The 142885-nt window shown below is 45.5% G+C and overlaps 3 protein-coding genes and 1 long non-coding RNA gene across 11 annotated transcripts; 2 read left to right on the top strand and 2 right to left on the bottom strand.

The window, feature by feature from the left end:
* The first annotated feature begins 43399 nt into the window (after positions 1-43399).
* On the top strand, positions 43400-71400 carry LOC121027040 (uncharacterized). Its single transcript, XR_005788534.1, has 3 exons — positions 43400-43411; positions 59843-59845; positions 71265-71400. It is a non-coding gene; the product is annotated as an uncharacterized LOC121027040 (long non-coding RNA).
* CTSB (cathepsin B) lies at positions 48165-68912 on the top strand. 4 transcript variants are annotated; one of them, XM_040469990.1, is made up of 10 exons: positions 48165-48292; positions 60460-60610; positions 61606-61691; positions 62700-62814; positions 64026-64144; positions 65178-65263; positions 65521-65664; positions 66190-66306; positions 67298-67426; positions 67927-68912. In XM_040469990.1, the coding sequence occupies exons 2-10, from the start codon at positions 60485-60487 to the stop codon at positions 68022-68024; spliced, it is 1020 nt and encodes a 339-aa protein (XP_040325924.1). In that variant the 5' UTR covers positions 48165-48292; positions 60460-60484; the 3' UTR covers positions 68025-68912. The 4 variants fall into 4 exon arrangements, with proteins under 4 accessions (XP_040325924.1, XP_040325938.1, XP_040325929.1 ...); XM_040469995.1 differs by lacking the exon at positions 48165-48292 and adding an exon at positions 52668-52805; XM_040470004.1 differs by lacking the exon at positions 67298-67426.
* An 880-nt stretch (positions 71401-72280) lies between the features above and the next one.
* Positions 72281-112217, bottom strand: FDFT1 (farnesyl-diphosphate farnesyltransferase 1). 2 transcript variants are annotated; one of them, XM_040469945.1, is made up of 8 exons: positions 112023-112217; positions 102397-102494; positions 101379-101562; positions 94550-94678; positions 90985-91176; positions 82794-82970; positions 81567-81719; positions 72281-73656 (listed from the first exon to the last, which is right to left on the bottom strand). In XM_040469945.1, the coding sequence occupies exons 1-8, from the start codon at positions 112119-112121 to the stop codon at positions 73435-73437; spliced, it is 1254 nt and encodes a 417-aa protein (XP_040325879.1). In that variant the 5' UTR covers positions 112122-112217; the 3' UTR covers positions 72281-73434. The 2 variants fall into 2 exon arrangements, with proteins under 2 accessions (XP_040325879.1, XP_040325870.1); XM_040469936.1 differs by lacking the exon at positions 112023-112217 and having other exon boundaries at positions 102397-102828.
* Positions 112218-113810: 1593 nt separating this feature from the next.
* On the bottom strand, positions 113811-136691 carry NEIL2 (nei like DNA glycosylase 2). 4 transcript variants are annotated; one of them, XR_005788533.1, is made up of 6 exons: positions 136535-136691; positions 134560-134699; positions 129189-129544; positions 124206-124402; positions 121853-122282; positions 113811-113821 (listed from the first exon to the last, which is right to left on the bottom strand). XR_005788533.1 is itself a non-coding variant. In XM_040470029.1 (5 exons), the coding sequence occupies exons 2-5, from the start codon at positions 134695-134697 to the stop codon at positions 121969-121971; spliced, it is 1005 nt and encodes a 334-aa protein (XP_040325963.1). In that variant the 5' UTR covers positions 134698-134699; positions 136535-136691; the 3' UTR covers positions 121240-121968. The 4 variants fall into 4 exon arrangements, 3 of the variants coding, with proteins under 3 accessions (XP_040325963.1, XP_040325976.1, XP_040325985.1); XM_040470029.1 differs by lacking the exon at positions 113811-113821 and having other exon boundaries at positions 121240-122282; XM_040470042.1 differs by lacking the exons at positions 113811-113821; positions 136535-136691 and adding an exon at positions 136331-136517 and having other exon boundaries at positions 121240-122282.
* Between the last annotated feature and the right edge of the window lie 6194 nt (positions 136692-142885).

Genomic DNA, 142885 nt, shown 5'->3' with positions numbered 1-142885 from the left:
TCTGTGATTTCAGAACTGGTAAACGTGTGGGAGGTCACCACCAGGTGATGCCAGACACTGGCCTGGGGAAAGACTCCACCCAGGTCTCTGGACTGGAGAAGGAGTCCTGGCTCCACTACTCCCAACTTGGCAAAAACCTCAGTTAGTTTCACTGTAAAATGGGCGCACTGACCGATGCTCTGCCCATCACAAAAGGAAGAAGTATGCTAGGCAAGGGCACACTTTGTAAAATTGTTACATGCACAGTCAGGGTAGAAAAGGGTAGAGCTGCCATCCTACGAAACCCCTCAGAGGCCGCAAAGACGGCCAAACCTGCACTCCCGGCCGCTTCTACTTCACAGAAACACCAGTTTGGAAATGGGATTAATCTACAGTGTTTATACTTTGCAGCCAAATTCCCTGGCAATTTGTGGTATGAAGGATTTTTGACCTGGAGCCATATGGGGGCTGAGACCAAAAAGTAGAAAGAGATGCCCGGACCCAATGAACCTCCCAGTCACACGGGCCCCATCTCAAAGGTTACAGGGCCACAGGATGCCTGCCAACTTCACCTTTCCCCCTCTTCCACCTGCCCTCCTCCTCTGCTATGTGACCCTCTTTGCTGCATTTGCCCAGGACCTTACAATTCCCTTCCAGCTTCCTGGTCAGAGCAGGAGCGCAAGCTATAGGCAGAACTCACTGTCCCTGCGCAAATACCTTATGTGTTTATAACTCTATATACTTTGTGTTTTATACACTCAGAAGATGAACAGCCCAATTTCAAAAGTGGGCAAAAGGCCTATATAAACACTTCAGAAAAGAAGATAAATGAATGGCCAATAAGCACGTGAAAAGATGCCCCGCATCATTAGTCATCAAGGAAATGCAAATTAAAACCACAATGAGATACCACTGCACGCCCACTGGAATAATTACACAAAAAGGCTGACCACACCAAGTGTTTGTGAGAATGGGGGACAGCTGGAACTCTTGTACACTGCTGGGGGCGGTGGGGGGGGGAGGGGAGTAAAATGGTGTGACCACTTTAAAACCAATTTTGACAGTTTTCTTTAAAAGTCACCTACAGATGATCTGGCCATTCCCCTTTAAGGTATTTACCCAAGAGAAATGAAAATATACAGGGGCGCCTGGGTGACTCAGTCTGTCGATTGTCCAACTTCAGCTCAGGTCATGATCTCGCGGTTTGTGAGTTTGAGCCCTGCATTGGGCTCTGTGCTGACAATGCAGAGCCTGGACCCTGTTTCAGATTCTGTGTCTCCCTCTCTCCCTGCTCCTCCCCCGCTTGTGCTCACACTCTCTCTCTCAAAAATAAATAAACATTAAAAACAAAATAAAAAAAAAAAGAAATGAAAATATACATTCACACAAGGACTGTACTCAAATTCATGGCACCCTTCTTTATAATAGCCCCCAAAATGGAAACAACCCAAATTTTCACTGATAGATGAATGAATGAACAAATTGTGGTCTATTTATTTAACGAAATACTACTCCACAATTTAAAAAAAAAGTGAAATATTGACACATGCACCTACATGGATGCAGCTCCAAAAAAAAGAGCTCATACTCTATGATTCCATTTATACACAATTCTAGAAAATATAGTCAAATCTGTAGAGAAAGCAAGATCCATGGTTGTTTGGGGATGGAGACAGAGAGAAAAGCAGAAGGGAGGGATGACTAAGGGGCACAAGAAGACTTTAGGGAGTGATGTATGCTTTCATTATCTTGATTCCAGTGAGGGTTTTATGGTGTATATTCATGGTTCAAATTTTATCAAAGTGTACATGTTGAATACATGCAGTTTACTGTATGTCAATTATACCTCAGTAAAGCTGCTACATTTTTTTTAGTTTATTTATCTATTTTGAGAGAGAGAGAGAGAGAGAGAGCATGAGCAGGGAAGGGGCAGAGAGAGGGGGAGAGAAAGAATCCCAAACAGGCTCCACACTGTCTGTGTGGAGCCCAATGCAGGGCTCGAACCCACAAACTGTGAGACCATGACCTGAGCTGAAATCAAGAGTCGAACACTCAACTCCCTGACCCATCCAGGTGCCCCGCTGTTTAAAATTTTTTAATTTTCAAAAAGAAACAAACTGGCATGCCTGGATGGCTCAGTTGGTTAAGCATCCAACTCTTGGTTTTGGCCTAGGTCATGATCTCACAGTTCATGAGTTCAAGCCCTGCCATTAGGCTCTGTGCTGACAGTGTGGAGGCTGCTTGGGATTCTCTCTCTCTCTCTCTCTCTCTCTCCCCCTGTCCCTCTGCCCCTCCCCTACACTCTCTCTCTCTCTCTCTCTCTCTCTCTCTCTCTCTCAAAATAAATAAATAAAACATTAAAAAGGAACAAATTATTGATACACATAACAATATGGATGATTGTCAAAATCCTTACATTGAATGCAAGAAGCCAGACATAAACTAGAAGGCACTGTGTGTTTCCAATTATTTACAATTCTTCGAAATGAAAGGTGCCTGGTGGCTCAGTCAGTTAAGCATTGAACTCTTAATTTCAGCTCAGGTCATGATCTCACAGTTCATGAGTTCTAGCCTTGCGGTCAGGCTCTATGCTGACAGTGAGGAACCTGCTTGAGATTCTCTCCCTCTCTCTCTGCCCCTCCCCCACTCGTGCCCACACTTACTCTCTCTCAAAATAAATAAATCAACTTCAAAAATAAAATAAAAATAAAATTCTTAGAAATGAAAACAAATAGTAACAGACAGTATATCCGTGGATCACAAAGGGCGTAGTGAAACTTTTGGGGGTGTTGGAAGTATTCATTATCTTCATTTGGTGATGGTTTCATTTATTGATAAGGGCATATGACAAAATTCATCAAATTTTACGCTATATATATATGTATGTGTAGTTTACCATCACACAGTTATACTTCAAAATAATTGTTTAAAAATGCATTAGAGCATCAAAAAATTATGAATACAGTTGCTTGAAGCACATGAATTAATAAAAATCCACAAATCCATGATGATGATCCAAGAAGAGTAATCCAAGGCAATAAAAGAAAATTCATTTGTTATGATTTGAGAGGACTATAAAACCAACCCCTTACTTTGAAAATGAGTCATTTAAAAGGAAGGAATTAGCCTTGGTTCTACTTTTCCAGTAAGAACTGTATTTCAGTTGATGAGAGAAAGTTCTACCCTCCAGAAAAATGCTGGCTTATAAACATAAGAGGATTAATTGATTTGGGAAAATCATTATTTTCCAATTTTAATAAAACTCCTGATTCCACTGAGGTTTATTCCTTAATGTTGAAACTGTTGAGTGAGTTCTAAGCGGGGAACTGGACTTTGTGTGACAAAGTAACACCCAGTCATTACTGCCAAGCCACAAGAGGAATAGCACGGCTGCCCAGCAGAGTGACCAGGCTATCAACCCCTAACCCTGCAGTTTATTATGTGTGCATACGGGACAAGTGGGAAGAGAGAGGATTCTTCACACCAACAAATTCTCCAATTCTCTGCAAATACCAACCAGGTGTCCTATGATTTAATTCGATGCTGACCTAACTCCCCAGAGTTAGCCCAGACCCCACAAGTCATACTGTCCCCATGTAAAAACACCAGTCGTACGTCCAAGTCTCCCATACTTCTAACCAACCAGCTATACGTCAGGGGTTCCCACAAAACTCCTTCTCAGGTTCAGTAGTTTTCTGGAATGATTCACAAAACTCAGGAAAAGATGGACTTACATTTACTGGTTTAGTGTAAAGGATATTACAAAGAATACAGATGAAAAGCCAAGTGAAGAGGTGCATAGGGTGAGGACCAGAAGGCTCACTAGTACAGGAGCCTCTGTCCCAGTAGAGTTGGGGTGCATCACCCTCCCAGCACCTGGATGTCTTTATCAACCAGGAAGCTCTTCATACCCCTGGAGGCCAGGGAATGGGGCAGAAAGTTCCAACTCTCTGATCGCATGGTTGATCACTGGCAACCAGTCCCTATGCTGAAGCTATCTAAGGGTCCACCAAGAGTCACCTCATTCGTATAAACCCAGGGAAGGTTGAAAGGGGCTTTTTTATTAATAACAAAAGACAATCCTTTTACCTACACCACTCAGGAAATTCCAAGGGTTTAAGAAGCCCTTGTGCCAGGAGCCAGGGAGAAGGCCAAAGATATATTTCTTATTTTATCACAGACCAAATATATATTTCTTATTATATTACAATATCACATACACCAATGGAGGAGCAGACAGATTTAATGTGTCTCTTGAAATGCAGAAACACCAAATCTGTCTCCTATGATGTATTCTAGTTAAGAAAGTTAACTTAAACCTATCAAACCTTTAGACCTAACTTTCAATTATGGGAAATTTAGAAGATAGAGAAACAGGCTAACCTTCACAGCAGCGAAGCAATTAGACAAGCCCGGAAAATGGGACTTTCTGCAGAACTATTGGCTTGGGAACTTCCCAAGTCAGGGTCATGATAAAAGGGCCTATGACATTTGGGGGACTACTTGGATTGGAGATTAGGCAATATTAAGAAATTATTGTTTTTTTTAAGTGTGATCATGTTAACTTGAGTCTATTGGGAAACGTTCTTTTTTAAAAAACATATATTGAATGTTTAAAATTTTTAGGGGCACCCAGGTAGCTCAGTCAGTTAAGCGTCTGACTGCAGCTCAGGTCATGATCTCACGGTCGCGAGTTCAAGCCCTGCATCAGGCTCTGTGCTGACAGCCCAGAGCCTGCTCTGTGTCTCCCTCTCTCTCTGCCCCTCCCCTGCTCACGCTCTGTCTCTCTGTAAAAAAAAAAAAAATAAACATTAAAAAAAAATTCTTTAATTTGTTTTAATTCATCAAATACCCCCTCCCCCCCCAAATACTATCTATGTTTACATTAATCCTTTCCCATGTTTACATTATCGGTGAGCAAAAGCCCTCGAGTCCAATTTTTGTCATAAAATCATGGAAACCTAAAAGTTTCATACTGTCAGATTCTGGAACTCAATTAACATTATGAAAATGCTATCTCCATATTGGGTTCTAACCAACACCAACATTCCATGTTTCTGGGCAATGTCATAGCATTGTACCCAGACTCCAAGATGACTCCCAATCATTCCTACCTCCCAGTATTCTCACCCTTGTGTAGTCCCCTCCCACACTGAATATGGCTGGGCTTTGCAACCAATAGTATATTACAGATATGACAGTTGTGGTTTCTGAGGCAAAGTCATAAAAGACATGGAGGCTCTGTCTTGACTCTTTCATGGGTGTCTCACTTGGGGAGGTGGGCCTCTATGTTGTGGGGACACTCCAGCAGCACAGAGGCAGAGAAAACAGGCCATCTGCCAATTGCTAGCACCAACTTGCCAGCCATGTGAGTTAGCCAGGAAGGCTGGAGATCCTCCAGGAGGGAGATCCTCCAGATCTTGTCAAGTCTTCAAGTGACCCCTCAGGGGACATCCTAACTGGGATTCCACGAGAGCCCCTAAGCCAGAGCAGCCCAGCTACAACAGCTCCCAAATTCCTAAACCATAGAAACTGTGAGATCATAAGTGATTGCTGTTGTTTTAAACTACTAAGTTTTGGGTTAATCAGTTGCTCAGCAAAGAATAACATGAGCAGTGATGGGCAAAAGCACTGAACAGGAAACAGGGCTGAGTTTCAGTTCGTGCTTTCCCATTATTGCTGTGTCACTTTATTCTTTGAGCCCGGTGATTGTCCTAGTCCATTCGGGCTATTATAACAAGAAGACCATGGACTAGGTGGCCTAAGCAACAAACATTAATTTCTCATAGTTCTAGAGGCTGGAAGCCCAAGACCTAGGTGCCAGCAGATCCAGTGTCTGGTGGGAGCCTGCTTCCTGACTTGGAGAGAGCTGCCTTCTTGCTATATGCTCACGTGGTGGAGAAACTAATCCCATCCTGGGGGCCCCATTCTCATAACCTCCTATAAAACTAGTTACCTCCCAAAGGTTCTACCTCCTAATAGCATCCTCCTTGGGGGTTAGGGCTTCAACATATGAATGGGGGGCGGGGAGCAAACATGCAATTCCTACCAGTTATCTTAAAAAAAAAATAGCATGAAAATACTACTTGCCTCCCAAGTTTGTTCAAAGGATCAAATGTGCATAAAGCACCTAGTACAGCAGGAGGGGTGGGCAAGAAACGTAGTACGTGCCCATTGCTTCTTTAACCACACTATTCCTCATTCTCTCCCTTAACATCGGATCTTCTCTGTCCAATGGACCTGAACTGCCCGCCTCTGGGGAATGTGTATTTGAAGAGGCTTTATAAACTGTCAAGTATTTCACGTATGCTATTATTAGCATTTAAGAGCCTATCTCAGGAGAATCTGCTTAGTGGGGCTTCCTCTATCAGAGGGTCAGATCAGGGGTCCACCAGGAGTCATTGGTGTCATGTGGATGTGGATGGAAAGTCACAGAAAGACTTTTGCCGGCTGCTGACATCAGGCCCACAAGCTATCTATTGCCAAAGAGTTGAGGCTTTATAAGGCTCAAACTCCAAAGTAGAGAAAGGCATGTGACTCCACAGTCAGGAGACACTGAGGTCACTGCATGGACCGAAGACCCAGGGAGGAAGCCAAAATGCCAAAAATGAAAGATTCTTCGTAAGGACTTCCAAGAAACCAGCAGAATTTTGCTGCGTTGGGAAGTCTGTGCCCTGTGTTGAGCTGTCAGGTGTCCCTCAAGCAAGGACTGCGCCCTTCCCCACCCTCCTGCCCTCACCACCTCCCGGAATAGGAACTGGGCTGGGGGTGCCTGACATAAATCACGCCTGACAGCAGGCGAGGAAATACGTACAGTGGTGAAGAGAAAGAGAGAAAAAAGAAAACCACCATGACTTGCTCAAATCGTGCTGACAAATTCCTATTTGTGAAAGTTTCACTGTCTGAAAACTTTGCCTCACAATGGATTTTCCCCCCTCCTCCTTTATCTAGACAAAGCTATGAATGAATACATATTAAGACCAGGCTATATACATCAGGGAAACTGAACGAGGTATAACTCTATAGATCAATATGTATAGATGTTATGTATTTAACACTGGATCAAAAAAGCATGTCACAGAACAAGAACATACAACCATTTTAATAAACCTCAAAATAAGGAGAACCCAATAGTGATTATTTACAGGTGCATAACCCACAATAATACTACCTTTTTTCAAGGTAAACTAGGTGCACCTGGCTGACTCAGTTGATGAAGCATGTGACTCTTGACCTCAAGGTGGTAAGTTCCAGCCCCACCTTGGGTGTAGATGATATAGAGAACAAAGGCAAAAGAAATGTAGATAAAATGAAATGTCCTTATAACCTGCAGCCCATTGACAGATTCTTGAGGCAGGCAGAGAAGGACATTTCTCCAGGAACTCCCAACGGTCTTAATGTGAATGCTCTGCTAGAGGGAAAAATAACCTTACCATGACAATAGCTAGGCCTCCAGGATCCTGTGGGTCTTTTTTAACATGTGAAAAACCAAAGGTGCCTGGGTGGCTCAGTCGGCTAGGTGTCTGACTTCCACTCGGTCATGATCTCATGGTTCGTGGGTTTGAGTCCTGTGTTAGGCTCGGAGCCTGCTTCAGATTCTGTGTTTCCCTCTCTCTCTCTGCCTCTCCTCCATTCATGCTCTGTCTACCCTTTCTCTCAAAAATAAATAAACATTTAAAAAAATATATGGAACGACTTTTGGAAATTTCTCCTGGGCCTTATCTCCCCCAACTCCCAAGTATAAAATCAGTCACCCCTCACAACCCCAGTGCAGCTCTTTCTGCCCAGGGGTCCTGTCCCTGTGCTAGAATAAAAACACCTTTTTGCACCAAAACTGTCTCAAGAATTCTTTCTGGCCGATTGCTCTAAACCCAGCACTTCAAACCACATCATTTTGGCACCCAAATGTGTAGCCTGAGTCTTCTTATCTGAACTCTGAGCTTTGGTACAAACTTGGTGAGTAGTTTGTCTCCTCCCCATTTACTTTCATTTCAGGGGCTTTTCAAGGAGTATGGTCTTGGGACACCTGGGTGGCTCAGTCGGTTAAGTCAGTCCGACTTTGGCTCAGGTCATGATCTTGTGGTCCGTGGGTTCGAGCCCCGCGCCAGGCTCTGTGCTGACAGCTCAGAGCCTGGAGCCTACTTCTGATGCTGTGTCTCCCTCTCTCTCTGCCCCTTCCCTGCTCATGCTCTGACTCTCTCTCTCTCAAAAATAAACATTAAAAAAAATTTTTTAAGGAGTATGATCTTCTTGGAACACTTTCATGTTGATTGTTCAGCCTCCAATCCTCGGTCCTGTGTTCACTCTATAAGGAGGAGAAAGCATGCCTTTTAGCTGGAAGTCAGTACCTTGGCTAGAATGGTAATAGACCCAGAAACTTGATGTCCTCTCTTCATTTCTGTCCTTATACAAAGTTGCGTGCCTTGGGCATGGGACAGCCACCTAAGTCACCAAGAGGGCTGCTGATCTTAAGACTCCCATCTGAGGTTTCCTCCTCATTGATCTAACATGATCCCCTCCACATCTCTGGTCTAGCTGCCTCTGGTCATGAACCCTCCATTGGGAGCCAGCAGAAACCAGTACCCGAGTGAATTAAAACCCAACCAGGGAAGTTGGCTATAAAGACTACAGGTGTTGGAATGTCACTTAAATCATGATGGATTTCTATCTTTACTGTTTTCCATCAGTGTCCCCTACTGACCAGTTAAGTTACAAAATTGGGTAATTTCCCCTTGTAAAACTCTTCTATTGTTTTCCATGGATTTAAAATAGTGGGTTCTTACCACCTCTACGCCTCGACGGCAGAGCAAGGCAAGGCAAGGCAAGGCACAGTGTCTCCATCCAAACACAGGCATCCTTTTGTAGTCTAGAATACAATGGAGAAGCAGGAAGGGGGGCGTTGCCAGCAATCCCACCTACAAGGATTTTACAGCAGGACGGTGATTAAGGGCAATTTTTTCAAGGGAAGCCTCTGGTTATTTAACAAAAAATTTTTTTTAACATTTATTCATTTTTGGTAGGGAGAGACAGAGTGTGAGAGGGGGAGGGGCAGAGAGACAGGGAGTCACAGAATCAGAAGCAGGCTCCGGGCCCTGAGCTGTCAGCACAGAGCCTGATGTGGGGCTTAAACCCACAAGCTGTGAGATCATGACCTGAGCCAAAGTTGGACACTCAACCAACTGGTGCCCCAGGTCATTTTTGACATCCGGAACCTCTGTGTGGGAGGCCAGTCGGGAGTCAAGGGAGATTTTTGGTAATGGACCTTCTCTAGGCTTCTTTAGTTCCCAAGGACTGTCTTTTGGGATGCCTTTTAACCCACCTGAAACAATTCAGATTGCAAAATTTAAGAAAGGACTGATCTCCTGTAGCACTGCTTGGCCTTAGTAGGATCTATCAGTTAGATCTCTTCTGCAGGAAACGGCAAATGGACAGAGATACTCTAGGTCCAGGCCTTCTCTAAATCAGAACCCAGATCTAGGGGCTTCTAGACAGAATGTGTTTGGCCATTTAACAAGGCCAGTAAACTCCCTCCTGATATGTCGGATGATAATGGTCTAAACAGGCCTCCGAATAAACCCAGGTTGCTGAAGGAAACACAGGCTGTCCCTGACAAAGGGGACACTGACTCTCTCTGTCACAGTTCCTCCTCTGAATAGATGCGGGGGTTTCTCCCTCATTCATTTCTCAAGCTAATGGGTATAGTTGGAGTCAACTGTCTTTGGTAAATCTACCTTGGGATGGGGACTTTAAGAAATATTCCCAAGCAGGTGACGAAACTCATTTTGTTTCAGAAAAGTTCTCGGTCTTCTCCAGCCTGACGTGGACTGCATATTTCCACTTCGATGGAAAAAACATGGCGTCTGTTCATCTGTCCGAGCTATTGAGGTTTATTTTTTTAAGTTTTTTTCTATATATTTATTTTTGAGAGAAAGAGTGTGAGCAGGGGAGGGGCAGAGACAGAGGGAGAGAGAGCCTCCTAAGCAGGCTCCACACTGTCGGCGCGGAGCCCAATGAGGGGCTTGAACTCAGAAACCGTGAGATCATGACCTGAGCTGAAATGAAGAGTCAGACACTTTACCAACTGAGCCACCCAGGTGCCCCCAAGCTGATGAGGTTTAGAACCAGGAACCCTCTTTCCCTTTCTTCTGGTGGCACCTCATTATTTCTGCCTTCCCTTCCCCCTCTTCCTGTTTCTGCATCACCTTGGGTGAGGCCTGAACAATTGGAGCCCCACTGGCTCCTCCTCCAATCTTCACTGTCAAGGGCAAAGAGTACCCCCTCAGACTTAACACCACCCACTTCAGATTTTCCCACCAGTGTCCTGGGTAAAATGGACAATAGGGAACAAATTGATTGACTTTTAAGTGGGTTCAGGTGAAATATAGTCCATATTTAAACTAACTTAAGCTTTTTAGTTTAATTAAGATAGACGTGTCTTTAGAATTATAAGCATTAAATATGAAACTTTTATTCTACCAAGGTTTGCTGAAGGTCAAACAAGCTCGTGTTATCTCTGTTGCAATTTGTTAACAAAAGGATGACTTAAAATGACTGTTAATTTTGTCTGTCTCTAAGTTTTCATAGGTAATTGTTAAGACGGTCTTTGGTAACCTAAAACTGTAAAATTTTTTTAATGTTTTTATTTATTTTTGAGAGAGAGAGAGAGAGGCAGAGAGAGAGAAGAGACAGAGCATCAGCTTGGGAGGGGCAGAGAGAGGGAGACACAGGATCCTAAGCAGGCTCCATGCTGTGAACTGAACTGTCAGCACAGAGCCCAATGCAGGGCTTGAACTCACAAACCATGAGACCATGATCTGAGCAGAAGTCTGACACCCAACCAACTGAGCCACCCAGGCACCCCTAAGACCTTAACATTTTGCTTGGATGATAAATTGGGATCGAATTTGTCAGACATCTAGTACTTTTCCAAATATAATGGAGTGCTAAAGCATGGATTACTAAGTACAAGGTTTATCTGCTTTTGACTTTTTTTTTTTTTTTTAAGTAGGCTTCAATGCTCAGCACAGAGTCCAAGATGGGGCTTGAACTCATAACCCTGAGATCAAGACCTGAGCTGAGATCAAGTGTCACACACTTAACCGACGGAGCCACCGAAATGCCCCTGCTTTTGACTTCTTACTGCAGAGAACCTGAGGATGTTTGAGTCTGTTGGTGAACATGCTTTGTGCTTTATTGAAAGATGACACAATAGAGAAACATGTTTTTAAAATTATGGAATGTATTTATAAATTTCAGATCTAAAGAATTCTGGTATAACAGTTCACAATTGATTGTTACTTAGTTTTCACTGGAGGTGCAGCTAGGGTTTCTAAGAGTTAAAATTCTGCTAAATGTAACCAAGACTGGTAGAAATAAGGGACGCAATTCAACATGTAGAAAGGTAGGAGATGTGCAAGAAAGATCTAAGGCATAAGAATACATTTTTGTTGAAGGTAAAAGAAAGTAATTTTGTCCCAAAAGGAAACTGGTTGTTTGGAAAGAAATGGCTTGGGACAAAATCTGAATGCAAAGGAAAGTTATGGAGGGCTTATGAAGGAAATCTTTGGAAAGGAACTTTATGTGTGGTCAGGATGGACTAAAGTCGAAATGCATGGATTTTAATTTTTGTTTAATGTTTATTTATTTTTGAGAGAGAAAGAGACGGAGCACAAACAGGGAAGGGGCAGAAAGGGAGACAGAATTCGAAGCGGGGTCCAGGCTCTAAGTCAGCACACAGCCGACCCAGGGCTCAAACTCTCGAGCCATGAGATCATGACCTGAGCCGAAGTCGGTCGCTTAACTGACTGAGCCCCCCAGGCATCCCGAAATAATGGATTTTATTTTTTAAAAAATTTTTTTAACATTTTATTTTTTTTTTATTTATTTTTGAGACAGAGAGAGACAGAGCATGAACGGGGGAGGGGCAGAGAGAGAGGGAGACACAGAATCGGAAACAGGCTCCAGGCTCTGAGCCATCAGCCCAGAGCCCCACGCGGGGCTCGAACTCCCAGACCGCGAGATCGTGACCTGGCTGAAGTCGGACGCTCAACCGACTGAGCCACCCAGGCACCCCCCGAAATAATGGATTTTAAAAGTACACTGGTATAAGATTGAAAGTCTGCTTTCTCTCTGTTAAAAAGACAAAGTTTTCTTGGATTGTTGGTGTGCTCTTGATAAGAAAATATAAACAACATTTTTATTTTCTTTATCTGCCCAGGAGACCAGTTTCTATGTTTTGTCTTTATCAGGTCCTTGACTACTTCTCAATGTTGAAGGAGCTAAGTTTTGCTAACTATATAACCCTGCATATTTGCCTTTGGAATCTCTTATTGTTACCTTGGTTAAATAAATAATTGAGTTTTTTTTTTAATGTTTATTTATTTATTTGGGAAGACAGACAGAAAGACACAGTGGGAAGAGGGGCAGAGAGAGAATCCCAAGCAAGCCCCACACCGTCAGCGCTGACCCTGATTCTGGCCTCCGAACCCACGAACCGTGAGATCATGACCTGAGCTGAAATCAAGAGTCGGATGCTTAACTGACTGAGCCACCCAGGAGCCTCTGAATAATTACGTTTTAACTTTTGTAACAGTCTGTAATCCTATTTAGGCATGTGTTTTATAACTTTCCGAAGTTTTTTTAACCAACTTTCTGGAGATTCAAATTGCAAAGGAAGTCTTTTTGACCAATTAGGCTTGTTTATTTGGTATGTTAAGTTACTTGTTTAACTTACAGTTAAACAAATAATAAGCCTTAGGTCATGTCTGAGTAAATGCTGTTAACTATTCTAAAGATTATATGCAATTCCTAAAGTTTAAATGTATTTTGGTATGAGGTCTTCGCTCAATATTCTGATTACTGGAGTGTGTCACAAGTAACTGGATTTCCTTGTCAGCTATATTATTCTGACCTCTCATCAGATCCTTAACCATGTCCATTTTTGAGTCTTCTATCGTTTCTATTTATTGTCCTTATTCTCTTGTGAAACGTGTGTCATCTTCAAGGAGATTCATAAATAGGGCTTTGGACAAATACAGGCTTTTTGATCTCTTTAAAATTGGTAAAAAATTTCCAGAACTAACTAAAAAGTTGCATCCAAACTGAGTAAGAATTAGTAATGTGGGATTAAATAAAGTAAGGAAGATGATTATAGATTTGAGATTCTTGTTTGATATATTGCTGGTTCTCTAATGTTTGCCCTTCCAGATTAAGGAAACTTTCTCTTAAGATATCTATGACTTACAGAAATATTCATTAGTAAACAAACTGAAGCCTTTGACTTTTCTCTCTACCTGAACCCTCTGAAATTCACAAACCCTCAGTGAATATTCCTTCTTTCATGGCAATCATAGTTATATGCGTAGGTTCAATATGAATCTGCTCTCCTTATAACAGGAAACCATTGGAAATATTTTACCAAGACGTTGATTGGAATGTCCTATTTGAGAGACGTGCATACATAGACTCAGATATGACCACACAGCTTTAAGGAACTAAAGTTGACTTAATGAAGCATGAAGCCAAGAGAGACCCTTGGAAATGTTGGCCTAATACCTTGCAGAGTTCCCAGCAGCCTTACCAGGTGAGTAAAGAATGTCAGTTCCTGGCAGGTGAGGAACCTCAGGACATTTGGGGACCTCAAGAAGAGGAATTTGCCCAAATCTACAGGTATTGCAGGCATATCTGATGGAAGAATTTGGCTGGCTTCTGGTCTAGAGAGGCTACTAAAAGTTCAATTGAAATTCCTTATACAAAATTCCAGCAAAGCAGATTTTAAAGGATCCATATGATCAATCACCATTCTTTTTCTTTTTTTTTTTTTTAAGTGGTTTATTTCTTTTTGAGAGAGAGAGATAGACAGGGTGTGAGTGGGGGAGGAGCAGAGAGAGAGGGAGACATAGAATCCAAAGCAGGCTCCAGGCTCTGAGCTGTCAGCACAGAGCCTGTGCTCCAACCCATGAATTTGGAGATCATGACCAGAGCTAAAGTCTGACGCTCAACTGACTGAGGCACCCAGGTGCCGCTGATCAGCTACTATTCTTGCTGTGTCTATGTAAATAATTAGGCCAAATTTGTTAAAACTGGGCTTGTTTTACAAACAAATTAGCCTTGATTTGGCTAACTCTGGAATGAGGGTAATCATAGAGAAAAATTATGTTTCAATAACACATCTTTGTACTTATTACAGTTGAATACTATTTATTATAAACTAGGCTAGATCCTAAATTCTTCTGGTTTCCTCAAATATTTGACCATGGCTTTCCAACTAAGGTTTCCAATCTTCTTCCATTCACTTGACTTAAAGTCATTAAAGTGACTTAAAAGTCACTTGACTTGACCAAAACTGCCTTTTTCCTAAAAGCCCTATAAAAATTGACACTGACAACTTCAGGTAAACGTCAGAGAAATAGATTGTGTATAGATAATCTTGTTGCTTGTTATTCCGTGGGGATACTAACAAAGACTCCATGGGCATGTGATTATTTGAGCAACTGGAAAATGGGACGTATTCCCCTAACAATTGTATATGAAAAGGCTTTTCTCACTGTAGACCTATCAATAGATGAAGACTATAGTGCTTTATTAAATTATTCACTTGAGGCCCGGTTAATTCATCAATCTCTAAATGAATACGCAGGGGCGCCTGGGTGGTGCAGTCGGTTAAGCGTCCGACTTCAGCCAGGTCACGATCTCGAGGTCCGTGAGTTCGAGCCCCGCATCAGGCTCTGGGCTGATGGCTCAGAGCCTGGAGCCTGTTTCCGATTCTGTGTCTCCCTCTCTCTCTGCCCCTCCCCCGTTCATGCTCTGTCTCTCTCTGTCCCAAAAATAAATAAACGTTGAAAAAAAAAATTTTTTAATGAATACGCAAACCATATCCTCCCTAAACCTGACCTAACATCACTAGCAACCCACCCCGTATAAACCCAGTTGACATGGTTTATTTAAAGGATTGGAACTCTAGTACAGCAGGGGATTTAACTCCAAAATGGAAAGGCCCCTACCAGATCATATTATATACACCCACAGCCATAAAATTAGGACATTCCTCATGGACTCATATATCAAGAATTAAACCTGTACCTTCTGGTGTGAAAATGTTGGGGTTTGGAGCAAATGGTCAAGAAGGAATTCTTGAAATGTCTTTGGTGCAAAAAGGTGATTTTATTAAAGCACAGGGATAGGACCCATGGGCAGAAAGAGCTGCACTGGGGTTGTGACAGGAGACTGATTATACACTTTCAAGTTAGGAAGGGGTTAGGGATAGCATAAATCTCCAAGGTATTTTAGAAACCCTGAGGAGGCTAGCTATTGTTAGAAACAGGTGATTTATCACTATTTAGTAATAACTTAGTCATGAGACTCTTCCTATGTATATCAGTGGGCCATATACTTGGAGGACGATTGCTAGCATATATCTTGGGGGGAGATAAAGGAGGTTTCCAAAAAAATATCTACATGTTCAAGTAGACTTACAGGATTTTGGACCTCGGGATATTGTTAAGCTAAGATTGCCTTTTGCCCTTAGCAAAAGTGTTAATTAACATCAAGGCGGCTGAGTTCCTAGGGCAAGGTCACTGCCTATCTCAAGGACTTGTCAATGGGCTGGAAGTACAAGAAAATTTCATTTCTTCTTTTGCCTTTGTTTCCCACATCACCTTCCTCACAGGAATCCAGCGTGCCAGCTAACATGCCTTCTTATTCCTGTGAACCTGAGGAAGACCTCAAACTTCTCTTCGAACGAACATGATGGTTGTACCTCTCTTTTTCATTCTCCTTTCCCCAACTTATACTGGCAATTCCTTCTTACAATGGGCCATTCAGAAAGTTCACCAGAGATACTTGAATTACAAACTGGAAAAACCCATCGTATTCCCGAGGCATGATGGATTCTCACTCCACCTGAGCCTGGCATCTAAAACTCTTCTCACTGGCAGCCCTGGAGACTCAGACACAGGGTTTGTGATTTGTTCTAACCATTAACCTATATTTTTTCTTTTGCTTCTATAGAAGTGCCATTTATTAATTACCTGGTTGCTTGCTAACTAAAACAGTACATGACGGCTAACACCACTTGCTACACAAGTAAGGCCTTTAAATGACTCTCAAAACGGCATTAGATATTTTAACTGCTGCGCAAGGTGGAACATGGGCTATCATAAAAACAGAATGTTGTGTATATATTCCAGATATCACAAAAATGTAACAGGATTGCTAAAAGATATAAACACCCAAATCAGTACTTTAAACGATCTCTCGCTTTCCTTTAGTGATTTAAGGAACTAAAGTTGGACTGGAGGAAATTTTTGGTCAACCCTCAGAAGTCTTTTTTTCAGGGTGCACCTGGGTGGCTCAGTCAATTAGGCATCCGACTCGATTTCAGCTCAGGTCATGATCTCACGGTCATGAGATCAAAGCCTGGTGCCAGGCTCTGTGCTAAGCATGCAGCCTGCTTAAGATTCTCTCTCCCTCTGCTCCTCTCCCATACTCTCATTCTCTCTCTCGTTCGTTTTCTCTCTCTCTCTCTCTCTCTCTCTCTCTCTCTCTGTCAAAAAAAAAAAAAGTCTTTTAATCAGACTTCTCTTTCTCATAATAATATTAACCTTGTCTTTTCTGGTGTCTCCCTGCCTGGTGCTAAGACGCCTTTACTGCCATAACCTCCAGCTGACAGATGATCCTTTCTCCTCACGGAGGTTCATATGTGTTGTCTACCTTGGATTGGCTCCCTCTGCCTTTGGTAATTCCTAAATATAAATTCCTCAACTGACCAATGTTGACGCATAGGTAGGGACATCTCTACAACTTTATTCAGCCAACGAAGTTACAGAAGATAAGACCTATCTACCCTCAACAACCTTAAAGACTGGGTCAAAATTGTTTAAGGGGGAATGATGTGGAGGACAAAGGCAAAAGAAACATAGATAAAATTAAGTTTCCTTATAACCTGCAGCCCATTGACAAATACTTGAGATAGGCAGAGAAGGACATTTCTCCAGGAACTCCCAACTGTCTTAATGCTTTGCTAGAGGGAAAAACAACCCCAGCTTGATAATATCTAGTCCTCCAGGATCCTGTAGGTCGTCTTTAACATATGAAAAACCTTTTGGAAATTCCCTTTGTCTTTACCACCCCCAACTCCCAAGTATGCAATCAGTCACTCCTCACAGCCCTTTTTGCCCGTGGGTCCTTTCCCTGTGCTATAACAAAAACACCTTTTTGCACCAAATTCTTTCTTGGCCTTTGGCTCCAAACCCCAACACTTCAAACCACGTCATAAAGATGACTTAAAAATAATTTTTAAAGTATTTACAATAAAGGGGCGCCTGGGTGGCTCAGTCTGTTGAATGTACGACTCTTGATTCTGGCTCAAGTCATGGTCTCACTGATTTTGGCTCATGTCATGATCTCATGGTCATGGGATCCAGCCCTGTGATGGACTCCGTGCTGAGCGTGGAGCCTGCTTGGGATTCTCTCTCTGTCTTCCTCTGCCCCTCTCCCCTGCTTGAGCTCTCTCCCTGTCTCTCAAAATAAACAAGCAAATAAATAAATGTTTGTTTGTTTGTTTGTTTGTTTCAAAAGCCAAAACAGTGATACATAGTCAATTTTGAATAGGTGTCACCTCTGGAAGTGGGGGAATAGATAGGAAAGGACACAGGTGATACACTTTGGTGACTAGTGTTGTTATTCTTACATTGGATAGCAGTGTTACTTCATTTCATTATCATGGTCCATAACCTGCATATTTTGCAGATTCTCTCAAAATCTATGTTTCCTTTATTCACTTTTCCTGTAATCTTAGCTGCAAAAGTGAATACAAACACATTAAAGAATTTTGAGGGGCGCCTGGGTGGTTCAGTCAGTCAAGCTTCTGACTTTGGCTCAGGTCATGATCTCAGGGTACGTGGGTTCGAGCCCTGTGTCAGGCTCTGTGCTGACAGTGCAGAGACGGCTTGGCTCTCTGTCCCTCTCTCCCTGCCCCTCTGCTCATGCTGTCTCTGTCTCTTTCAAAATAAATAAATAAATTTAAAAAAAAAGTTTAAGAATTTTGAAAAATTAAAAGGGAAAAATTCCTCCATAGTCCTACCCCTTTATTTGTATTTCAGCTCACAGCCTCCTCTCTTTCCCTATGTACATGGCTTCTTTTTTTAACTAGTTGTAATCATACTGTATATACCTCTGCTTCTGCTCTTAACATTGAATTATAAGCAGTTTTCCAAATTTTCTAAAATCTTCAAAATCGTCCTTTTTCATGGCCACATAATGGGATCTCTATAATTCTTCGTGAAAATTCTAAGAATCCTAGTGATTCTGTATGGTATATGTGAGTTTAAAAGAAAATGAGTAATGATGTTTTATTAGTCTCCCAATGTTGGCATAACAAATTACCACAAACCAGGTACCTTACAACAATAGAAATTTATTCTCTCACAGTCTGAAGGTCAGAAGTCTGAATCAAGGTGTTGGCAGGACCACTCTCCTTTCCAAGTTTATCTAGGAAAACTTCCTTCACTGTCTCTCTCCTTGCCTCTGCCGACTCTGGCAATCCTGGGATTCACTGGCCTGTAGCTGGTCACTCTACTCTCACCTCTGTCTTCATATGTCCTTCTTCTCTGTCTCTGTGTGTCCTCTCCTCTTCTTGTGAGGACATCACTTATTGGGTTTAAGGTCCATCCTAGTCCGTGGGGCGCCTGGGTGGCTCAGTCGGTTAAGCGCCAACTTCGGCTCAGGTCATGATCTCAGGGTTCGTGGGTTCGAGCCCCACATCGGGCTCTGTGCTGACAGCTCAGAGCTTGCAGCCTGCTTCCTGTCCTGTGTCTCTGATCTCTGCCCCTCCCCCACTCATGCTCTGCCTCTCTCTCTCAAAAATAAAATAAACATTAAAATAAAAAAAAAAGGTCCATCCTAGTCCAGTATGATCTCAACTTAATTATATCTGCAAAGATCCTACTTCCCAATTAGGTCACCCTCTGAGGTTCTAGATGGACATGAATTTTGGGAGACACTATTTGACCCGCTCCAGCTGCCTTTTGCAAAAATCTGAAAACAAAAATCTGGCTTTTAAATAAGGTGAAAGGGGAAGGGAGCCTGGGTGGCTCAGCTGGTCAAGCATCTGTCTCTTGATTTCTGCTCAGGTCATGATCTCACAGTCTGTGAGTTCGAGCCCCGTGTGGAATGCTGTGCCGGCAGCATGGAGCCTGCCTAATTGGGATTCTCTCTTTCTGTCCCTCCTCTGTACTCTCTCCCTCTCTGTGTCTTAAAATAAATAAATAAACTTTATAAATAAATAATTAAGGCAAAAGGGGCCACAAGCCAACCAATCCAGGTATACTGGCTGTGGGCTCTTAATCCAAGTTGTAGAGAGTTTGCACTCAAAGAGATCTTGGAGATCTGTGCAAACTTCTCATTTCACCATAAGGAATTTGAGGGGGTTAGTGGTAAGGTGATCTATCCTAGGAGACTCAAATTTCTGGTTACATTCAAGGAGGCCACCTCAGGCCAATGCTACTTGAGCCCAAGAGTATATCTTGGGCCCAGTCTATATCTCAAGGACCTTCCCAAGATTATGTTATTTCTCTACCACTGAGGAACAAATTAGCACACATTTAACACTTCAAACAGCATACATCTATTATCACACAGCTTCTATGGGCTGAATCTGGACTCAGCTTTGCTGTCTTCTGCTTCAACCTCTTTCGAAAAGCTGAACTCAAGGTGTTGGCCAAGACTGTGTTCTTGTCTGAAGGCTCAGCTGGGGAAGAATCCACTTCTAAGCTCACTGATGTGGTTGTCAGCAGGATTCAATTCCTTTTGGGCTGTTGGGCTGGGGGCCTCTGTTCCTAGCTGGATTGTGGCTGGAGGGGACCCTCAGTTTCTTGCCTTATGGGCCCCTCTACAGATTGGGTGACTTGAAACGAGGAAATGTATTTTCTTATGGTTTTGGAGGCTGGAACTCCAAGATCAAGGTATTAGAAATGTTGGTTTCTTCTGAGACTTCTCTTTGGTCTGCAGACTGTCACCTTCTCACTGTGTCCTCATATGGTCACCTCTTTGTGTGCTTGTCTGGTATCACATTTCCTCTTATAAAGACAACAGTCTGACTGGATTAGGGCCCACCCTAATGGCTTTAATTAATTAATTAATTAATTCATTCATTCATTCATTCATTTATTTTGAGAGAGAGAGAGAACACATGAGCAGTGGAGGGGCCAAGGGAGAGGGAGAGAGAGAATCTTAAGCAGGCTCCATGCCCAGTGCAGAGCCTGACACAGGGCTCCATCTCATGATCATGAGATCATGACCTGAACTGAAATCAAGAGTCAGATGCTTAACCAACTGAGCCACCCGGATGTCCCGAGGCTTCATTTTAACTCAATCACCTCTTCAAAGAACTTATCTCCAAATACAGTCATACTCTGAGATACTGGGGGTTAGGGAAACTGGGGTTGGGGAGGGACATAATTAAGCCCATAACATAGACCTGACCTTATTTTAGCAGCTCTTACTCTCCTTGGCTCTCACCATCACACTGGTAGCCTCTGAGTGCATCTGAGGATAGTTCCACCAGCAGCCTCAGAGTTCATTGGGGACCCTTCTTACAGGGAGAAGGTCCAGGGCCCTCAGGGATTGCTGTGTTCCCATGTCTTGCCACCGACCCAGTCTCCTTACTCTGGGGCTCAACCTCAGCATCTAGAGCCCACAATGGATGTTTCTGGACAGCTGTTTTTCCCTAATCCATTCTCACTCCTCAAAGCCCTCTAACCCCACACCCTGGCCCTCCCTGAAATGTGCCTCAATCCCCTTTCCTAAATGCTGAGTCATAAACTCCACTCCTTGACCTACCAGTGGCCCTCACACTCAACAGGTTTGTGGACGTATCTCATCAAGAACAAACCACCACTGATTCTGCTCCTTGGAGCAGATTCTTCACTAGAATTCCACAAAGATACACTATCCTGGTTGTCCTTCTCTAGCTGCTTCTCTTCATTTTTCCTCTTGATTCCTCCTTGTATCCCTGACCTCCTAACCTTGGAGACTCTTCAAGTTCACTCCCAGGACTTGTTTTCTGGGGCTATTCTTTCCACTTTGGTAAATTCAATCAGTCTATGGCATTAGACACCATCTATACACTGCTCACTTGCAAATCTTGACCCTCAGTTTGGTGGCTGTGAACTCCAGACTCAGCTCTCTATACAACATCTCAGCTTGAACATTTAATAAGGTATCTCATTCCGGACATGTCCGAAAGTGAGCTCCTGATCTCCACCTTCCCCCTCAAACTTCCTCCTCTGAAGTCTTCCCCACCTAACTTTATAGCATCTTCCAGCTTTTTTAAAAATTTTTTTTGAATGTTTATTTATTTTTGAGAGAGAGAGAGAGACAGACAGAGCATGAGCGGGAGAAGGGCAGAGAGAAAGGGAGACACAGAATCTGAAGCAGGCTCCAGGCTCCGAGCTGTCAGCACAGAGCCCAACCTGTCAGCACAGAGCCCGACGTGGGGCTTGAACTCACAAGCCCTGAGATCATGACCTGAGCCGAAGTCAGACGCCCAACCGACTGAGCCACCCAGGAACCCCAACATCTTCCAGCTTTTTAAGCCAAAAAATCTTGCAGTCATCCGTGACTTCTCTTTTTCTCTCATAGCCCGTATAAAATCCATCCAAAGTCTTGGGGGCTCTGCCTTGAGAATATTTCCACTTCTTACCACCTCCCCCACAACCACCCTGATTCAAGGCACTGTCTCTCCCACTTAACTGGCCTCCCTGCTTCTGTCCCTCCTCCCCTTCAATCACTCTCAACACAGCGGCCAGATATGCCTGTTGAAACCTAAGTCAAATCACAGCACTTCTGTGTTCAAAGTAGTTTGCATAACACTCAGTAGTTTGCATAACACTCAAAGTAAAACACCAGTAGTTTGCATAACACTCAAAGTAAAAGCCAAGGTGCAGGAAGTAGAACGGGAGCTGCTAGGAACTGGGTGAAGGGGGAGGGGGACGTAGTGTTTCATGAGTACGGAGTTTCAGTTTGGGATGATTGAAAGTTCTGGAGGTGGATGGTGGTGCTGGTTGCCCAGCGATCTAACAAAAGATAGATAGCCTAAAAAGAAAAAAAGGCAAGGCCCTACACATTCTGACTCCCTTTTATTTTCCTGACTTTATCTCCTACCATTTCCCATCTCATACATTCCACTTGGCTCACATAGACCTCCTGACTGTTCTCCAAACACACAGGGCATTCACCACATTTTGCCCTCATTAATCTCTCTGTCAAAAATGCTCTTCCCTGGGGCGCTTGGCTGGCTCAGTCAGCAGAGCATGAGACTCTTGATCTCGGGGTTGTAAGTTGGAGCCCCACATTGGGCATAGAGATTACTTAAAAATAAAATCTTAAGGAAAATGCTTTTCCCCAAATATGTGGATGGCTCAACTTCCCACCTCCTCATCCTCTCGTGGGGAGACAACATTTCCACTCCATCCTATCTAAAATTGCAAACCACACCCTGCACTCCATTGGTACTTACCATCCACCTTCTCTGTTTTATTTTTCTCCATCGCTTATCATCAGGTGACACAATATATCATTATTTATTTGTATTTTTTAGTTTCTGTCTTCTACCGCTGCAGTGTGAGTTTTGCGGGCTTGAGATTTTGGTCTGCTTTCACTTCCTCCTGCACCCCCAGCTCCTAGAACAGTGCCTGGCACATAGTAGGTGCCCAATAAAATGTTTGATTTCATATTTATGGTGGCCTTGGCAATATTTTTTAAACCAGAAATATTATAAATTCATGAAAAACTTACAGTCTTTCTCCGCAAATCTTCCGTAAACAGTAAAAAAGTGAGATCATGAAAGCTATATAGAAACAAAAGGAAATGTTTATGATCAAAACGGTGGCTATGCACATTACGACTGCAAGGATCTAGAACATGTATTCATGTGGGCAAGAGTGGAAAGAAAGGTGTAAAATGAGAATTGTTGTTAGACTAATGGGAGTACGTTTTTCCTCAAAAAAACCAAATGGCATTATTATTAATGAGGATATTCAGAACCTATCATGTGCCAGATCATATTCGAAGCAAATGACACATGTTGCCTCATTCAATCTTTGCAAAAATAAGCTCTAGGCTATGGTCGTGAGAAGTTAAGTAACTTGGTCAGGATTGCACATGTGGAGGCAGAAGCCAAGCCAAACTCCTGTCTGACTCATGTCAAAATATTAACCAACTCCTGTGTGAGTCACATTTTCTGTATGTCAATACAGCCACAATGATGCCGCATAACAAACCACCCCAAACCTGGGTGACTTGTCACGACTATTTGGTCTCCAGCTTACTGGTTTTCAGGTTGACTACTTTGGCAGGTCTAGACCTGGCAATCCAGAAGTTTCCGCTGGGCAACTTGCTTCAAGGAGCAGGCTGCACGTGTTGTTCAGGTAACCTCCATGTTCATTCGGAGGCCCCTGTGGAAGAGGCAGAGACTCCCAGGGGCATGTTCTTTATCAGGGTCTTACTCTCCTGGAGGCCCTTCTTGTGTGCACACCATGCCCTTTCCGACCTGTGTCCTTTCACTCAGAGCAGCGCTCCTTTGCCTTTTGTGAGGACCTAAGTACTACACTGGTCTTCGAAATTTCAAACGCAAAGCTGTTAAATATCTGAAAGTCATGTGGTCTCTTGAAGAGAGAGCCAAAGTAAGACCCGAACTGATGATCTAGTCCTACCATTCACCAGGCAGGAGGTTATGGGCCACACTGAGAAAACCTCTAGATTTTCCTTCTCAGTCTAAAAATAGAAACCATGTGGATAATATTCAAAGTATTTAGTGACCAACATGGCGCCTGGAGGTTTCCTGCTGTGCTAGTTGTTAAGTCTTTAGTACTCGTTAGTTTAAAGCATTCCAAACAGGCCTTGAAACCTGGGGGGGCACTGGGGGACCCTTCACCACTACAATTTATGTCACTGTTTTATGACCAGTAAGGGCACACCACTCTATCCAAACTGACTGTCATCCCTGGAGATCAAATGTCTCCGCCTTGCCATAATGACAAAGAAGTGTTCATCAGGAAATTATGGAACCAAGGTGAGCGAGGTGCCATCATAAGAGGAAAATCCTGCAGATCCCCAAGGCACTACCCGGTCAGATAGCCTTCAAGACTGCAAAATGCTGCCCAAAAGAAAGTCTCTAGCACTTGAGTCAGAACCTCTGATAACAGTTTTCCTTCTCTGCCATAATTTTGCCTTTTGGGATGCAAAGCAGAAATTACTACTATCTGCAGCCTGTAGGACAAACACAGTTCACAATCGTTTTTGTTTGGTCCCATCTGGTATTGGTTCCTCATTTGAGCCAGCGTTTAAAGCTGGAGGATTCCTCTAAAAATTCAGATTTCTCTCACTCTCATGGGCAAAGCAGTTAGCCACACAGCCCAAAGCAGTCAGCACCATATTCTGGGTAAACTGTGCCTCTCCCCCCAACCTCCCCAACTAAAATTTGGGAGCTCTTCCGTTTTTGCCTGCTTGCATCCAAGAAGGGGGGTGGGGTCACCAGCAGCTCTGCTGTAGCCGCATGAGAAAAGTCAGCTAGGGTTGTCGTTCTTGCCTGTCTGCTCATACCAGCACGGTCGGATCCAGAAATACAGCCTCCACATATGCCTCTGGTGTTTCTGTCAGTACGCAAAGGATAGAGGCTCCCTTAAGTTGGGTTAAGTGAACTGCCTTCAGTGGGTCATCCAAGATTTCTACCTTAATGCTGATACCTCTTTGTACATAAAATAAAAATCTTCAATTTAAAAAAAAAAATAAATAAAATAGTAGAAATATAAAAATCCAGATTTCTTCTTTTTTTTAATTCTGTTTATTTATTTTACATAATGTCTACACCCAATGTGGGGCTTGAATGCATGACCCAGAGATCAAGGGTCCCAGGCTCTGCCCACGGAGCCAGCCAGGCACCCCTAAAACTCCAGATTTCTACTTGTATCAAATAAACCAGAAGATACAGCAACATTCTGTTGGCATCCCCTGCATGGCAAGAATCTGCTAGAACTGAGTAGAAGTTATCCCTTTATGTAAGACCTATGTGCTCCATGGTTCTCCTCTCTTCACCATTCCCCAAGCTTCTCCCTAATACTAAGACACACAAAAATTACCATTCATCATAATGAACTTTTTTCCCTGATAATAGAGAAATATTTCTCTGGGCAAGACTCTCAAAAATGGGGAAAGGAACTCAGAGCTGCCGACTCCAGGAAGGCTCTGATGGACTCTGACATGACAAAAGCAGTGTGTGAAGGATGGAGGGGGCCCACGGAGCCATTTTGTACCATTGTGCAATTCGTCTCATTGCCTCTGTGAATGGTGCCCCCTAAGGTTGTGCAGTGAGCGATCTGCACAGCTGTTCAGTACATTCCGGAGGCATGAGAAAGGTACAGATATGGCACAGACTGGTGAGAATAGGGCAGGCAGGGTATGGCCCCAAATGGGGTGGGAGAGCACACTAAGTCCACAGAAGGAGCCCTTTCAGCTTTACTAAAAGAGAGAAGAGAAATGACAAAGGCTTGGGACTGATTATGATGGCAGACCTCAGAAGAACATGGACACACTTAACTCTTCCTGCTTTCATCTTCAGGAAAGTACATGATCCCCAAAGGCGAGAACACAAAGCAAACATGAGGAGGCCTCTGAAGTCCAAGGTTAGCAATATGCACCTTGCCCTTGTCAGATGGGCCGGAAGCTGGGACTTACAGAGGACTCCCATCTCAGGGGCAAACAAGGCATAACTGACCTCTCTAGATTAGGTCTCAACTTGATATTTTTTATTGTAGTAAACAAGAAGTTTCTAGACACTAAGAGACAGAGACTAGACAAAATATTTTGTGTTCCCTTTATTTCCTCACCACGGGGCGGCCCTCCCTTAGCCACAGGACCTTTGATGGGTCCTGCAGCCAAGTCTGGGAAAGCCACCAGGTAGTGGCTTTAAGCCTCCTTTTCCCTTCCCCTAGGGATGAATGCGGGCTCACAAGACCTGCTATCACAAGTCACTTACTTCATTTATAATAATGAGGGGCAAGTGCTTTGATTTTTTCTAAACGCAAACTGCAGCATTAAAAAGCAAGCCTACTTTATAGCCTCAAAATGTTCTGCAGGTTCAAGACTTTCTCCTTTCTCTACCTGGCATATTTTCTGAGAGAAGGGCATATAAACCTTCGTGAGTGGTCAAGACCAGACTATGGCCCCAGCTTAGTTCCACCTGCTCCCCAGAGTATAATGAATTTATTGCCCAGTGAGCGCCAAGGCCTCTTGAGACTGGCTGAGGGGCTGAGAGGGCAAGACTAGGTATGAATTTAGCAGGAGGGGTCTGGGAAGAAGGACTGAAGCTGGAGGCTGCCATGAGCTGCACTGAGATGCCCATGTGCAAGGTCAGAAACAGGGTCCAGAAAAGGGGCAGAGATGAGCCTCTCCCTCCTGGGGCTCCCCAGGGTGTTTACCACCAAATAACCACAAAGCTGCCAGCAAGGTGACTACAGAGAACTGAGAACTGACTCCAGCAGCTGCAGGAGAGGGAGAGTGCACTTCCCGCCATGGTGATCAATAAACACTTCAGGGGAAAGATGCATTTATTCTTAGCCTGGAACTCCAAGGTGGAAGAGGAGAGAGGGAGAGCATATAAAGCACAGGGCACCGCAAAAACAAACTTCACAAGGCTGCAGAGTCTATTATTACCTCTTCCGGGTGCTTAACCTCCTCCCACAGGTCCAACATTCTGGCCACATCCAGCCGTCTTCAGGGATGTGCCTGCCATGTCCTTCCTCCCCAAGTGTTCATGCTGATTCCTGGCTTAGAAGGATCTGAGGCATTTGCTCCTCACTCTTCCTCCTGTTGAAATTCTACTGTCTTTAGAGGTCCGAATTCAGAGGTCTTTGGTGAAGCCTTCCCTGATTCTCAAAGTCACAATTCCAATTATGCCTTCTTTCTCCCCATCCTTTGTCTGACGGTGTGTGTGTGTATTTGTGTGTGTGTGTGTGTGTGTGTGTGTGTGTGTGTGCACGTGCATGTGTGGAGTGTGTGTGTCTGTATGTGTGCTGAAGTGTGACTCATGTGGTTCCCCAGGTAGAATACCCCCCTGGGCTGGGCACTGGGGGTCCCTCTGCTTTCTGCACCCCCCCCCACAACCCCACTCAGTTGGTCTTGATTACCGCTCCTGACTGATTTGCTGAATCCTGGCCAGATGAACACCGTCTGTATCCTGGTTTTACTGCTGACTGACTATGGGTGCTTGAACAGATTACCTCAATCCCTGTGCCTCAGTTTCCTCATCCATTAAGAGGTCTTATAAGGTTGATGTAAAGAATGAATGACATTGTACACTGAAAGTAGCATAATGACTATTACTACCATTTATACTTATTTGTTATGTATATATCACATATATTTTTAAATCTCTCTTTGAGAATTCCAAGGTCCTTTTCACCTTGAGTCCAGAGATAAGAATTTCCTTCAATGACTGAAAATGAGCAAAAGAGACTGACTTGTCCTTGAGCTCACAGCGACCTGGGACTATTCTGGAAAGACAAAGGAATTCCTGTCATCCTCTTTGCAGCTCAAACCACGGGTCAGGCTTCTAGAAATCCATCAATATTTAGGACGGGGCTTTTGTGACACCCAACTTTCCCTAGCTGGTCAACATTTTTATAAATAAATGAACACTATTGTTCACAATAATAACGAAGGTGAGAGACAGTGGCTTCGTTATGTTACCCTAATGTGGGGAAGAGAGAAGTCAGGTGACTTAATGAAGAGTCTGAACATTAGAAAACTGAGAAAAAAGACTCTTGCCCTTAGAAAAACTATCTGTGGGGCGCCTGGGTGGCGCAGCCGGTTAAGCGTCCGACTTCAGCCAGGTCACGATCTCGCGGTCCGTGAGTTCGAGCCCCGCGTCAGGCTCTGGGCTGATGGCTCGGAGCCTGGAGCCTGTTTCCGATTCTGTGTCTCCCTCTCTCTCTGCCCCTCCCCTGTTCATGCTCTGTCTCTCTCTGTCCCAAAAATAAATAAACGTTGAAAAAAAAATTTTTTTTTAAAAAAGAAAAACTATCTGTAACTTCACTGCTCCCAGAGGAAGTAGCACTTCGGTCCTAGTGGGGAGTGCTATCCTCATTCCACCCCCCAGCTGCTGTACTCTTCCAAGGTTGGGTCCATTCTAGAGGCTCTGCTTTTAGGAAGATAGGGGCAAATGGTAAGAGGCCCAGCCAGAATGATATCAGGTCTGGGAACTGTATCCCAGGAACATGAGCTAATGGAACTAAAGCCATTTGGCTCTACACCAAAGGATATGGCAGCCTTGCCTGAGCAGAAAGTGATATTTGAAGCTGAGGAGTAGGGAAGGTAGGGCGGAGATCCAACTTCATGTCAGGAAATTGCACAATCAGAGAGGATTTGTGAGGTTGCAAGGATTCCAGCATCCCATATGTGCAAGCACTGGGCCAGGGATCACTGGCTTGGGTTCACCTTATGTATGGAAAGTGCTACGTAAACTTTTGACAAGCTGTGTGGGATATTGTTGATCTCTTTGGGGCACATAGATGGCTCAGCTGGTTAAGTGACTGACTCTTGGTTTCAGTTCAGGTCATGATCTCAGGGTTCATGAGTTCGAGTCCTGCATCGGGCTCTATGCTGACATTGGGCTCTATGCCTGCTTGGGATTGCCCCCCCACCCCCTCTGCTCCTCCTGTATGCTCTCTCTCAAAAACAAATAAATAAATGAAAGAAAGAAAGAAAGAAAGAAAGGAAGAAAGAAAGAAAGAAAGAAAAGTTGATCTCTTTGAGAGCAGAGAGCCTGTCAAGACACAATCTTATCCCCAATATCCAGTACGGTACCTGGCACATACAATCATGTTTGAAGTATCTTTCAATTTTAAGATTATTTAGATTCTTTCAAGGACTATAACAAAACAATAATGCTACTGAGAGAGACCTTCTCACCAAAGAGGGTCCACTTATGTGGGTATATAAATATCCACTAAACACCCTTTCTTCACTCATGCAGGGAACAAGAGGTGGGCGGTGACCGCAATCATGTTTTTGAGCTGGTCGCCACACTTCTGAATATTCCAGAACTAGCCAATGATTTCTCAGTAATACATCCCAAGAAAAGTACCTGAGGGTAGACTCTTTGCTTAAAGAGCAATGCTGAGGAGGTTTTTTGTGATTCTCTTCCTGCCACTAATTAGCTTTTACTATTGAACTCTGTGCAAAATATTACTATCACCCCCTGCATAATTACCAACTCCCAAACCACAGAAACATTCCAGAACGGGAGCCAGGAGAAAGAGACTGGGAACGAGATGTCGAGTCTCATCACAGTGAGCATCTATGGGAGCCGGTACTTAGCTAGAAGCTTCACCTGGTGTTATGGGCTAAATGTGTCCCCACAAAATTCATATGTGGAATGAATGAATGAAAATACATTACCTCAGAATGTGATTGTATTTGGGAGATAGGGTCTTGAAGGAGGTGATCTAGTTAAAATGAGGTCATTAGGGTGAGCCCTGATCCAAGATGGCCAGTGTCCTTACAATCCCAGGAAATTGGAAACTGAGAAAACTCAGTGGTGCTCAAGACCACAAGAGGACAGAGAGAGAACATGGCCATCACAAGCCAAGGAGGGGGATCTCAGGGCAAACCAAACCTGCTGACATCTTGACCTCAGACTTCTAGCTTCCAGAACTGTGAGAAAAGTAAGTTCTGCTCTTTAAGCTCCCCAATCTGCAGTATACTGCTATGGTAGCCCTAGCAAACCATTTGTACCTGGGATATTTCGTTTCACCCTTAGAACTACTCAACTTATTTTCTTTATTTTGCAGAAGAAATCAAGGCTCAGAGAAGTCACTTAATTTTCCCCAATTCTTACAGTGGGTGAGCGGCAGAGCCAGGATTTTGTATCAGGTTTGTGGGTTGCAAAATCCACGTTGTCTCTATCGCATCAAGTTGTCTAGTAAAATTAATGTTTTACTGAAAACACTCTGCAACCAGTCCTGTAACCAGACCAATCAAAGCAAGATGCTCCGGTGGAAGGGATTTCTTGCCAGTACCATAGGGACATTGGGCTCTCCTCAACTTGACCTCCTGGACGCGCTCTGCCACCACCCATGGCAAAGGTCACGTGCACCCGCAGAGCTGAGGACAACCTGGCAGGAGAAGCTCTGTGGGCTCCTCTCATGGTATTAGAGCCACGTGGTGTCCAACAGGACCTGATGGGAAGCAAGTTGGGAGAGGGGAAGGCTCCTTTGTACTCTCTCAAAGAGACATTATTCTACAAACCCTGACCTCAGCCCCCTTCTCTGATGGATAGCAGAGTCAGGCCCCTTCCCTACCAATTAGGATGATGACCACCACCTACAACTTCCGTCTCCCAAGCACTATGCTAGGCACTTGGCGTCCGTATCATGAGGTGAATACTATCCCCTATTATAGAGCGCACAGAGGATGTAACTGAGGCTTAGAAAGCTGAGTAGCTTGCCCAAAGAGGCACCGACTAGAAAGGCACGGAGCCCACATCACAGTTTCCAAAAACTTGTCCTTCCTCTCCACCACCCTGCCTCATGCTGACAGAAGCCAAAGGACATGTGGAGACACACTTATGCTCCCATGAGTGCTGGTCCCAAGACCCCTAAGAAGACACACTCAGAATCCCACAGAAGCCTCTTCTTGTAGCCTCACCACAAGAGACAGGAGACCTCCACAGATGGCAACCTCATCATCCACCTAATAAAGTGGGAATTCATCCAGGAGGAGACCAAAGATGGTTTCTAGACAGCACGTTCCCACCAAGCCATATCCCTAGCTTCTAGCACTCTGTATCTCTCTGCCCCATGCCCTTGACCCACACTGCAAGAGACAGCCATGAGGGCGGGGAAGCAGCCAGCATCCACACTATAATCTTTGTGTTTGTTAACTCTGGCTCTGGAAACACCAGCACAATGATGATCCCTATCAGGTGAATGCCTACGTCCTGTTTGTTGACATCTGGGTCAAGTGGTGCCATCATCTGTGCGTGTCCGGAAGAATGGACAGTGGGTTCACATTCACAGCGCCGCCCGGGAACTCAGGTTCTTATCTGCTCTACCTCGGATAGTTTCATGTCTGTTATTTCTCTACATCTTATCCTCCTCAAGCCCCAGTTAAGGAGTTAAGCTAAATCATCTCAGAAGATAAATACATATACATATACATATACATATACATATACATATACATATACATGTACATATATCTCAGTAGATCATCAAAGCACCAGAGTTTTGGGATTTCATTCCCTGGATTTCATCTCTATCCCAGTCTGGCTGTACCAAGCTCTTTATTATTAGTCAGGACTCTCTAGAGAAACACACCAATAGGATATGTATATATAGAGAGAGAGAGAGAGAGAGGTAAAAAGGAGATTTATCCTAGGAGTTGGTTCATGCATTTATGAAGGCCAAAAAGTCTCACAATCTGCTATAAGCTGGATACCCAACAAATCCTGTGGTATAATTCAGTCCATGTGCAAAAGCCCGAGAACCAGGCAAGCGAGCCTGCAGTATAATTCCTAGTCTGTGGTCAAAGGCCCAAGAATCAAGGAGCTACTGGTATAAGTCCGGGAGTCCAAAGAGTAAGAACCAGTAGCTCCGATGTCTGAGGGCAGGGGATGGTCATCCTGGCTCAACAAGAAAGAAAATATTTACCCTTCCTTTGCCTTTTTCTATTTGGGCCCCCAGTGGATTAGATGATACCCACTTGCATTGATGAGGGCTGATCTCCACTCAGTCAACTGAATCAAATGCTCACTGTCTCCAGAAACACCCTCACAGACACACCCAGAAATAATGTTTTGCCAGTTACCTGGACATCCCTCAGGACAGTCCAATTAACACATAAAATTAGCCATCACACTCCTAGATAAGAATCAGAGTCAAACTTTATAATCCATACATTTATCCCTTTACTCAATCATTCAACCAACATCTACTAAGTGCTTTCTGTGAGCCACCCGTTGGAATAGCTACAGAAAATCATTGGAAAAGAGTAAAATAGCACTTGGTAACCTGGCTTACCAGACCCCCCAAAATATGCAGCCTCTAGATAAAAACCACAGCCATGGTGTTTTTTGTTGGGGGGCTGACTGATTAACATCTGTTTCTCCACTTAGGTCCTAAGTTATGCACAAGTCATGCTTGCCACTCAATGTCCAATGCCCAGTACAGTGCCTGGCTCATGGTAGGCACAATAAATACATAATAAACAGTGCAAGCCTGAAGAATACATTATTTTTATACTAATACAAACATGAATATGAAATTACAGATGCAAGTCAAATTTTACATGCATTTTTTAAAATATTTTTAAAAAATTTTTTTTTTAACATTTATTTATTTTTGAGACAGAGAGAGACAAAGCATGAACGGGGGAGGGTCAGGGAGAGGGAGACACAGAATCTGAAACAGGCTTCAGGCTCTGAGCTGTCAGCACAGACACACGGGGCTCGAACTCACGGACCGCGAGATCACGACCTGAGCCGAAGTCGGCTGCTTAACCAACTGAGCCATCCAGGTGCCCCTACATGCATTTTTAAGATGAAAATTTGGGGGCAAAAGTGATGGAGGCACGGACAGGTGGAGCATAGAGTTTTTTTAGGGCAGCGAAACTCCTCTGTGTAATGGTGGATACATGTCATTGTAAATTTGCCCAAAACCATAAAATGTACAAAGTCAAAAGTAAACCCTAATGTAAATCCTAGAATCTGGGTGATAATGATGTGTCAATGTAGATTCATCAATTGTAACAAATGTACCACTCCGTGGGAGGTGTTGATAGCAGGGGAGGCTGTGCATGTGTGGGAGCAGGGGGTATATGGGAAATGTGTCTATCCTCCTCTCAATTCAGCTGTGAACCCAAAATGGCTCTAAAACACAAACACAAAAAAACTTCCGGGCAAGTTTGTGGTCTGGGTAGGTGTGTCTAGAACATGTTCCCTCTCCCAGGAGAGTTTCTGGAGCACCAGCAAAGCCATTATACCAACTGGGAAGGACTTGCACCCCTACCCCCACCCCCAGACCAGTGGCTGGGCCCCCTGCTAGCCATCTTGTCCTCTCCGTCCTCTCCACAGCCAGACCCCAGAACTGGGAGATCAGCACAACACTGGGTTTCCAGGCACATACAATCCCACCAGCAATCCTGCCCGGACGCAGTTAGTTCAACTGAGCAAGTTTGGAGTTTCCTAAAGGAACTTTTGCAGAGAAGTGAAATTGAAAAGACAGCGTGAGACTGGTCCCAGAGCTCTAACTGGTACAGGGCCTCCTGAAGCCAGGTTGGGGTAGATAAGCCTTGAGGCACTTCAGAGAATGGGGAGGCTGCTGTGCATGAGGAGAGAGGGAAGAAATGAGTTGTCTGGCCACTGAAAGAAAAGGGGAAAGATACGTAAAGGAGCAAGAGAGCCCAAAAGATGGAGAGGTGGGGACTAAATGGAACCCAGCACAGGTGGGGTCACTAAAGAACATTATCTGAAAGGAGATGCCTCATGTTCTGGACGCCCTTCTGCAAAGTAATGTTTACTTATTTTTGACAGAGAGAGAGACAGAACATGAGCAGAGGTGGGGCAGAGAGAGAGGAAGACACAGAATCTGAAGCAGGCTCCAGGCTCTGAGATGTCAGCACAGAGCCCGACATGGGGCTCGGGCCCACGAACCGTGAGATCATGACCTGAGCTGCAGTCGGGCGCTTAACCGACTGAGCCACCCAGGAGCCGCTCTTCGGCCAAGTAAAACCCTCCTCCACCTCTTGGCCGCCTCCGGCCCACCTCACTGCGCACTCCCAAATCTCCAGGAGGGTCTACGAGACTCCCCAGGATTTGGGCAGATGTGTACGAAAATCAAGCATGGCGTGGAGTTCTATGTCCTCAGAAAGCAAGCCCACCCCTCCCCCAGTGTGCTTCCTCCACCCACAGATAGGCAAACATGAAAGGGACAGCTTTAAACATCCAAAGGGCCATGAAAATGGAAGGTTTCCATCCATATTACCTGGCTCTAAAGAAAGGGGAAGCCCCCAGTTGAAAACCTAAAGCAAAAGCACCAAAATAGAAAAGCATAAAAGGAACAAGTTGACAGAACACAGATGTTTTTGCTTTGACTGACTCAGGTTAATCTTAGATACACAGACCATGCTTCCCCTCCTGTCCCATGGTCTTGAGCTGATGTGCTGGTTCACCGTGAAGGCTGGCTTCAGGCTTGAGCAAAGACTGTCCTCCTGCCCTAGGCTACCTGACCCACGTCTGGCTCAGTGCTACAAGCACCCTCTGATGACGGGTCTGGTCACGTTACAACCCTGCCTCCTACATGTCAACTCCACTCTGTTGGCGGGAGGCTCCATTCTTTTACAGATTCACAGCCCATAAGTCCAGATGACCTTCCAGGAAGCTCCTTTCCAGGACCGAAGGCCACGTCTGGCTGAGTGAAAGGCAGCAAACAGAGTTTGGAGTAAGCTGTACCCTGCCTCCATTGAATGTCCAACCCCTTCTCAGCCCTTGGTACAAAATTCACCAACTTCCCCCACCTGATCCATGACTGATCTACCACTTCCCTTCACACACACAAATGAGATGATTAACAATTAAAAAATGCTTTCTACGTTTAGTCACAAACACACACATCAATTAGAGGAGGTCTTCTCATCCACACATAACTCTAGATAAACAAACAAGGATGAAAAGCGCACACGCATAAACATCTGGAGGAAACAAAGGATTTCATGCCTTACCATGGATCTCTAAAATCTGAAGGCCTTCTCAAGCAAATGCAGAATTTATGAAAAATAAAAACACTTCTTTAAAGGTTAATTTTTGAAAATTGCTCACCGGCTATCGATAGCAAATGAGCCAATGTTTCTAAATTGATAGAGAAATTAGACCATTCTCCATGGCCCATCTCAGTGATATTAAAATGAGCCCGAGCAACGAGTATGCATTTAAATGGGAACAGTTTACTCTTCTCCTTCCCTTCATTTGGATTATGGCCGATGATTGAGAAACCCTAAATTGGGGTACGTCCCTATTGTCACTCTTCCTATTGGACAGTGAGTATTCACTGCTGGTGGCATAGGGCTGCCTTTTCACAGAGACCTAAGTCAGTAAGTCTGCCCCGAGGGGATATTTAGCACCTAAGACAAAAATGCCCTGAAACATTCCATGAGAGCCCAAAGTCTGAGACCCGAAGTAGACTCATCAATTCTCCTACCTCAGACCCTCTTTGCGAACTTCTCAGCAGCCTTGGAGTAGGTCCAGGGGACCATGTGGCGCCGAAGGTGATGACTATAATCTCAGAAAACGAGACAGGAAGAACACTGGACTGAGTCAGGAGGCTTAGCTGCTTACGTGCATGTGACTTTGGAAAATCGCCCAGCCTTTCCTTGGTTTTGTCATCCGGAAAAAGCCTACCTCACAGGGCTGCTAAGAGGCTCCAAGTAGAAAACGTTGAGGGTGAGAATATGTTGTAAACTGTAAGAAGCCATATGAGTGCAAACATGCTTACGTGTATTGCCAGTGCTTTGATTTGGAGCAGGCTGTTTACTGAGCTTGCTCTGTGCTGGGCACTCAATGCTGTACAGGTACTAACTCCCTGCCATGGATGGAATTGTGTCCCCCCAAATTTCATACGTTGAAGCCCTAATCCCCAATGGCACAGTATTTGCAGATGGAGCCTTTGGGAAGTAATTAGCTTTAGATGAGGTCACTCATGAAATAAGAAGAGACACTAGTGAGGTTGCCTCCTGTCTCTCTCCACCTGTCCTCACGGAGGAAAGGCCATGTGAGGACACAGCAAGAAGGCAAAAGCATTTGCAACGCACTGAGAAAGCCCTCACCAGACGCCAACCCTGCAGGCACCTTGAGCTTGGACTTTCAGCCTCCAGAACCGTGAGAAGCAAAGTCCTGTTCTTTAAGCCACCCTGTCTATCGTGTTTTGTTACGGCAGCTCAAGCTGACTAAGACATTCCCTTGGTCTCCTAACAACCCTGAGATCACCTCTATCATCACTGCCATTCTACAGATGAGGGAAAAGGAACCTAGAGAATTGAATAAACTTGTCCAAGGCCAAGGCCACCAACTGGGAAGTGGTGGGACCAGGATTATGAATTCATGGCAGAGACTACCCGGAGCTCACCGAAACCATTTCTTCTTCCTGGGCACACAGCTAAACCATGTTTCCCAGCCCTGGTACCGGGAGAGTTCTCCTCAGTGGAATGTATGTGAAAGCACTGTATACTGCTCATAAGCCAGGGTGGTGTAGAGGACATGGACATTTCCACCGTTTTCTCCCTTTCCTTTGGCAGGGAATTCAGAGTCCATGTGTAGGAGATGGCCCTGTGACAAGAAGGGAGCAGCCTGGGTCCCTCAGTGACATCATGAAGGAGAGCACCTTCCCCCAACCAACCCTCACTGGTCTCCAACTGTAATAGGAGATGAACTAATGTTAGAAGAAGAAGAAGAAGAAGAAGAAGAAGAAGAAGAAGGGGAAGAAGGGGAAGAAAGAGAAAGAGAGAAAGAGAAAGAAAGAAAGAAAAGAATGAAAGAAGGAAGAAAGAAAAAGAAAAAGAAAGAAAGAAAAAGAAAGAAAGGAGGGAAGGAAGGAAGGAAGGAAAGAAAGAAAGAAAGAAAGAAAGAAAGAAAGAAAGAAAGAAAGAAAAAGAAACTGCTGTTGGGATAGGTCTATTTGTTATAGAAGCTCATATTACCTCATGTGAATTCTAATTATATAAGGTGAATTCTAAACACCAAGGTAACTAAACCAGTATTTTATATAAAAATGATGAAGATACTTGTTTGTAATGTAAAAACCTGAATACCACCTCTGATTGTAAACCAGGAAACAACACAAAGATACTTTTTTTTTTAATATTTAAATTTTATTTAAATCCAAGTTAATTAACACATAGTGTAATAATGATTTCAGGAGGAGAATTTAGTGATTCATCACTTACAACGTTTATTTATTTTTTGGGACAGAGAGAGACAGAGCATGAACGGGGGAGGGGCAGAGAGAGAGGGAGACACAGAATCGGAAACAGGCTCCAGGCTCTGAGCCATCAGCCCAGAGCCCGACGCGGGGCTCGAACTCACGGACCGCGAGATCGTGACCTGGTTGAAGTCGGACGCCCAACCGACTGCGCCACCCAGGCGCCCCCATTTATTTATTTTCAAGACACAGAGAGACAGAGTGTGAGTGGGGAAGGGGCAGAGAGAGAAGGAGATACAGAACCGGAAGCAGGCTCCAGGCTCTGAGCCATCAGCCCAGAGCCTGACACGAGGCTCGAACTCACGGACCGCGAGATCGTGACCTGGCTGAAGTCGGACGCTTAACCGACTGCGCCACCCAGGCGCCCCAGTGATTCATCACTTACATATAACACCCAGTGCTCATCCCAGCAAGTGCCCTCCTTAATATCCCTTGCCCATTTAGCCCATCCCCCAGCCAACACCCCCTCCAGCAACCTTCTGTTTCTTCTCTGGGTTTAAAAGCCTCTCATGGTTTGCTCCCTTTCTTTTTACCTTATTTTTCCTTCCCTTCCCCTACGTTCCCATGTTTTGTTTCTCAAATTCTACATCTGAGTGAAATCATATGATACTTTTAAAAGGAATATAGGAAAGCTCATTCACTGTGGCATTTGTCTTCAAGGAAATTTATTCTGATTACCAACACTCATGCAACCTAATCCACTACACTCTACAGCAAAGTTTCCTTTTAACTTTCAGGAGCCAGCGTAGCCCCTGTCCCTGAAGAGACTGTCAATTAACATTTGTTGAGAATGACTGGCCTTTGCTCCCTCATTGCTTTCTGCTCACTACACATACAGTCCAGAATGTCCCCAGGTTTTGCTCTGGGGACTCTTCTGGAAAAGTCCAAAGCAGCCCTGTACACTACGACAGCGTTACAGGCTGGCCTGTATCCCTCCAAAATTCCTATGTTGAAGTCCTAACGCCCAGGACCTCAGAATGTGACTGTGTTTGGAGATAGGGCCTTTAAAGAGGTGATTATGTTAAATGATTCTATTAGGGGCGGGCCTAATCCAACGTGACTGTTGTCCTTGTAAGGAAAGGAGATTAGGACACAAAAAGAAACACCAGGGATTGTGTGTGCAAAGAAAAAAAAAAAAAAAAAGATGTATTTGAACCCATCGTTTAATTTTTGTGGAGTTGTTTTCAACTTAGATTATGTTTTGGTTCATATAGTTCTAAGACCAGAACTTTATTCCAATGTGATATTAAGAAAAATTTCAAAAACAACAAAACTGGAAGAATTTTACAGTGAATTTTATGATGAACACTGATATGTATACCCAGTATACTACCATTAATATTTTACTGCATTCATGCACATTTATCCATTTTTGCTCCCCTCCTTCAATTTCTCCATCCTTCCATCATCCTAATGCATTTCAAAGTAAGTTGCAGGTATCTGTAACTTCCCTTTCAGCATCTACATCACTAACCAGAATCCAGTATTTGTTTTCAGTGGTTTCTTTTCATGTAAAATGTATCAACAATGAGGAAACTCACAAAGTTGAAGTGTACATTCCCCCAGTGTTGACAAGGATATACATCTGCTGTTCTGTGAAAAGGAAGTATATTCAAAAAAGACTTCCAAAGGCCAAAGGATCCCCGTGACCAAAGAAAAAGGCTGACAAGTTTATTGAGGCAAGAAATGATCTGTTTAGGGAACTTAGGAAAGACACATGTCTTGCGTGGATGCAAGACTAGTAGACTTCCGCAATCCCACCTCCCTGAAAATCTACTTTTTATAGCCCTTAGAAGCTGGGAGCCCTTCCTGGGGGACCACTCAAAAAGAGAATGTTTAGGAATAGGTGTGCGTTACAGTCTTCTCTCCAGGGAAGAACATGGATATTATGCCCTGACGGTGTGCTTGAGGGTGTGCTTAAGGGTGTGGTTAAACAAAAAGAAAAAATGGGGGGAGGGCAGGTTGAACTCGAGAAAGTTTCAAGGTCAAGAAGGTGGTAGATTTGTCCAAGATGGCATCAGTCTTGCTCACACACCTGTGTGACCCAAACCCCTCTCAAGCTGTAGAACATAACCATCACTCCAGAAAGTGGTCAAGCCTCTTCTCAGTCAATTCCACTCTCACTATCCCCAGAGGCAACTACTGTAACTTTCATTCCACTATAGATTAGTTTTGCTTGCCTTAGAACTTCATTTGAAAGGAATCATACAGTATGCATTCTTTTGCTTACAGGTTCTTTCAGTCAGCATAATGCTTTCAAGACTGATCCTGTGGTTGGTTGAGTGTAACAATAAGTTGACCTCTTTTTCTGCTTGGGAAGTATGGTTAAATATACTGGGGCTTGTTGATTCATTCTCCTACAGATGCACACTTGGTCTGGTTCCAGTTTGGGGCTATTATGAATAAAACCACTATAAACACTCTTGTATGAGCATTTTTGTGGCCACGTATCTTCATTTCTCGTGAGTAAATACATAAAAATGGAATCATCGGGTCATAGGGTTAGGGAGTGTTTAGTTTTGTTTAAAAAAAAAAAAAGTGTCAGAGTGTTTCTTAAACCAAGGTGCCTGCACCCTTTTACTTTCCCACTAACGATGTCCAATTACCCCATTGCTCCGCGTCCTTGCCAACATTTGGTGTTGTCAGTGTTTTTAGGAAAACTAGACCTTCCTATATATCTGGCTCTGGACATTAGGAAATGGGAGGGGCTTGCCATCCCTAAGCATGTGTCAGTGGGCGCTGGGGTGGGTGGACTGTACAGGATCTAATTTAAATTTACTCCTCATAGCAACTTATTCAGAGGCTGAGAGAAGTGGAATAATTGCAGAACTGGGCTTCAAACCCAGGGTTTTCTGGCCCCCTTTTATTTTTTTTTTTCCCAGCTTCGTTAGAAACAAGAAGGTGTTGAAAAGGGAGACTCCTGTGCAAAGGAGTGTTTGTCAACCTTTTCCCATTAGTCAGAGCCCATCAGGAAGCTCAGAAGATTCCGGTTCACGTTGGAAGCTGATGCTTCTGGCCCTGTAGGTTTGGATGACTTGGGGACAGAGAATAAGGAGGGAGAGAAATCCTTCTCCACTCACTCACTTCCTTCCACCTGCTAGAGGTCTTAGGAAATAAAGCTCTCAGGCTCATAAAAGGCCTGAAGGAAGAATAAGGGGCCTAGAGAGACCTTCCGAAGGTCTTTTCTACATCCCTAAGCCTCTGGCAGAAGGAACCTCTGGGGCTACAGGGTTCTGGTTGCAGCTCTAATCCCAGTTAAAGTTCTGCCTTGCTTATATAATATCCTCCAAAATGGACTGGTTGACCCAGTGGGAGCCAATTATGTCCCTGGGGAGCTTCCAGTTTTGAGGAAATATGTCATTGCTTGGATTTGGGATACAAATGGAGAGGAAATGGAATGCATGGAGCCCTGTCCATCCAGTCCCCACAATGGTATGAGGTAAATATAAATATCTTCATTAGCCAGATGAAGAATCTGAGGGTCAGAGGCTCTGAGTCACTTACCTAAAGTCATACCTGGCAGATTCCAAACGTCTTCCACCTCCCAGAGGAAAGGACTGACGCAGGGGCTGTAGAATCACAGACCTGGAGCTGAAGGACTGACAGAACCCTCTCCATAACCCGCCAGACTGCCCGTGAGAATCCACACTATGGTGAAATTCTCAACAAGACGGCCTCCGCTTCTGCTGCACCTGCTCTGTGTTGAGACCCCCACCTCTGAGACAGAATGCTGAAGCGTGGGGATCTTGAGGGAAGGCAGTGCCTTCCAAGTGGTCTTAGTAGGGACTAGAGCCCGAAGCTGGCTGGGGAAGGAAGTTCCCCAGCAGACCCAGTAAAGGGAGAGTAATTCTTAGCAGAAAGTGTGCCATGGGATCCTGGGCACTTATTTCTACAGGTTACCTATTTGCATTGTAGCAGCAATCTCCTAAGGACACAGTACCTTGGCCAGTAAAAAAGCCACTCTTTGTCCCTTCCTAAACTCCCCTCACAGACTCTGTGGCTCACAGGTGTGTGAGTTGTGGCCTCTCTTATTGCCTGTTGAAGCAGGAGAAAGGCTGAGTCTGCGGGTTCACAAAGTGCTGTTATAAACGCTGCTCTGCTCCCAATAAATTGTCTCAAGTTGTCTTTGAGTCCCTTTTTCTTCATCTGTAAAAACTGTTCCTTTCATCACGCGGTGGTTGAGAATATGCTTTAAAAGGCATGTATTATATAATAGAGTGTACTACAGAATAGACAATTAACTGTTTTCTATTCTCCTTTCCTCTGGTCTTTGGCCAAATAGATGGTTAAAAAGAAAGTTAACTTGTTCTATTGTGTTAAATATGATCCTATTCCTTTGGGGATTGTGAAAAGACTTCCATGCTGTCACACTTTTGCCTTGGGCCTATGACCTTCTTGTCCAGCTGCTCTCCTTTTAAGTCCATTTGGGCAGGAAGGTTGGTCTGATCTTGGAAGACCCTTGCAACTCTAAGCCTGCAGGCGAATTTGAACTAACAGGTTTGAGCACTAACTGGGAGGAAAAGAAAGATAGGGAGGGGATTCACTCATCACTGTTGAGCCAACACCTGGGAGAAGGAACTGAGACCATGACCGCTGCTAAAATTGTTACCCGAACCTGGTTTCTCCCCTTGGTGGATTTTGGGCCTCAAGTCACAACCAAGCCAAAGAATAGGAAAAGGAAGGGTCTTGCTTGCAACAAATACAGACGAACACCTAGTCTGTATTTCCCAAATCAGTGTCTGCTCGAACAACAGTTCTGGGGAAGTGGTTTTTTTTTTTTAATTTTTTTAATGTTTATTTCTTTCTGAGAGAGAGAGTGAGAGACAGAGCATGAGCGGGGGAGGGCAGAGAGAGAGAGGGAGACACAGAATCTGAAGCAGCCTCCAGGCTCCGAGCTGTCAGCACAGAGTCCGATGCAGGGCTTGAACTCACAAACCTCAAGATCATGACTTGAGCCGAAGTCAGAGGCTTGACCGACTGAAACACCCAGACACCCCCAGACCTGGGGAAGTTTTAAGCTAAGGGTGCATACATATTCACAAACGGGTTTGTGTAATGGGAATACAGCATGAGGCTGGGCCAAAGGTCATCTTAAAGCGAAGGAGTCCATGTCAAAATCACTAGGGCCAGCAAGGGTCAGCATTATCAGTTCTCTGACTCCAGCTGGTCTGGTATTTGAGTGCTCATAGGGGTTTAGATCCTGTGAAGATAACTCACCAGTGCTCAGTGTGTGTCAGGTCAATTTTCACTTCTGAATATGATTAGGCTACCTGCTGACCTGCCAGTGGCTGTTTGTTCTTACATTCTTTCACAAGACAGCTGGAGGCCTAAAATGATTTTTCTTATGTCAAGAGAGCTATGTCTGTCCTTCTTCTTCTGGGGAACCCTAACTCTTTCTGCTTGAAATACCACCGGAAACCATTGCCAACTACTAAGGCACCCACTGAATAGCAACAGACCATTGGTGAAAAATCTTTCCACTACAGAGTCTAACTCCCCGGGGATTTAGAAGCCGGCAGAGAGAAGCCAGAGGAAAACAAATTTACAAGCACTTACAAATAAAATGAAAATAAATCAGGCATTTCTTCAGAAAAAGGACTTCTTAAAAGACAGCCCAAAGGGGGCACCTTCGTCGCTCAGTTAAGCATCCAACTCTTTTTTTTTTTTTATGAATATAATTTATCATTAAATTGGCTTACATACAACACTCAGTGCTCATCCCAAGTGCCCTCCTCTGTGCCCATCACTCATTTTCCCCTCTCTCCCCATCCCCCTCCTATCAGGTTGTTCTCTGTATTTAAGTCTCTTGTGGTTTGCCTCCCTCCCTCTCTGTTTGTAACTATTTGTTTCCCCTTTCCCTCCCCCATGGTCTTCTGTTAAATTTCTCAAGATGAACACATGAGTGAAAACATATGCTATCTGTCCTCTGACTGACTTATTTCACTCAGCATAATACCCTCCAGTTCCATCCACGTTGCTGCAAATGGCCAGAGTTCATTCTTTCTCGTTGCTAAGTAGTATTCCATTGTACATATAAACCACATCTTCTTCATCCATTCGTCAGTTGATGGACATTTAGGTTCTTTCCATAATTTGGCTATTGTTGAAAGTGCCGCTATAAACACTGGGGTACATGTGCCCTTAAAGCATCTAACTCTTGGGGCGCCTGGGTGGCGCAGTCGGTTAAGCGTCTGACTTCAGCCAGGTCACGATCTTGCGGTCCGGGTTCGAGCCCCGCGTCGGGCTCTGGGCTGATGGCTCAGAGCCTGGAGCCTGTTTCCGATTCTGTGTCTCCCTCTCTCTCTGCCCCTCCCCCGTTCATGCCGTGTCTCTCTCTGTCCCAAAAATAAATAAATGTTGAAAAAAAAATTAAAAAAAAATAAAAAATAAAAAGCATCTAACTCTTTGTTTTTTTAATTTTTTTTTTTAACGTTTATTTATTTTTGAGACAGAGAGAGACAGAGCATGAAAGGGGGAGGGTCGGAGAGAGGGAGACACAGAATCTGAAACAGGCTCCAGGCTCTGAGCTGTCAGCACAGAGCCCCACGCGGGGCTCGAACTCACGGACCTCGAGATCGTGACCTGAGCTGAAGTCGGACGCTTAACCGACTGAGCCACCCAGGTGCCCCTAAAGCATCTAACTCTTGATCTCAGATCTGGTCATGATGTCACAGTTTGTGAGATAGATCCCCATGTCAGCACAGGGCTTGTTTGGGAGTCTCTCTCCTTCTCTCTCTGCCCCTTTCCACCCTCAAAATAAAGAAATAAATAAAAACATTTTTTAAAAGGGGGTGGCACCTGGATGGCTCAGTTGATTAAGCTTCTAACTTTAGCTCAGGGATGATCTCACGCATGGTGAGTTCGAGCCCCACATTGGGCTCTGCACTGGCAGCGCAGATCCCGCTTTGGATCCTCTGTACCCCTCTCTCTGCCCCTCCCCTGCTCACTCTCAAAAATAAACAACATTAAAAAAAAGAATAGGGGCGCCTGGGTGGCTCAGTCGGTTAAGCGTCCAACTTCAGCTCAGGTCACGATCTCACAGTCTGTGAGTTCGAGCCCCGCGTCGGGCTCTGTGCTGACAGCTCAGAGCCTGGAGCCTGTTTCAGATTCTGTGTCTCCCTCTCTCTCTCTGCCCCTTCCCCACTCATGCTCTGTCTCTCTCTGTCTCAAAAATAAATTAAAAAAACATTAAAAAAAAAGAAATTATTAAAAAAAAGAATAGTTTAAAAAAAAAAAAGGACAGCCCCAAAAAGAAAAAATAAATGATTGCTACCTTAGTTAGCCTTTTCCTGTACTTCTCTCCTCAATTTTCTTTTATTTGGTAATAGGTGTATTGAGATATAAGTGACATACTATAATATTTATCCATTTGAAGGGTACAATTCAATAGCTTATATATAATTTTATAAGATATTATAAATATAAATGTAAATTTGTATTTATATATAACATAATTTATATAACATATTTATAAATAACATATATTTATAAATATATTATTTACTATAATAATATAATAATATAAATAGGGGCACCTGGGTGGCTCAGTCGGTTAAACGTCCAACTCTTGATTTCATCTCAGGTCATGATTTCACGGTTCATGAGCTTGAACCCCATATTGGGCTCCACACTGACAGTGTAGAGCCTGCTTCAGATTCTTTCTCTCTCTGTCTCTTTCTCTCTCTCTCTCTGTCTCTTTCTCTCTCTCTCCCTCTGCCCTTCCTCCACTCTCTCTCTTTCTCAAAATAAATAAACTTAAAAATGTATAAATACTATCTATAAATAGATAAACATAATAAATAAAAGTATAAAACCATCATCACAGTCAATTTTAGAACACTTTTATCGCTCTGAAAAGAAATCCTGTATCTTTTATCTTTCACCCCCAAATCTCCTATTTCAGCCTCAATCACGAATCTGTCTACTCTATATATAGAGTGGCCTATTCTGGACATTTCATATAAATAGAATTAATAACTATGTGGCCTTTGTGACTGGTTTCTTTCACTTAGCATAAATGTTTTGAAAGTTTATTCATGTTGTAGCATACACAAGTGTTTCATTCCTTTTTGTGAATGAAAAATGTTCCATTGTATGTGTGTATGACATTTTGCTCATCAGTGGATGGACACTGGATTTTTCCATCTTTTGACTACTGTATATAATGCTGCAATCAACACGGAGCACAAATTTTTGTGAAGACATATGTTTTCATGTCTTTTGAGTATATACCTAGGCCTCTTTTCCAGAGGTTCAGCAGGCGAATGGCTTCTGCCTATACAGGCCCAGGCCCTTATAAGCTCTGAGGGGTATTCCCTGAGCCTCTGACCTCAAACCTGGCAGATTAAGATTCAAGGCCCACTTCATTCACTGATACAGTCACTCAGTAAATATTTATTGATTCTGTACCAGGTGCCAGGCACTCTGTGACATGCTGGGGATGCAGAAAGAACAACATAGCATTAAACAGCAAAATTCAACCACGTTAATGTAAAGATCTAATTGGCTTTATTAAGCAATTTGTGAATTGACCAGCACCCCCCATGTAGCAAGTAAGGAGGGCTCCAAGGAGCTGTACAAAATGGAAAGTTTTTGTGGGAAAGAGGTTGGGGCAAAAGGTTATAGCAAAAGAAGACCGTTCCAGGCACCGCTGCCTTCCCTCAGACAGCGGGCAGGGGGTCTTATTAGGTGGGTAATGTCATCTTCCCAGGGGAGGGGAGGGGGCATGGAAAGGGCCCATGGGACAGATGACCTCATTGATGCTGACCAGAAATTCCAGATAGATTAGTTTAAAATTCCACTCTTGGGTAGGTGGAACCTGCAGTTAAGTCTTGGTTTGCTGTCCTTGGGGCAAATGACTCCACTGTGGCCCTGTGGCTTTCTTTTTAACTATAGGCAAAAATGCTTGTCCTCACGGAGTTAAGATCCAGTGAGGGCGGCGGCGGGGAGAATAAACAAGTAAGTTATGTGCTGTGTTCCTTTCCCCGTGAAGCATTCCCAGATGTGGTAGGAAGGGTCAAATTCTACTCTGGTAGTACTTGTTTATCTCTTTTTTATTTCAAAAGTGATTTCTAGCTCTATAATGGCACCCATTGAAAACATCATACAAATGAGACAGTGCAAAGTACTGAGCACTCCTGTTACGATGAGAGATTTATCATATTTATCTGCGTGTCACCCCCATGTGGGCTTCCTTTTATGAGCTCCATTATGGGGTTTGAAAATGACTGACACCATGTGGAAAGTGACATGTCAAAATGATGAGGGAGCATAAGGCAGGCTGAGAGCAAAGCACAAGCCAGCACACCTGCCGCCCCCAGGTGGGATATGTATGATATTCCCTGGACACTCCCAGCTACCCAAAAAGGACAAAAAACAAAAAAAACGACAGCAACAAAAAAACCCTACAAATTGTTAAACTGAAAAAAATCTCCACTAGTTTACCAGAAAAAGGCAATCTCATCGATAGCCTACTGTCCGGGGCGCCTGGGTGGCTCAGTCGGTTGGGCATCCGACTTCGGCTCAGGTCATGATCTCACGGTTTGTGAGTTCGAGTCCTGCGTCGGGCTCTGTGCTGACAGCTCGGAGCCTGGAGGCTGCTTCGGATTCTGTGTCTCCCTCTCCCCCTGCCCCTCCCCTGCTCATGCTCTGTCTCTGTCTCAAAACAAAACAAAACAAAACAAAACAAAAACATTAAAAAAACAAAATAAAAAAAAATTAATAGCCTACTGTCCAGGAACTCCATACTGTCTTGATGTTAATGCTTTGCTAGAGGGAAAAACAACCTTAGCTGGACAATAGCTAGGCCTCCAGTAATCTGTGAGTCTTTAGCATAAGAAAATCTCTTCGGAAACTTCCGTTTTGACTTTGCCCCACCTCCATAGTATGTAACCAGCCACTCTTCACAACCCCGGTGCAACTCTCTGCCCACAGTTCCTGTCCCTGTGCTTTAATAAAATCACCTTTCTGCACCAAATATGTCTTCAAGAATTCTTTCTTGACCATCAGCTCCAAACCGCACCATCACCCCCAAACCCCATCAAAAACACTCATTTGCAGTCTAGAGTCCCTGGTTCTCAAGATATGACTGGGGAAGCTTGCAGTGGGACCACCTTGGTGGCCAGTCTTCTTCCCCACTATTGTTTGAGTTCCTCAGCTATCCCACTCAATTGAAGGTTTAGTAACCGTGGGTGGACCCTGAGACTTCCTTCCTTCCACTCCGATCTTTAATGGGGACCAAACAGGTAGAAGTATATGTGTCCAGATGGTTCTCTCTGATGGGCCCTGGCAGGCACAGGGACTGACAGCTGGAGGCCAGGCATCCCCAAGATGCGGCAGCTATCAGCTAGGACCTCTTGGGGACAAGATCTACAGACCTAGAGTTTTCTAATTATCAGAAGCACCTAGATAATACTGGACTTTCCTGAGCCTCTCGAATAAAATCGAGACAATACCCACCTAGCAAAATCATCAAAAGGATGAGAAGCACTGGGATTCATGGAGGGGGGGGGGGTCTTGAGTCACCCCACCTTCTACATCAGCCTCCCTAGGCACTCTCCAAATAAATTCCAAATAAAATAGCGTACTTGCTGTGCGTGTCCCCTTTAGGACAGGTCTCCTGGCACCCCTCTTTCAAACATTTCTGCCCCTTCTCTTCCATGGACATCCTGACGCAGGTCCTGAAATTCATACCCATTTATTATTACACAGCCGGAGTATTTTACAGGCACGTTCTCAGAACAGCAACGCCAAAAGAGCCTTTTAAGGCTCTTCTGGGAGGCCTACTATCATGATAACCCCCACTCAGTCAGTGGTTTCTGAATGAATGAAATGAAGGACAGTTACCCCTCCCCCCCAGCAGGGATCCAACAGGCTTTGAATGGCTGCTTTCAGGCTCCGGCTGCCCCTGGGGAATTTCTCCCGGCTGGATGGAGGCCCTTAGGGCCACCTGCATCTCCCCTCGGCTCCCCACCGGCCCCCATCCGTAAGCTCCCCTTACCCACCAGCCGCGGGATCTCCCGGAGCCGTGTCGGGTGCAGGGTCCGCTGGGGGGGGGGGGGGGGGGGGGGGGGCGGTGGGGGGGGGGGCCGGGGTGGGGGTGGGGGTGGAGAGGCGGGCCCGGGGCTCGCAGCGGTCACGTGGCGAGTCAGCTGGGCGCGCAGGGCGTGGCGAGTCAGCCGGGCGCTGTAAATAGGCGCTGGGGCCGGCTCGGGGAAGCTCCGGCGGCGGCTTGGGCATCGGCACCCCAGCTCGCAGGCTGCAGGCCCAGGCTTTCGGCTGCGGAGTCGGTGAGTGCGGGCGGGCGGTGGAGACGCGGCGCCGCCGCGATGGAAGTGACCTTGGCGATGGGACGGGGACACCGGGTCCCTCTGCACCCCCGCCAGGCCCAGGCCGGGTCCCGAGATATCCCGGGGCGGGCGGGAAGTGGGGGGGGGGGGGAGGACCCTCGGGCTGTCACAGCTGGGCGGGCAGGGATGGCAGCCCGCACACTTCTCAAAGTCCGTGCGGGGAGAGAAGCAAAAAAACAATCCCACGAGGGCAGCCTGGCACCCGCCCCAACTCCGGCCAGAAAGCAGGCACCCGCCGGCCCGTCCCCTAGGGCTGTGCTCGCGGCCCCGGGTCGGCTCAGTCAGACCCCACGATCCGCCCGGCTCCAGAGTCGAGCCTGGGGAGCAGCCCGGGCGGAGCTGGGGAGTTTGCGGGGGAGATCCGGGGGAGGAGCTTGCGGGGAAGCGCTTGGCCTGGGTTCTGGTGACTTTCCGGGTAGGATCTACCTCCCCAACCCCTTGTGAGCTTCTGGGCCTCAGTTTCCTCAGGAAATTGCTGATAAAATAGTGTCTCCCTGCAGGCGTTTTCTTGTTCCAAAGGGTTTGCTTGGGCAACTTTTCTGCACACGACCACACACGATTCCAGGGACCCCAGAAGATAGAAACCAGAACACGAGCCTGGAACTGGGTGGAGTCGGTGGAGGCCACATGTTGAGCTAATTCCACCATGGACGGGGAAATTAAGCTGAGAGAAGGTTGGGAGACTGGGTGAAGGGCATGGAGCTCCAGTCCACCTCTCCCTGGGAGGCTGGGGGTGGAGGGGAAGATGCCACTCCCTACTGCAGTGGAGGGAAGGCGGCGCCTTCCACAGGCCAGGGTTGTGTGCGAGAGGAGAAAGCAGGCCAGAGTCTCTGGGGCATCACCTCTTCCCTCAGCTAGTGACCCTGGAGGCCTGGACGAGGGAGTCGGAGGGTAGCAGCAGGCCGTCCTGGTAGATGTAAATTGGATTTGCCGCCTTAGTGGGCCTAGAGCATTCTCTTCCACAGGCTGGAGGAGGCCAACAGGCTGGGGGGGGGGGGGGGGGGGGGGGGGGGGGGGGGGAGAGTTACTTAGGCCCACCCCCCCAGCGGGCGGGGAGGAGGTGGGGTTCAAATGGAGACCTAGCTCCTTTTGTTACCTTGGGAAACAAATCCTCAAGTGCCTCTGCCAGAGGCAAACACAGCTGAGATACATGCGTTCAGTTGACTTTATAATAGATTCAGAACGATAAGAATGTGACAGGTGACGAGGCTTAGAAGGGTGTCTGTTTTAGTAAGGGCTGCTTTTCTGCCCTAACATCCTTAATTTAATGGAGAATTGTTTCCTGTTGGCACAGGTGATGGTGACCCAGAGCCCTTGAACTTATGGGAAAAGCCGCACCCTGCCCCCACCCCCCAGGCAGTGGCTTTCCCAAAGAACAACCCTGAAGGTGCCCTGGAGAAAGGTTCTACTCAGATCTTTCTGGGCATCTGTCCCACAGCTGGGATACTGCCGCTCAGCAGTGGAAAGCTGCAGATCCCTTATTTGGGGGCTTCAAAGGCCAGTCCAGCCCTGGCTCTAGTAACTGCCTTGCTGTTGGGTCAGGACAACCTGTTTCTGAACTGGTCAAGCGGTGAGGCCTTTTGGCTCCAGGATGAACCCGCCGGTGTGCTGCTGATTCCGCAGCTTGAGCTGAGGACTTTTCTTCTAGACTGGCTCTTTCTTTTCCCAGTGACGGGACCTGGGAATTGGAGTAGGAAGCTGCACACATTTTAGGGATAAGAGATTTTGTGTTGCTATTGGCTGTTGGATTGAGAGGCAATGGAGAGCATATCCAGAGGAGCTGTCGAGCATCTGATGGGTCATTTTCTTAAATGTGGTCATGACTTGTGGTTGTGTAGACTTTCCCTGTCATAGGGAGAGAAAAACTGAAGTATTTCAGAGGGAGGGCTCATGACATGACGTCTGCCGCCTATTTTAGATAGTTTCACATAAGGAAGGTGTTAAAGAAATGGGAATTTTCTGGATCAAGAAGGATTGAAATTGGGCACTTTCGTACGGTTCAGACTCACCTGCAGAGAGATGGTGGGGGTTGACCTGGGGATGAATCTAGGTGAGGCACATGCAGGTATGTATTGTATCTACGGGATAGACAGCAGTGTCTGCATCTGGTCCCATATATAGCGTCACCTCTTGGTTTAAGCTCAGCACACACTCCCGAGGCTGCCTAAGAAAGGGTGTGTGGGCGATAAAGCCTCCTTCCGTGGCTGTTAATTAATGTTCCTATTCCACCCTCGTTTGGATAGGGAAGGGGACCTAGGAACCAAACGCCATTATATATTTAGACTTCAGCCAGTCTCATTTTTAACCTCAAGCCTCATGCCCACACCCTTCCCACAGCCCCTGCGGCCTCCAAGTCTCAGGCTTGTGTGGGGTTCCTAGGGTGAGTGCACTTCTTGGTTACAGCTCCCCTTTGAAGGAGGCAGGTTGCAGCTTGTTGGCTCTGCAAATCCATTACCCACCGGGGCCTGCCTCTGATCTTCCTGGGACACATCCTGGCTCCTGTCTGTTCTGTTCTTTAGAATTCTCCTGCACGTGTTTTTTTTTTGTTTTTTTTTTGGTAATTTTAATACTTTATATCAATCTGAACAATGTTATTAAAATTGATATTACTGTAGTTGTGCTGCGGTGTATCCCTTCCCCCTAGTGTTTGTGCGATTTATTTATGTTGATACATGAAGATCTAGTTCCTCTCCAACGCCCAGAGTATTTACCAAGGTTACAGTTAGTTTTTACTTTTGCATTATTCACCATTGCACTACAGTAAACCCTCGGCGTCTCAGGCACTTGCAAGAGTTTCTCGAGGGCAAGAGCAGGAGAAGTCGCATTAATTGCTGGGTCATAAGGTGTGTGTGCACTTCCGTTGTGCTAGATGCTGATAGAGAGCGCTGTCCAGTGGATGTTATCAGTATGTGTTGCTAGCGGGGTTGAGAGTTCCTGTTCCTCATTTACCACCACTAGCTATCACCAGACTTTAATTTTTACCAAACTGATGGGCTCGAAATGGCGTCGCTGATTTAATTTTTATTTCCAGGAATTCATATTAATTCCTTGCCCAAGAAACCACTGATCTAGTGAGGTTTTCTATTTTTGTTGTTGATCCCTGACAGTGTTTGTAGTTTTAATGTGTCTGTTAAGAGTGAGAGCGTACTAAGGTTTCTCTACATCCTAACAGGTATCTGGACTTCTCTGTAATTAGGTGGCATTTTCTAATTTTTTTTTTTTTTTTAACTTTCAGAATGCATGTGTGTTTTGGGTACTGTAGTTTGACGCTTCCCCTTTACAGATGAGAAAACTGAGGCTCCTGCAAGTTGGTGACATGACAGGGGTCACTAAAATAACTGAGGTGGAATTTCTCCTAGAGTTTGATCTCTTGCCAGTTGTCTGTCCCTACTCAGATATACTCCTCAGGGCTTGCTTGTTTTCTCAAGCACCAGTTTCCCTCACATGTGATAAAACAAAGGCTTCAGGGGCGCCTGGGTGGCGTAGTCGGTTAAGCGTCCGACTTCAGCCAGGTCACGATCTCGCGGTCCTTGAGTTCGAGCCCCGCGTCAGGCTCTGGGCTGATGGCTCGGAGCCTGGAGCCTGTTTCCGATTCTGTGTCTCCCTCTCTCTCTGCCCCTCCCCCGTTCATGCTCTGTCTCTCTCTGTCCCAAAAATAAATAAACGTTGGAAAAAAAAAAAAAAAAAAACAAAGGCTTCATACAAGACCAAAGGTCCCTTTCCAGCGTTACTGTCTTATGAATGCTGGACGCCGAGAAAGATGCATGCCTACAGTCTTGACTGTTGTAATCTGTCTCCACCAGGCCAGTAACTCACTTTGGTCTGGTCATCAAGATAACCTAGTTACCAGGAAGGATGAGGGGAGGAGGGTGGGATAGATCCCACCGAAATAGGAAACCGATCCAGTGTAAGGCACCTAGATACTCTGCCAAAAGACCCAGCAGGGGCCGGGCTTCCCCATGACCCTCTGACCTGCTGACCTGGACTTGGGCAGGATGTGCTCACACATGTGTAAGTCACGCGGCTTCCAGGCTTGTGCAAGACCTGGGAAGGCCGTGCCAGCCAAGGCCTCCGCCACTCCAGAGTGGAGGCCTTGTCAGACATCAGCCGGGAGCCACCTTCTCAGTCACTTAACCTCGTTGGTGTTTGGGAGTGCTTTGTTCTGGTGGTCAAGAGAGCAGAATGAACCAGTGTTTGGGGACCCGTTGCTGCAAGTAGGGCGATCATAATTTTTCATCCGTTTTTTCATTTACTTCTGAGAGTAAAAAGAATGAGCCTGGGACATCAAGAGTTAACTGGCCTGTGACTAGAGAGATGTGTACTCCCCTCACTAGTGAGCCCACAGCCGTTTCCTGGTGGCAGTTCGTTATAAGGGCTGCCCACTCCGAGCCAGGCTGCATGGAAGGCGCTTTCAAAAAGACCATCTCCTTACATCCCCCAACAGCCTTGTGAGGTGAGTATGTTTTCCTGGAGCTTTGAGAGGAACCCGGATCAAGCAGAGAGGCAAGGCCTTTCTGTCGCTTGTGTTTGGCACTGCCGAAGTCTTAGCCACCTCCGTACCCAGCCGGCAGAGAGATGTGATCTAGCCTGCGATCGAATTACGGAGCTGCTGTGCCCCTGCAGGCTGGGGAGGCACAGAACCCTAATCTCATTTAAATCTCCAAGGATTTCTGAAAGCTTTTGCAAAGCGGTCCTGAGGTCCTTCAGAATCCAGGCAGTATGTCCATGGGAGAAACAGAGACATGAGAATGCAGTGCCCCTTTAGCATCTCAGCAAGTCAGTATCAGGGCTGTAGAGCAAAGCTGGTGAGCAAAAGCTTCCAGAACTTTCTAGGACTTTGCCCAAACTCTCTTGGTTCTCAGTGATACAAGTTTTTTCAGCTGCTGAGGGCCTTCCTGGGGTCCATTGTTTTAAGCCTAAGGTAGTAATTCTCTTCTTCTGTTTGCAGGATGTGGGCTGCCGTGGCCGATCTTAAGCGATGTTCCATTGTGGGCCGTGTAGCTAGATGGTTTCCAGGCCCTGTGGGAGACTAGCGTTGAGCAGGCCCGCCCTGCTCAACCTGGTGGGAATTAATTAGTCACTGATTTTGGACAGATGGTTGGCAGGTGGGCTGCAAGGGAAGTACCTGTGAGTGGCCTAAGCTATTTAGGTGGGTGAGGCAGCTGGGGCCTTCTCGCTGCTTCCCCTCGACCCTGCAGGGCTGTTAGCTGCACAGCTGGTGGCTGACTGCAGTGGACCCCCTTTCTGGGTCACCCAGGAGTTGCTTTGGGGCATTCAGCTGCAGAGCCTGGCTCTAGAGGACAGATCGCCAACTGCTGCCTGCTCACCCGCACAGCTTTAAGGAGACGGATGGCGACTAGGAGCCCTTTTTGTTGTGTTATTTTTAATTTAAAGATCGTAAGCCATGAAGTAGTTGAACGTGTTTCCATCAGGAGCAAAGACATGAAACGCGAAAGACACATCAAGGCTGTGATTCAGACTCAAAGGCAAGGTCCGAGCGTATCTGAGATGAAGGCACGTTGTGTCAGCATCACAGCCGCTCCAACGCTGAGGTGTGACTGGGCAAGTTGAAGTCAGAGGAAATGAAGAGCTGCCTGGTTTCGATGTGTAGGTGTACCAAAGTGGTCGAAACTTCAGGAACAACCGTCAGTGGTGATGGCAGGAGGCAAGATAAGTCTTTGTGGGGGAGAAAGAAGCTTGACGAAGTTCTCTAGCAAGGTCCCACTCAGTCTTCATATCCCTCCTGCCTGTCCACCTTCCCCCTAATCTGTAGCCAAGATACAACTTTAGTTTGTGGCTGTTGGTAAAATCTAGGCGCACTCAGTTTTTGATTCTTTAGAGCCCACTGTGCAAGACGTTGGCAGTATACGAACAGCAGCAGTGGACAGGCATGAGCCACATATGGGAAGGAAGACGTGCTAGGCAGGCGTTCCTCCTCTGTGTGGGCCACAAGATTGCCGCTGGCTTATGTGGAAATTGCAGAGCTGTCTCCTTAGATTCAGTACAGATTTCGAATCCAATCTACCTGAGGGGCTCTACAGTCACACGAGAAAGCTTTTTTAAAAATCAAGCTTGGTGACGGTCCAAACTGATTGCATGTCCTTAGGGATATCAGGACTCTCAGCCTTCTGTGACTTGGCATCAGCTCCTCTCTTGTGTTTATTCCAGCACCTTCCAGAGTCCCAAGGTCTGCATTAGTCCCAGGAATGGCTTCAAAGGAGTCTGGGGAATGGTTCTGCTATAAGGGGGTGGGGGGGGGTGGCTAACGGGATCAGCTGGCCCCAGGCCCCTCTGTGCCCATGTCGACATTCTATAGACCCTCAGTGGGATGTGCTTTCATGTAAACCGTTAAGTGCCGCAGGGTTTGGAGAGGAAAGAGATGCGAGAGTCTGCCCTTTTTTAGCCGGAGGTTGTCTTGGCAAAATGGCAGACGGGTGTAGTGGAACCCCAGGTCTACCCAGGAGGACCAGCTGACCCAGGGCTAGAAGCACCATCTGCCCGCAGCTGTTCCCTCCACCAGCCCACGCCCTGAGAGGGAGTCTGGTGACTTGGAAGTGCTTATCCACTTCGGGCCCCTCTTTTCTCACAGAATAAGGACTTGCTGTTCGTTCTCTGCTGTAATTAAAAAAAAAAAACAACAAAAAACCCCAGAACTGAGAAATTAAAAGGGAAGTATTTGCCCAAAAGAGGGGAAGTGAGAGCTGGCTCTGTTTCATGCAAAGGCCAGGGAACCCATGACCAACATGTTAACAAGCTTATTTTATTTTATTTATTTATGTTTTAATTTTGTTTTAATGTTTATTTTTGAGAGAGAGAGAGAGAGAGAGAGAGAATGAGTGGCGGAGGGGCAGAGAGAGGGGGAGACACAGAATCCGAAGCAGGCTCCAGGCTCCCAGCTGTCAGCACAGAGCCCGACGTTAACAAGCTTATTTTAACCATTTGCACATAGGTTGTCCAGTGTGCATGATTTGTGTGGATGCAGAGAGAGATGCCTGGCACTCACTGAAGTCAAATCGCCACTGCTCTCAGGACATCTGTGTCCCCTTCAAGGAGGAGAAAGTTGACTTAATGTTCTTTGGGCTCAACAGTCTCCAGACTCTCAAAATGGAAACTCACTTGGAGGTTCTTTGAGATTAAAACCTCATTTTAATTCAGACTCTCTGTGATAGAGGGGTATTGTGGACAGGTTTGGAGTGAACCAGAATTCTCTGGCACAGGCTAGAAGTAGGGGGAAGAAGGGAAGACGGAGGAGGGAAGGAAGCAGGGCAGTGAGTTGGACCTGGGCATTAAACGTGCCCACGTGAGCAGCCCTTTATTGCTTTCTTACTGTAGAGCAGGCGCTGTACCAGGGGCTTCTGCCCACCCTCATGACACTCTTGATTTCCACCTGGAGCAATGAATGGTCATTAGCCCCATCTTACAGGTGGTGAAACTGAGGCTCAGTACAGGTTGGTACTCAAGGGTGCACAGTTAGTAAGTGGAAGATCTGAATCCAGGTCTCCTGACTCCCAAGCCCAGTGCTCCTCCGCCCCACAGGCTACCGCAGCTATTAACCACTTCAACCCCGACTTTCCACCAAATGCCACAGCCCTGTGCCTGGAGGGCTGGGCTGAAAAGAGGAGTTTCCCAAGTGCTCAGTCCTAGTGGGGCTGGGAATCTGGTTCAAGATGAGCTCCCGCCCTCCAGGCTCACATCTCTGAAGTTCACTGGGGCCCCTGGTTCTTCCTGACACAGAGTTGTGAGTAGGGAGAATGAAGTTAATAGGAAATTTAGAGGAGGGCCTGTGGAACCGAAAGAAAGGGGCAAGTGCACCAAAGCGTCACATCTGGGGGGCCTGGCAGACCTCAGGAATTAGGCCCGGGTATGGCCATGGCAGCCGTCAGTGCAGGAACTGAGAACCGTGCGATAAATGGGTCGTGGCTGTGGTCTCTGCCACCAGAAAAACCAGAGGAATCTTGTGTAAAGTCCAAGCTACCATGGAATTGCTCCCATTCTCCACTTGCCTATGATGTAATATCTCAGCAGATGGCTAAGCCCCGGGGGCCACCTGGAGACATATAGGGAGCATTCACCTGGGCCTGGCTCAGGACCCAGCCACATTCCTGTCACCCCTGCCTGACAGGTCACAGTGAAAGCCGAGGATAGGGTGTGATTCTGATGGGCTCTTCAGGTCTCAACCTGCTGGCATGGGTCTCAATGCCCACGTGCCCAGAGTGTATACTCCAGTGTTTGTGCGCCAGGTTCTTACATCTGGGGAAAATGTGAAGGTACCGGCTGTAATTCAGAGGGTGCCGTGAAAAAGGAAGGAATCTGACTGCTTTGCTTCTTTGCCCAGAAGTTCTAAAAGAGACCTCAGGGGTGCCTGGGTGGCTCAGTCGGTTAAGCATCCATCTCTTGATTTTGGCTCAGGTCGTGATCTTGAGGTTGGTGAGTCTGAGCCTCGCATCAGGCTCTGAACTGATGGCATGGAGCCTGCTTGCGATTCTCTCTCTCCCTCTCTCTCTTTTTCAAATTAAACTTAAAAAAATTTTTTAAAAAAGACCTCAGCTCCCTTGCCCCTTCTGCCATGTGAGGACATAGACATTCACCTAACAGTTGGAGGTCACGTGGGTCCCTGATGTGGTCTGGTGAACACCAGCCTCCCTGTGAGTCACTGGAAAGAAGGTGTTCTGTGTTTTGAGCAGAAAGTCACTAGGGAGAAGGCCTCACTGTTGACTGGAAATCAACTGGAAGTGCCTTTGGGCTCAGGGGTTTTGGTAGCTCCGGCTACTCTTCCTAAAAGACCAAAACTTTGAATATAATATGTTAATTTAATTTAAAAAAAAGGGGGGGGGGTTAGTGGAAAATAAATCTCCCCGTCACAGATATTGCTTTCATATGTTTTTCCATATGTTTTACATGTGGTAACGGTAATGTGAATGTATATTGCTTCATGGTCTCACACGCTTACCATGACTCACCGGCTGCTTGCTTTTTTCCACTTACGGGTATCTTGGGCTTATTTGCTTATCAGTACAATGTGATTCTCGCTTCAGCTAGTTCCTATCTTAATGGTTACTTTGTATTCTATTAATCATTTACTGTAACTTCACAGTTGCGGTTAGTAGACACTTGCTTTGTTTCTGGTCTTCTGTGATACAAAGAATATTCAGTAAACATCTGTATACCTATATCTGTGAATTTGAAGCTCGTAGGATACATTTCTGAATGTCAAATTGTTGAGTCAAAGTGTGTGCAGATGGCCAAATTAATAGAAATGGTGGGGGTGGGGGGCGGCACCTGGGTGGTGTCGCTTAAGCATCCGACTTGGGCTCAGGTCATGATCTCACCGCTCATGAGTTCGAGGCCTGCTTCGGGCTCTGTGCTGACAGCTTAGAGCCTGGAGTCTGCCTTGGATTCTCTGTCTCCCCCTCTCTGTGTCCCTCTCCTGCTCATGCTCTCTCTCTCAAAAATAAATAAACATTTAAAAAAAAAAACAAAAAGCCAGGCCAGTCGTCTCCATGGGGTTCATAAGCACAGCACCTCTGCCTCCCCACGCCTAATCCACCCCCCAGGAGCTGTCCAGCTGTCTGCCTTTGCCAGTCCTTAATTTTATCTGTACCTCCCTGTGGTGGAGCATCTTTTAATATCTGCTGGCCATTTGTAGTTCTTTTTCCTCTACTTCATTGTGTGTGTCCATTTGCCACTTTTTTATTCTGCTTTTTCAGGTTTCTTTTTCAAGTTTATTAAGTTTTTTATTTTGTGGGAGACAGAAGCAGAGAAGGAGGGGGAGAGAGGAAGCATGAGCAGGATAGGGGCAGAGAGAGGGAGAGATAGAATCCCCACGTGGAGCCCATCATGGGGCTCGAACCCACGAACCATGAGATCATGACTTGAGCTGACGTCAGAGTCAGATGCTCAACCGACTGAGCCACCCCTGTTTTTATTCAGATTTTTAGGCGCCTTTTGCATATTAAGGAAATGAAGCTTTGCGTATATGTAAGTACTGTTTTGTAGCTGGTCACTTTTTATTTTGTTTTCTAGAAGAGTGGCTTTATCTTTACGTAAGCAAGCCTTGTCCCTTGGTTTTACGTCAGTCTTAAGTATCTTACTCCGATAATAGGTTGTTTAAACTGCGTTTATTTTCTTCATACGGTTTCTGTTTTAATTCAAGAATTTTGTTCCGTGTAGCGCTTCTCGTGTGTGAGAAACTAAGTGTAAACGTTCAGCCTTACTATTTTTTTCCAAGATGCAGATGTGCAAGCACCATTTATGACACGTGCTGTTTCCTCACCCACCTATACCACATACGCTGAGCACCCACACATAGGAGATGCTTCTGAATGGTCTGTTTTGTTGACCAGACTGTTCTCAGGCAGGAGTCACCCAGGGTTTTATAATGTACCGACTATCTCAGAAAGCAAGCCTCCATCAGTGCTCTTTTCTAGAATCGTTTGCTGCCATCATAGTTATTCGTTGGGAGGAATTGTTGCTGAGGCAGCCGTCAAGTTTAAATCTTCCCTCTGACGTACTTCACTGTGGGAGGCGGCATGTTCAGTGCATCTTCCTGTAACCCAATGACCCCGGAGGAGGTGGGTCACTCTGGAAGCCCCAGAGGTCAGGGACAGGAAATCCTCCCCCTCTCCCCACCGCCGCCACTCCCCACTGTGTGGGCATCTCACAAGGCCCCATGGTGCTGTGACACCCAGAAGAGCATTTCTTGCTTTCATTAGAGCTGCTTGCCTAAGAGCGTGATTCAGAGGCCGAGCGGGAAACTGCCCGTCTCCTGACTTGCAAGCCAGTCCAAGATCTAAGGACTGTGGTTGTAATGGGATGACTTCCCTTCTCGGGAGCTCCCACTTTGAACCAGGAAACAGAGCCCTTGGCTGACTGGAAAAACCAGAGAAAAATCTCAGACTTGTGCCACTGGCCAAACCAGCCCTGCTTCCCTGGTTCTGCTGAGTTTGGCACACGCTGGGCTTGGCTCACTTGTGTTTTGCTTGTTCTATATCCAGAATGTGGCTCATGAAATGTATTTTCTTTTGTATTTTTCTTTTCTCATTGGGCCTCTACTTGGGACCTAATCTCAGAGGCTGTTGACTCTTTCAGAGCACTGACTTGGAAAAAAGTCTCCAAGACTTGGTTCTACAGACCCATGGAGAGGCAGTTTGGCAATAGTAGGGAGGGCACTGAACTCAATTTAGCCTTAGTATCTGCGTTCATTGATTTGTTTCGTGGAGTCACCGATCCTGCTTTGTGGCCTGGGCCCTGGGGTTATGACAGGCAGCGGGTCAGTGCGCGCCCCATCCTCTCAGCTCCCAAGATAGCCACAGACCATCCAGGGAACAGCAGTGACTCAGACACAGCTTGAGGACAGCCCCCGAGACCCAGGCCACATGCATCACCAGGATGCAGCTGCAAAAGGGCCTCGCCGCTTGCAATGCAGCCATGTGGTTTTCTCTGTCCTGTCTCCCAGGCATCTGGAGGAGAAGCAAATACAGTCCGTCTTAGCCCGTTGGCTGCTACAACACATACTACACGTTGGGTGGCTTCTGAACGGAAATTTGTTTCTTGGTTCTGGATGATGGGGGGATGTCTGAGGTCAGGGTGCCGGGATGGTCAGATGAGGGCCCTCTTCCAGGTCACCAAACTTCTTGTGGAGTCCTCACATGGCCGAAGGGAAAGGGAGCTCTCTGGGGTGTCTTATAAGAAACTAGTTCCATCACAAGGGTTCCATCCTCCTGACTGATCACCCCCTACAGGCTCCACCTCGTAATCCCACCACATTGGGGTTAGGATTTCACCATGAATTTGGGGGGCTGGGGGGCACGGACGTTCAGTCCATGGCACGGCCCTGTGATGTGGGCACAGGTTGGGATTTTGATGATACGAGGCCTGGGAGCCCATGGTCCTTGAGGGCTGTCTGCCACCACACCCAAGCTTTCCAGGAGAGGACACTGAGGAACAGAAGGGGGCAGAGATGGCAGAGCCGGGAAGGGGACGTGGGTGTTTTGACTACTGGGTTGTTTCTGGCCCTGGAACCATGCCATCAGAGATGGCACCCTTGTGTATGTTAAGCACTTGAACTGAAAGAAGTGTCCTGATGTCTTGTGTGTTTTCTTTTCTAGGTGACTCTAAGATCCAGCATCCAAAATGTGGCAGCTCTTGGCCACTCTTAGCTGCCTGGTGGTGCTGACCAATGCCCAGAGCAGACCACCTCTCCAGCTCCTGTCGGATGAGCTGGTCGACTATGTTAACAAGCGTAACACTACATGGAAGGTGGGCTGTGGGGACTTCTGTGCGTGTCCCTTTTGGGGATCGGTCTGTGCATTCTGACTCCCAAGGGAGGTGGCTGCAGCTGTGGCCCACAGGACACTCTGTCCTGGACAGTTGGTCTGATTGAGAGTCCTGGCCACTCAGGCCCATGCCTACCTGCTCCCTTCCCTGTGTGTGTGTGTGTGTGTGTGTGTGTGTGTGTGTGTGTATCCACAGAAGTGCACTGGGTGATAAACGAGCTTTGGAAGGGTTCACAATCAGGAAGACCCTGAACCCCACCATGGTAGGTGCTAGTGCTCATCAGTAGTGGCAGCACCTCGCTTCTGGCTGGCCCACAGCTCTGGGGCTTCAGGAATTAAGAAATGAGGAATAAGCCACGTTCAGGGCTGCAGAGCGTCTCTCTTGACATCAGTAAACATAGCAGATCAGAGGAGACACCCACTGGCCTGGGAGCTGTGCACTGCCCATGTGGCTCGCTCTGGGCTGATAGTGGCCTGCTTGCAGGGTGCCTGTCTTGTCCTTTCAGGCTGCTGTAACAAAATACCACAGACTGGGTGGCTTATAAATAGAAAAGTATTGCTTGTGGTTCTGGAGGCTGGAAGTACAATTTCAGGGCGCCAGCATGGTTGGGCTCTAGGGAGGGCACTCTTATGTTGCAGATGGGTGACTGCTCATTGTGTCCTCGCTTAGTGGGAGGGGCAGGCCAGCTCTCTGAGGTATCCTTTGTAAGGAGACTAATCTCATTCATGAAGTCTCCACCCTCATGACCTAATCATCTCCCGAAGGCCTCACTTCCAGGTGCCATCAAGGGTTAGGTTTCACCACGAATTTGGGGACACGTGTGTTCTCTAAGAGGGCCCCAACCCCCCTCGCTCTGCTGAGCTGGATGGGAGCCCTGGCCTTGTCAGGCGTTGCATGTGGGCGGTGTGCATACTTCCATCCACCCGCATCCCTAGACACCCCTTCTGTTAACTGCTGTGGGCGGGGCTCTCTTCCAGGCTGGACACAATTTCTACCATGTGGAGCCGAGCTACCTGAGGAGGCTGTGCGGCACCATCCTGGGTGGGCCCAAGTTGCCCCAGAGGTGAGTGCCTGCTCCCTGGGGGATAGATACTCTGTTGCACCTGCCCCGCTGCCCTGGGAACCGCAGGTGTGTGTTTGGCACAGGGGGAAGGAGGGAAGAAAGGAGGCCTTGGCACCCACAGGTCTCCCCCTCCCAGAGCCGCAAGGATGCCACCTGACAGGCTCAGCCCCCGGTGCCCGTGTTTTGTGCTGCTGCAGGTGTCTCAGAGCCCCAGTGGAAAAGGCCCCAGGTCTGGTTCTGCATGACCGGGATAGACCCAGTCTTAAATGGTTTAAGGAGAATTTAAGAAAAGTCATATGATCTCCATTAATGTTCCATTTTTTTCTAGAGAACTCTGCAGTGGGCATTTTCATGTAGACATTACTCTTTTTTTTTTTTTTCAACGTTTATTTATTTTTGGGACAGAGAGAGACAGAGCATGAACGGGAGAGGGTCAGAGAGAGAGGGAGACTCAGAATCGGAAACAGGCTCCAGGCTCTGAGCCATCAGCCCAGAGCCTGACGCGGGGCTCGAACTCACGGACCGCGAGATCGTGACCTGGCTGAAGTCGGACGCTTAACCGACTGCGCCACCCAGGCGCCCCCATGTAGACATTACTCTTGTGAGAAGCATTAGAAATCTCTGACAACACAGATGGAAAGGCTATGAGACTTAACACGGTGGTGAAGATACTAAAATTGATGCAAGGACCCTGGGCAGACCCTGTGTGGGGCGGGTTAGGGGAGGACGAAACACAGTTTTGTGGACTTTGTGGCCAAAACTCTTGAAAGATACCCCAGAAAATAAGACTGGAAAACAGCATAGGGAATGAGAAGCTGTGTTGAGCAGTAGAATTCCTGGTTTGGTTCTACAGAATTCCCAGGGGACAGCCCTGCAGCCATCATCTTGGGCTTGTCTCCCTTGTGTCTCCCTTGCCAGGCGGTGGCCTGGCCCGAAGTCACTGGCCTCTTTAGGGGTGGGGGTGGTTTGTGACATGCAAGCTTGTCACGAAGGCCTTCCTTTATCTAGAGTTTCGTTTGCCGAGGACATGGTTCTGCCTGAAAACTTCGATGCCCGGGAACACTGGCCTAACTGCCCGACCATCAAAGAGATCCGAGACCAGGGTTCCTGTGGTTCCTGCTGGGTGAGAGGGGCTGGAGTGAGGCGGGGGGACAGCTGTCAGATCAGCCGTGACTAGCCAAGTTATGGGAACTTGCTGAGCCTTCGTTTCTGTCAACATAAAAATTATGAAGATCTGTGGTGGAAGAATAGATAGATACGCAAAGTGCTCTGGGTGGCCCGTGTGTGTGCTGTGAGGCTGTCTATTTTTCTGTTTGATGCGCTGTCCCAGGCCATCAGCAAGCACCATTAGACTCCTACTCTGCTTCGTGGAGAAACATCCATCTCTGTCAATGAGCTGTCTTAATTTTGTTTAACTGTGGTAAAGTGCACGTGGTATATTAACCATCTTAGCCATTTTTGGTCGGCAATTTTTTTTAACGCTTATTCATTTTTGAGAGACAGAGACAGAGCACAAGCAAGCAAGGGGCAGAGAGACGCAGAGTCCAAAGCAGGTTCCAGGCACTGAGCTGTCAGCACAGAGCCTGAGCTGGGGCTCAAAACCATGAACTGTGAGATCATGACCTGAGCTACCTTAGCCATTTTTTTAATTAAAAGTTTTTCTTTTAATCATTTATTTTTTAGAGAGAGAGTGTGTGAGCAGGGGAGGGGCAGAGAGAGAGAGGGAGACATAGAATCTGAAGCAGGCTCCAGGCTCTGAGCTGTCAGCACAGAGCCCGATGTGGGGCTTGAACTCACGGACCGCGAGATCATGACCTGAGCTGAAGCAGATGCTTAACTGAGCCACCCAGGCGCCCCTGTCCTAGCCATTTTTAAGTGTACTGTTCAGTGGCGTTAAGTACATTCACGTTATTGTGAACGCATCACCATCGTCCATCCATAGAACTCTTGTCATCTGTAAGTGTGGAAATTAAACACTGCCCCTCCGTTCCCTACCCCCCAACAACCACCCCTCTCCTTTCTGTCTCTTACTGACCAGCCTAGATACCTTGTATTAGTGAAATCATACAGTATTTGTCCTTTGTGTGAGCTGTTTTTTCTGTTAACAGAAACCACATTTTAGAAATGAGCTGAGTGACCAGATAGAGATGTGGGGTGGATGGGTCTCCTAACTTTAAAGACCAGCTTGAGCACCAAGACCTTCACTGACCTTGGGAGAGACTAGTCAGCAAGGTCTGAGCCGCCTGCTGTGGTCCTCTGACGCTGTGGCCGGTGGCCGGTGGGGCCCACAGTCCAGGAGTGGGGCTCACCTGCGTGGGGCTTGTTTTCCTGCAGGCATTTGGGGCTGTGGAAGCCATTTCTGACCGGATCTGCATCCTCACCAATGGCCACGTCAATGTGGAGGTGTCCGCCGAGGACATGCTCACCTGCTGTGGTGACCAGTGTGGGGATGGGTGAGTCTGAAGCAGCATCCTCCACTGTGGGAGCCGGGCCCCCGGGAATGGCACTGGGAGCCCCCAGGCCGAGGCCTCCTGGACAGCGGCTGAGGGCTCCCTGAGGACAGGAGTGGTACTTGCAGGTCAGATAACGGTCCTTTGCTGGGACATCTTGGGGACCTGGGGAGTCCAGAAGCAGGCCTGGCGTGACTGCTCTTTTCTGGGAGCCGCCTAAAACCGGGCTGACCCCACGGTGCTGGGTGTGGGTGGTGGGGTCCAGGCACAACACAGATGGTCTTGGAATATGTGATTAAGTTTCAGATCTCAGGCCTGGTTTTTGTCGTCTTTGTTCCCTCTTCTTGCTGAAGGAAATGTAATAGCCTTGGGGTCTGTTTTCTGTAATTAAGAATGATGGGTGCCTGCCTTTTTGCCAGCTCTGGCCTTGGTTTTTTTTTTTCAACGTTTATTTATTTTTGGGACAGAGAGAGACAGAGCATGAACGGGGGAGGGGCAGAGAGAGAGGGAGACACAGAATCGGAAACAGGCTCCAGGCTCTGAGCCATCAGCCCAGAGCCTGACGCGGGGCTCGAACTCGCGGAGCGCGAGATTGTGACCTGGCTGAAGTCGGACGCTTAACCGACTGCGCCACCCAGGCGCCCCTGGCCTTGGTTTTATAACGTGGTTCTCTGATGTGGCTGCAGATTAGAAATACCTGGGAGTTTAAAAAACCGTGCCAAGGCCTCACCTCACACCAGTCCTTGGCCTTCGCATTTTCTGTATTAAAACACCAGGGAATTGCAATGTGCATTCCGTGTTCCAGGAAGGACACAGCCTAGTTAGGGGTAGACAGGAAGAAGAGAGTCGTTCCGACTTGTTGAGGATGGTGGTGGTGATTCCCTGGAAGAAGTGACTAGCCAAGGAGGGGATGAGTGGGGTTGGCTGAGACCCAGGAGAGCTGCTGGGCCGGTTGCAACCCTGGGGCCTCAGGCAGTGGTCTGGGAGCAGCTACAACTTCTCTCACAGTGAATTTAATGGATGGCTCTTTTCTCAGCTGTAATGGGGGCTTTCCTGCCGAAGCTTGGAACTTCTGGACAAAACAAGGCCTGGTTTCTGGTGGCCTCTATGATTCCCATGTAGGTGAGTGTCTGCCATCAGCGCGTATCTGGCTAGATGGATTTTATATCGAAGAACAGGAACAGGCTCATAGTGCATTACAAAGTGACGGTTGAGGGTGGAGGGCAGGAGGCTGGAGAAGAAGGCAGAGTTAGCACAGTGTGGGGAGTGCTGTGTATTTGACCTACTGCCCCTGTCGCCCCAGCTCTGCCCTCTGCTTCAAGGGGCTTCTGAAGAAGCTGTCGGCTGACACCCTCCTTTCCACTTGGTCCCCCCCCCAGGCTGCAGACCCTACTCCATCCCTCCCTGTGAGCACCACGTGAATGGCTCCCGGCCCCCATGCACAGGAGAGGGGGACACCCCCAAGTGCAGCAAGATCTGTGAGCCCGGCTACACCCCATCCTACAAAGAAGACAAGCACTACGGTAAGGTGGGGCCTGGGCTACTACCCAGCACCCCGGGGCCCGGGGACCTGCCGACACCCTTCCCAGGCCGGAGAAAGGGAGAGGCCAGGGCAAGTGAGTCTGAGTCAGGAACGCAGGATGGAGAAAGGAAAGTTATGAAGGACTCTCCTGTCAGAGGGAGCAGCACGCTGCATTTCTGCATGTCTCCACCCTGAATTTGGCCTCAGGATTCCTGTTGTTTGAGAGTCACAGACCCTCTGAGTGGGGAGGGACCAGACCCCTCGCTTTACAGAGGAGTAATCTGGCCGAGAATCTTTCTGGGTGCCACTCTACCCTTCTTCCAGGGTCTCCTGCTCACTGCCCCTCCCGATACAGAGCTCTAGCTCTCCCACTTCTTGGCTTCCGGGTCCAATTCCATCATTCTCCCCTGCAGAAGCCTTCCCTGACCCCCCAGGCTGGGCGAATCCCCCTTTAAGTCAGTGCATAGTTGACTGAGGGAACCGTGGGAAGCACGCCTCACCCCCACTCGGCTGATTCATTTGCCAGGATGCAATTCCTACAGCGTGTCCAACAGTGAGAAAGAGATCATGGCGGAGATCTACAAAAATGGCCCTGTAGAGGCGGCCTTCTCTGTGTTTTCGGACTTCTTGCTATACAAGTCTGGTATGTATTGGCCCCTCTGATGGCAGTGGGAGCAGAGGAGGTCTGGGTTCCGGGGGACCACCAGGACTCTATCAAGGAAGAAGACCTCATTTTGTCCTGGCCACGTCCCAGATCATGCCTCACATTCAGTGGATGAGAAGACAGGAAGCACCTGGCCATGTGGGAGGCTGTGGGGATTCACCCGGGGAATGAGGACAGCCCCTGGCCCAAGAGCCCTCTCAGAAACCCCCCATTCTAGATGAACGGTCTATAGCTGACCACTTTGGTCTCATTTACATTGTGCCAGATGGAAAACTTCAAACCTCTCAACTTTTATGAAACCTCATTGGATAAAGATGATTCTGGCAAGGAAAAAGTTATAAAGCTGGCAGTTTTTAACAGTCCCCACCCATATTACAAAAGGATGCATTTTCATTTGACAAAGTGATTCACCAATGAGGGGATGGCCTGCTTGACAGGCCCATGGGCAACTCCGCCTGTATCTTTCTTCATCCATCAGTGCTTGCCGCCACCGATCCGGCCTGTCTCCTACTTCTCCTCTGCGTGTATCCCAGGGCAGCAGTTAAAACTCTTTTAAGTTTTATAGAACCCTTTTGACAAATAAATCCTTACGTGGAGTCCCAGTATGTAGAACAGATAACTGGTTTGTTAACATTCCATTTTTTCCTTAAATTAGAATTTGTAACTTTAGTTTTAAAGGTGACCAAGAAGCGTATTTTGTTGGGACCCCCATTTTAATATTTTTTCAACATATTTGAGTGTTGGGCTTTCAAAAACCTATTTAAGTACTTTCCGAACATTGTGGGAGCCCCTGGAGCCTTCTGGGAGAACACCAGGCCTCTTATACTACCCTGTTTGCAAGCAGTTCTTTGGGAGGGCTCGTTGGGCCCTCTGGACCCCATTTGTCCTGACAGGTAGCTGGCTGAGGTGCAGGGATGCCGTGGGAAATGGGGCATCGGCCTGGTCTCTACCTGAATGGGCTTTCCCTTAGGCGTGTACCAGCACGTCACCGGAGAAATGATGGGAGGCCATGCTGTCCGCATCCTGGGCTGGGGCGTGGAGAATGACACACCTTACTGGCTGGTTGGCAACTCCTGGAACACTGACTGGGGCGACAATGGTGAGTGGCAGCCCTCTTCCTGCTAGGAGGGTGTGGTGAGCCAGCACGTAGTGGTCCTCTTGTCCTTTTCTGCTCAGCTGAAAAGCTGCTGCACAGCTCCTAACACTAGGCCCAGGACTCAGCTGTGAGCCTTCAGGTTTCTGGGTGCTAGTGAGCTGGGGGTTCCCTTGCCATAAGGGTAGACTCTGATCCTGAGAGGGTGGTGTGAACCAGGTGACAGCTTCAGGTCGCTGGTGCCCGCACAGTTCCCCCATCACCCCAGGCACAGAGCCGGTTTATGTGGGGTCCACTGGAAGTGGTGTCCAGAGGCCTCACGATGTGGTGCCAGGCTCCTGGGCAAACAGTAGACATCGATAGGGCACCTCGATGCCGATTTGATGCTTGCTTTAGGGCTGGGTTGGGGTCTGCCGCTCCTAGGTGTTTCTGGGGTGAGTCTGAGTATGTTGACAAGGCCCAAAACCCAAGGCACACTTTAAAGGCATATTACTTTTGCTTCCCAGGCTTCTTTAAAATCCTCCGGGGACGGGATCACTGTGGAATCGAATCGGAAGTTGTGGCTGGAATCCCATGCACTGAGCAGTACTGGAAAAGGATCTAATCTGCTGTGGCACTGGTCTTGCCAGCCCCGGGGCAGTTTTTCCCTAAATCGAGCCAATTGGGCTGGTAACGGAGGGTAGGAATGTCTTTTATTCTTTGCATTCAGTTGAGATACAAGAGGTTTTGGACAGGGCCTGAAGGATTGGGCCAAACCTCGTGTCTACCGTCAGACTGTCTTCCAAGGAGACACATCTGAAGCCTGCCACCTTCCGGCCCGTTCAGTGGACCTGCTGTCACAGTGCACACTTAGCCCACGTCAGCGCCCGCTGCAGGCACGGCGAGGCCTCCCCCGTAGACTAGTGCTGCGCGTAGTGCCTGCTGCTCCCGACTCCTGCGGCCGCCACCTCCACGCCGCCCCCCCCAACCCGCGTGCACCAAGGAGCGAGACAAACATCCACATGGGCCTGTAGGCTTTCCACAGGAATAGGAAGTGGAGTTCCTCACAAGACAGATTGCCACCAGCGGCAGTACTTCTGAGCGAGGAACTTTCTAGATTTGGAGTAAGTTGAGGAGGAAAATAGTGCGGCAGCTCTCTGGAGAAAGCTGTTCTCCCAGGGCCCTGCATCCCTTGAGCTTTGCAGTGCTGCACCCCCTCTCTGGTCTTCTCCGTGGCATGGCTCCTTTTTAAATAGGGGTTTTTAATTTTGTGCACCTCAGCTGGTCATACGGACAAATGAGGAAACTTTTTGGAAGAGCTGGCCTGCTTCACAGGCTGTCTCCTTACAACAAAACCAGGTGGTCGTGAGCGAATAGGCCTATCAGCCTGACACAGTGGAGCCCGTTTGGGAGAAGCCAGCTTTAACCGTTTAAAAAAATCACTGCTTCACTCTGTTAATTTAACAAGGAAAGGAATGACGGTGCCAATAAAAGTTTGCTCCCTTAACGTGAAGCCTTGTGTTCTGGTGGGGATCCCGCTGTCTGTAGACTCGGAGCTGCTGTCTGTCCTTATCCCGTGGAATCAACATTTTCCTGCATCTGGGGGTCCTTGAAACTCTAACCGGGGGTCTCTTGCCTCAATTAGGGGAAACTAGATAAATGCCTACTTTAACTCCTCGCTGCCCCAGCTGCACTTTCAAACCAGTTTCTCTCTTCTTAGGCCTCTGCCATTTTCATCCACCCTGTTCTGTAAATTCATCCCCTAAACTGCCTCAAGCCTTGATGAACTCTGCCCCTGCTTAAAGAGCTAAGAATAAAGCCATACTCCGCATTTTACCAGCTACAGGCCAGCAGTGACCTGTGTGAGGATTCACACAAGCAATGGCGTATCAGTGATGCCGTGACCCAGGTGTCCTAGCGGAGGACCGGCTTTCCCTGGTCCCCTCCGATGTTGGAACGGGATGGAGGCAGAGCCTGTGTGTCATATTCTCAGTTCCCTGGGTCTCTGATTTACACTGCTGGTTAAGAACCGTGGCTTTGCATGGGCCTAGTTAAGAATCCTAAGCAAAGATGTGTACCAGTTCTTGGGAACGGGGGAAACTGCAGCCATCCCACTGGCCTATCAACACGTGACCACCTTTCCCTGAGAGGTAGACTCACTCCAGAAGCATGGAAAGTGTGGCTTTTGATGTGAATTGCAAGTTAGGAATCAGAGGGGCACCTGGGTACCTCAGTCAGCTAAGCCTCTGACTCTTGATTTTGGCTCAGGTCATGATCTTGTGTCTCTCGGGATCGAGACCCTCATTGGGCTCTGCACTGATGGCGCAGAGCCTGGATGGCATGCTCTCTCTGCCCCTCCCCAGCTTGCGCACTCTCTCAAAATAAATGAACATTAAAAACAAGGAATCCGAAACTGCATCATCAAATAAGCTCTTACACCCGGTGAATACTGAAGGGAAAATTTATGAAACCCGACGTATTTCAGAAGTGTTTAACAAAGGCTACCAAAGCCACAAATTTTGCAATCGCTTTATTCTTAAAATTGCAATCAGAAGACATTCATAACCTCAATGTAGTTCTAACAAATTCGACCTGCTCTCCAAATGGAGTTGAATGATCCCGTTTCCATCCTGTCTGCCACGTGCCCAGCTGCAGCCCATCCTCCCCCCTGGAAGGCGAAAGAGCTGCCCTAAAACGAAGTACCCAAATGAACTTCATGGCATCCTCAGGGTCAGCTTGAGTCTTTGTTAGAAAATAAAACAATGTCTATTTAGGATTGGAATCGATGTCAATTCTTTCATAAACCTCAAATTACCTCACTGACCACCACCCTGTCACCTCAGTTCAATTGGTGCCATGTTTTCCTGGGGTGCCTGTCCTGATAGATGGAAGTGACCGTCTGTGCCTTTTCGTTTATTCCCTGGAGAAGGGCGTGATTTTAGTTTAGACTTCGCATCTGAGCACACAGTTGAACCTGTCCCACTCTTCACATACATCAGATAGCTACACTTGAAAAGCATGGCCATCACCTAGCTTGTCAGAAATGCAGAATTTGGGCCAGACCTCAGTCTGCATTTGTAATTTAACAAGACTCCTGGTAATTCAATATGTTCACTCAAGTTTGAAGAATAAGGCCTTAGAGCAGTGGTTCTCAAACTGGGCTCCTATCCAGCAGCAGTATTTGTATCACCTGAGAGCTTAACATGCAAGTTTTGGGGTACCGCCCCAGACCTGAGAGACAAATGGTCCTAGCAATCTGGGACCTTCAGGCAACTCTGATGCTAAAGGCTGAGAACCACAGCCTTAGAGCTCTGCTGCTAAGAATAATTAACAAATGGCTAGCCATGTCTCCTCCCCTATGCACATGTGCATGCCGGACCCAGAGAAATGGTTCTGATAGAATGGGCTTCTGGGTAATTGCTCCAAGCACTTTCCCAAAGGGAGATAGGTGGCTCTGTGTGTCTGCACAGGCCTTACCTGGAGCTCTAGAAGCTCCCAGAGTGTGGAGAGCAGGTTCCTGCTCAGGTCTGTTATAATGGAATTTTAGATTCAGATGGGTCAGATCCTCCTCTGAGGAAAAGCTAAAAAATACTTCACTGTAAGTAGAAATCAAGTAGACTCTAGGCCAGAGATGCTAAATATTTGATGAATAATTAGCGTGGAGCAGAGTGAGGTGGCCAGATTTAACAAAAATAAAGGATGCTTAATTAGATTTGAATTTCAGATCAAGTAATTTTTTAGTAGAAATATATCCTGTGCAGGGCACCTGCATGGCTCAGTCGGTTAAGCGTCTGACTCTTGATTTCGGCTCTCATGATCTCAAGGTTTGTGAGATGGAGCCCTGTGTCTGGCTCTGCGCACTGAGTGCAGGACCCTCTTGGGATTCTCTCTCTCCTCTCTCTGCCCTTCCCCCTCTCGCTCACATGCTCTCTCAAAATAAACATTAAAAGAAAAAAGTATGTCCCATACAATTTGGGGGACATAATTCTACTAAAAAACACTATTATGTCTGCAATTCAAGTTTAACTGCGTATCCTGTATTTTACGTGGCAATTTAAGTAGAGAAACAGAAGGGCAATGGTCTTCCAAAGCACTCAGGAGTGGACAGTAGAGCTAAGACCTTGGCACAAGTCAGCAATAGGAAAAATTCCACAGCTTTACAGTTGGGAGGGACCTAGAAGGTCATCTAATAAACCTTACAGAAGCTTAGAAAGTCGCACAGGTCACAAGTGAGCCAGGAGGAAAACTTCCGGTACATCCACCTCCGACCAAGGCTCTCCACCAAGTTGTCCTGTGTTCTACACAGGACAGAACTAATCTGATACTTCAACGCACAAATTTATAACAACCTACCTTGGAATCTTTAACCAAATTCCGATGTTTAAATTACTTGGGAAATTACTGCTGAGTGCGGCTCACAGCTGTACTCCAGGTGGCAAAGGACTTTGGCTTCAGTGTGGTGACAGGTTTGTCCAGAACTGAGCCCCAAACCAATCAACCAACTGCAGCTCCCACAGACCAAAACTAAGCCATTGTGTCAGGCGGCGGCAGTCACAGGACGAAAATCAGTGTGGGTGTGCGTATAACAATGCAAGGCCAATATTATTGCTGGGGAAAACCCTCAACTTCGGTGATTAAGTCACCATCCACAAAGGACAGCAGCAAAAGAGTAGACTATATACTATGTACATGGAGAGCATTAATGGCTTCTAGAAAGCACTTTAATGCCCTACAACAGTGATTGCTCAGCTTGAGGGGCTTTTTCAAACACCCCTAGAGAGGGGTCCTCCCTGGTCCAGGCTGAGATTCTCGGTGAGTCACTGGGTGAGAACACATCACCAACCCCGGCTGCGTGGGAGTAAAGAAGAAGGCAAAGAGCGATGCTAGAAGAATTAGGCTAAGTACATTCGGCTTCCCAGCCCATCACCTGAAAACATTTTTGTCTTTGTTGAAACTTCAGTGTATAAACGTGATTTTTTTTAAAAACAGAAACAAAGGACAAAACAATAACAACAACCACCACGACCACAAGCCCCCTGGATGTAATAAAATCTGCTGCGGCTAAGAGAATCGGCCCACTTTAGAGTAGGCTGGCAGAGTTAATGCAGGTTACGGGCTGGGCAGTGAGGCAATGCTGTCACTTGCTCATCTCCGGCGGGCGCAGTGGAGCTGGGGCCAGGCAGCTGGATCCTCGCTCTTGGTACCGCTCTGGTCCGCTCTGCGGGCAGCGGCGGGCCAGGCCCCCTGGCCCTCGATCACTAACTCCGCTCTTGAGTTATTTGCCATGTGCCTCCAGGCTTTCAAGTGAACTGCCCTTGACAAATGCAGAGTAATTGCATTCTTTTTTACAAACGTATCTTTACGTATAGTGTCTTCTCAAAAAGTCAGCCTTGACTGGAGGCCAGTCTTCTACAATGGGGCCAAAGGCAATCCTGCAGTTTCTCTGGGAAAGCTAATCTCCTTTTAAATGAGGAAACCATTCCAGAACACCCAGAAGTGAATCCTTAGCCTTCACGTGCAGAAGACAGTTGCCTTCTTAGGAAACGTGGGACCACCACCTAGAGCTACAAACACTGACATCTGCCACACTGAAATCAACTGAAGAGAAAACAGAATGAGAAAAATCAGAACCAAACCGAGAAAAATTCACTTCCTGCTAGGACATGTATTCCGAGGTTGCTTCAAATTAAATACATTTCATTAGAATTCTAGCCAGGACTCACACGAAATAAGATCTCTCAGCAACCCCATACGCAACCATTTCCTCTGCCCTGCAGCGAGGAGCACCCGACTGTTGGCCACCTTGCGCAGATGTGAGCATGCCCACAAGTACCTGCCAGCTGAGGGTGAGCTATCCTTCCCTTTTATCGTCATCCTCTCAACTGCATGTCACAGTTTCTAAAGGTCCAAGTCCACAGAGTTCTCTTAGGAATTAGAGCAGGAGGGAAATGGAGGGGGAGGGGGAAACCAACATCCTTCCTTGAAGGAAAGGTCAGTCTATTCCACGGCGAGCGTTAGCTCCCACTCTTACCCAATCAGTGCTCTCCAGTCTGAACATAGTCTTCTGTGACCTGGGACAGGGTGCTCAGATACTGCCAGCTCAGGGCAGCCAAGAGCATGACAAATGACAGGTAAATAGGGGAGTAGTGACTTCGGGAGATCAGCTGACAATTGGGAAGATTCTGTGTCCTGATGGTGGAGATGATCTGTCTTGTTTTACTAGAAGATGGGTCTGAGCTGGGAATTCTATGATAAATCTGTTAAAGAAAGGAAAAAAAAATAGTTAAGTGCCACTTATGGAGTCCTAGGAACTTTATCTTCTGTGTCTACTTCTTACAATAACCCTAAACAGGTAGGTATTTTATATCCACATTTCTCTTACAAAACAGATTCAGAGAACATGAAAGGAAACTCCAAGTCACTCCACTAATAAGGCAGGATGTCAACCGAGGCCCGGTAATCCCACAGCCTGTCCTAGGGAGCAAGCAAGGAGGCCTGTACTTGGGGAGCCACCCAGGTCCTCCCTGGTCTTCGCATCCCCAATGCCTCAGAGCCAGGAACAGAGTGGAGCTTGGTAACGTCAGCATAGTTTGGGCTGGAGGAGAGCAACACAGAAAAGGGGAAATGATATCGCGAAGACTGGGCGAACACAGCCAAACAAGATGGAATCTGTGGTGTGGGCAACAGGCTAGATGAAGAAAAGCGAGAGCAGAAGCAGGGCACCAGAGAGTTATCCTCGAGTCTTCCCGGTGCCTTCACCCTCCTCCACCTCCACAGACCTGACACCTTTGCTGCATCCAGGCCTCGCCTCCATGCTACAGCCACTGCTGCCGGCTAGACCCTCAATGCCTCTCATGTGAGCTGTCACCAACCTCCAACCTGAGCTCCTGACTCTCCTTCTGCCTGAACCCTGAAGTCCACTCGCCTGCTCTCCACGCTGTCACCAAAGAAACTAAAAACCTCTGCTTGATACCCTCAGTGGCTACCTATCACCAGCTGAATAAGCTCTGAGTTCCGTGATGTGGAACACGAGGCCACCCATGACCTGGGCCCACTGGGCCTCTCCGGCCTCGCCTGCCGCTCCCCACCTGTCTCTTCTCACTCTAGAACAACTACCCGCTGTCGTCTTCTACTTCTGATGCTCTGCATGCATCTGTTCCCCTTTGCTCACACCGTTCCCTCTGCCCGGAATGCCGGTCACACTCCTTCTCCTGGCTAACTCACCTGGCTAACTTGACCTGTTGCCCAAGTCTTAGGTATTAGTCTTTTAGAAAACCTGCCTTGAACTCTCAGGTTGGGCCACATGCCACTCTCCTACACAGACTCCTACCTTATCACTTAGCACTGAATTCATCTATGTCTATGCGTCTCCCTCACTAGACTGCGAGCCTCTAAGGCACCACGTCTTACCTTTCTGCCTCCAGCCCAGCACCGAGCCTGGCACACAGGAGGCCCTCACTAAGCTGACAAAGCAGTTAAGAGATGACTGAGGGGGAAAGGGACAATGATGTGAGCCCAGAGACAAAAAGGAGGAAGATTACAAAGCGGGCATATTTTTAAAATAATTTTTTTCCCCAGACTTTCATTATATAATGGGTATTAAAAAAAATATTTTTTAAATATTTATGAGAGAGAGAGAGAGAGAGAGAGAGAGAGAGAGAGCGTGCGCACAAGCAGGAGAGGGGTAGAGAGCGAGGGAGACACAGAATGTGAAGCAGGCTTCAGGCTCCGGGATGTCAGCCCAGAGCCCAATGTGGGGCTCGAACCCACAAACTGTGAGATCATGACCTGAGCTGAAGTAAGACGCTTAACCAACTGAACGATATAATGGGTATTTTTTCCAGAGACAGATTATATTCTTGCCACCCTCCCACCTCACCACTGAAAGGGCACAGTTGCGATTTAGTATGACAAGAAAATAAATGAATGTGCCCACAGGTGTGCCTGGCTGGCTCAGTCAGTAGAGCATGTGACTCTTGACCTCTGGATCATGAGTTCAAGCCCCACAATGGGCAGAGAGCTCACTGGGAAAAAAATGCCTACAGAAATATGCTAATGATATCTGATACCTAATATTATGATACCAAGAATAGCTCTAGAAAGAAGAAGAAAAAGGTTTCATTGAAACTACAATTTCCTCTTTCTTTTCAAAAAAATTTAGATAATGGAGTTAAGCTTATAAAAACAAGCAATACAAAAATAAAGTTAAAAAAGGAGCCAAAATTCCCTTACTTGCCCCTCAGCCACAGGCCAGTATAGTTACTTTTATACTTTTCCTCACTATGCCCTTATAACCTCAGATAAAAATGTATGAAATGTCATACACAATAATACAGTATTATCATATACTGGTGTAGTTACTTTTATACCTCTTGCCATGTGCATATAAGCCAATATAAAAACATATAAAAGGTTATATATATGTATTATATAGTCTACACACTATACAGAATGGCTATTCTATATAATGTATAAATATGACTATATTGTGTATATGAAATTATACACTTTATTTTTAAGATAGGTTATAAACATATTATGCTGTAATTTGACTTTTTTCACTCACATAATTTCTTTAATCTTTTTTGAAAATTTTCTTTCATGTTTATTTATTTTTGAGAGAGACAGAGACACAGTGGGGGTGGGGCAGAAAGAAAGGGAGACACAGAATCCGAAGCAGGCTCCAGGCTCTGAGCTGTCAGCACAGAGCCTGACGAGGGGCTCGAATTCATGAACTGCAAGATCATGACCTGAGCTGAATTTGTATGCTTAACCGACTGAGCCACCTATGTGTCTCACTCACATAATTTTTTATAGATATTTCTTTCTTTTTTTTTTTTCTTTTTTTAGGTAAGCTCCTTGACCACTGTGGAGCCCAATGCGGGGCTTGAACTCATGACCCTTGAGCTGAGATCAAGAGTCAGACGCTTAACTGAGCCAGGAGCTTCTATGGACATTTCTTAATGCCAGAACCTAGAAAAAGAGGTCATTCCTTTTAAACACAACCTACGTAATGTGAACACACTATAATTTATAATCAACCCCCTCCCAATAAGGACCGAGGACAAAATGCTACAATCAGCGTCTCTGTACATTTTCTAGTTAATTGTGTAGGTAAAGTCCTAGAATTGCTTGGTCAAAGGCTAATGCACACAAAATTCTGACAAGTATGAACAGCTAATGTCATTAACCAAAAGAATAAAGAAAAAAGGCTTAGAAGCATTTGGGTCGTTCAGTTAGTTGAGCATCCAACTTAGGCTCAGGTCATGATCTCGTGGTTTGTGGGTTCAAGCCCCACATGGGGCTCTGTACTGACAGCTCAGAGCCTGAAGCCTACTTCAGATTCTGTGTCTCCTTCTCTTTTTGACCCTCCCCTGCTTGCTTGCTCTCTCTCTCTCTCTCTCTCTCTCTCAAAAATGAATAAACGTCAAAAAAAAAAAAATAAAAAAAAAAGGCTTATGACCAAGGACTGAACTGGAATAATCAAGTCTGGAGTGAAAAGCATGGGGTGGAGGAAACAGCCTGGCCATAGAAGAGAATGCCAGAAAGATTTTGTGCAGCCAGAAGAAACGAAAATCAAAACAACTCTGGGAGATAAGGAGCCAGAAAGGCAAAGGAGGAGACAGATGGATAAGAGGTTAAGCCTGAGGTAAGCGTCACAGAAGCCAAGACAGGGAAGGGCTTTCAAGGTGAGAAAGATCCAGTGTCGAATTTTTTAAAAATTTGTCATTAGAGCACTGCCTTGGTGGCTCAGTCTTGGTGGCTCAGTTGGCTCAGCGCCCAACTCTTGATCTTGGCTCAGGTCATGATCTCACAGTTGGGGAGACTGAGCCCCGTGTTGGGCTCCGAGCTGATAATGCAGAGCCTGCTTGCGGTTCTCTCTCTTCCTCTCTTTCTGCCCCCACTCTCTCTCTCAAGATAAATAAATAAACTTTAAACAAACAAAAACTGGTCATTAGAAGGTCATTAAATCACCTCAGTAAGAAAAGTTCTGACAAGGAATGAACAAAAGCTAGGATGAAGTGGGTTGAGAAAAAAATGGGAATCAATAACATGAAGTACATGAATCCTTCGAGAAGCTTAACTGTGAGGGAGAGGAGGATGGGGATGAGGTAGAGAGGAGCAAAGTCAAGCCAAGTATTGATCTGTTTACTTTTTGAAGCCGAGTGGCCAGAGTGCAAATACAAACTACAGGAGGGACCCAAAAAGGAGGGGGCTTAGGTAAAAAGGAGGCGGATCTTGAGGGGGCGAGAGGCGGGAGCAGGAGTGCATACCTGCAGGGGTTAGGCTCACACAGGAGAGACGGACAGAGAAGTGGAGACAGTTCACAACATATAATCTCGTACTTCCTCCTGTGGTTAAAGGCAGAGCCAGCGGAGAAGGAAAGGATGGATGTACAGCAATACTTTTCTTGTTTTGAGATAGAGAGAGAGTGAGCGAGCACACAAGAGGGGAAGGGGCAGAGGGGGAGACAGAGAATCTTAAGCAGGATCCTGGACCAGTGAGGCCGGCAGGACTCAGGGATCATGACCTGAACCGAAATCAAGAGTCAGACAACTCAACCGAGTCACCAGGCGCCCCCAGCAGTGCTTTTCAAACTTTATGTTCACAGGAATCACCTGGGGATCTTGGTAAAGGCAGATTCTGAGTCAACAGGTTTGAGTAGGGGTGAGGCTCTAGCAAGTGCCCAAGGGCCGCCGATGCTGCACAACACTTATGAGTTGTGAGCACAAAAAGGGCCTGGAGAGCAGGACGATGCTCTAGAGGAAGCACAGCGTAGCGTGAAATGGGAAGGTGTGCCCGCTTAAGAGAGGTTGCCCTCGCCGAGGAGTGAGCATTGGCACAGAAGGAAACAACAGCTTCTGGCTGTTTGCCTGAGTATTTGTTTCTGTCCCAAAATAGCTGGTTGAGCTTCTCGCCAGCTGACAGGTATCCAGACTGGTTTGCAGCTGAGGCCGCTCCAGAGGACAGAGGGTGTGGAAGAGCAGTGCCCACCTCCTCGGGAAGGTTCGGTGTCCCTCTAACTCCTCTTTTAAACATTAGAGTCCCATGAGGAGACCTTTACACGCCCCTGCGAGTGCATTCTTGTTACCACCAGTTAAGCCCAGGGAACTGACAGAACTTTTTGTTTTTAATCTGAGAAGCTTTTTTTTTTTTTTTTTAATAATGTTTGTTTATTTTTGAGAGAGAGAGAGAGTGCGAGCAGGGGAGGGGCAGAGAGAGAGGGAGACACAGAATCCGAAGCAGGCTCCAGGCTCCGAGATGTCAGCACAGAGCCCGATGCGGGGCTCGAACTCAATCTAACCATGAGATCACGTCCTGAGCCAAAGTCGGACGCTTAACCAACTGAGCCACCCAGGCTCCCCAAACTGACAGAAGACTTGCAGTCTTCCTGCAAAGGACAGACTTGGTCAGTGAGAAGTAGGATCAGGGTTAATATCTGGACACCAGCAAATAGACAACTTGCGGTCTTCAAAAAGTTTTAACTTGAAATTTCATTCATGAGGACATTAAAACCATTATCACATTTTATTCCTTTGGACTTGAAAGACTTGAGATTTTTCTGAATCAAATCAAGTATTAATGTTTCCTCCAAATCACGCTGGGTTTCACCAGAGTAGCTTTAAAAACTGATGACCTCAATCAGTGTTCCTTAAAGGGCCAGAAATTATTTTCAGCTTGGTGGGTCACCCTCTGTTGCAGCTTCTCACCTCTGCTACTGTATTTGAGGCTGCCTCAGACAAGACATATGCGAATGGGCGTGGCTTTGTTTTAATAAAAAGTTATTTACAAAAGCAGTGGGGGTGGGGAGGTCAGTCAGCTGTAGTGTGGGTACCCATGCCCCAAATCAAACTGTTGATCACAACTAGGATTTAATTCCAATGGGTAAGGAATACACCAGATAAAATCTGAATTTTAATATAGTAACGGAACTAGCAAACAACATTTTTTAAAAATGGTTTTTTGGGGCGCCTGGGTGGCGCAGTCGGTTAAGCGTCCGACTTCAGCCAGGTCACGATCTCGCGGTCCGTGAGTTCGAGCCCCGCATCGGGCTCTGGGCTGATGGCTCAGAACCTGGAGCCTGTTTCCGATTCTGTGTCTCCCTCTCTCTCTGCCCCTCCCCCGTTCATGCTCTGTCTCTCTCTGTCCCAAAAATAAATAAACGTTGAAAAAAAAAAAAATGGTTTTTTGAAATCGGTGGTCAGTATTAAAACTATTCTCTGAACTACACACTACATAAAAGGATTCTAACTGATACAAAACAGAGAAAAAGTGCCTAATAAAGTACTACTCAGTTTAGAAAGGATAATCCAACCCCCTTAGAATTGTAGTGAACAGCATACGGTCTGAAGTCAGCCAGATCTGGGTCCAAATTATGGCACCAGCCTCAAGTTTCCTTGATATTAATAGTACCCACCTTTTTGGTTGCTATGCCAGGCACACAGTAAGCTCAGAGTAAGTGCTGGCTATATGGTGAACCAGACTGTCCCAAATCTCATTAGCAGCAATTTTTTGGTCAATGGCTGAACACTTAAGTCACTAAAAGAATTTTAGGATTAAAAAAATTTTTCTTTAGTTTTCTCTTACGCCTTCTACAGGTACCTCTGGTAGAAATGCTGAAGTCCAAAGCTTGTCAGAAGACAGGGCGGAACTCCAAGGAGAATGTGCAATATGCCATAGAAATCAGAGGAAATAACTGTTTTTGCAGAATTCTATTTAGAGGAAACCACTATTACCAATTGCATCCCTGTAAAGGCATAGCCATAAGACTGGAAGGAGGCAGAAAACTATTGACAGCAATAGTTACCTCTGGGAGGGGGGCGGGGAGGAAGATCTTATTATGTTTTCATGTATTTCTGTAGTATTTCAATCTTCAGTAAGAACATACCTAAGGATCTCAGAGCCACCCACCTCCCTAGTGTGACAGTCAAAAAAAAAAAAAAAAAGTCTCTAGACATTGCCAAATGTTCCCTGCAGGGAAGGGGGTACTAAAGTATCTCCAATTAAGAACCACTGCTAGGGCGCCTGGGTGGCTCAGTTAAGCATCCAACTTCAGCTTGGGTCACGATCTTGTGGTTTGTGGGTTCAGGCCCCACATCAGGCTCTGTACTGACAGCTCAGAGCCTGGAGCCCGCTTCTGATTCTGTGTCTCCCTTTCTCTCTGCCCACCCCCTGCTCACACTCTCTCTCAAAAATAAACAAACATTATTTAAAAAAAAAAAAAAAAAAAAAAGGAACCACTGATCTAGGACCTAGTGATTAGAGTTTTAGCCTCTAAGAAAAGGCTTTTTTGAACCTAGTCATATATTATACCCTCCACAGAAGGATATTTGACTTGAACAAGTATGTTCTGTTTTATAGGATGGTTTTGGTACTTGAAATGAGATTTGCATTAGAAAATTTAGAAATCGGGGCGCCTGGGTGGCTCAGTTGGTTAAGCATCCGAGTTTAGCTCAGGTCATGATCTCGCAGTTTGTGGGTTTGAGCCCCACGTCGAGCTCTGTGCTGACAGCTCAGAGCCTGGAGCCTGCTTCGGATTCTGTGTCTCCCTCTCTCTCTGCCCCTCCCCCACTTGCATGCACACTCTCTCTCTCTCTCTCCCTCTCAATAATAATAAATAAAAACATTAAAAGAATTATAAAAAAAGAAAAAAAAATTTAGGTATCATTGCAACTTGATGGTTTTCCTTTGCCAAAATTCCCTACTGTGGTTTCTCAGTTGAGGCCTATGAAGTCATAGAAAGTACTGGATTGGGTGTGAGGCAATGTGGATGGACTGGGGTCCCAGATCTACTCAGTCAGATACTGCATTTGCATCCACAAGACTTAGCCTCACTTTTCTCACCCATAAAACAAAAAGCCTGACTGGCCTCTAACATCAGCTTCCAGCTCAAAACCTATGATTCTGCTCAGGAGCTCCACCCTAAAGGCTTGCTGCCTTTATACTCTCTCACCAGGGTGCTATGCAACTCTGAACAATCAGTAACTCATGCATACACGAACTTTCCAAATAAAGGAGACCAACTCCTGTCCTGTCTCTTTATACCATGACACAGTAAGTTGTTAGGATCATCTAATATTCAAATATAAACTATTTAAACAATGACATTATTTAAATACTATAAAAAATGGCTAGAAATTATCCACGTAGTTAAATAGAAACCCACCTCTTCCATATACTGGTATATTATAGCTTTGACAGCTGGCATATTGGTGGCATCCATCATTAGAGTTACTGCTTGTCCTTTTCGGATCTTCACTACGCCTTTGAACACCTGCTGGTTATTATAACAGGCAGCCAAAGTTGCAATGGCCATTACCTACAGATATAAGGTGGGGGAGACAAAAGAAAATGCTAATTCATTTCATTTCATGAAAGAAAAGAAATGGTACTATAAGTAATCACCATTGTGAAAACATAAAAAAAAATCTTCTATAGAATAAGAAAGGGCCAAAGAGCTAAGATGTAACTAACCAAGAAAAAGTACCCATGAAGAAAGCACATCAAAACTTGTACCTTTCCCACTCCTCCCTTCCTCAACAACAGCCTCAAGTGATCTTTGCAGTTTTAAATGATTCTTTGGTTTGACCATGAAAACTTTTTATTTGGAAAAAACAAACACGAGCCAATACAACATTTTCTATGCTAGAATAATGAGTCATAGAGCTGAAAAATGTATCTCAAAATAATATCTGCAAAAAATTTTATTTTTCCTACAACAAACAAACCATCATACATGAAAAAAACCAGCATGGAGGAGGGGGTAGGGCACAAATGGAAAGGACGGATAGTTCCCAAGCTCAAAGGTGTATTATTTCTAGGATAAACGGAAACCCATGTCAGGCCTACAGATTTTAGCTCCAACAACCATTCAAGATTGGCCATTAAAAGATTAAATCGAGTGTCCAAATCAGTTAAATCCTAGAACTTTCATTTACTGGAGTTAAAGTAATTGGTAAGGCATTTAAAAAGTGTAAGCTCCTAGGATATTGAGGGGCTAGGTCCATAGGGTCAGGTTCTGTTCTCATGAGTCTAGGAAAAGCACAGCAAAAACTAGGCGCTTAAGACTTTGTAATGACAACACCTTCACCTACATTTTACCCAGCACTCCCCATAAATCTAAGCCAAAGCCCTAGATTTAACTGTGAGAATAAGGATCTAGCGAGGCTGCGCTGAGGGTGGTGGTCATAGAGCAAAGGGGAGGTATGGTGAGACACTGTCTGCCTCTTCGCCAGCAAAAGAAAACAGGCCAGAGTCCTCTTTTTAAGGAACCATATTCCGAATACAGCAAACCAAAATAGTAAATGCATTCTATCCACCCCCATCACCACCACCACACCACTGCCTGTAGCTTCCACCTCTCCTCTACAACAAGAACAGCAGCACTGCATACCTGTGGAATAGCACAGAAGTTAAACACACTTTGGTTTCTAAGTCTTGAAAGGTAAGTGATGACATCTGGGATGTGGTGTAGTGCGTTGGTTATAAGTTCGTTCAGGCACTGCACAGCCGAGTCAATATTCTGTGGCTTAGCAAAATCACCCAACTTCTTAACATACTTGCTCCAAACCTTAAAAAAGAAGTCGGCATGTGCATAAGGGAAGAAGGTTTCCAAGCAACATGAAAGAATCTTCGTGAATAAGAACTATGATAGACAGTAAAGTTTTTCTTAGCTGCGGACTCCTCTTTCACCAAGATCAAGTCTGTTTTAAGCTCCACACAGGGGCTATTTGTGACAGCCAGTCAGGGTCTGATCACAACCTGGGAGTCAGTTAAGTTTCTGGGAAATTGTCCTTTCGGGAAGATTAGTACAACATGTAATACAGCAATACTTTAATGACTTCAGATAAAGAAAACTTGTGTTATTCAGAAGGCATTAGTCTACTCCTGAAAAAAATAACCAGATCTATTCAAAACTAGCTACAACAATACTGCAGGCTAAACAGTAAAATTCTGAAGATGGTCAGGTCTCCAAGTAATTAGTGATTAACATTACGTACCCAATTCCGAGACAGAATGCTGCCAAACAATCGTATTTGGGGAAAATGAGCTAAGTCTGTACTATGAGAACATTACCTCCTTGGATCTTAGTAACTCAAAAGTGAAATGACATCTTCAACTCCAATGGTGGGACTGATTTGACAATTTTTAATGTTAATATTTAATGGAATCTCTAGGGGCACACAGGTGGCTCAGTCGGTTCAGTGTCTGACTCTTGATTTCGGCTCAGGTCATGATCCCAGGATCGTGGGATTGAGTCCCGAATCGGGCTCTGTGCCGAGTGTGGAACCTGCTTAAGAGTCTCTCTTTCTCTCCTTCAATCCCTCTCCCCTGCTCGTATTCTCCAAACACACACACACACACACACACACACACACACACACACACATTAAACATCAGAAAAAAAATAAAGTAGTTTCTGAAGCTAGCATAAAACTTACTTTCATCTTTGGTAACCATTTTTTTTAAGTATTTTTTTTTTAATTTTAAGTTTATTTATTTATTTTGAGAGAGAAAGTGAGAGCAGGGAGGGGCAGAGAGAGAGAGACAGAGAGAGAGAGACAGAGAGAGAGAGAGACAGAGAGAGAGAGAGACAGAGAGAGAATTCCAAGCAGGCTCCATATTGTCAGCACAGAGCCCGACGTGGGGCTTAAACTTACAAACCGTGAGAGAGTGACTTTAGCTGAAATCAAGAGTCAGACACATAACCAACTGAGCCACCCAGGCACCCCATTTTTGAAAACTCTTAAGCCGCCCAAAGAATGACACTCATTGTAACCTTATGCACTTCCCCAAATACATGACTGGCCTAATAGGACTAGGAGATTCTATGGAAAGTCAAATTTGTTATCCATTCTTAATTTGCACCTTAAACACACTCAGATTGATGGTACTAGATCAATGATGGTACAAGATCTGCAGAACTTGGAGAAAATAGTTAATAAACCCCTATGTATACATCCACCAGCCTCAACAATTATTGACACTTGGCCCGTCTTGTTCCATCATGCAGGTTCTGTCTGTGGCGTTGGCATCTCGCCTGTGCCCACTTTTGTCTTGGAGCTCCTGGGGGTGCTTTGTACAGGTTATCCACGGGCTGGGTTTTGGGTGTTTGTTTGGATTTTTTTGTCGAGTTGTTTCATCTCTTTTTGAGAATTTGGGAAAAATCCCCAAACCATGCTGCTGCCACCATCACTACCATTTTTATAAAATCCAAACTTCCTGCTAATACATGCAGAAAGGATGACAGAATTAGGATAGCACCTTTTGGCCTCTTCACTGATAATAAGTCTAGGGAGCGACCACCAAGACAAAAAAAGAACCCGCAACTGACAAGGAAAAGAAAACGATCATTATATTTTCAACAGCCAGTCTGTAAAAGCAGAAGAAAATGGGAGTAACACATTTAAGGTACTCAAAACTATGAGCTAAAAACTTCATACCTAGAAAAAACTGACTTTCAAATATCAAGGACACAAATTATCTTCAATATGTATAAACATGGAGAATTATTATTCTCATGGCTCTTTCCTACCTACCAGAGTACGAGCTTGAGACAACCAAAATGGTTAGAGACATCAACATAAAGGCTGGTAGTGAGCATAAACCAAGACAAAATAAAGGAGAAAAGGGAGATATTACGGTGGTAATGGCTATCTGATCTGACGATTCAGATATAAATATAATCATAAAAAATTGGCAATTAGGATATCATATGTAAAAAATTTTTTTTGAGTTATTGTCCGTAAGCATATTTGGTGGTAGTAGCATCAGTATCACTATTCAGAGACTCAAGATCTGTACTGTGGAAAAAAAGCAGATGAGTAGTTATGGCATATACTAATTCGGGCATCTCTTATTTCCCTGAGAAATATGAATCTCAATGAGGAAAAAATGAGGTAGAGATATAATATAGAGGAAGCGATTATATAACCATTCTATTGTCCTGCGTTTGAATTGGAAATATCAATACAAATTTACAAGGTATTTGTAAATGTATCAATATAAATTACAAGGTATTTTAGCTTTAAAACTAGACACACACACACACACACACACACACACACACACACACAGAGACTACCCCAAGAGCAATGACTATCCTGCCCAAGTGTGGTGTTGGCTATTATTTTCCATTAGCCCAGGTGTCTTCCCTGAGCTTCTTGAATAGCTGGAGCAGTCCAGACCTTAGTAAATGTACAAAATGAGTTTAGAACATCTTCACGTATCAAATGGCAAGGAAGCTATCATAGACTATTAAGGGTCATGAGGACTCAAGAGCCAACCTGAATCTATTCCCGACCAAAGGGAAATTTTAAGCTTTAATAATGAGAATAATTACAACCGATTAAACCCAAATATGTTTTAATCTGTAAGTTTATAATGATAGCAAAAGATAACTAATTGGTCACCTTCTGAGGGTGACAGAAAATTATCTTAAAAGCTAGGTAAACAGGGCGCCTGGGTGGCAGAGTCGGTTAAGCGTCCGACTTCAGCCAGGTCACGATCTCGCGGTCCGTGAGTTTGAGCCCCGCATCAGGCTCTGGGCTGATGGCTCAGAGCCTGGAGCCTGTTTCCGATTCTGTGTCTCCCTCCCTCTCTGCCCCTCCCCTGTTCATGCTCTGTCTCTCTCTGTCCCCAAAAAAATAAATGTTGAAAAAAAAATTAAGGGGCGCCTGGGTGGCGCAGTCGGTTAAGCGTCCGACTTCAGCCAGGTCACGATCTCGCGGTCCGTGAGTTCGAGCCCTGCGTCAGGCTCTGGGCTGATGGCTCAGAGCCTGGAGCCTGCTTCCCATTCTGTGTCTCCCTCTCTCTGTCTGCCCCTCCCCCGTTCATGCTCTGTCTCTCTCTGTCCCAAAAATAAATAAATAAAAAAAAACGTTGAAAAAAAAAAATTTAAAAAAAAGAAAAAAAAGAAAAAAAAAATTAAAAAAAAAAAAAAAGCTAGGTAAAGGAAAGAATCAACTATATGTACTGCCTTCCATACGTGATTTGTACCACTCAATAAGCAAATAATAAAGAAGAGAACATATCACCTATAAAATCAGCCCAGCTAATAAAGGAAGGCACAAATATAGAATTAAAAAGTTCTTATTTTATGGCATAAAATTCAAAGTCCTAAAATGAACCCTCATATTTAGGGTCAACTGATTTTCAACAGGGATGCTAAAATAATTCAATGGGGGAAAGAACAATCTTTTCAACAAATAGTACTGGGACAGCTGGACATTTGTGCAAAATGATAAGCTGGACCCCTACCTCACACCACATACAAAAACTAACTCAAAATGGATCAAAGCATTCAATTAACAGCTAAAACTATAAAACTCTTAGAAGAAAATATAGGCATAAATCTTCATGACCTTAGATTAGGCATGGTTTCTTACATAAGCACAATACAAAAGAGAAAACTAGAGAAATTGGACCTCATCAAAATTAAAAACGTTTACGCTCCAAAAGACATCAAGAAAGGAAGAAGATAACCCACAGACTGGGAGAAGATATTTGTAAATCACGTATCTGATAAGAGACTTGTATTCAGAGCATAGAAAGAACCCTTACAATTCAATAATAAAAACAAACAATACCATTAAAATATCTGAAAGTATTTCAGTAGTTTTCAGAAAAAGTACCTGAATAGATATTTCTCCAAAGAAAATATACGGATGGCCAACCACATGAAATGCTCCACATCATTAGCTATCAGATTGCATATCAAAACCACAATGAGAAACCACTTCACACCCACGAGGAGGGGTATAATAAAAAAAGATAGATAATATGGAGAAGTAGGGAGTTATTGTTTAAAGGGTACAGAACTATACACTTAAAAAATAGTTTGAATGGTAAATCTTATATTACATAAACTTTACCGCAATAAAAAAAAGATGTTAAACACATACATAAAAAAAGGTGAGAACTGTTGGCAAAGCTGTGGAGAAACTGGAACCCTCATCTACTGCTGATAGGACTGGCACAAGGGTGTAGTCACTGTGGAAAACAGTCTGGCAGTTCCTCAAAGGTTAGTAGCTGTATGAAGCAGCAATTCCTCTCCAAGCTATGTGTATATATATGCAAGAGAAATGGAAACACATGTCCACTCAAAACCTTGTATACAAATGTTCACAGCATATTAATAATAGCCAAAAAGTGGGGGCACCTGAGTTGGTTGAGCATCCGACTTCAGCTCAGGTCATGATCTCATGGTTCGTGAGTTCAAGCCCCACATCGGGCTCTCTGCTGTCAGCACAGAGCCCGCTTCAGATTCTCTGTCTCCCTCTCTCTGTCCCTCCCCTGCTCTTTCTCTCTCTCTCAAAAATAAACAAACATTAAAAAATAATAAAAGCCAAAAAGTGGAAACAACCCAAATATTCCTCAACTGATAAACAAATGAAATGTGGCATATCTATATAAGTGAATATTGTTTGACTATAAGAAAGAATAATGTGTTGATAACATACTACCTCCTGGATGAACCTTAAAAGCATCACGCTAAGGTAAAGAAGTCAGTCACATATTATAGGATTCCATTTATACGAAAGGTCCAAAACAGGCCAATGTACAGAGACAGAAAGAAGATGGTTGGTTGCCAAGGGCTGGGGAGTGGGCATCAGCGGAAAACAGATCGTGACTGCTCGAAGGCATGTGGTTTCTTTCTGGGGTAATGAAAATGTTCTAAAATTAATTGGGGTGATTGTTGCACAACTCTGTGAACATACTAAAAAAACACTAAAAACTTTAGAAGGATGAACTGCATATAGTAAGTGAACTCTGTCTCAATAAAGCTGTGATAAAAATACTATTTTGCAACCCTAATAAATTAACAGAACTAGGGATGAAGCCTGATTGCTAACATCAAAAGTGGGCAAAGATCAGACATTACATGCCTCTTGATAAAAGAGCACACCAACATCTTTCATCAAGAGGTGCATGCTCATTTTTATTTAAACACATTTGATGTGTTTTAATCCACTGCCATTTTTATTCTTTTTTGGTACTCGAAGTGTTCCATATGTGGCCAGTGAAAGCCCCTTCAAATTGGATTGTGTGCCTCTTTATCCTGTACTTTTTACTTTGATCGTTCCCTTACTTTCTGGCATGACAGTATATTTCAAGCTCCTTTTATGTATTTTCTGCCCTTACTGTTCCTTATACTGGGAAATGGTATTAAAAGAGCAAATTGGAACACCAGAGGTACATATTACTACTGGTTTGGTCATTGTTGCTAAACAGAGGTAAACTTTTTTTGTTTTTAAAGAATCTGTATCATGAGTTCATACTGATATTTCCAATTCACTTCAGGATTATGGGAGTTTTGCTTAACTTGTTTCCTATTTGTATCTTGTATTTTAGGCTGAAAAACCTTGGTTCTTAGACTGATAAGAACACAATTGCCTATTTACTTTATGTTACCAAGTTTCTGTAATAGTTTCAGTATTTCAACAAAAATATTCACAATATGATTACTGAAAACCTTTTATTACTTTTGGTTTATCCTTCCACTTAAACTCTGCTGTTGAGATAAGTCAGAGAAAGACAAATACCATATGATTGCACGCATATGTGGAATTTGACAAAACAGATGAACATATGGGAAAAGGAGGAAAAAAAGGAAACAAACCACAAGAGACATTTAATGATTGAGAACAAACTGGAATGTTGGTGGAAGGAGGTGGGTGGGAGATGGGCTAGATGGGTGATGGGAACTAAGGAGGGCACTTGTGATGAGCACTGGGTGTTGTATGTAAGTGATCAGTCACTAAATTCTACTGAAACCAATACTGCACTGTATGTTCACTAACTAAAAGTTTAATAAAAAGTAAAAAACAAAAACACAAAACTATGGTATTGTGCACCTGTTTTTTTCATTTAATAATATAGCCTGGAGATTACTCCATAATAGTATAGTTCTTCTTGCGCTCCACCAGGTGAATACACCATAGGTTCATTCAACCAGTCCTGTGTAGAGGGCCATCCGGGTTGTTAATAAATTGTAACTATTACAAACAACACTGAATCCATATGCTCCCATAGGAGTCATTTGCCAAACTGCCAGGCCTCAGGGCTGTACCAGTATATGCTCACCGGCCACACAAGAGTGCCTGGTTCCCCAGTCTTGCTTCATTCAGGCCTATCAAACTTTTGACTGTCTGCCAGTCCAATGCAAGAAATAGTATCTCAGGATTCTTTTATATCTTTTTTGGGTTAGGCTATTTGAACTGACATTCATTAAGCACCCTGGGCTGCAGTTTATGTCACTTCATGCACACCACCACCCTGTGGTATAAACTATTCAATTTTACAGAAAGAGGGAAGTGAAATGTGTGCAGGACTGCAGAGCTGGTACTCATGAACCACACTTGGGTGATGCGCTTGTGTGAGAAGCAGCGTCATACGGTGGACAGGCCCTGGCAGGGATCCAGGAGACTGGGGCGTCCCTTCTAGCGGCCACTGACTCATTCACTGTAGGTCCTCACACGAATCTCTCCCCTTCTTTGAGGATTGGTGTCAAAGGAAGGGTGCACAAGAGCTGCTTCCCAACCCTGCCTGCACAGTAGTCCCCTGGGAAGCTTGACAAACTACGGCGTCTCAGCCCAGGGTAGTTTTAATGTGAATTTTTCTCATTAGGAGTAAGATTGATCATCTTTTCAGCTGTTTAATGATCTTTCTTTCCTTGATCTGTTCTCATCTCTTTGTCCATTTTCCTGTAGGGTAACTGGTCCTAACTTTTGGCAGTTTTTATTTGCAGCATAAGTTGCAAATATTTTCCCTACTTTGTCACCTTTTTTTCCACTTTAAAACCACTTGGTTTTAGGAAACCATTTTATGGAAATCAATAGGCAAATGTAGGAAATAGTCATAAGATTTTCTAGCATTCCAGGGTGCCTGGGTGGCTCAGTTAGAAGACTCTTGATCTTGAGGTCGTGAGTCTGAGCCCCACATTGGGTGTAGAGATTACTTAGATTAAAAAAAAAATAAGGAAAAATATTTTATAGCTTTCTTTCTGAATAAAACCAACGTCCAAGTCTTTCCTTTCCCTGTTTTTTTAAAATTGAGTCAAAGATCAACTCTGGTCTCTTATAATGAACATCTGTAGTTTCTGTCTATTTAGCATCTTTCTTCCTGGGGTGGGTGGGGGGAATCCATCTATGTGTGTTGGGCAGAGACAATCCAGGTCTGGCCAAAGTATTCAGCCCTCTGGCTACAGCAGCTGATTATGGGATGGGCACAGGAACCAAGCCCCACCAAGCAGGCCTTCCTAAGGACTTTTCTGTTAAGCTAAATAAGTTGTGAGTCATGGGTTGTTACACCTACTACTTGGGAGAAAGCCTGTCCAAGAGATAGAAAGAAGGGGGAAAAGCCACAGACACACACACACACACACACACACACACACACATGACTGAAGCTGTGGATTTGGCCAGTCCACCCTGAAGCAAACTAAATCTTAACCTGTTATATACACTCTCATCCGTTGTCTCAGGCAGTTTGATTCATGTTTCTATCACTTGCAACCAAAAGATTTGTTTTGTGTTCAGAAAAGTATTTGACATTATTTTTCCCAAATCCCCTAACTCTGTTACCTCTTGAGGCCAAAACTCTCTTCCTTCTCGTTGGTCTTCCAGATAATCACGAATGATGTTTGTTTTCTGCAGAAACAGGCCCATAGAATTGGCACGTTCTACATCTTCACCAACTAGGGGGTCCTCTAACTCTGAGGCTGAGAACAGACGGGAAAGGCCAATTCCCACCAGCCCGGCGACATAGTGACAGTACTGTAAAAGATTATTTTTAAAGTACTTTAATACGTATTTACTGACATGAAAACAGTAAAGATCATTAACTACAAAACAAAAGCAAAAACAAAAACAGGTTCCAAACAGAAAGTACAACATCTCATTTTGATTCAGACACAAATATACACTATGGACATATAAGGAATAAAAAAACATCCAAAAAGGATGTGCAGAGATCTCTGATCTCTGGCTGGTGTGATGTTTTTATTTGTTTCACCTGCATTTTCTGTATTGCTACTGTGAACATGCATTACTTCTTGAATAAAAGGTTACTGAAAAAATAAACTAGTACAGTAAACTTTTTGAGATCTAAAATTGAGAGTGAAGGCCATAGGGAATTAGGAATATTCTAATAGAAACTAGAATAGTAAGTAGAGTTTAATATTGAAGACAGAGATCTGGCAGTGTCTCAAAATCTTCATTATACAGAAGAACAAAGTACAACTACTATGTTCTCGACACTGTTTTAAGCACTCTGCATATTCAGTCCTCACAAACACCTTTATGAGGCACGTATTATTTTTTAAACATTTTTAACGCTTGGGGCGCCTGGGTGGCGCAGTCGGTTAAGTGTCCGACTTCAGCCAGGTCACGATCTCGCGGTCCGTGAGTTCGAGCCCCGCGTCGGGCTCTGGGCTGATGGCTCAGAGCCTGGAGCCTGTTTCCGATTCTGTGTCTCCCTCTCTCTCTGCCCCTCCCCCGTTCATGCTCTGTCTCTCTCTGTCCCAAAAATAAATAAACGTTGAAAAAAAAAATTAAAAAAAAAAAAATTTTTATGTTTGTTTATTTCTGAGAGAAGACAGAAGAGCGGGGGAGGGGCAGAGAGAGAGAAAGAGAAGATCCAAAGCAGGCTCTGTGCTGACAGCAGAGCCCAATGCAGGGCTTAAATTCACGAACCGTGAAATCATGACCTAAGCTGAAGTCTGACACTGAACCGACTGAGCCACCCAGCACCCTGAGGCATGTATTATTATTACCACCATTTTAGGAAGCTGGGACAGAAAAGAAGTCAGTTTATTGTCCAAGGTCACTCATCTGAGAAGTCAGAGGCCAGGGACTCAAAGCCAGGTGGTCTGGCTTAAAGGCAGGCTTTAACAATTTCGATAAAACTGCCTCTCCTAAAAAGAGATCTTGGCAAACGTCATTCTTAATCGTCAAAGACTTTTTCTCCATAAAAGTGGCTTGTCAAAGCTATCCTCTCCTGAGAAGAGCATTGCAAGACAACTTAATGCAATACTCTTATGAAATTAATGTCCATGAGACAATTTTAGAAGTGGAGGGCAGTTAAAGGTACACTCTGGGGAGGACATTAGGAAGGGTAAACATTAGGGAAAGTCCACAGAGGAGGGTCTTTGGTTGAAAGTAACACAAAGCCAGAGACCAATCAAGGGGCACAATGAAACGGCAAAAAGAATGCACTCGAAATACGGTCTAGGAAAGGAAGAATCTGGAAAGAGTAAAGATATGCTAAAATTAGACAGAAATGAGCTGTGGGAAAGTATAAGAAATTTCCAAAGAACTACTAGAAACTAAAAAACATGAGTACATCCATAGAGCTGTCCAAGGAAAAGTATATTTTAAGATAATGGTTCTTTGGATAGAAATATTCCTAGAATGGAGGTAGTCCTCCTCCTCCACAGTTAAAGAGAGAGGGGGAAATCATTAAAAGCACTGATCTAATCAGAACTTATATTCAACAACCGATCATTAGGTTCCTTGTGTAGGTCTGCAGGGCAGAAAAGGAAGCTACCATGCAGCTAACGAGTGCTGATTCTTGGCCAGGAGTTGTTTCAGCTTTAACTTTAAATTGATCAACTGATAGCCCAGCAGCACACGCATGCTCATCTGGAGAGCATAAGCCAGCAGTTCCAAAGACGTTGCCAGCAAGTTTTGATGACTGAAGGATTAAGAGGCCGGACTTTGGACCTACACTCACCCAATGCATATGTATGCAGTAGTGTCTCTTCTGAGATCCCAACCTGAATACCATTAAAGATACAAAATACGTACACAATTCAGATGATTAAAATGTCTTTGCCTCCACTAGGGTGACGAAGAAGGCTCACAAACACCATGCCTATGGAAAATGGGCAAGACCTCTCCCTTCTGTCCTGTATTCTGATGTTTACTTTAGTCCCCAGAGTCAATTAGGTCACTTTGTCTAGAAAAGCACTCTCTCCCTGCCCCCTACTCCTACCCTGGCTAATATCCTACTCAGCTGCTGCTCAGGAATAAACTCAGGCCAAATAAAAGCCATTATAATTTTATCTGCCACATCATCTGCTCTCATAGCCCTTTCCAGCTACTCTGTCTCCTGAAGAGGATAACCTCATCCATGTGAGGTCTCCCACCGCTAATCCCCGCACATACCCATTTATAACCGCCATAGGAATTGGGGGAGGGAGGTCAAGAAACTTGGAACATCTCATACTGTGTTAATTCTGTAAGGAGATGATGGGAAAGAAAAAGGTAAGGTGTTGGAGAGGTGCTCACTCCTCAACACAACACACCCAAGATCCAAAGTCACTATCTTTGGTTTCTCATTAAACTTGTTTTTGTTTCTAAGGAAATACACATACAAATTTAACAGTTTGAGGAATGCCTACTTCTCCCAAACAAATGGGGTCAAGCTGGCACCGAGTTTAAAAGTAATCTTGGGTAGGGGCACTTGGATGACTCAGTCCTTGAAGCATCTGACTCTGGATTTCGGTTCAGGTCATAAGCTCACAGTTTGTGAGACTGAGCCCCACAGTTCGTGAGATCGAGCCTCTGGGTATCAGTATAGAGCCTGCTTGGGATTCTCTCCCCGCCCCCATCCCTCCCCCTCCTCATGCTCTCTCTCTCAAAATACATAAACTTTAAATGAATGAATAAATAAATAAATGTAATCTTGTGTTAAGATGGAACTGGAGAAAGGATTCAGATACTAAGGTGTGTACACATACACATGTACTCAGAAACGGAAGAAAATAATAAAAAAACAAACATTTTTAAGATATGAAAACCACTGATATCTTTATACTACATGAAGCAATTTGGCCATTTATCTAAAATATCACAGCGAGTCAGAGACACTTTTAGAAGCTTAACATCTGTACCCCTGGGGCAAGTTGTATCTACTTTGGCCTGACTTACTGGTAAACTCCTTCTAGGGCATGGATTAGTTCAAGTATTCAAGGATAAGCCCCTATATTAAGTGTTTATGATGAGCCATTCAAACTAAACAGATGGGTTGTAAAAGCAGAAAACCTGGAATGGGTGGACAACTTTATCCCTCTTTCTGAACTTGACAGTGAACACCCTCAGCTCTGTCTCACGTACCACACACCAACAATGCTTTGTAACCGCTCACCTTGTCCCACTCCTGTTCGGATGTCACGTGTTTATCCAAAAACTCCGCCATCCCAAATCCCATTTTCCGGCAAATGTCAACAATCACCGTTTGATATTTCTCAGCCAGATTTCTAAACTCGAGGGAGATCTGAAATAGAAATCACACAAAAAACAGAGAAAATATGAAACATGTAGGTACATTGGGAACCAACATGGTTACCTATAGATTGTAAAACAAAGCAATAGTGGAACCCATTAAGGCTCCCAAATGATTCATCTATAAGCCTAACATCTAGGTTATGCTAGTCTATATACTGAATAATAAACTCAGAAATTTTATATTTATTAAAATAGAAGGGTCTAAAAATGCCAAGATTTCTACACTCAAAAGAAAATTCAAAAATCTCACAACATGCTCATCTTTCCATTATATAATAAATAAGATGCCTCAATATAGAGTAGGCATAAACATAAGAATTTTAGGAAGAATGCCCCATTTTATTTTTAAAAAAAATTTTTTTTTCAACGTTTATTTATTTTTGGGATAGAGACAGAGCATGAACGGGGGAGGGGCAGAGAGAGAGGGAGACACAGAATCGGAAACAGGCTTCAGGCTCTGAGCCATCAGCCCAGAGCCCGACGCGGGGCTCGAACTCACGGACCGCGAGATCGTGACCTGGCTGAAGTCAGACGCTTAACCGACTGCGCCACCCAGGCGCCCCAAGAATGCCCCATTTTAGACAAACCTCATGGGATGGGAGACTCATTCCTGCAAACATGTATCAAGCACTTCCCCCACAACAAGCATTGTTCTAGGCAATGGGGATACACAGCCTTGGAAAGGACCAGAAACTCCTGCCCCTGTACAGTTTACTGAGGAGATCAGCCAACCATTATCTATCATCAATTCCCAAATTTCTATCTTGAAGTTATAGTGTCTCCCCTCTGGAAGGCTATACATTTTAATTCCTCAAACAACTCAATTTACCCCAACCTGAGGCATGCTACCCAACATTTTTTTCCATAGCCCAAACTCTAATGTAGAAATCATACTGATATTTTTTAAATTCACTGCTATTATACAAACGTCCTAAGTTCAAAGAAGTGTTTATAGGTGATCAAAACACAATATGGAAACACCATGAAACTTCATAAAATGCTACAAAATATTAATAGAGGCAACACACAATACTGAAAACAGTTAACAGACTTTATTAATCATCAGAAGTATGAGAATGACTTGGTCTGTGTTTGCAGAAATGTTAGAAAAACTTGTTCAAGAAACACCTATACGTAAGGACCTGAGGAAAAACCAGCTGGTGGCACAGCACGGGATTCAGAGGCCTAAGATATTTTACCATTACTCTGAATAACATAAACTGTTAAACCCCATAAGTCCGGGGTGCCTGGGTGGCTCAGTCGGTTGAGCTCAGGTCATCATCTCTCGGTTTGTGAGTTCAAGCCCCACATCAGGCTCGCCACTGTCAGTGCAAAAAAACCTCCCTCTCCCCCCAAAAATAAAAACTGAAATTAAAAACAATCCCAAAAGTCCACAAAATCAATCTAATCTTTCCAGAACACTGTTCTTTCCAGAACAGCTGGAAGACAAAGCCAAAAAGTCATTTCTATTACGGACTGAAACAAATGAGCAACTCTATCAAAGGGCATCTGAATCCCTGAATCTCCTTAGGACCCCATTCTTTCAACAGATCCTTGACTAGGTCATTCTGTTTATGAGAACAAAGACCAGTGAGGTGAGGAAAGAGGAAGGGCTTAGATTCTTAAAATCAAGCACACCAAAAGAAACACTTCACTGCTGACTGTGAACCATCCCCTTCAACAACTTTTTGGGATTTATCATTATCTAATTATAGAATTCAAAAAATGAAAACAAAAATATCTAGGAGGGCGCATGGGTGGCTCAGTGGGTTAAGGGTACAACTTCAGCTCAGGTCATGATCGCACAGTTCATGAGTTCAAGCCCCGCTTTCTGGCTCTGTGCTGACAGCTCAGAGCCTGGAGCCTGCTCCGGATTCTGTGTCTCCCTCTCTGTCTCTGCCCCTCCCCTGCTCATGCGTGGTCTGTCTGTCTGTCTGTCTGTCTCTCTCTCTGTCTCTCTCTGTCTCTCTCTCTCTCAAAAATAAACAAACATTAACGACAACAAAAAAAAGGGTGATAGTGAAGAGCCCTATGTTTTCCCAGACACCTGAGGGAGGGAGAGCACTGAGGGGCTCCTCTGTGCTTGGCACCCAGTTTCACATACTCTCTAGGAGCAACAGCAAGCTCTGTTGAGTGAAATGAGCCACAAGGACAGTTTTTGTTTAAATATTTATTCATTTCTGGGAGAGCACAAGTGGGGGAGGGGCAGAGAGGCGGTCAGAAGATTTGAAGCAGGCTCTGCGCTGACAGCACAGAGCTTGAGACGGGGCTCGAACTCATGAACTGTGAGATCATGACCTGAGATGAATTCAGACACTCACCCAAATGAGCCACCCAGGCGCCCTGAGCCATGAGGACTTTTTACTGTCCCTCCAGGTAACTGTGTTTCACAACTACAGATTTCTAGGTCCTTGAGTCACACTCAAGGATAGCATGGTGAATCTGCTCGTATAATGGAGAAAGGCCAAACACCAAAGTAGGGGTCAAGGGTAGCAAGACATTTCCATTAACCTATACTAAAAATTCCCTGTAAATTTCAGGACCTTATGATCAAAACACCGGGTAATTCTACCTTCGCTTATTTGCCAAGTCCTGTTTTTGACAAATTTTTAAACAGGCAGTAAATGGGGCGCCTGGTGGCTCAGTCGGTTTAGCGTCTGACTTCAGCTCAGGTCAGGATCTCACGGATCATTGAGTTTGAGCCCCACATCGGGCTCTCCGCTGTCAGCCCAGAACCTGCTTCGGATCCTCTGTCTCCCTCTCTCGGCCCCTCCCCTGCTTGCATGTTTTCTCTCTCTCTCAAAAATAAAATAAATATTAAAATATATAATAAAAAAATAAAAGGGCAGTGAAATATGCCAGTGATTAAATATTAAAACTACATTAACACAAAATCATACAAATAGTAAATCACTAATGAAATATACTTTGTAACTAATTCACAGCTCGATAAATATTATTATTGCTATTATCATTTAAAAATAACCCCATGTTATCTTGAAGACTGCTAGTTTCCACTAGTACCAGATGAAAAAGATATCTCATCCATAATGTACAATGAGAGTTCTAGAAAGCCTGACTTTCAAGTATTGACCACTAAAGCATAAAATACCAGGTTCAATCTCAAGGCACACACATTGAGGAAGTGTGCACTTAGACAGAACTCTCTGTCTAGGCTTATGCCTAAAATCCACACGGCCTGGGATGAAAGTTATCTTAAAATTATCAGTCGCTTGTTAAACGAGTAACTTGTGAAACAGTACGTTCTGTTCTCCTGCCTTGACAGAGATACCTCCACAACAGCCTGAAGGCCTCAAGTGTGAATTTACAATTCCCTCAGGACTTGGTTCTGAAATGCAGCAAGGCAGACCGCTGATCCCACCCCCACGCTGCACCCACTCTGTCCAGCACGAGGAGGCCTAGGGGTGCGGTGGCTCAGGGAATTGAGGGTAGGGAATTCCAGACACTCAGAGCATAGTCTAGAAGGGGAGCTGCATCAGTTCTTGGCACCCCCCCCCCACCCCTTTGAAGAGGAGCCCCCCTTTTGCCTCAGAGTAGGGCCCTCCTTGCTTCAGTCTAAGAGCAGTACTGTGAGGGGCACCTGGGTGCCTCAGTCGGTTAAGCATCCGACTTTGGCTCGGGTCATGATCCCACAGTTTGTGAGTTTGAGCCCCGCATCCGGCTCTCTGCTATCAACTTGGAGCCCGCTTGAGATCCTCTGTCTCCCTCTCTCTCTACCCCTCCCCCACACCCTCTCTCTCAAAAGTAAACAATAAAACATAAAAAAAGAAATGGCTGTGTGCCATGTCTAAGAAAGAGCAGTACTGTGTGAGTGAGGCCAAGTTATCTATTCTGCCTTTAGGCCCTTGCCCAAAACTGACTGTCCGCCTAACCAGACGGCTTTACCTTTCAAATTGTGCATCTTATTTCAAGGAGATGGTGGGAGAGATCAGCATGTGCACAAACCTTTCCTTAAGAAAGTAAGGCACCATGAATTTCCATATATTTCTATCTCAATCGAACAAAAGGCTGAAAGGACCTCCAATTCAAAATTACACTCTCACAGGGCGCCTGGGCGGCTGAGTCGGTTAAGCGTCTGACTCTTGGTTTCAGCTTAGGTCACGATCTCATGGTTCATGAGTTCGAGTCCCGCATCAGGCTCTAGGCTGACAGCACAGAGCTTGCTTGGGATTCTCTCTCTCTGCCCCTCCCCTGTTCACTCCCTCTCTTTCTCTCAAAATAAATAAACCTAAAAAAAATTAAAAAACAAAACAAAACACAGTTACACTCTCACAAAACACCTAGCTCCCATAGATTTCACATTCATAAGGATATAAAGGGTTAACAACAGCAAAATAATGATGCCTGGCCTGTACTCTCTGCTCCCTTCTCCTCTTCCAGGGCTAGTCTCTGCTTTCAGGACAGTAGTGCCTGTCAGCTCTCACTCTACTCCCCAACACAGGAAAAGATAGATTTAATGCTGCAATTTTCTTGAACAAACTGTCGTTTTTTTCCATTGCAATGCATTTATAAATACATGCATTGCAATGTATTTATAAAGGAGAAGATTTTGGTTTTCTAAGCATATTCGAATTATGTAAACATTTATCAGCTCTACCCCCCCAAAATTATTCTAGCATTCACACATTTTCATATCTATTTTTGCTGAGTGGATAGGGGCACCTTGATTTTTAAAATACCTATGACATTTTCCCATGACTAGAAATTATTTGTTATGAATTTACTCAAGTCAAAAGTAGTTTGGAAGGTTTTTTTGGTTTTGGAGGCTCTAGCTAGAATATCACTTTTTAAAGTGAGAATACACATCAATAATAAAGGCTCTGGGAGCAGGGCGCCTGGGTGGTTCAGTTGGTTAAGCATCTGACTTCGGCTCAGGTCATGATCTCACAGTTTGTGGGTTCGAGCCCCACATCAGGTTCTGTGCTGACAGCTCGGGGCCTGGAGCCTGCTTCGGATTCTGTGTCTCCCTCTCTCTCTGCCCCTTCCCCGCTCGCACTCTCTCTTTCTCTCTCTTTCAAAAATAAACAAATAAATAAAGGCTCTGGGACTCTGTCTGCAGCACTTTCTCTGCATTAGTGGAGTGTCACAAGCTCATCAGCGAATGTCTGTGGATTTCCAGTCAGAGGAAACCCAAGTTCTGCTCATGTGAGAGGTATCCTGGGAGAGTCATATCACTGGTACCCTCTCTAGGCGAGAGCTCTAATTCCTCACCTAATTATGTGTCCCAGGTTCTTCTTCCTCTCTTGTATCATAGCAGTGCACTGGATCAGCTCCACCTAATAATTCCTCACAGACTTTTTCTTTTGGTTTGAATCATACCGTATTTTATTTTTGTCTTTGACAGTGAAGGTATGATCTCAGTACTCTGAAATAGCCCTTCCTCACCCAAGGAGTGTCTCCAACATTCTTCTGTAATGGGTGGACTCCTCACCTCCTCACTGGAATATAGACCTGTTTCAATGGCAACAGCCACGTGAGGACTATTCTTCCCCCCAGATTCTAGAAATTGTGCATAAAAAGAAGGGCTTCTTTGGGCTCTTAGAGAACATGAGACTTTGCTAAATCAAACCTTTATACATAAGATATGAAAGAAACACTTATTTGTGTGATAAGACATGCAAATTCCAGAAAAGACCTAATGACACGTGTAACATAAACTTGTCAATTTTCTAAAGCTCAAGAGTTTAATTATAACCCACTTTACTCCAACAGAATGGACTAAACACCTAGTATTTATAGAATACTTAGTATGCAGCAAGCAATCTTCTAAGTATTTTATGTTCATTTATTTATTTTATTTTAGAGAGGGAGCATGAGTGGGAGAGAGGGGCAGAGGGAGAGTGGGAGAGATAGACAGATAGAGAGAGACAATCTGAAGTAGGCTCCACCCTCAGCATGGAGCCCAATGCTGGGCTCTGTCTCATGACCTGGGATCATGACCTGAGCTGAAACCAAGAGGTGGACACTCAACCAACTGAGCCATCCGGGTGTCCCTAAGTACTTTATACATATGAACTTATCAATCCTGAGAGCTCTCAACTTTACAAATGAGGAAACCAAGGCACAGACAAAGGCCATAAGTGGCAGGGCATCATTGTGCTTGTCAGTCCTCACCCCAGCTGCTAAGAGCCTGCTCCCTACCCCATGGCGACTACCCGTCAAGAACAACATCAAGAACAACACATCCACACTACCAGGTTAAGGGTACCAGAAGCCTTCGGCTGTATTACATGGCAACGGGTTTTGTGAATGAGCCTGAGAATCCATCTGTTACCACACTGGATTTAGAATGTAACTTTCTGAAGAAGGAAATACTGGACTTCCGAGCAGCATACTGGTAACAATAATAGAAGCTAACACCATTCTAACCTGTGTTAAATCTTAGAAATCTCACAGCAATACTATGGGTAGGTAGGTATTATTATTATCTCTATAGATGAAGAAACTGACGTTTAGACAGGCTACATCACTAAGCACCGGTTACTAAGTGGAAGAGGTGGCAGTCTGGCTTCAGAGTCTTGGCTACCAGAGTTCTTACCCAGCACAGTATATGACACTGTCCTCAGACTGCTTATTTCACTGCTCTCTCCAGGTATGGGGGCTAGCCGCCAACTATATCATCAGTTATCAACACAACCATAGGCAGAAGACATTTGTAATTCCACTACCGTTGGGAAGTCCTCTAGCACTTGTCGATCCTTCTCCTTGCTCTCCATATACCGCCAGTCTGGTTCATAAAGGTAAGAGTGGAAGTTGTGCAACAGTGGGACCTTTTTTTCTACACTGATGGTCATGTCATCTTCCAGAGTGTCCAGAGCCCGGAGGACCAGATAAAATATGCATACCGCATGGCTGTAAAAAATGGAAGAACTATTAATGTAACAGATAAACATCCAAAGATATGTATTTTAAAATAATATGTCATGAATGCAAACCTCCTACAGCCTTACCTCTAAAGAACTCTGAAAGGAGAGCCAAACCCTTTTGTACTTAATGAGCCATCTCAGCTTTCTTTTCTTAGATGGGAGCAATGGACTTCAGTGGTTTATTTATAAAACACGAAATAAAAAACCTAGCAGCTGGATGTCACAACTACTCCCAGAATGAGTTACATTTAACTACTGTAGAACAACCATACAAAGATCAGCAAACCAAGTGTTTACATGGAGCAAATATTTTGTAGATTAAAATGTCAGAAGACGCTAAAACTTCTCGGTATAAATGCTATCATACACCAAGGCAATTGGTCTGGGTTCATGTATGCAGCCTGCACAGCAGCAACTTGGGAAGAATTAACCCCATATACTAGAATTGCAAAGCAGCATAAGGGAAGCCAAGAAAAAAAATGCATGACCTCCTCAGAGACAGGTTCCGCTGCCAGGACTAAAAAAAGTTAATAAACACCACCATCCACTCCCCCCGCCTTCCTCCCCGCTTCCCTGAAGCTGGGCCCACAGGGCAACTACTAGATGGCTAACTGCCTGGAAGGGCATTCTAAAGTAAATACATGGGTGTTCCAACGAGACATTGCCTTCACTCAGGTGGGGCATGAGTGGGGCACGTTCTAGCTGAGCCACAAACGGAGACTGCAATGATAGGGACTGTCAGAAAGTAGCTTCGAGTGGCTCAAAGTCCCCTGGAAAAGCCTTCTTGCCCCAAGCAAAAAGGAGCTGTCTGGCCACTCACCGCATTTCCCCATCCAGCGCCTCGATGACAGCTGCGAAACTGCGACTAGTCTGATTGAGATACTTGTAGCAAGTTTTCAAGCTGCTGCTGAGCGAATCCTGCGGGCAGAGAAGACACACGGCGGTGGGAGACGCGGCGGAGCAGGAGTGGGAATGGGGCAGGCGGCCGGCCACCGGCGGGCTCCGCAGCCTGCCGCAGACGCCCTCTGCGCGCGGCCAGTCCTTGGAGGGCCAGGCGGCGGGAGGCAAGGGGCAGCCGCGTGGCGGGGAGCCCGTGCCCGTACCCCGGGGCGCCGCGGCGGGGCTCAGCACCAAGGTCCGTTTGAATAGGGACATGGCCTTGGTGCCGCAGGCGGCTGCGGCCATGGAAATCGCAGGGCTGGCGTAGAATTTTTCCTCCATAGACCCGAGCCGATCCGGGAGGCGCGCCCCAGAGGGCGGGGCGGGCTCTCCCTCCACCCCACCAGGCCAGCACGGTAGGCCCAGCGGCTGCGCGCCTCCGCCCGCCCCGCCCACCCAGTCGGGGGGCCACCGCCCTCCTGAGGTCAGCCCCGCCCCCGCGGCCCCGCGTCGGGAGACCCCTCCACCACCCCCACCTTCCTCCCGGTCTTCCCCGAGGCCGCAGAACCCACTGATGGCTGGCGGAGCCCTGTCCATTCTGCCAAGCTGGCTTTTCCTCCTGATGACAGAACCTCTCCTTGACCAAACGTAAGTCGGGCTCTCTGAAGCTTACATTTCTGTGCTTGTGCCTATCCCGGCAATGCCCAAATTTAGCAATAATCCTGCTAACGATCACCTTGACCGTCCTGCAGGGCTCCTCATCTCTCATCATCCCAACGCCCTGGCCTGCCTCCAGCAAGAATTCCTTTAGGTTAGATCCTTTAGCTAGAATGCCCCTCACCCCAGATGTTTCATCTCAGTCATTTTCCATCCACCGACCCCTTCACTCTGCTCCTTGGCTAGAAATCCCCACTCTTCCTTGTCGTATTCGAAATTGAGCCCAAGTCTACACTGGGGTGTCTTTTCCCCTTTAGTTTTTCTGAATAAAACCTGTTTCTCGCACTTTACTGTCCACCTCTGGCTTTTAACACCTGTTGAACGTCTTCTATCCCCTGGAAAGCTAGCTGTTACTTTTAATATTTCTAATCCTCTTTCTCTTTCAAACTAGTGAGCTGTAATGAGCTGCTTCCTGAACTTTACTCTTCCCTAAGGAAAACGAGAATCATTTTTCTAGGGAAAAAAAAAAAAGCCATGTTTTCAATTCAAGCACATCTCAAAGAATTGCTGACTGTGTGTGTATGTGTGTGTTTTACAGACTTTAATTTTAGAGCTATTTTACGTTCACAAGAGAATTCAGTGTGAAGTACAGAGTTTCCATATACTTACTCTCCCCCCAACCCCAGTCTCCTCACTGTCTTTGTAAGAGAAGGAAACATGTGAAGTATCAAACAGGACAGTGGTTAAAAATATACATATGGCATATCACTAGTTGGATACACCACTTTGGAATGTTAACAATGAACCCTGAACCCCAGTGGACCCATGTCCTTTTCATATGTGTATATTAACTAAATTTCCCATCATGGATGCATATCATACTGTCAAGAGAGTTAACCTTTAAAAAAAATATCATATACTCATGAGAATTTCATTTCAGTTCAATTAAAAAAATGTTCAATTAAAAAAATTATTAGTAAAGGGGTGCCTGGGTGGCTCAATTGGTTAGGCCTCTGACTTTGGCTCAGGTGGTTTGTGGTTTGAGCCCTGTGTGGGGCTCTGGGCTGATGGCTCAGAGCCTGGAGCCTGCTTTGGATTCTGTGTCTCCCTCTCTCTATGCCCCTCCCCTGCTCACGCTCTCTCTCTCTTTCTCTCAAAAATAAATAAACCTTTTAAAAAACTTTAATTATTAATAAAAATTAATATTTACTCAGTACTGTATATTAGTAAAATCATTTAGTGCAGTGTCTGGCATATAAAAATACTCAGTGAAGGTTTGATGAATAAATGAATACATTCAGAGTATTTAAAAACCATTCACCAACTCCTTCCCTCTCAAGTGTGGAGAGGCAAGGCTTCACAATGAAACAAAAGAAACAGAACAACAGCTATTCCTGACCTCCATGGCAAGCTCTCCACATGAACTGTTGTTACCAGGCCACAATGATGCCTTTCTCCGCACTGCCAAATGTTTTAATCCTCAGCTATACCTAATGGCTTTGGGGCTGATTTCTAACCATGAGTTCCATTAAAAAGCTGGACAGCAGCAACCTTAAAGAATACTACCCCTCCTTACCAACACCTCCTCCACTCTTAAAACAAAGTCAATAACTCCCTTCCCTATCTCCTTCCATCATTCTTTCTCGGTCACCTATTTGTTTCAGTTCCTCGCTCTGAACAGTAAGTTCTTCAAATTATCCAGAAGATATAGGAAGCTCTAACTACTAAACACTGGAAAAAACTCTGCTCACTACAAAAATTTCCACTGCTTGATTCGCATGAGTTGGCAGGCAGGGGAGGGTGGAAAAAAAGTCTAGGGCTAACTGCTGCCTGTCCCTAGAGCCTCCTGACATTATCCATTGCTGTCTGAGATGAAGTACACTCCAGAGAACTCTCAAGTAAGAGAAAACAGGGATGAAGGGCATTTGGAGGAAGAGTGTGCAGTGGCCAGAAGTGCAAGACTGAGCTTCCAGGACTGGGGCTCCAGCCTCAAGTTCCACAAGCTACCAACCCTTCTGACAGCTTTCCTTAAGACTTTAACACAGATCGCTCAGAATAGGGAGAAACCCTATACACGGAGCCAAATTTATGTAACAATAAGATTAATAACTACCATATGTTGGGCAGATACTGCATGCTAAGCACAATACAGACATTACCTTTTACCCATACAAAACGCTTTAAGGAAGATATTACAGACCTACACCCACCTACATCGAATCTTCATGGCCGGATGCGTGCAGAATTCAGAATTTTTAGTGTTGTAGAAAGCAGGCAATAAGAGGCACATACAGCCTCAGTTGTTATGGAGTAACGTCCCATAATTAATTGTTAATATTTCTTCTGCACAGCAGTGTGAATATATTAAGCCAGGATCATTTTGATTCAGGGCAGGTTTGCTGCCAAATGATTTTGGGCCACATTTATGAAAACGCTCTTCATTTTCAGATCATTTGCCAGTTGGGAAATTGTGGCCAAGGGCCTGTGATCAATATTTCTACTTTATAGATGAAGAAACTGCTGCCTGGAGCTTAAGTTACCAAAAGTTATTCAGCTAAGAGTCAGGATTTAGACTTGATAGAAGCCAGAAATGCATCATTATGAAACATCTGTTTTTTCCACTATGTGCCCCTCTAAGTGATGTCATACAACTTGCAGGTGGCAGCAAGTCCCTATTTACTGAAACGCTCCTAAAAATTCAGTATAAATTAAGTTTACTGAACCCTGAATCCTACAGCCAAATCCTTTTGTGACAGAAATAGTCAGCCATCAATATCTATGAAGTGTACATTTCCCCCCAGTTTCTTTGTTAATTAAGAGAGAAACTAAGATCATGTTAAGCTAAGGAAAACGTATGGTCCTATGTTTCCTCTATTTAACTATTTTCTTTTTTAATGGCTCTTTGGGCTTAAAAAGGACTCAGAAAAGCTGCAGGCAACAAAACAAATAATATTATACTGTACTGTTCATCAAATCTTGGAGCTAGAAGAGTCTCACTTAAAAAGACAATCAAGAGATTATAGCGTGGAAGGTCTTTCTCCTACCTCCTTACCACTTCTCTTTCTAGGAATAACCAAGGCTACCATTTTCTCCAACACTCTTATTTTATAGAGGAGACTTGAGAATGAGAGAAGTCAAGTCTCTAGACTCTGGGGTAAGGGGTGCTAACCCCTACATTGTAGAAAATCTGCATATAACTTTTGATTCCCCAAAACCTTAACTACTATTAACCTACTGATGACCAAAAGCCTTACAGATAGCATGAAGTCAGTTAACAAATAATTTCGTATGTCATATGTGTAAGTTTGAGAAAAGAAAATGTTATTAAGAAAATCCTACGGTGGGGGGGACACCTGAGTGGCTCAGTTGGTTAAGCATTGAACTTCAGCTCAGGTCATGACCTCAGTGTGTGAGTTCGAGCCCCACAGTGGACTCTCTGCTGTCAGCACAGCAGAGCCTATTTGAGATCCTGTCCCCCTCTCTGCCCCTCCTCCACTAGCGCTATCTCTCTCTCTCTCTCTCAAAAATAAACAAACTTAATGGGGCGCCTGGGTGGCTCAGTCGGTTAAGTGTCCGACATCAGCTCAGGTCATGATCTCATGGTTTGTGAGTTCGAGCCCAGCTTTGGCCTCTGTGCTGACAGCTCGGAGCCTGGAGCCTGCTTCGGATTCTGTGTCTCTCCATCTTTTGGCCCCTCCCCTGCTCATGCTCTGTGTCTCTCTGTCTCTCAATAATAAATACACGTGTAAAATAAATAAATAAATAAACAAAGGAAATCATAAGAGAAAATACATTTGTAGTACTGTACTGCATTTATCAAAAAAATCCACGTATAAGTAAATCTGTGCAGTTCAAACTCATGTAGTTCAAGGGTGAACTGTATTTGCTTTTTTCCATTCTCTCTCTCTTCCTCTAGCATGTAAGTAAGGCTCATAAAAGCAAGGTCTTCACCTATCTTGTTTGCTGTTATATCTCCAGCACCTAAAATGATATCTGACATGCAATTGGTGGTCACATATTTGGGAAGGAAGAGAGGAAGGGAGAGAGGGTGAGAGGGAAGGAGAGAGGGAGAGAGGGAGAGAGAGAGGGACAGAAGGAGAGGGGGGAAAGGAAAGGAAAGGAAAGGAAAGGAAAGGAAAGGAAAGGAAAGGAAAGGAAAGGAAAGGAAAGGAAAGGAAGCTAATCTACATCAGATTAAGAAGGGAAGAAAGGAACTAGGAATTATAGAGTATCTGGGACGTGCCAGGAGTGACAGTGGTGGGATCTAATCAGCTATCTGAGGCCAGTCAAACCTAAGCTCTTCATCGAGGGCAAACTAGAAGCATGGACGTTTTCAGACTAGCCTGAGTTGGCATCCTGGATGCCAGGATGACTTCTTGCAAGCCAGGTGACTTTGAATTTATCCGATTGCTTTATGCCACTGTTTCCTAATCTGTAAAATAGCAGTAATAATAATACTTCTCACTTTAGGGCTGTTGTCAAGATTGACTAAGTGTGATGAGTTACAAACTGGCCACAGGAGTTTATGGCTCTTTCCATCAGGGGATACAGTTTTCCTCCACATCCTTGAACCTGGGTTCCCTTGTGACTATTTTTGGTCAATAAAACAGTAGCAAATGTGATTCCAACAGAGGCTTGAAAACTCCAGCTGCCATGCGGAAGCCAAGGGCTAGCCTGCTGGATGATGAGACACATATGGCCCGGTCTCCCCTTAACATTGCAGCCTGCTAACCACCAGATGGCCCAGCCATAAGCCAGCCGGCCAGCTGAGCAAGCCCAGAAGAAATCAACCAAACTGGCCCGGACTAGTAGAACTCCCGAGCTCTCCCAGATGACTATGAACTAAAGTTGTTGACATTTTGAGTCACTGAGTTTTTTTGTAAATTGTGGTAAAATATACATAAAGTTTATCACCTTAACCATTTTTAAGTGTTCAGTTCAGCAGTGTTAAATACATTCACATTGGTGTGTAACCAGTCTCCAGAATTAAGTCCCTCAGTTTTGGAATGGTTTGTTACTCAGCAAAAGCTAACCTAATACACTGAGATAACAGACTTGAAGAGCTCAGCGTAGTGCCTGGCAAACATAAGAACACAATAAATGATGTCCATTGCTATTATTAGGTAATTATTATTATTATTAATTTGATTATTCTAACTCACAATATAATTTCTTCCCAATCCCACCCACGTGTTGAATTTGTGTTCCAAAAATGTTGCTTTCATTGTGTCATAGTTCTGCTCTTAACCATCACCTGCTTTACTGATCACAGCTCAGCTTTTGGACTCCCACATGCACTTAATGAATTTTATACTTCTAGCTTTCACTCTTTCATTTCAGCCAAGTTGGTTTCCTCATCATCCCACACACATCATGCTTAGTCCTATATAACCTGGCTCATGGTAGCTTTTACTGAAGATCCTCCCCACTAAACTAAATCTTTTTTTTTTTAATTTTTTTTTTTTAACATTTATTTATTTTTGAGACAGAGAGAGAGACAGAGCATGAACGGGGGAGGGTCAGAGAGAGAGGGAGACACAGAATCTGAAACAGTCTCCAGGCTCTGAGCGGTCAGCACACAGCCTGACGCGGGGCTCGAACTCACGGACCGTGAGATCATGACCTGAGCCGAAGTCGGACGCTTAACCGACTGAGCCACCCAGGCGCCCCCCCCACTAAACTAAATCTAACACTTTACAAAGTACTTTTCCTGTGTTTTCTGAAAACTTTTCCCTCTAAAACATTTCTAATTTCACTAAAATTTCCTGAAATCAAAATGTACTTAAGAATACTTGGCACTCCCTAGGCTATCTTACTTTTGTACACCTATTCTCCATTAGATTGTGAACACATCAGAGTGGGCATTTTCCACCCTGTGTCCATCACACTCAAGTGGGTCAATTTTAGCTGAATCTGGATAATCCTCTGTTTGAGGCGTCTCTGTGGTCCATCACCTGACTGATAAGCAGCATGGTGGGGTTTAGAGAATGAGCTCTGCAGTCAGACAGCCAGAGTCAAAGACAGGCTCCACCCCTGAATAACTACACCTCAGGCAATTAATTAACGTCTCTATGTCTCTGTTCTTCATCTATAAAACAGGAAAAATAACAGTACCTTCCTCATAAGATTACTGGAAGGTTTAAAAAATAGATGCAAGGAGGTGTATAAAATAATGCTTGGCACACACAAAGAGCTCAATAAACGTTAGCCATTATTATGAAACCCTTTATCTAAAAGGTAAAGATCTAGGTTTAAAAAGTGTTTCAGCACAGGGGCACCTGGGTGGCTCAGTCGGTTAAGCATCGGACTCCAGCTCAGGTCACGAGCCCTGTATTGGGTTCTCTGCTGTCAGCACAGAGCCCACTACAGATTCTGTGTCTCCCTCTCTCTCTGCTCCTCCACCACCTCTCAAAAATGAATAAATAAAACATATATATATGTATTTTTTTTTGAAGTGTTTCATCAGGGCATCAAGATGGAATAAAAGGTCTTGAACAAGTGCAATTAGGAATCTGACTGACCCCAATTCTAAGCCCACAGCATGATGAGACTGCCTAAAAAAGACAGTGAATGTGATAGGGAGGTAACATGGAGAAAAGGACTTTAGTTGTATATGGCCCTTTTATTTCTTAAGAAAAAAAAGATGAAGCAAATATAGCAAACACTTACTATACGATATAATTAATCTTGGAAATAGAAAATGGTTTGTTAGAGTTTTTTTCAGTATTTTTCTACTTGCTTGAAATATTTTATAATTAAAATACATTTTTTAAAGCGAAAGCAGTCTTCAACTATGTTACATAGAAATACTGCATCCATAAAGAAGGAATTTAAAGTTCTGAAATGCGCAGACCAACCCAAAAGAGTACTGTTCAACTTTGGACACTAGACTTTAAAGGGAGAGAGAACAGGCTGGTAAATGATCGGGAAAGAATAACATATAATGAATAACTAAAGGAAGAACATAGAATATTTGGCCTGGCTATCAGTATTCCTAAGAACAGGAGAGTTCTCTTAAAATATGTCAAGTGCTGGATTACAAACATGGATTAGACCCTGGTTCCAGGGGGAGAACAGAGTGAAAACAATCCCACTTACTGTACTAGAAGGTAGCACTTCCTAAAATCGAAAAATGTCTGGGGGGTGAAGTGGGCAAGTCTTCAGAGGCAGTTAACTACTTGTCACAGGTAGTGCCCAGGAGACTGTACAAACTGGTTTGTAAAGCAGTGACTATGCGTTTTGGGTCACAGATCCCTGGAAGGATAGGATAATAGTGGACACTGTTCTCTCAAAACACACAAATGTACACTAACATAAATGTTTGCAAATAATTTCAGGAAAGCTCCAAAAACTCTCAGTAAGAATCTCTAATTAAATACCTACTGAACAAGGCACAGGAGCATCCCTCAAAAAAGGACTCCCCTGTCCCACCCACAAGTGATTTTTCCCTTTTATAAATGTCCTTATGCATTTACTATATTCTGCCACATTTACTTAAGTTTATCTTGTTTAAAACGCTAGAGGTTTCTTGGGGGTAGTGTACCCACCTTTTATTCATTAATTCACCAAAGGTACGTCAAACAAGATTTCCACATCCAAATAGCTTAAAAATCCAGAATCAAATATAGAATCTTGGATCTGAAAGGGATCTGGGGACCACCATTCAAGACCGTGGGGCCGATATAAGGTAAGCAGTACTAGAGAAAATGGTTGAGGGAGTTTCATAGGTAACTTGTTATGGTGCTTTTCTAAATTTTCTGTGAACAGTCTTACAATGTCTTATTCACTTGACAAGATGGGGAGCATTTTGTGTGTCCTATTTGTCTGTGCATGACATCCTGCCACCGTGCACCCACCATAACATCTAGCACAAAACAGGTGTTTAAAAATGTCTGCTGAATGGTCACTAGGGGTGGCACTGACTTAAGCTAGACCCTGAAGGATGGCATGGATCCTGAGTTATGAAAAAAAATTTTCTGATGGGAAATTTAAAGTGTTTACTTAATAAAAGACACCAATTAAGAGTGCATTTAAGCAAAAGATAGTATGTGTGACGTTTCCATTGGCAAAAAGAATTTAAAACTTTTGATACAACCCACTAATTCGGTTGAATGTATTTATTCATCCACTAATCACTTAAGAGTAAGTTTCTTGTTGTAATAAATACCTTTGTAAGCATTCAGTTAACAAAGGATACAAGAATGAGGCAGATGAAATATAAATAAATAAAACCAAATCTGGCCTTCAAGCAACCAACAATGTTGCTAAACGACAGACATGCAGGTAACTAAAGAGCTTGGAAGAGTAAATATGTGTTAAAAAAAAAAAAAAAAAAAGAAGCACTGGAGAATAAGGGATTGATCAGACCCAAGGAAAGTGAGGGAAGCTTATAGAAGAAGTGATGTAACCGAAAACTGGAAGGATGAGCAAGGTTTCATTCCAGAAAAGGTACTGGGACAATATCTGCATAGCTTTTTACATTCACCAAATTCTCTCACAGGTCCTCCCCCACTTAATCTACCCACACAATCTCAATTTTGCAATCACCAGTTAAGACACAGATAACATCAATGCTCAAGGACAGAAGGAAAAGTGAAGAAAAACGACCTGGCAAGCAATGTCTTGAAAGAGCAGAAACATCAAGACAACCTGGGGTAGGGCTGGAGTGGGAAGAGGAGGCCTACCACCTGGGACCCATTTGGGGTTAGGAAAGCAGAGTTAGGCTGGGCCGGTGGGGCCGCCAGAAGGGGCGGGGGTCTGTCGCCCCGAGGGAAGAAGAGCGCCTGAGGCGTTTGGCACCCGCTCGCCGCACCCTCCGCCCAGGATTTTGGGCCTGGTCGGCCAGGCCCCAGGCCCGGCGCCGCGCGCAGCCGCCCCGCCCCAGCCAGGATGCAGGGATGCTCGGCCCACCTGGTCCATCTTGGGTATCACCTTCCGCCGGCCCCCCATCTGGAAGCGCAATAGGTTGTAGAACTCCTCGGGGCGCCCCAAGCACTTCACGAACTCCATTCTGGCGGCGGGCGGCGGGTCCCGGGGATCGGTGCTCACCTCCCGGTGTACCTCCGGTGGACACCCGCCCGCACACAGCAAAAGATTAAAGCCAAGAGGCGCGGCGGGTGGGGCGGGGCGTAGGCGGGCCCAGTTCATGATGCCACGCCCACATCCCGCCCATCTCAACGCGTCCCTGGCTCTCGCGCCGCTTCTCGTGGGCTCGCGGGGTGGACTGACGGTCTCTGATTGGCTAGAACCTCTCGCACCAGGCAGACGCCGGCCAATCGACGGTAGGATGAGTCTGGCGTGACGACCACACCCTCTAAGCTAATTGGAGATGAGAAAGGAACACCGAACGGGATTGGTGCTTCTATGGGGGCGGGCCTTTTCCCTCTCTCTAGGTGGAGCTTGGGGCTCGAGCACAGACGGAACCAAACCAGGGCGCTGCGGCGTAGGTGCAGTGGATTCTGGCTGAGGCGCGGGCTTTTGGTGAGAGCCAAGCAGAGAAGAGCCCAGCGGGCGACAGTCCGCTATGATTTCGTCAGTAATCCCTCCACCTGTTTATTCGTGTTTGTCCTGTCGGCTAGATTCAGTGCAGCGCTTTGAGCGCCGCCGCGCACCTCCTGTGCTGGATCCGCGCAAAGCAAAAGGCGAGTGGGCCCACCACCAAGGTGTAGGTGCTTACTGCAACACAGTAGAGCAAAAGCTTGGCAGAGTCATCCGCGTCCCTTGCAACCCCATGGAATCCCGGGCACCTGCCCCCAGCAGTAACACCCCTTCTTTGCCCGCTTCACAAAGCCTTTGACTTCTTTCTGGCTGATATCACTCACTCCGGGAAATTCAACAACAGGACCTCTTTTAAATAAGTGTTTTAGACCCCACTTTGTCCCCAAAATGAATCTAAAGCGTTTCTATAACCTCTGTTACAGGGATGTGGAAATTTGTATCTCCATCTGAGATCTCTCCAGTCCTAGAAACGACTTGCTACTGCACACTCCCACACCCAATCTATTTTAACACAGCAACCAGCAATCACTTTGAATTTAAGCCAGATGCAATCACTGCCTAAAACCCTGAAACCTCTTCCCTGTTTAGTAAAAGTCTAAGTCCCTACAAGTGTCTACAAAGGCCTGTATCATTACCCCTCCACCCCCATTACCTCTTTGGCCTCCATCTTTTCTCTCTCCCCTTCTCTGGCCCTAGGGCCTTTTTGTATAGCTGTTCACTTCACCCTTCCTGCAATATCTTACCGCCAGACACCCAGCTCCTTCATGTCCTTGATGAAATCTCACCTTCTCATTTAGGCCCACCCGGATCATTCTATTTTAGACGGTGTTTGTCCCCCCACGCCCACCACACTGCTGATCCCCATCCTGCTCTAGTTTTCTCCATAGAATTTATCATGTGCTAATACAAGGTTTACTTATGATGATCAGTGTCTGTTTCCTCTTGCTGGAGGAAGATGATAGATAGATCTTTGTTTTGTTCACTAACACACCAAGTATCTAGAACAGTGCCCGACACATACTAGTTGCACAATGAATGTTTACTGAACTGAGCCGGACCCCCTCTTTGGTGTTCCCCAAACAGTGCAAGCTTAACATGTCCATAACTGAAATCTCCCACTGAAACTGTTTTTCTGGTGAATAGCACTAACAACTTCTCAGCTGCCAAATTATCAAATCCAGATGTCATCCCTAACTCCTCCTTTCCCTAAACTTGTCCCCTTTGAAATCATTCATCAAGTCTAGAGTCCAAGAAACAAACATCTCTCATCTTAATCTCTCCTCTCTGATCCATCTTGGTTTAAGTCCCATCTTCTCTCCCAAACTATTTTGAAATCAACTTCGCATCTCTCTCTCCATGCATGCCTAGTGACAGCTTAATTTATTTAAAACACACACTTCATTATATTACCCTCTTGCCTACAATTCTTCAATTTTAAATTCCTCAAAGGAAATGCCTTTCAATAATATTAATGATTCTGGCATGTAATAAAAACTCTCTCGGGGTGCCTGGGTGGCTCAGTCGGTTAAGCGTCCAGCTTCGGCTCAGGTCATGATCTCGAGGTTCACGAGAGCCCACTTCAGATCCTCTGCCCCGCTCTCTGTCTCTCTCAAAATAAATAAACTTTAAAAAAGAAAGAAAGAAAGAAAGCTCTCTCATCATTTGGCACCTCCATTCCTTTTTTTGGATTTTAGCCACCTTCTATCCCATCACTACCCTAACTTCTAGCCCTGACCCAGCCCTGGCAGCACCTGCAGACCCCAAACAGGCCACAGTATACCCCAGTCTCGGCCCCAGTAATTCACCTCTAGCATGCTCTCCCTTGCTCCTCATCTAGCCACCCACCTCACGTTCATTACAGCTTAAATGGAATCCCCTCCTTTGGAAATCCTTTTCTGAAGTTCCCTGGCCTCACCATTATCTGTTCTTTAGATTCAACAGGCATCCACCGAACATCAGCAATGTGGCAGGCACTGAAAAAAACAAAGATGAGCAAGATGAGCTTTGACCCCAAAGAGCTTCCAGAGGCACCACACCAGACACGTTTGCGTAATGGTGCTGGTATTTATGAGAGACATGGTTGAATCCTAATCCAGCTCCCTGAGTCTGACCTGTGTGCCCAACCAGAGACTACATATACAAATAGTCAATGGCCAGACCATATACCATAGCAACACTCTGACCCACAACCTCTGCAGCAGCAGGCCCAGAATAGTCAGGACCAGGTCAGTAACTTCTCTCTTGCGCTTCCTTTCAACTCAAGAACAACCACAGAAAGCCAAAGAAATCGCGTAAGATACCCAGCTGACAGGTAGCCTGCTTCCAGCTTCTCTATGCCAACATCCTCCAATCAGCACACCTGAGTCCTTCCTTTTTGTTCATTATAAAGCTTTCCCACCCCCCTGCCTGGGTCTCTGCGAGATGCGGATGACAAGTGACAGTGGCTGATGCCCTTGCTATATAGCAAGCTCTGAATAAAGGGCCTCATTTGTTCTTATTTCAGTAGTCTTTATTTTCATAAACCTTAGTACTTGGATCATGTTCATCAGATGCTCTCATCTTGAAATTGGTGTGGTCCAAAATCTCTTTTCTGTCTCTTCACTGTGAACTCAAGGCCAGAGACCATGTCGAAATGTAACACCTGGCACAGTGCTTGCCACATAACAAAACCTCCACTACTTTCTGTGGAATAACAATGCTTGAAATTGGGACCGTACTAGAACTTTTATTTTCATTTTTTTTTTTACTTTTTTTAAGATTTTATATTTTATATATACAGCTTAAAGTTTATTTACTTTGGGAGAGAGAGTGTGTGCTAGAGTACAGGAGTTGGGAAGAGGCAGAGAGAGGGAGAGAGAGAATCCTAAGCAGGCTCCATGCTGTCAGCACAGAGCCCAACTTTGGGCTCAAACCTGTGAACCATGAGATCATGACCTGAGCTTAAATCAAGAGTCAGACACTTCACTGGCTGACCCAGCCAGGCACCCCTTTAAAAGATTTTATTTTTAAGCAATCCCAAACCCAACTTGGGGCTTGAACTCCCAACCCCAAGATCAAGAGTCAAATGCTCCACTAAGACTACCAGGCACCTCTGTACTGGAACTTTTAGAACACAAGATCAGCACTCACTTATTCTCCCCACCCTCAACACAACATTTTTTTCCATAACCTGCTGAAACACTTTTAATGCTTTTTGTAATAAGCCAGCCTCCTGCTACTAATGTAGGGGTTTTCTTGTCTTTTTTATCCTTGTGTTCCCAGACCCAGCACTTAGAAGCCATTTAAGAAATCTTTATTACAGGGCACCTGGGTGGCTCAGTTGGTTAAGTGTCCGACTTCAGCTCAGGTCACATTTCACAGCTTGTGAGTTTGCCCTGCATCGGGCTCTCTGCTGTCAGCTTGGAGCCTGGTTGCGATTCTCTGTTTCCCTTGCTCTCTGCCCCTACCCCACTCGTGTTCTATCTCAAAAATAAACATTTTTTAAAAAGAGAGAGAGAGGAGAGGAGAGGAGAGGAAAGAAAAAGAGAAAGAGAAAGAGAAAGAGAAAAAGAAAAAGAAAAAGAAAAAGAAAAAGAAAAAAATTTATTGAATGGCTAGGGCCACTGAAACCCAACATTAAATACCAAGTTTTTCACAATGTCAGTCATCACATAACTCCAGCTCATGAGATAAATAAGTCTTTCCCCTAAATCTGTTGAATACAAATCTCACCTCTCCTTACTTCTAGGTGAAACCTGGTCTCTCCCTCTATGAATCCCACCCCTCACCTGCAATTCTGTCAAGCAAAAGCCTCTCCTTCCATCCAAAAGGCACAGAATAAGAGTAATTTCACTGTTCTACCCACCCACCCCACCCCTGCTGTTGTTTCTGTACCACCATCACCTCTTTTCTAGCTCCCATTCACTCCACTTATGTCACACCTTCCTCCCTCCTTTCAGGACCAACTAAAACTTTCTGACACCCTCCTGCCATGATGAATAAAATCTTAGAGGGGAGCATGGTAGCTGTGGTTTCTGTCAGCTCTCCACGTTTCTGCTTCCACATTTCTTCCATGCAGAACCCAGTCTGTGTAATTCTTTTTTTTTTTTAATGTTTATGTATTCTTTGAGAGAGAACACAGCAGGGCAGGGGCAGAGAGAGGGAGACACAGAATCCAAAGCAGGCTCCAGGTTCTGTGCTGTCAGCACAGAGCCCAACATGGGGCTCGAACCCATGAACCGTGAGATCATGACCCGAGCTGAAGTCGGATGCTCAACCCACTGAGCCAACCAGGCGCCCTTCCCCCCGCCCCCAGTCTGTGTAATTCTGATGAAGTTCTGATGGTGCCAACAGCAACACCTACAACTCAACTGTTGGTAGGTGCTGTATCTTCCCCATTCTACAGACTTTAGGTAAGTCAGTGAAGTCAGAGAAATAAGAAGTCCTCCTGAGAGGATAGAGAGGATAGTGTAAGGATGATTCTTCCATGTTTTTCTATAAACTTTATTATTTTATTTTAGTTTAGTTTATATTATTTTATTTTATTTCAGAGAGGGAGAGAATATGAGTGGGGGTGGGGCGGGGGGGTGGAGAGGCAGAGGGAGAGAGAATCCCAAGCAGGTTCTGCACTGTCAGCAAGCGAAGAGCCTGACTCGGGGGCTTGATCTCGCAAACAGATCATGACCTGAGCCAAAATCAAGAGTCAGATATGCAACCAACTGAGCCATGGAAGAAGTGTCCCTATTCTGTAAACTTTATCACTTGAATCTTTTGGTATCTGTAATTTAAAAGATAATAAAAACACTTTAAATAATAAAGATTCTCATTCACCTTCTTGGCCTTCTACCATTCTTACCAGGCTATTTTCAGGATGTTAATACAACATCCATTTCATTGTTTTGGAGCCTTGGCTACTGGATACTGCTGGAGAAAGTCGGGAGGTAGAGCAATTCACCCTGCGCATTCAGTGTGGCTCTACAACCCTTCCCTTGAACCCTAAGTGGCTCTAAATTCCCAGAACAGCTATTACAAAACTCGCCCCCTCCTCCTTTGTACTTAAAGAGATCTCACCTGGGGCGCCTGGGTGGCGCAGTCGGTTGAGCGTCTGACTTCAGCCAGGTCACGATCTCGCGGTCCGGGAGTTCGAGCCCCGCGTCAGGCTCTGGGCTGATGGCTCAGAGCCTGGAGCCTGTTTCCGATTCTGTGTCTCCCTCTCTCTCTGCCCCTCCCCCGTTCATGCCCTGTCTCTCTCTGTCCCAAAAATAAATAAACGTTGGAAAAAAAAAAAAAAAAGATCTCACCTTCAGCAAATTTCCTCCCGATCTATTTTTCTCTTCCTATCCTTGCCTGGTCATCTTTAAGTGCCAGCGCTAGTGTGCTGTCTAGTTTTTCCTCTCAACTAATTATGTACAAATCCTCACACCATATCCACCTTTTATTTATTTTAATTTTTTAAATGTTTTCTTTCTTTAAATTTATTTTTGAGAGAGACAGAGCATGAGCAAGTGAGGGATAGAGAGAGGGAAGGAGACACAGAATCCGAAGCTGGCTCCAGCCCCCAAGCTGTCAGCACACAGCCTGACGCGGGGTTCAAACCCATGAATCCTGAGATCATGACCTGAGTCGATGTCAGATGCTTAACCGACTGAAGTACCCAGGTGCCCCAATATCCAGCCTTTAAGAAGTATCTCCTCCCTGACCTCTTCGTTCTCATTTCCTTCAAGACTAACCTTCTTGAAGGGCACACCATCCTCATCACTTCTACTTCCTCAGCTCCCGTGCAGTTCTGAGCCCCTTTAGACTGGCTGCCACCCTGTGCAACTGTTCTCTTGAAGGCTCTTATGACCTCACATTTGATTGGCAAATCCAAAGGCCTCTTCTCATTCTCCTCCTTCAACTTGGCATGAGCCAGTTGACTATCAGCTTCTACTTGAAGTTGACTTTTCCTCCTGTTATACTTGATCTTTCATTGACTGGCTTCTCTTTCTGCTCTTGCCGCTTAAACACAAGACATTCTCTAAGGTCCCACTGTGACCGCCATCTTTTCTCATGATATGTGATGGCCCTTGTTAACCTTCTCTAACTGAGCATCATGCTACGAGGGAAGCTCTCACATCCGTGCCTCTCAGCCCGGCCTGCACTTGTGGAGGGCCAGGTCTACTTCCAAACTACGCTGTCCTCCCCAGCTCCGGTGCCGTACAGGTGCCTCCAGCTCAACATGCCTCAAGTTTGATCTTCTCCCCAGAACCTGCTCACCTCCTCACTGATTTTCCCTATCGGTCAGCGGGGAAGCTCCTCTAGCTCAGGCGCCAGGCTTGAGCTATCTTCAGCTCTCCCTCTCCAACCCCGGCCTCGAGTGTCCACATCTAGACACCTAGGACCTCGACCCCGTGACTGCCCTTGCACCTCCCCTCAGTTCCATCCCCATTGCTGTTTCCAGTTCTGTCACTTCTTTTATCAACAGCAGCCACAGCGTTTTTCTCCTTCCTTTTCTACCAATCACAATGGGATAGACCCACACACAGGCCACAGTGCCCAACCCTCCCGTGTCTCTAGAACCTTCCCAGGCCATTCCCCTTCTTGTACTCTGGACCAAGTGTACTGATAAGATGTTGACTTAGAGGAAACAGTCTGGACATTGTCACTGCCCTAGCTCATACCTAACATTTTACACTTAGGTTTTCCCATGTGAGTTAGAAAGATAAATTTGAATTCAGGAAACATATATATACGTATATGCATATGTATATACACATACACACATAACATTTTCATATAATATATATACATGCACACACATACATGCAAGAGTGGATAAATAATTCTTATAGATACAAAAAGCAGTCTATTACTCAAATAGTATTTTCACAGTATCCAGTCTGGAAGTTGGGTTTTACAAACTAATTTAAGTTAAATACCCCCATTTCTCTCCCCAGTCAACTCTTACATTGAAGTCTTAACCTGCCATGTGGGATATTAGGATAGGACCTTTAAAGAGGTGACTAAGGTTAAATGCGGTCGTAAGTGTGGGGCCCTAACCTATATATAGGACTGGTATCCTTCTAAGGAGAGCAAGAGACCCCAGTTAGTACCTGCACATAGAGAAAAGTCCCTGTAGGGACACCAAGAAGGCAGCTGTAAGCCAAGGAGAGAGACCTCAGGAGAAACTGACATGCTGGCACCTTGACGGTAGACTTCAGGCTCTGGAACCATGAGAGCACAAATTTCTGTTAAGTTTCCCACGCCATACTATTTTGTCAGGCAACCCTAGATGACTCGTATACAGCCTAAGGCCGAAAGAATGGCACTTCTGTAAAGTATAAAAGGTAACTAATGTACAATTGTGTAAGATATTTATGAAAGAAATACAAAGAAAGCAGAAATGATTTAGATTGGATATAAGAATGTCATGACTGAGGGGCACCTAGGTGGCTCAGTCGGTTAAGCATCCGACTCTTGATTTTAGCTCAGGTCAGGATCTCACGGTTCACGAGATTGAGCCCCACATCGGGCTCTGCACTGACAGTGGGGAGCCTGCTTGGGATTCTCTCTCTCTCTCTGCCCCTCCCCCACTCGCCTGTGTGCTCTCTCAAAATAAACTTTAAAAAAAAGTCATGACTGAATGCGGTTGTTGATATTGGTTGCAGGCAATGATCCAAAGGAAAAACAGACAGTGGAGAGGCACATGTGAGAGCAGATTCAAATGGTGCTTGAAGAAATTTGCCTTTTCCACACTCTGTTCCAAGGAGGAGTAAAGGTAAAATGCGTTTCATGGTAAAATAAGGTTTGGAAACAGTGGGCAAAGTAAGAGCACTTTGCTTCATTGCAGAATTTCTGGGAGCCTTTTATGAGGTCCACAAAGCACCACGAGGGGAATAAGGCATTATCTGATGACAGAACCCTTCATTTGCGAGACATCAGGGGTGATGCTTCTTCCTAAGGTCATATTTTCAGAGGTGCTGCATCGAAGGAAACTTGGCTACTTTCAGGGACATACCCCTACTGATGTCAGTCATCACCTGGGTCAGTACGGGGGCACAGTTATAGAGGCCTGTACAGAAGGAACCACAAAGTTGTGAGTGATATGTGTGTGCCCTTGAACTCTGTTAACTGTGTGATCTTAAGCAACTTCCTCAGCCTCTAGTCTAGAGTTCTGTTTCCTCATCTATAAAACAAAGACTGTAACAGTGAGTACTTATCTCCACGAAAGGTTTTTTTTGCAGATTATATGGCAATAACTGGGCTAACAGCTTTCCTCATAAAGTACTCGGTACATGTTAACTGTCCCTACAGGTTACAGGTCTGCCATAAAGTGGCTTTCCCCAGTGTTAACAACTCTTGATGACATAAGAGATGAATGTAAAGGAAAGCCTTAAAATATTTACCGTTTTTCCATTTTGCTCATGCAAATCACTGTCTTCTACAGGCCAGAGGTTGGTGCATGGAAATAAATCCACCTGTGCTCTGCCACATTTCATGGCAATGCAGCACACCTACGGGCAGAAGAGCAGGTGTGTGTTCACCCCCTCCCTGCCCTGCTCCTTTTCAGCAGACCCGTCGGACCAACTCAGCCAGTCCTACACAGCCGCCTTCACGAGAGCTCAGGTATTTACAGCCTGAGAGCCCTGACTACCAAATAAAGACAACAACGGAAAAGAACAAAGAGCTTTATTTTCACGTCACTGTCCTCGTTTCTTGGACATGTTGCTAACAACCTGACAACGTGTCTCTACAATCCTCGATTCCTGCACTGTTCAACATATCAACACTTTAAGGAGGAAATAAGCAGCTTTTCTCTTAAGCCCACTGGGCATGGCAGGAAGGTGGCCAATTCCCGGTCCCTCTCTTCCTCCCACCCTTCTCTCGGGGTCTCCATCCCACAGGAAGGGATCCAGGTGGGTCACTACCCTCATGTGCTACTCCATCCTCATCCCTGGATCCCTCTAGGGGAACAAAGAGAGACAACTCCTTTTTCCAGATGGAGGGCCTGAAAACCAACCAAGCTTTCAAAAACAAAACCAAAGGCCTGCAAAACAATGTGGAGGCACAGCTGTTCTCCATATGCTATCACTTTCAATGCCCCATTGGGAGGTTTCTCCCTTTACCATTGTCATAATTTTTCTCATCTTTCACAATGGCAGAATTAGATAAGAAGAATTAACCAAAACTAGAGAAAAGAAAAAAATCTAACCCTGTAGAATGTGCCTTAGAACACCAGAGAGATGGACAGCAATGGTACTGACAACCGCCCCCCCGCCCCCGACCCACGCTGCCCTCCACTTCCTGTGCCCAGTCCCACATACTGACAGTGCCCGCTTTCCTGACACTCAGGAATCAGCCCCTGCAGGGCAAAGTGTTATGAAGAAGGGGCTAGAGAGCCTTAGGAGAGCTGGCCCTGCTCTTGCTCGTCAGGTGGCAGCCTGGGCTGGCACTGCGGGCACCACCAGGTGAGCCTCTGGAAGCCGCCTGGAGGCCCAAATGCCTCTTTCATAACCTGGTGCCCGACGGGGCACTGCTCCTTCTGGTAGACCTGCGTGTGCTGCTGTTTGCCCTGGAACTTGCCCCGAAGCCAGTCGGCACTGAACTCCACCACGTGGTCCACCAGGGCCTCCAGATGCGGAGGACTGAGGAGGGAACCAAGAGAAAGGGGATGGATCCCAGCTCTGTACAAGGCTTCGTTCTTAATGATGTTCCCTGGGAGGAGGCAGGGAGAGGGCAAGGGAAGGAAAAAGAACACATCCATGAGGAGCGCGGTCCGCAAAGTTAGCAGAGCAAACTGAAGCTGGTCGGATGGCGGCAGGGGGCTCCTCCAGGAGACCCGGAGCCAGCTCTACCATGGACTGGAGGCTCTTGGGCAAGTCACATATCCTGAGTCAACTTCCTGTCTGCCAAGCGGGTTTGCTAATACTTACCTTTAAGGTTGCTGTGAAGATGGAATGAAGTAAACTTAGGCATGGTCCATGTTACAGCAAAGAGGTTATCAAAACAGGCTATGGAACCTGACCGTCTGCCTTTGAACCCCTGCTCAACCAGATCCTAGCTATGTAACTCTGGCAAGTTCCTTAACTTCTGTAAGCTTCACTTTCCTCAGCGGTAAAATGGGGCTTGGTTACCTGCTTTTGTGAGCAGTAAACAAGAATTCTCTCTCTTTGTCTCTCTCACACACACACAAGCACAAATGCTGAGCACTGTGGCTGGTACACAGAAAATACTCAATAAATATCAGCTGTTATTATTTAAAATGTCAAGCATAATGCCTGAAGTAGAAAGTGTTTAAGAGGTATTATTTCATTATTTTTCTACTGCTGCCACATTCTCTGAAGTCAGCCTTGAGCCCTCCTTCCAGAATCAGTTAACTGATTCTCTTCAGAATGTTCCAGCAGCGCACTTTCTTTAATCTCTACTAGGCATTTGCCACAATCTATCTTAAGTTGTGGTGACCTGAGTCCATGCTCACCGGGCCATTAATAACCTCCTTAGGAGGGGAAGCTGAGCGTGGCAGAAGGCAAGTGTTCAGCATGTGTGGACTGGATGGATGACCAATTCACTGGCAAACCGGTTTCACGGCTCAGCTGTACCATTTATCTGCAATGTGTCCTCTGCTTTAGTTGCTTCATCTGAATAAAGGGAAAAGTAATAAGTAACTATCCTACAGAGAAACAGTAAGAATGAAAGCACGTGCCTGGCATATTAGAGTCACTTGAAAAAATGTTGGCTGTTATTACTATGGTTAGTAATAATGACTAGTTAGTAGAGCATTAGCTCCCGCTATAAATATCCCAAAGGCTACTTGTAAGGGTCTCTTTATTCCTCAGGGCTCAGGGATTCCCACAGTCGAACTGTGAAAATGCGAGGCCGCTGTCTGGTGAGCCCCTGGGCCTCCTCCCTGCTCACAAGGTGAGCTGTGGCTGCGGCAGGCAACACGAGGCCTCGGCTATGAGGTGATTTTGTCATCACCGGCTCGCTCGATTGCCTCAGCAGCCAATCACAGGTGCACTTATTCTTTTGCTGAAGCAGGAAGAGCAGTAAGTTTTTCTAGTTCAGGCTGTTCTAGTTTTCACAGTGCTCAGCTCTCCCCACCTCAAAACGCTCACAGTTTCATTGCTCATGACCCTTGCACAGAGAGAGGGAACCTGCTTCCTCGGTCATGTCTTTTAAGCTCCCAGAGGAGGCCTGAGGCTTGTGTGCTTTGGCAGGCAGCTCCACCTGCCCAAGAGAGGCCCCACCAGCGAACGCGGTGCTCTCCCTCAGCAAACTGTACAGCTCTCAGTTCCCAGCAGATACCGATCAGGTGATCGAGTACCTGCCGGGTGCCAGGCACTGCACCGGGCAGTGGAGCATTCAAGGAGGAAGAAGACAGGGCTCCTGCCCCTTAGGAAGTTACACTGGACTGTGGCCACCAGCAGACTCCAGCTTATAATATAATTAGGATACGAATTCTTCAGCTAGGAGAGAAGTTAGAAATTGCCTAATCTAACTCCCTTAGTTTAAAGATGAGGGAAGTGAAGCTGAAGAGATTAAATGACCGCCTCAAGACCAGCAATACTGGCACACTTCGGGGGCGGGGGGGGGGGCGGCCGGGGGGGGGGGGTCTCCTCCCTCTCCCATCAGTCATACCTAAACCAGAGAAGTATCTTTGGTCCAGCAGTGTATAGCAGACAGGCTGCTCCTGGCTCAGAGCTTCCAAGGCTCGTGCTCGATGGAACTTTTCGGACAAGATGTCAGAAGCGGGTATGACCACTGGGGAAGGGCTCCAAGCCATCTGACAATTATAAAATGCCAGGAAGCCGCCACCGCCAAAGTACAGGACCAACCTGGGAAGAAAGAAAAGATCGTAAGTCCATACATTTCAGCGCACGCATACACAGTTCCCACTCGAGAGTCAGGCCAGACATCCATAGTGCTCCCACTCCACAGTCAAGATTAACCCATGGGGCACCTGGATGGCTCAGTCGGTTGAGTGAATGACTTCGGCTCAGGTCATGATCTCCTGGTTTGTGGGTTTGAGTCCCGCATCAGGCTCTGTGCTGACAGCTCAGAGCCTGGAGCCTGCTTCCCATTCTGTGTCTCCCTCTCTCTGCCCCTCCCCCACTCATGCTCTGTCTCTGTCTCAGAAATAAACATTAACCAAAAAAAAAAAAAAAAAAAAAAAAGATTAACCCAGGGAAGCTAAGATCCCAAAAGAGAAAAGGGATGGCTCTGCCAGCATCAGAAAAATCTCAGGGCTAAATGCGGTGATTAAAAGAAGACATCTGTATCACTTCATTTCTCTGATCATAGCAATACATGTTCACTGAAGACAATGTGGAACACACAGAAAAGTCTTAAAGCCCAGCAGGTGTGGCTACCTGCACAAAATACAGTTCGTTAAGAAGGACAGAGAAATGAATGCTAAAGAGGTACCACTCCCAGTCCAGGCAAGATTTACTGAGAAATCCATACCCACACGTACTCCCAGGGGCTTCCTGAATTCCAAGGACAGAGGAGAAACTTTAGGAACTTTGATAAAGAAACAATGGGTTACTTTGTGAGGGCAGATAATCAGACCGCAACCGGACTCCACATCTGAAAGGGAATATCCACATATCTGACGTAGCTGGCACCTTATGTGGAAGTGAAGGGACAACTTCAGAGGAAGAGGACTCAGAGACACATCTACCATAGCAACTAAGGTTAACTACTCAAGGAAGACTAACTGTCCAATGGGAATGAGAGCAGCAGGGACCTCAAGCCAAGGGGAGATGAAAAGGGGGGGGGGTCAAAAGGGGCAGCACTGGGTTGTGTAATATTTATTGTGAGATCTAAGCGGACTATACAGTAGCACACCGGAGAACTGTAATGTGTTAGGAAGGCATTCTTGAATCAGAAGATACCCATGTTCATGTGTTTTTAATATTCATTAATTTACCTACACATAATTAATACTATTATATAGTTAACAACCTGGAACTAAGGTTCTAAACGATCTCAGCAAACGCAGGAGATAGGGTGGATATGACAAGAAAAGCAGCAGTGAAGTACAGACATTTTAAAGGTCTCCTCTCAGAAGGATGAAGGAGAGTGAGCAAAAAACCAGTTTCAATAATAAGGGACAGGTGTTATTCACTTAATGTTGTTTAAAACTCAGTCATTATTAGCTAAGAAAAAACACAGGTCTAATTTAAAGTCAAGATTATTAGCAATAGAAAGGAGATGAACAGAAGCACTTCCAAATTAACAGGAGTTAAAAAGAGGAAAAAAAAAAACTTGAAAAATCCAACAGAAGGAAAGAAACAAGATAAAATAAAATGGCAAATGGAAGAAATCCAAATACTGCGGCTACCCCATTCCAAAACACAGTTTCGGTTTGACTTTATAAATTTTTTTTTTCAACGTTTATTTATTTTTGCGACAGAGAGAGACAGAGCATGAACGGGGGAGGGGCAGAGAGAGAGGGAGACACAGAATCGGAAACAGGCTCCAGGCTCTGAGCCATCAGCCCAGAGCCCGACGCGGGGCTCGAACCCACGGACCGCGAGATCGTGACCTGGCTGAAGTCGGACACTTAACCGACTGCGTCACCCAGGCGCCCCTCGGTTTGACTTTAAAGAGATACCAAAGCCGGGGCACCTGGGTGGCTCAGTCAATTGAACATCCGATTCTTGGTTTTGGTTCAGGTCACGATCTCATGGTTCGTGGGTTGGAGCCCCGTGTCGGGCTCTGGGCTGCTGGTGTGGAGCCTGCTTGGGATTCTCTCTCCTTCTCTCTCTGCCCCTCCCCTGCACACTCTCTCTCTCTCTCAGAATAAATAAGTCAACTTAAAAAGAAATAAGATATGAAAGCCAGATGTTCACCGTTTATAAGAAACATACCTAACATCAATGAAAAAAGCATGCCTATAACTAAGTGGAAAAAGACCAAATGGGGGGCCAACCAGAGTAGCATTATTCACATCAGGAAAGGCAGAATTCAAGATTAAAGGCAAATAGAATGTATGTTATTATTTAATAATAAAGCTGCAAAGAACCTATGAGAGTCAGAGACTTTGATGCCTTGAACAAAAGGGCAGCAAACACATAAACACACTAGAAAGGAGAAACTTTATAAAATCACAGTCACCCTAGAGGATTTTAACACTCTTCTTCCCACATTTGGCATATTAAATAAAAAAATAAGCAAGGATAGAGAAAATTTGAGTTTTCAAAACAATAACCTGTTAACAGTTTCATAATGTTTTACATTGATCTTCATTTATGTACATAAAAATGTAAGCAAAGATCAATGATGTGTTTGGCTACAGATCTTAACAGATGCCTAAAGTAGAAAATTTACAGGCTGACTGCCCTGATCATAATCCAGTAATAAAATGACAATAAAATGATGACCCCACTCAAACATTTGGAAAATGAGTAGACACTCTTCCCTTATAGAGTATATAAAACTAGTATTATTTATTTGAAAGACGAACAAAGTTGATAAAACTCTGGTAAGCCTAATTAAGAAAAAGAGTAGGGTGGGGGACAAAGGAAAATATAAAACATGAAGAATAAAAAAAACAGATATGACTTGGCAAGAGAAGATTTAAAGAAAAGACCCCTGGGGTGCTGGTGGCTCAGTCAGTTAAGCATCTGACTCTTGATTTTACCTCAGGTCATGGTCTCATGGTTTGTGGGATCGAGCCCCATGTTCAGGCTCTGTGCTGACAGCATTGGAGCCTGCTTGGGATTCTCTCTCTCCCTCTCTCTGACCCTCCCCTGTGCACAATCTCAATCTATCTCTCAAAATAAATAAATAAAAAGACCCCGAATAGCCAAAGTAACGTTGAAAAAGAAAACCAAAGCTTGGAGGCATCACAATTCCGACTTCAAGCTGTATTACAAAAAGCTGTAATCATCAAGACTGTATGTACTGGCACAAAAGCAAATATGTTTATTAATGGAACAGAACAGAGAATCCAAAAATGGACCCACAAATGTATGGCCAACTCATCTTCAACAAAGCAGGAAAGAATATTCAATGGAAAAAAGACAGCTTCTTTAGCAAATGGTGTTGGGAAAACTGGGTAGCAACATGCAGAAGAATGAAACTGAACCACTTTCTTACACCATACACAAAAATAAACTCGAAATGGGTGAAAGACCTAAATGTGAGACAGGAAACCATCAAAATCCTAGAGGAGAAAACAGGCAGCAACCTCTTTGACCTCAGCTGCAGCAACTTCTTACTTGACATGTCTCCAGAGGCAAGAGAAGCAAAAGCAAAAATGAACTATTGGGACCTCATCAAGATAAAAAACTTCTGCACAGTGAAGGAAACAATCAGCAAAACTAAAAGGTAACCAATGGAATGGGAGAAGATATTTGCAAATGACATATCAGATAAAGGGTTGTATCCAAATTCTATAAAGAATTTATCAAACTCAACACCCCCCACCCACAAAAATAATCCAGTGAAGAAATGGGCAGGAGTCATGAATAGACTCTTTTCCAAAGAAGACATCCAGATGGCAAACAGACACATGAAATCTTTTGTTGCGAATTTATTTAATGGCATTATTTTCCCCGCCATTATCTGCGATTGTGCACATACTGTGTGGCTTAAAATATTGAGACTTGCATAAAGTAAGGGCATCATAATTAGAGTAAACTTAATCTTCATTATCTGTCTTCTGAGAGTACACAGGGGCTTCAGCCTCAGCCTCAGGACTACCTGGTTGTCCCTTCCCACAGTGCTGAGATGTGCATTCTGATTTGTAAGTTTTCTTTTTTTCTTTAAAAAAATTTTTTTTAACGTTTATTTATTTTTGAGACAGAGAGAGACAGAGCATGAACGGGGGAGGGACAGAGAGAGAGGGAGACACAGAATCGGAAGCAGGCTCCAGGCCCTGAGCCATCAGCTCAGAGCCCGACGCGGGGCTTGAACTCACGGACCGCGAGATTGTGACCTGAGCTGAAGTCGGACACTTAACTGACTGAGCCACCCAGGCGCCCCTGATTTGTAAGTTTTCAAGGTCTCAGGACAAATTATCCCTTAAACTCTGACCAACATATTTTACCCCCATGGAAAAAAATGTATAATATATACATGCTATATCTATAGATCATATCTACAGATCTATATATCTATAAGCTTTATGTATACATATACACATATATATAAATATAAAAGAATCCAGCCAAGTGTGAGCACTTCTGCAAGGCCATGAGAATGTGCGTTCTCCGTGACCAGCAATGACTCTTTCGGGAATCTGTACTAAGGAAATAATCCTGGAAATGGACAGAGACTTACACACCAAGGCATTGCTCTCACAGTGCACTAGTCAAGCCATAAAATGTCCTTCAGAGCCATCCCACCTTCAGGAGCCACGCCTGTGGGGGAAGTTCTTCCTTTTTTCTAAGCTGCCCCAGTATGTTTCCTCCGCTCTCCGAGTACAGACCACAGACTGCTGTCTACTATGGGTAGACACAGAAGTGTCTTCTCTCTCCTAGGAAGTGTGCAGCTGGAGAGCAGGGAGGATAGCCATGTGAGTGAGCCCACAGAGCCTAGCCCCAAGCCTGCACGGGGGCGTTGTGTTAAACACTGCAGAGCCACAGCCCACAGCCCACTCAACCACTCCATTACCTTGGAATGGGGTCCCTCCAGTCACCCCTCTTGTTTGCTTTCTTTGCTCTGGAGAACTCGTTCATCCAAACGCTGCCAAATAAACCAAAGCTGACCTGCAGCCACCTCTCAGCACCTTCTGCGGGAGTGTCTCCCCGCAAACACTCCAAACCGTTGCCTCCACTGGGAACAACACGCTCCAGGGACTGAGAGGACCGGCTGGAGATTTCCCGGCTGCTGGGCCCCAAGGCCTGCTTTTGGTCCTCAGCCTCTTCCCTCTTCTCTCCTTCCTGCAGAGGCTCTGGTAGTGAGTTGTTGCCAAGGGACCCAAGTTCTTCATCTGGATCAAATCTAAGGAATAATTTCTTTCCATGGACCTGAAAAAAATGAAAGTGATCTAAGCCTTTGCTATGGAGTTGTGTTCTCCCCACATCTGTACAGTCAAACTTAACCCACAGTGTGATGGTATCTGGAGGTGGGGCCTCTGGGAGATAATTAGGTCATGAGAGTGAAGTCTTCATGAATGGGATTAGTGCCCTTAAAAGAGACCCCAGAGAGCTCCCATACCCCTTCCACCAGGTGAGGACAGCAAGAAGGTGGCAGTCTATGAACCAGGAAGCAGGCCCTCGCCAGACACCCAAGCCGCCAGGCTGTCTGATCTTGGATTTCCAGCCTCTGGAACTGTGAGAGATGAATTTCTGTGTTGATAAGTCACCTCATCTGTGGTATTCTGCTAAAGTAGTCTGAATGGACTGGGACAGGCTTACAGCCCCAAAGAAGGGAAGACGAGAAAAGGAGTATGCAGGTATCTCTCTGAATGCAAATTTATCCCTTTTTGCCTCTTCCATGAAGCTCTCCCAAGTTGAATGTTTTGTACTTGCCTTTTGCTCTCCACTCAAGTGGTGTGGGCAGTTAGCACATAGTTTTCAAAGTGATTGAAAGCAGAAGACTTAGATTAGCAACGACACAGATCCATGCTATACAGCAGGACCACCCTAGAATTCCTGAGGGGAAATGCTTTCACGGATTGGCTAAGAAGTAAATGCAAATTGTCATTCTTGTATTTAATTAATACCTTTTCTTTGTTAGAAATAGCCAGCACACACACCACACAAATCGACAGCAGCTAAAGTACTGTATTGTGTACACTCTAAATATACAATGTATTTTACACATCGTAAAAATTGGTACTTCTCAACTCACTGAAATTGGGTTTAGAAGAAACCACAAGAGAACTCACAATAAAAAACTATAATCAATAAAAATGGAGTATCGATCAACAAAAACTGATCCATGAATCAAACCATAAAATGTATATAAAATGTAATAAGAATTCACCTCATCCCAATGAAAATGATTTCAGTAAAAGAGGAGAAAGGGAAGTGTATGTAAAAGAATGTTCCAGCTGCTTCGTATTCTATTTTCATATTGCTAGCCCTAGTATGTAATATGCACGTCCAGATTCCAGGATGAGCCAGATCTGCATGATTTGAAATTCAGCAAAACCAAAACACCCGGTGTCAATAATGGAATCGCCTATGTTGCTTTTTCAGCCACCAAAAGTACGTACTTAGAGATCACACAGTTCTGATGTCATCTCCAATTTGTCAGTGAGTATACACATTATAACTGTAGTTCTTCGAAATCCTCTCCCTAAAAGAGGGCATTACCTTTCTAAAGAATTCCAGAATAACTCATCTGCAAGTCTGAGCACGGCAGTTTGCTGCCACATATTAGAAACAGCTTTAACTGAGCTACATAAAAAAGTGAGCAAGAATTAAGTGGGCAAAAACAGGCTTTGTTCCAGAAAATACCCTCTTGATGAAAATTCACCAATGTTGGTATAATGCTGTATCTGTCAAATGCCCCTGAGGATCAAAACATTCATCAGGTCAAAAAATGCCTAGGTCAAGACACTGTTGGCAATTTCTACTGTCCCTCTTTTAAATTCCTGTGAAATTGTTGTTACTTCAATTAACTGACCATTAATTGAGCTTATACAATGTGCCAGGCAGTGCGCTAGGCTCTGAGGGGCATACAGATGAGTAAGTCTCCACTCTTTCCCTCTGGAAATTCATTATTTCAAAAGGAAATTCTTGACACATGCTACAACATGGATGAACCTTGAAAACATTATGCTCAGTAAAAGCAGTCACAAAAGAATACATGTTGCATGATTCCATATATGTGAAATGTTTAAAAACAAGGGGGGGGGCAAATTTATAGAAACAGAGAATAGATTAATGGTTGTTTAGGGCTAGGGGTGGAAAGTTGGGGTGAAATGGGGAGTGACTGCTAACAGGCACAGGGTTTCTTCCCGGGGAGATGATAATGTTCTCAAATCAATTGTGGTGATGGTTGTAAAACTATGTGAAGATACTAAACACTACCAAATTGCACATTTTAAATGGCTGAATTGTATGTTATGTCAATTATATCTCAGTACGGCCGCTACAGATTTTTTTTTAATTAGAGGATTGGTTAAAAGTCTAACTATGTAGGAGGGTTGGATTAGATCTCCCACTCCACCCAAAAAGGATGGAATAGAAACATTAACAGCCATGTAAGGACTCAATACTTATCCCCCATGCACTCTTTCTCAGGCAGCTCCTGGAGTGTGTGCTTTGCAACATGAGAGGGAAAAACAAAGAAGATATGGAACCTGGTGTAGGGAGACTGTTGACCGCCTCCCAAGCTCCTTCTCTCCTCTTCCCTACTGACAAACCTGCTGAATTATGGGAACCTCAATATTCTCAGCTAAAAATCTCTGTCTCCCAGACTCCCTTAGAGATGGGGCAGCCAGTGATACATACGCAGGAGTGGTCAAATGTGGTTTCCAGAAAAGCTCTTTAAATCAGGTGAACCATGGAGAGCCTGGGTGTCTCAGTCAGTTAAATGTCTGACTCTTGGTTTCAGCTCAGGTCATGATCTCACAGTTTGTGGGATGGAGCCCTGCATCAGGCACCGCACTGTTAGTGAGGGGGCCTGCTTGGGATTCTCTCTCTCCTCTCTCTGCCCCTCCCCCACTCTCTCTCTCAAAATAAATAAACTTAAAAAAAATAGTAAAATAAAACAGGTGAACAAGCAGCTTTCAGGTCCCTTCTGCCCTATCCCTCTTTCTTCCTGCCTAGAATGTAACGGCTGGAATCCCAGCAGCCATGTTATCATCATGAGGATGAGGGTCACACCCCAGGGAGGGGAAAGCAGAGAACCTGATGCCTAATGATCTTGTGTTGTTCCCATACCACTCTGGACTGCCTCCTCTAGACTTCCCATTATGTCAAGGAAGTGAAGGGGGGAGCGGGGGGCAGGGGGTGGCAGGGAGGAACCTCCAGACATGAATAAGCTGTTCTTCTGAATCTGTCATGAGTAATCAAACACAATTCCAGATATAGAAACTGGAGAACCAACAAGGAAAGACAGGGAAAGTGACATGCCAGAAAAACAGGTGGCACAGAGTGGGGCCAATCTTTTCCCTGCTTCATCAGCCCACTGTTCTCATTCCTGTCTGTAACTGCTTCAGAAACCTGAAATGCCCTTCTTTTCCTTTTGGTCCATCGAAATTCCTACATCCTTCAAGGCCCAACTCAAATCCCACCTCCTTCATGAAGTCTTTTACTCTAGGCCCCAAGGACCTCTTCTCTGTTAAGGCCCTCAAATGGGGCTTAATCATATGCTCTTCTCCTTCCCGTTCACTGTTACCTAACAGTTTCCTCTGTTGTCCATCCAGGTCTTACTTTCCAAATTCGACTCTTGGACCCTTAGGAGGGAGACGTGCAGAGAAGGAAGTGCAGTGATGAGAACTTACCACCCACATGCCAGGCTGTTCCCCAAGGCCATGTCCCGCAGGGTTCTCAGGCTTCCATAACACCCAATGTCTACCTTGGTTTTCTAGGAAACTGGCTCCCAGTTCCGTCTCGAGATTTCCTTTTCCACACATTCTTCACTCCACTCAGCCATTCCATATATATTCTCGGAGAGCTAGTTCTGTGGCGGGCACGGGCTAAGTGCTAGTGATCCAGAGGTGAAAGGATATAATCCTGCCCCTGCAAACTTTGCAGTGTAGCATCTGGTCAAAGAGTCCAAAGGCTCCCGTGGGAGGAGCACAGACCTGGAAGTCAGGGGACTTGGCTTCCAGGTAGCTAGGCCAACTTGGGTTGAGAGTTCTACCTCTCTGAGCCCCCATCTCCAAACGTTGAAAATATATGTGAAGCTCTAGAAGACCTCTTTCAGTTCTAACCAAGAATGGTTTTATAACCTGAGGGGGGTGCGTGAAGGAAGAGAATTAGCATTTATGGAACACCTATCTGTGCCAGGCATAAAGTCGGTTTAATACAATTTTAACTGGTAAGTGATTTATCCCCATTTTACGATTGCAGAAACTAGAGCTAAGAGATTAAGCAATTTGCTTAGGAGCACACAGCTAAACACCAGAGCTAATTTATTTTTTCTATAGGTAATTACCATATATATGCCTCCTAAGAGCAGGCACTCAGCTTAGTGCTAGGCATACAATACTGATGAGGGCACAGGCCCTGACCTGTTTATCTGTCTCCTCCATTCAACAAGTAAAACAAATTCAATTGGAGGACCCCCCACTCCCCCACCCCCACCCGCCTTTCAGGGTAGGGGGGCCTGGAAGCACAGAGGAGTCTCTCCCCAGCTTTAGAGCAGGCAGGCCAGGCTTCTCAGAGGATGTGATGGCAAGGCTGAATCCTGAAAATGAGGAATTACCATGGTCACATGAAGGGATAGGAATGGGGCAGATTTGGGGAAAAAAGGAAGACTTGCCAAGGCTGGGGAGCAGCATGTCAAAACCCTGAGCAAGAAGGATTGGTAGAGGAGCCCCAGATAGTTCAATATGATTGGAAGTGAGATTTAGGGCAGGGTAAGAAGCAGGCCTAGAGGAAGAGCCACAAGTCAGACCACAGGAGCCCTGGGACCCTCCTTGAGGCAATTCTGACTTATGCTCAGGGCAAGGATGAGCCAACTGGAATCTAGATCAGAAGACTATGCTCTTTCAGAGGAGAGGCTGCATGGGGTCTTAGCGTGGCTGTCTTGGGCTCAAGGAAGCGACAGCATGGCAAGTCTGGAGATAAATTCTTGTTGTTTTTTTTTAATGTTTATTTATTTTCAACAGAGAGAGAGAGACAGAGCAGGGGAGGGGCAGAGAGAGAGAGAATGGGAAGCGGGCTCCAGGCTCCTAGCTGTCAGAGCAGAGCCTGACGCAGGGCTCCAACTCACAGACCGCGAGATCATGACCTGAGCCGAAGTCGGACACACAACCAATTGAGCCACCCAGGAGCCCCTAGAGATAAATTCTACAGGAGTCACAGGACATGCTGATGGAGCCAGCCCATTTATGTGAGGTATCCAGCCCAAATCAACTCACCTGGTTGTCTAGGAGCCACAGGGACTGAAAGCTGGCAGGGTTTAGCTTCTTACTGCTGCCCCCTGTCTTGACCACCTGCTGCCCCACAAAGGGGGAGACCAAGTGGTGGAACTTCCTCACAGATGGTCCTTCTGGCATCCCTGCAGGCAGAAGTGGGGAAAAGAAGCTAGCTTTTCTCTAGCATTTTTTATGGGTGCCAAGTTCCAAGCAGCTGTGTTTTGCCATCAGCTTGAAGAGTATAGATGGCCAAAAAGAGAGTGTGGCTGAGAAGAGGGGTCAGATCAAAGAGAAGGACGAACTGTGCCAGGGTGTGGGCCAGTTCCCCAGCGATGGCCCAGTTTCCTTCTCCTTTCTTCATGCAGCAAACTTGTTACACACCAACAGCATGCTAGGCATCACGTCATGGGAGCCTCCACTTTGCTCCTGTGGCGGCTTGGACAGGAGCTGGCCCTAGGTAATTTGCCTGCACTGTGGGCCCCAGACTCCAGCCAATTATTCCAACCCACTGCTGCTGATTTCTCTCCCCACTTTTAGGGGAGAAATGGTGATGGAAGAGAAGGCTGTAAGGGACACAGAGACACAGATGTGGATGTGGTCTTCCCAGGACCACCCCACTAGTAGGGGTTCTGTGTGTGTGATGACAAATACAGAGCTCAGAACCATGACAAGTGCAGACAGGGGGTCATGTTCGTTCCGAGCAGGGAGAGGCCACATCCAGCTTAACTACAGATAATTATTCCTGGTAACTGCAAACAGCTGGGGTTGTTTTAACCCTGATCCATGGTTATCTGTGACCCCCATCTCTCTCTGCCCCCAATCACCCAAGTTCACTCAGAGTTTACGTGTAAGCATTCAGATGTTTGAGTCTGAGTGGCCTGTACCCAGGTTTCCTGCAGCTAGGAGTCCCTCCCCACCCCACCCCTCCCCTTAACCAGGGCACACTACTTAACCATCCATTTCCTCACCTGCACAAGACTCTGTAAGTTATGACAAAACCCCAAAGAACTAAGTAGGTACCTGGCATGGTGGGAGCTATCGTATTTCAGCAGTTCTAAAAAACATTTAAAGTTTTCCAAAATGGGGATGCCTCTTACCATATGCATGCTTTCTCATAGTTTAATTAGCAGCACGTTCAATAATGTGTATTTTAAATTTGATGGCGCTTTAGATTCGCTAAAAAGTAGTGCTATTTCCCTTAATCAGGCCTTCAAGATACTGGAGAGGCTTTACTGACAAAAAGTTCTGGATTGCAAGGAGACCTGCCAGACTGGAGCGGACCTAAACCTCAACCAGCTCTCTGTACCCAGGCCATCTCCAACGGAGGAAGTTTCTGGAAAAGCGTCCATCTGAAATGCACTTACCCTTTGAAATTTCTTGACACAGGGGCGTATTTCTTTTAGGTATACTTATGGAGATGTAAAACTGGGCAGCAAGTTACCTCTGCCATAGCCTGAAGGGACCAGAAGGGGAAAGGACAAAGATTTGATGGGGACATCTTGCCTACTCTCAAGGCCCCTCCTTAGAGAGGTAACCGCCGTGAGGCTGGTTAATTGCTTCGTAGCCGAAAGAGGCAGCGGAGAGGGGCTTCAGGGCGTCCTCCCTTCTTGAGGTAAACCACTCACTCCCCGAGGGTGGCTCTAAAATGGCTACTTTTCCCCAAGTCTCTCAGGGTGAGGCAGGGAGATGGGCAGGCGCAGAGACAGGGCTGAAGGGCACGGACGGGAGCCTCCCAGGGGTAAATGCAGGGACGCACAGCGGTAAACAAACCAACCAAAAAATTGGGCCGCGGGTGCGCATTCCGGAAAGGATGCTTCTAAAACTGTCGGTCACTGCGTCGTCGCGCAGGTAGCTGGTGACGACCCCGCGCAGGCCGCGGGGGCTCCGCGCACCGCTGCGCAGGGGGCCTGCGCCGTCCCGGCCTGCTCCTCCCTCCCCGCAGGCGCGGGCCACGGCGGGGGCGGGCGGCGGAACTCACCGGCTGCGACCCGCACCCCTCAGCCCGCCCCAGGACCGCGGCGCCGCTTCCGAGCACAGGACGGAGAGGACGCGGAGGCTGGCGTGCGCCCGGCTCTACCCGCGGAACGACCCCGGGAGAAGCAGGTCCAGATCCAGAGGCGGGGAGGGGCGGGGTAGCGCCAGGCTCCTCCTCCAGGGGGCAGGGCTCCGGTGTACGGCAGGGGCGTGGGGTGGAGCGGGACTCCGCCCCCGAGCTGGGGGGCGGGGTGGAGAGCGCAGGGGGCGGGGCCCTGCTCTGGCTGGGGAGGGCGCGAGGCTCCTCCCCTGAGGGGGTGGCCGCGTGTTGGGCGTAAAGGGCGGGAGAAAGGGAGAGAAGGGCAGAGAGAGGCAGAGATCGAGCCCCTGGTGGAGACCAGCAAACCGCGTTTGGCAACGTTTCTTGTCTAATGGAGACAGGCAACTATAGTGAAAAGTTAAATTCCTGAATAGGAGAACTTTGGGTGGTTCGGGCGAAACCTTTTTTGAGTTGATTTCGCACGGCGTCCAAGCTTAGGTCATTTTGGAAAGGAAACAAGTTTCAAGAAAGTCTCATGAAATTTTTAAAGGGTGGAATCTTTCACTTTATATTATTTGAATATTATTATTTAATTTTTGCCCTAAGCAAATTTTGCTTTAAAATTAATATTTAAATCTTTATTTCAGAGAGTAATAAAGATAAAACGGTAGATTATTTAAAAATGAATGTTCCTTTGTTAGTTCTCCAAAGAGGATGGGGAGCCAGCACTTTCCAAGAAGATAGCAGGGAAGTTTGGGGAAGAGCCAGAGCAGGTGTTCTGGAAACTATCCAGGATAGCAGGCACCATAGACCCTGGCCGAGAGGATCCTGAGGAGGACTTGGCCAGCACAGGAGACAGGCTCAGTCTCCTGGGCCAGATGGTGTCTTTCTGACTGAGAGGGAAAGGAACAGGTGGCCTTCTACTAAAGGGGATGGGGCAGGAAGTGAGGAGAGGAGGGCTAGGGAGGCTTGGGATACTGAAGTTCCTCAGCATGGAGGGACCCTGGAGACGGGATGAGGTTTACAGGTGCTGAATTTCCAGGTTGGAAACTGGGATCCCCTGAGAACCTTCTAGTCTCCCTCTTTGTATATCTGGCTTCTTCTGGAGAACAGCCTCACCATCAGGATGCCCCCTGCTGTAGGATCTGGACAAACAGTAGCTTCTGGAGCCCCTAAATCCCCATTCTCTAGACTCTGGCTGAGTTAGGAAGGAAGACAGAACGCAATCATTGCCTCATCTCTTGGAATGAATGGTGCCTAAGAAGGCTCTGCTGAGGCCAAAGGGCTATAGAGTTAAGAAACCAGGAGCACCTGGCTGACTCAGTCAGTTGAGCTTTGTATCAGGTCATGATTTCACGGTTCGTGAGTTCAAGCCCCACATCGGGCTCACTGCTGTCAGTGCAGAGCCTGCTTTGGATCCTCTGTCCATCCCCCACTTGCACTCTCTCGAAAGTAAATAAACATTAAAAAAAAAAAGAAACCAAATGATTCACAGCTTGACTATCATTTATAATAGCTATTTGTTGAGCGGATACTATACGTGAGATACTGTTGTAAGCTCTTTATATTGCCTTGTTATTAGCTACGGGAAGACAAGCAAGTCACAATAGATCTTTGAATCTTTATAATTTAAGTGAGATATATATGGCTTTATTATGGACAGGGTTTCTCAAACTTTAATATGCCTATGAATCACCTGAGAATCTTGTTTACAAGAAGATTCTGACTCTGGTTTCTAGCAGGGCCCAAGACTGCCTTTCCAGCAGCTCCCTCCTGCTGGTCCAGGGACCACACTTGGGGTAGCAAGGACTTAGAACGTAGTGGTTGGCAGTTAGTAGGCACTCAATAATAAATATTCTTTGAATGATTAAATGAGATATTAGATGCAAAACACTCATGAACTGTAAAGCACTGTGCAAGGGTATGTAACCATCATTCCAAGAGAGTAAGGCTGGGGAAGGACAGACTCCTAGTCCTAGAAGTGCAGCTCTGTGGAATAGCAGCAAAGAACACTATTTCTGTAACTGACTACCTGGGTCCAGATCTCACCACTCAGTGGGCAGAGCTTGGGCGAGTAATTTACCTTTCTGTGCCTCAGTTTCTTCATCTATGGAATGAAATGAAATGCCTACCTCCCTGGGATACTGTGGGATTTATTGAGACGATTTCCCTACATCTCTGAGCACTGGGCCCGGCTCCATATGTTTAGTTATTATTATTTGTCTCCTGGATTGGGGGCAACCACAAAGCTCACAGGAGCCTGGGTCTCAGCACCTAGCTTTCTAAGGGCCATCAAGCCAATTCCTCCCTCTTCCTTTGTGGTCCTGATTTCTCCAACAGCATTAAAGTTACAGTGCACATGAAAATCAGTTAGAATACAGCCACCTCAAAGATAGCAAGAAAGGACGTGAAGGAGAAAAGCAGAAGGATCTGGTGAGGAATCAAACTGCCAGTAAAAGAGTATGGGGATTCTGAACCACCCTGAGAAGGTTTCATTCGTTTCTGGAGGCATATTCATTCTGTGACCTACAGTGAGTTACTTAAAATCCATGGGCAGTATCTTCCTGGTGTTCAAAACATGATTGTGAGGATATAGACATGTTTTATGTAGATATATAAAGCTACTAGCGGCGTCCTACGTGCAGAAATGCTCAATAAGCAGTGGGCACTTTTTTTAGTAGAAGTTCTGGGCTGACCTCAGATTGCTTGAAAATCAGGCTTTTTTATATTCCGGTGGCCACAAGAGAGTAGGAGGATGCTGGCGCCCCCATATGGTGAGTGCATTAACTGCAAGGATGGTACTTTTATGCCAATTTCCGAGCCTTCCTTGAGGTTAGGTGCTAGGTGTGGCTCCAGGTCAGCTCCATGGCTTTGGGCAAGTTCCCTCAACAATGGTGGGAGACAAGAGGGTTTGGACCAGATGATCTCTGAGACCCCTCACGATCTGTAACTGAATCAGGCACGGTCTCTCAATCCAGGTATCTATCCTTTTTTCCTAGCAGGGTTCCGTTTTCTTTCTGTTCGACTCTCCCAGACCCGCTATCAGAAACCTTAGCAACGTTAACTTCCCCAAATCCTTAGCAGCTTGTGTCCTGTAACCCCATCGTATTCCCACGACTCCAGACCCATACCATCCTGTAAGGTTGAACTACCCAGAATTCCTCGGCCGTGTCCTTGTGCAAACAGCTGGATTTTAGGCTGCAGGGCCCCCTGGGAGTCTAGAGCAGCACCAGGGCCCCCAGGATTGACAGATTGCTTGACTTCATAGCTAAATAGGAAGGTTTACTCTGAGCCAGCGTGTCCTACCAAGTGCCAGGACACCCTAGATGGAGCTGACCTGGCCTTGCAGCACTGGACCAAACCAGAGCCTGAGAGCAGGAGTTCTTAACCTGGGTTATATGGAGAAGTTTCCAGAGTCCGTGAAACCCCTAAAATGATGAATAGCGGGTAAAATCTCAGGGCGTGGGTACCTTCCTGGGCAAGTAGACCAGGCTTTTATTATATTTTCAGAATACTTACTTAGAATGTTCTAAATAAGTAATGTTGTAAGTAAGTAACGTTCTTCTGGAAACCTCAGACCAGAATTAGCGCATAGCATGCTTTCCTCTGCAGTGTGGCATCCATAGAAGACCCGAAAATATTCCCCATTTCCCCTGCTTTCTTTGCTGGGAGTAGCTTTCAGAGTCTAAAGAACATTCCTCAATAGCTCTTCATTTGATGACAAATTCCTATCCTTTAAAGAGGCAGTTAGAAAGGACTGGTGACAAAATTTGGTCAGGTGATATAATTCTATTTGGGGCCCCACACTGAATGTGGCTAGGAAGCAATGAGCAACAAGCCTGGTTCTCTTAGGTTGACATGAGCAGATTCTGGAGAGTGTCTAAAGGGAATTCCAACATATATTTCTGCAATGGCTGCAGCATTAAAATAAGTAGTTTCCAAGGTGGGTACTTTGTGAGACAATACTTGCTGGATGTATGGCTTCTGAAACTTTTTTTTTTTTAAGTGCATTACTTAGAACACAAAAAAGGTATGGGTTTCCATTCAAAGAACATCAATCTGGAGTCTCTAGACTCCAGGCCCTGAGGTTTCATCTGTACTGACAAGAGTATGTAAGACTGAGAAAGAGGTGAGCCACTTTCTTGTAGTTTCAGAGCTGTTGGTCCGAAGTCCTGGATGGTAGATCTAATTCAGTGGGTCTCTGGGGAATAATTTTTCTGTCCTTTCCTGATCATCCTCACAACACGACGGAGTACCAAACAGGAAAGGTAGCGTGCGCTCCTTGTATGATACCAGACGTGGCACGGATAATTTCAGATTATGGCAGCTGTCACAACTACTTAGAACTCAGAGGAGCCTTAAAGATCTGCTGGATCCAAAACATTTTACAGGTAAAGATGCTGAGGTGAAGAGCAGTTTGGTGAACTGCCCCAACTTGTGCAGCCAGATGATGGCCAGACCTGGACTACAATTTCTGAAGCCTCAAATTCCTTTTTTTTTTTTTTTAGTTTTTTATGTTTATTTTTCAGAGAGAGCGAGCGAGCAGGGAAGAGGCAGAGAGAGAGAGGGAGACACAGAATCCGAAGCAGGCTCCAGGCTCCGAGCTGTCAGCACAGAGCCCGATGAGGGGTTCGAACCCACAAACCATGAGATCATGACGTAAGCCGAAGTCAGATGCTTGACCGACTGAGCCACCCAGGTGCCCCAAATTCCATTTTTTACTCTTTCCAGTGGACTCTCTCTCCAAGGTTGTGGGATTGAGCTCCTGCACGGACAGTGAGGAGCCTGCTTGGGATTGTCTCTCTCTCCCTCTCTGTCCCTCCCTCCACTCACGTGTGTGTGCTCTCAGAATAAATAAACTTAAAAAAAAAACTTCCATTTTTAACTCTTTCTGGCCCTCTCCCTTTTTTGAGGAAGCAGAAGCATGAATGGAGATGGATACAGAATCCATTCCAGGAGTGTGTATATGCCAGCGACCCCCTTCTAGAGACCCTGAGATTCACCCAGTAGGAACCCACAAGTAATTTTTAAATAGTCAGAAAGTCCCAAGGTAACCATCCTCCTAATTGCTTTACCAAGACTGTAAAGCAGACTAAAAATCTGCCTTGAGTGGGAACTCAGTCACTTCAGTGTATCAACTATCTGGTACTTGGTAGCAGAGATTGGCAGTTATGTTTTTGTTCTTTTTAAAATAGAGGTGTAATTTACACATGGTTGTGTTTTTGATCTATGAAAAAACGAGGAAAGGCCTAGATTATTATGTAAATAGAACAATTTCAAAACATGCGAATTAACGCAGGGGTGGGGCGGGGTAAAGGGGACTCGGCTGTGGTAAGGCTAGAAGCGACATTGAGGAAATCTGCAAGGTGAGCTACACCATGAAGCTACTGTCAAGGATGTCAGAGAGACAGGGAGAAAACAGGTGGATTCCTAAAAGTGTTTCTAACCCCCATCACTACAGCAGTGCTGGGGGGTGCTTGGGATAATACAGCAATGAAAAGCCTTTAGGATGAAAAGCATACGAAACGGCATTGCCTATCACTTTGGCAGAGAATCCTGCTTGTACGCCTGTTTAGAATTCTCTTATGTCAGTCTTTTCTTACTACATCTGTGCCCCAACTCAAACGTCTCAGGTTATCAAGAACCCTAGGAATAACAGATATTTTCGATTTTTTATTTGCGTTCTAAGGAAAAGAACAAGGGAGGAATGGCGAATCTAAGTGTTTTCACATCTCTAATTACAATCCATTTCATTTGAGCAAATCCATCTTAAAGAGGCAGCACAAGAGACAAGTCATTGTAAGAGGGGTCTACTAGAGTTATCCACTAGTACTGTTTACTACTACTGAGCTGCTTCTGAACCGCTTGCAATCAGAAATTCACTGCTTAGAAACCTCCACTGCTCAGTGATGAGAAGAGCAGGTGCAACTGTTTAAAAAAACCTCTTCTAAACCCAGGGTGGAGGAAGTCACATCTTTGTTTCTCAGGTGAACCAGGGCGACCACAGCTGTACAAGACAAGACAATCACCAGAGAGCAGGGAGGGGTTGGAGCGTGCAGGGTGCAGGGGTGGGGGGACATCTCATTTATCACCCTTCACTCAGGAGGAAAAGCTCCCTGTTCGCATCCATCTGAAGACCTCCCCAGTTGGAGCCTTCAATCACTTCTACAGCCTGGGCCCAGGAGCTGTGGGTGCCTTGCAGGCTTTTTCGGATTCCTCTGTTCCTGGTAACCCATAACACAGCTATCAATCACCTCTGTAAATCTCCCAGGCTTCAGCCAGAAGAGTGAACAAGCAACACACAGACCAAAAGAA

Source organism: Herpailurus yagouaroundi, unplaced genomic scaffold (genome assembly GCF_014898765.1).
Source record: "Herpailurus yagouaroundi ecotype Mexico unplaced genomic scaffold, PumYag 28, whole genome shotgun sequence".
In the NCBI taxonomy this organism is placed as follows: Eukaryota; Metazoa; Chordata; class Mammalia; order Carnivora; family Felidae; genus Herpailurus; species Herpailurus yagouaroundi.
Note: the sequence above shows the minus strand (reverse complement) of the source record. Positions and strands in the feature narration are given on the sequence as shown.

Coding starts and splice junctions, on each gene's coding strand:
- CTSB (XM_040469990.1), top strand. CDS start 60,485: ATGTGGCAGCTCTTGGCCACTCTTAGCTGCCTGGTGGTGCTGACCAAT. Junction 64,145..65,177: donor GGTGACCAGTGTGGGGATGG/GTGAGTCTGAAG, acceptor CTCTTTTCTCAG/CTGTAATGGGGGCTTTCCTG. Junction 65,665..66,189: donor CAAAGAAGACAAGCACTACG/GTAAGGTGGGGC, acceptor TTCATTTGCCAG/GATGCAATTCCTACAGCGTG.
- FDFT1 (XM_040469936.1), bottom strand. CDS start 102,797: ATGGAGGAAAAATTCTACGCCAGCCCTGCGATTTCCATGGCCGCAGCC. Junction 81,720..82,793: donor ACTTCTGTGCTATTCCACAG/GTATGCAGTGCT, acceptor TTATATCTGTAG/GTAATGGCCATTGCAACTTT. Junction 73,657..81,566: donor TATACCAGTATATGGAAGAG/GTGGGTTTCTAT, acceptor TTTCTTTAACAG/ATTTATCATAGAATTCCCAG.
- NEIL2 (XM_040470029.1), bottom strand. CDS start 134,697: ATGCCAGAAGGACCATCTGTGAGGAAGTTCCACCACTTGGTCTCCCCC. Junction 129,545..134,559: donor TGTGGCTCCTAGACAACCAG/GTGAGTTGATTT, acceptor CATTTTTTTCAG/GTCCATGGAAAGAAATTATT. Junction 124,403..129,188: donor TGGAGGGACCCCATTCCAAG/GTAATGGAGTGG, acceptor CTTTCTTCCCAG/GTTGGTCCTGTACTTTGGCG.